This window comes from Orcinus orca, chromosome 11 (assembly GCF_937001465.1).
Source record: "Orcinus orca chromosome 11, mOrcOrc1.1, whole genome shotgun sequence".
NCBI lineage: Eukaryota > Metazoa > Chordata > Mammalia > Artiodactyla > Delphinidae > Orcinus > Orcinus orca.
In genome coordinates this window covers 7,045,483-7,187,840 of record NC_064569.1, presented here as the reverse complement: position 1 = coordinate 7,187,840, position 142,358 = coordinate 7,045,483, and the positions used below count along the sequence as shown (strand labels likewise).

The 142,358-nt window shown below is 44.8% G+C and overlaps 4 protein-coding genes and 3 long non-coding RNA genes across 18 annotated transcripts; 3 read left to right on the top strand and 4 right to left on the bottom strand.

Moving 5' to 3' along the window:
- Window positions 1-7,186: 7,186 nt before the first annotated feature.
- LOC101271290 (scavenger receptor cysteine-rich type 1 protein M130) lies at window positions 7,187-41,033 on the top strand. 3 transcript variants are annotated; one of them, XM_033404355.2, is made up of 17 exons: window positions 7,188-7,345; window positions 8,487-8,573; window positions 9,215-9,535; window positions 12,522-12,842; window positions 14,773-15,093; window positions 15,616-15,936; window positions 24,637-24,951; window positions 25,049-25,363; window positions 25,733-25,825; window positions 25,904-26,218; window positions 27,339-27,659; window positions 34,221-34,529; window positions 34,888-34,923; window positions 35,127-35,234; window positions 36,474-36,569; window positions 37,654-37,706; window positions 40,799-41,033. In XM_033404355.2, exons 1-16 carry the CDS (start codon window positions 7,300-7,302, stop codon window positions 37,674-37,676), a joined length of 3,348 nt encoding a protein of 1,115 aa, XP_033260246.1. In that variant the 5' UTR covers window positions 7,188-7,299; the 3' UTR covers window positions 37,677-37,706; window positions 40,799-41,033. The 3 variants fall into 3 exon arrangements, with proteins under 3 accessions (XP_033260247.1, XP_033260246.1, XP_012391917.1); XM_012536463.3 differs by having other exon boundaries at window positions 37,571-37,706; XM_033404356.2 differs by lacking the exons at window positions 34,221-34,529; window positions 34,888-34,923; window positions 35,127-35,234; window positions 36,474-36,569 and having other exon boundaries at window positions 7,187-7,345; window positions 37,571-37,706.
- Window positions 32,332-35,253, bottom strand: LOC117196333 (uncharacterized). Its single transcript, XR_004476479.2, has 3 exons — window positions 35,117-35,253; window positions 34,729-34,881; window positions 32,332-33,897 (listed from the first exon to the last, which is right to left on the bottom strand). It is a non-coding gene; the product is annotated as an uncharacterized LOC117196333 (long non-coding RNA).
- A 5,317-nt stretch (window positions 41,034-46,350) lies between the features above and the next one.
- LOC105748481 (uncharacterized) lies at window positions 46,351-55,494 on the bottom strand. 2 transcript variants are annotated; one of them, XR_004476477.2, is made up of 4 exons: window positions 54,865-55,494; window positions 49,482-49,576; window positions 48,722-48,811; window positions 46,351-46,618 (listed from the first exon to the last, which is right to left on the bottom strand). It is a non-coding gene; the product is annotated as an uncharacterized LOC105748481 (long non-coding RNA). The 2 variants fall into 2 exon arrangements; XR_001120046.3 differs by lacking the exon at window positions 54,865-55,494 and having other exon boundaries at window positions 49,482-51,904.
- Window positions 55,495-74,134: 18,640 nt separating this feature from the next.
- Window positions 74,135-92,305, bottom strand: PEX5 (peroxisomal biogenesis factor 5). 7 transcript variants are annotated; one of them, XM_033404349.2, is made up of 16 exons: window positions 92,151-92,305; window positions 90,504-90,666; window positions 90,152-90,187; window positions 89,755-89,887; window positions 89,403-89,534; window positions 83,678-83,783; window positions 83,079-83,169; window positions 82,567-82,677; window positions 82,212-82,304; window positions 81,727-81,846; window positions 77,579-77,722; window positions 77,306-77,376; window positions 76,696-76,908; window positions 76,295-76,460; window positions 75,769-75,926; window positions 74,135-75,575 (listed from the first exon to the last, which is right to left on the bottom strand). In XM_033404349.2, exons 2-16 carry the CDS (start codon window positions 90,648-90,650, stop codon window positions 75,374-75,376), a joined length of 1,923 nt encoding a protein of 640 aa, XP_033260240.1. In that variant the 5' UTR covers window positions 90,651-90,666; window positions 92,151-92,305; the 3' UTR covers window positions 74,135-75,373. The 7 variants fall into 7 exon arrangements, with proteins under 7 accessions (XP_033260240.1, XP_012391895.1, XP_049550205.1 ...); XM_012536441.3 differs by lacking the exon at window positions 92,151-92,305 and adding an exon at window positions 91,260-91,419; XM_049694248.1 differs by lacking the exon at window positions 92,151-92,305 and adding an exon at window positions 91,083-91,101 and having other exon boundaries at window positions 89,755-89,866.
- On the top strand, window positions 91,437-103,152 carry LOC125960427 (uncharacterized). 3 transcript variants are annotated; one of them, XR_007470088.1, is made up of 4 exons: window positions 91,437-91,939; window positions 93,617-93,677; window positions 102,103-102,197; window positions 102,712-103,152. It is a non-coding gene; the product is annotated as an uncharacterized LOC125960427 (long non-coding RNA). The 3 variants fall into 3 exon arrangements; XR_007470089.1 differs by lacking the exon at window positions 102,103-102,197 and having other exon boundaries at window positions 91,439-91,939; XR_007470087.1 differs by having other exon boundaries at window positions 91,439-91,939; window positions 102,103-103,152.
- A 5,884-nt stretch (window positions 103,153-109,036) lies between these two features.
- Window positions 109,037-136,517, bottom strand: CLSTN3 (calsyntenin 3). Its single transcript, XM_004279086.3, has 18 exons — window positions 136,158-136,517; window positions 133,742-133,864; window positions 133,106-133,301; window positions 131,296-131,504; window positions 130,893-131,042; window positions 130,446-130,631; window positions 129,587-129,868; window positions 128,684-128,796; window positions 125,358-125,520; window positions 124,670-124,726; window positions 123,805-123,962; window positions 123,525-123,673; window positions 117,920-118,146; window positions 117,447-117,617; window positions 116,126-116,271; window positions 115,773-115,908; window positions 110,398-110,600; window positions 109,037-110,286 (listed from the first exon to the last, which is right to left on the bottom strand). The coding sequence occupies exons 1-18, from the start codon at window positions 136,219-136,221 to the stop codon at window positions 110,146-110,148; spliced, it is 2,874 nt and encodes a 957-aa protein (XP_004279134.1). The 5' UTR covers window positions 136,222-136,517; the 3' UTR covers window positions 109,037-110,145.
- Window positions 136,518-138,014: 1,497 nt separating this feature from the next.
- RBP5 (retinol binding protein 5) lies at window positions 138,015-141,896 on the top strand. The gene is given in 4 exon segments (XM_004279085.3): window positions 138,015-138,270; window positions 138,557-138,735; window positions 141,203-141,304; window positions 141,762-141,896. Coding segments are annotated over 4 exon segments (408 nt in total). The 5' UTR covers window positions 138,015-138,197; the 3' UTR covers window positions 141,816-141,896.
- The last annotated feature ends 462 nt before the right edge of the window (window positions 141,897-142,358 follow it).

Below are 142,358 nucleotides of genomic sequence, written 5' to 3'. Positions count from 1 at the left end.
TAAATATTTTGTATAATTTTGATACTACTACAAATGGAATTTATTTTTTCAATTTCAATTTCTGATTTTTTTTGTTGCTTGATTTTTGTATATTGATCATGTATCCTGCAGCCCTGCTAAACTCAATTACTAGTTCTAGTAGTCTTTTTGTAGATTCTATTATATTAGATTGTAATCGTCCTACACAGACGATTGTGTCATCTGCAAAACAAGACTGTTTTACTTCCTTTTCAATATGGATGCTTTTATCTCTTTACCTTGACTGATTGTACTGGTTAGTATCTCCAGTACCATGTTGAATAGAAATGATTAAAATGAACGTTTTTGTCTTTTGATCTTAAGGAGAAAGCATTCAGTCTTTCAGCATTAAGTATGATTTTAGCTGTAGGTTTTTCATAGGTGCCCTTTATGTACCTAGTTCACTAAGAGTTTTTATTGTGAATTGATATAACACTTTGTGAAAGGCTTTTTTACATCTATCAAGTTGATTGAATTATTTTTCTGTTTAAGTGTCTTAATATAATGAGTTGTGTATAATGATTTTTGAATGTTAAATTAACCTTACATCTGGGATGAACCCTGCTTGGTCATGATATATTATCATTTTATATATTGTTAGATTTTATTTGCTAACGTTTTGTTTAGAGTTTTGCATATATGTTTTCGAGAGATATTCATATGTAATTTTCCTTCCTTATAACGTCTTTTCTGGTTTTGATATCAAGTCATGTTGGCCTCATAGAACATGTAGGAATGTAGTCACTACTTTTTATTTTCTGGAAATGTTTGTTTAGAATTTTTTTTTTCCTTAAATGTTTCTTAGAATTTACCAGTGAAGCCAATGGGAATTGGAATATTCATTGTGGGAAGATTTTTAGTAATTTTAATGCATATACATATATATGTATTAGATGTAAGTTTATATTTTTTCAGGTTGTTTCTTCTTCAGTGGTTTTTTTGTAGTTTGTGCTTTTTAAGGAATTTGTCCATTTGATATAAACTGTCAATTTATTGGCAAAGAGTATTTATACTAATTTATACTATACCCTTACTTTCATTTAATTCTGTAGAATTTCCAGTGATTCCCATTCTTAATATTGGCAATTTGTGCCTTTCTTTTTCCTAATCAGGCTAGTTTTAGTTTTAACCATTTTTTGCACATCCTCAGAGAACCAGGTTTGGGTTTCATTTATATTCTCTATTTTTCTGTTCTTTATTTCATTGATTTCAGCTTTGATTTTTAGTAATTTCTAACTTCTACTTACTGGGTTGAATTTTCTCTTCTTTTTCTGGTTTCTTAAATTGATGCCATTAATTGAGACCTTTCTTCTTTTTTAATGTAGGTGTTTAGTGTCATAAATTTCCCATTAAGTACTGTTTTAGTGACATCCCACAAATTTTGATGTGTTGTATTTTCATTTTTATTCATTCCTAAATATTTTTTAATTTCTGTTTTGATTTTTTCTTTTTGAATCCAACAGCACATTAAAAGAATCATACACCATAATCATGTGGGGTTTATCCCAGGGATGCAAGGATTCTTCAGTATACGCAAATCAATCAATGTGATACACCATATTAACAAACTGAAGAATAAAAACCATAGGATCATCTCAATAGATGCAGAAAAAGCTTTTGACAAAGTTCAGCACCCATTTATGATAAAAAAAAAAACAACCCTCCAGAAAGTAGGCATAGAGGGAACTTACCTCAACATAATAAATGTCACATATGACAAACCCACAGCCAACATTGTTCTCAATGGTGAAAAACTGAAAACATTTCCACTAAGATCAGGAACAAGACAAGGTTGTCCACTGTCACCACTATTATTCAACATAGTTTTGGAAGTTTTAGCCACAGCAATCAGAGAAGAAAATGAAATAAAAGGAATCCAAATCAGAAAAGAAGAAGTAAAGCAGTCACTATTTACAGATGACATGATACTATACATAGAGAATCCTAAAGATGCTACCAGAAAACTACTAGAGCTAATCAATGAATTTGGTCAAGTAGCAGGATACAAAATTAATGCACAGAGGGCTTCCCTGGTGGCGTGGTGGTTGAGAGTCCACCTGCCGATGCAGGGGACACGGGTTCGTGCCCCGGTCCAGGAAGATCCCACATGCCGCGGAGTGGCTGGGCCCATGAGCCATGTCCGCTGAGCCTGCGCGTCCGGAGCCTGTGCTCCACAACGGGAGAGGCCACAACAGTGAGAGGCCTGCGTACCACGAAAAAAAAAATCAATGCACAGAAATCTCTTGTATTCCTATACACTAATGATGAAAAATCTGAAAGAGAAATTAAGGAAACACTCCCATTTACCACTGCAATGAAAAGAATAAAATACCTAGGAATAAACCTACCTAAGGAGACAAAAGACCTGTATGCAGAAAACTATAAGACACTCCTGAAAGAAATCAGTGACGATACAAACAGATGGAGAGATATACCATGCTCTTGGATTGGAAGAATCAACATTGTGAAAATGACTATACTAGCCAAAGCAGTCTACAGATTCAATGCAATCCCTATCAAACTACCAATGGCATTTTTCACAGAACTAGAACAAAAAAATTCACAATTTGTCTGGAAGAACAAAAGACGCCAAATAGCCAAAGCAATCTTGAGAAAGAAAAACAGAGCTGGAGGAATCATGCTTCCTGATTTCAGACTATACTAAAAAGCTACAGTAATCAAGAGAGTATGGTACTGCAACAAAAACAGAAATGTAGATCAATGGAACAGGATAGAAATCCCAGAGATAAACCCATGCACCTATGGTCACCTTATTTTTGATAAAGGAGGCAAGAATATACAATGGATAAAAGACAACCTCTTCAATAAGTGGTGCTGGGAAAACTGGACAGCTACATGTAAAAGAATGAAATTCGAACACTTCCTAACACCATACACAAAAATAAACTCAAAATGGATTTCTTCTTTGACCACTGGATTATTAAAAGTGAGCTATTTTGGCTTCCAAATATTTGAGGTTTTCCAAAGATATTACTGTTATTGATTTCTACTCCCATGTGATCAGAGAAGATATTTTGTGTGATTGGAATTACTTTAATTTGTTGAGAATTTATTTATGCCCCCAAACCTTATCTATCTTAGGAAGTGTTCTGTAGGCACTTGAAAAGAATGTAAGTTCTGTTGTTATAGGAAGAAATATTCTATATATGTTGTTCAGGTTATGTTGATTGATAGTGTTGTTCAGTTCTATTCCTACTGATTTTCTTCCTACTTGTTTTACAAATTGTTGAGAGAGATTTTGAAACCTCCTACTATAATTCTGGATTTTCTGTTTCTCCTTGCAGTTTTGTAAGTTTTTGCTTCATGGATTTTGAAGCTCTGACATTAATTTCACAAACATTTAGGATTGATATGTACTCTTGATAAATGCACCATTTATCATTATGAAATGATTTTCCTTATTTCTGGACATATTTATTCTCTGAAATCACTTTGTGCTAATTTTAACATAGTCACTCTGTCTTCCTTTAAATTGGTGTTAGCATGGCATGTCTTTTTCCAACCTTTTACTTTTATTCTACTTTTTCTTTATATTATTTAGACATTATATAGTTGAATTTTGATTTTTAATCCAGTCTGCCAATTTCAGCCTTTTAATTGGGTGTGCTCTATTTACATTTAATGTGATTATAGATACAGTTGGGTACAAATCTACTATCTTGCTCTTTATTTTCTACTTCTCCAATCTATTCTTTGTTCATTTTACCTCTCTTTTATACCTTCTTTTGGATTAATTAAATACTTTTTATGATCTCATATTATCTACTTTATTGGCTTATTAGCTGTAACTCTTTGTTTTATTATCTTAGTGGCTGCTTTAGGTTTATAGTATACGATTTTAGCTCACCATAGTCTGCCTTTGACTACTTTACATAGAGTAAATAAACTTTATAATAATATTCTTTCATTTGTGTTTTCACCCTTTGTGTTATTATTTTCATACATTTTCCTTTTACATTGTTATAAGCTCACCTTGTATAGCTGTTATTCTTGTTTAAACAATCAATTATTTTAAAAATATGATAAAAACCACATATTTACCTATGTAGTTACCATTTCTGGTGCTCTACATTCCTTGTGTTGAACCGTATTTCTATCTAATACCATTTTTATTCTGCCTGAAAGACTTCCATTAACATTTCTTGTGGTGTGGGTCTACTGGTGATGAATTATTTCAGCTTTTTAAAGTGAAACAAAAAAATCTTAAAATTTGTATGGAAACACAAAAGACCCCGAATAGCCAAAGCAATCTTGAGAAAGAAAAATGCAGCTGGAGGAATCAGGCTCCCTGACTTCAGACTATACTATAAAGCTACTGTAATCAAAACAGTATGGTACTGGTACAAAAACAAGAAATGTAGATCAATGGAACAGGACAGAAAGCCCAGAAATAAGCCCACACACCTATGATCAAGTAATCTATGACAAAGGAGGCAAAATTATACAATGGAGAAAAGACAGTCTCTTTAATAAGTGGTGCTGGGAAAACTGGACAGCTTTGTAAAAGAATAAAATTGGAATGCAACTTCTTAACACATTGATTGAAAGTCTTACCTGAGCAGGTAACTTCTTATAAAAGAATAAAATTAGAACACTAACACCATATATAAAAAATAAACTCAAAATTGATTAAAGACCTACATGTAAGACTGGATACTATAAAACTCTTAGAGAAAAACGTAGGCAGAACACTCTTTGATATAAATTGCAACAATATCTTCTTTGATCCATCTCCTAGAATAATGGAAATAAAAACATAAACTAATGGGACCTAATTAAAAGCTTTTGAACAGCCAAGGAAACCATCAACAAAACATAAAGGCAACCTACTGAATGGGAGAAAATATTTGCAAATAATATGACCACCAAGGGGTTAATATCCAAAATATATAAACAGCTCATGCAGCTCAACATAAAAAAAAAACATAAAAAACCCTGATTTAAAAATGGGCAGAAGACCTAAGTAGACATTTCTCCAAAGAAGACATACAGATGGCCAACAAGCACATGAAAAGATGCTCAACTTTACTAATTATTAGAGAAATGCAAATTAAAATCACAATGAAATATCACCTCACACCAGTCAGAATGGTCATCATCAAAAAATCTACAGACAATAAATGCTGAAGAAGGTGTGGAGAAAGGGAACCCTCCTACACTGTTGGTGGGAATGTAAATTGGTACAGCCACTATGGAGAACAGTATGGAGGTTCCTTAAAAAAACAGAGCCACCATGATCCAGCAATCCCACTCCTGGGCATATATCTGGAGAAAACCATGGTTCAAAAGGATACATGCACCCCAATATTCATTGCAATACTGTTTACAATAGCCAAGACATGGAAGCAACCTAAGTGTCCACCAACAGATGAATGGATAAAGAAGATGTGGTACTTATATACTATAGAATATTACTCAGCTATAAAAAAGAATGAAATAATGCCATTTGCAGCAACATGGATGGACCTGGAGATTATCATAGTAAGTGAAGTCAGAGAAAGACAAATGTCATATGATATGGTTTATATGTGGAATCTAAAAAGAATGGTACAAATGAACTTATTTACAAAACAGAAATAGGCTCACAGACATAGAAAACAAACTTATGGTTACCAAAGGGACAAGTTGAGGGAGGGAGGGATAAATTAGGAGGTTGGGATTAACATATAAACACTATTATATATAAAATAGATAATCAACAAGGACCTACTGCATAGCACATGGAACAATATTCAATACTTTGTAGTAACCTATATAAGAAAAGAATCTGAAAAAGAATAGATATATATATATGTATAACTGAATCACTTTGCTGCACACCTGAAACTAACACAACGTTGTAAATCAACTATAAGCTAGTATAAAATAAAAATTAGAAAAAAAATACTATTCAACCTCCTTTATTCCTAATGCAGAAAAAAAAAACAGTGAGAATTGTCTTTATTTCTATTTTTTTTGTTTCTTATACCTTTTGTTTCTTTTTTTCTTTTAGCAAAGTGCTTCTCATACTTTAGGATACAATTGAAGCATCTTATCACAGAAAAGAGTTTTCTAACTGTTTGTTCCTGTCTTCTAGTTGGTATGACTAGTTCTTTATTTTTCACACTGTGCTTTGAAACTATGTTCATTATTGCTATTAGATGTATTTCTCTTACTTGAATTTGACTTATTTAGAGCTAAAATCAAGTCTTGTAAATTTTTATTTCACAATTTGTAGAATTTGTAACAGTCTTGGCTAATTTTATTGCTTCATCCCATTAGAAAAGAAAAAGGAATGAAATAATGCCATTTGCAGCAACATGGATGGACCTAGAAATTGTCATACTGAGTGAAGTAAGTCAGATAGAGGAAGACAAATATATGATATCGCTTATTTGTGGAATCTAAAAAAATGTTACAAATGAACTTATTTACAAAACAGAATAGAGTCACAGATGTAGAAAACAAACTTATGGTTACCAGGGGGGAAAGTGGGGGTGGGGGGAGGCAGAAGGACAAACTGGGAGATTGGGATTGACATATACACACTGCTATATAAAAAATAGATAACAAATAAGGACCTACTGTAGAGCACAGGGAACTTTTCTCAATGCTCCATAATGACCTATACAGGAAAAGACTCTAAAAAAGAGTGGACATATGCATATTTATAACTTATTCACTTTGCTGTACACCTGAAACTAACACAACATTGTAAGTCAACTATACTCCAATAAAAATTTTGAAAAAGGAAAGAAAAGAAATGCAAGTGCTGTCTATAGGTAATCTGCACAAAATTATTCATTAGACACATTTGATTATGCAAATAATATTAAAAGTTGTTATAACAATCAAGCTTTAGTGATTTAATTATATTTTGCCTATTTTACTTTAATTTTTTGACATAATTTAACTACAAAACAATAGCTACTTTATGCTTCTAATCTATTAGTCCAAAACAAGTGCAGAAATTTAAAATATTCAATTCAATAACAACAGTATATGAGTCAATATTTCCCCTTTAATTTTTATAAATCTGTAGTGAATGTTTCTCAGTTTTCTTTGGTTGTTTCATGTCCCAAATGGAAGAAAACATGAGCACGAAAGAGAACCTCGCTCTTTTAATTACTTCCCTTTTCTGGTTGACTCCACCTACATTATGAAGTCTTCCTGTTTTTTTGTGGATGTGAAATGATTTTTAGAATTCTTAGTGGTCCTCTTCTTTAGGAGACCATTCCTAGGGAATAATACAAGAAGACTTAAGTATCATAAAACTTTGGAATGGACAAACTCAGAATGGTGCTACATGAAAACTCTGGATCTACTGGTAAAAGCTTCTCATTTGTTCTATTTACCCTTTAATGGAGTGTAGCAATATTCTGGAAGTCAGTGGATCTGATTTAATAGTGATGGGCATCAGGAGGGTAAGTTATAGGCAAAGGGCAATAAGCCTATAAGGCAGTACGTTTTATCTCCCATAGATTTGAAATTGAAGATGTGAGATAAGGATTAGATTTGGCATCAAGTCTGTACAACTGCTGAGGTGCAATTAAGTAAGGAACTAAAATTAACTGAATTGTATTGAGTTTGAAGCTAACGGTTGTTAGAAAAATAGAACAAGGAGGAATGCGTATTGATTGAAAGTTGATCCCCTAGAGGACATGTAGAATAACACGCCTGAGTGTTGAAATCTACTTCGTAACCTATGTGGATGCATTAAACTTATTTAGCATTCTTACTCTTTTTTTTTTCAAGCTTTTAGACTGAGGTATAACATACCACATGAAAGCGTAGGTCATAAATGCACAGTTCAGTGAGTTATCGCAGAGAAGTGACTGTCATAGCATTTTTACTTTTAAATTACTGTTGGGTGAGAGTAAGAAGGAGAATTGAGTGATAGAGCATTTTATGCAGTTTTTGGAGATAAGGCCCAATAGTGGGGTTTTCAAATATGATCTTTGTCACTTTTTCCTCCAATGTATTGTTCAACTACTATTTGGCAGCACTGTGCCAGGTACTGGTGAAACTGGTGAACATGATAGATATAATTCATTCCCTCATGGAACTTGCCATCTAATAATGTGGATGCGGTAGGCTTGGAGATAAGGGTATCCGTGGTTGAATATTGCTCTGTGCCTGAAGGGAGAACTGCCCGCTTCTAAGTTTCATCAACGCCTTTTCAGTTTTCCAGGTTTTAAGGCTCAATCTTGCAATGCTTTTTCCATCCCCAACTCTCTTCTAATTCCTCACCCCTAGATTGCCTATAAACATGAACGTTTTCAAAGCTACTTCACTGAGGCTGTATGATCCTGGGTATGAATTTTTCCTGCTGCCTTGCCATTTAGGGGGAAGGATATTCTGTCTTGGTTTGACCTTCTTTGTTAACCTCAAACCTCTGAAACTATCTGTCTCCTCCAAAGCCTCTTTTTGGGAAGACTCTACTTTTGCTCTCTTTCGTCTTTTCACAGAATTTAGGAGATGTTCTGCCCGCTTAAGTCCCTTCGCTATTGCTGTGGTCTCAGTTCTCAGTGCCTGTTTGGTCACCAGTTCTCTTGGTGAGTACACTGTCAAATTTACTCACAACCTTAGCCCACTGTGGCAAGAGTCACTAAAAAGCAAATAATTCTCCTGAAGGCTAAATAGCATCTAAAAACATGCTTCATGGTTTCAAAGTAGAAGATAATAGGAAAATATCTCCATTTCAATTTCCATTTGAGTCAATAAGTTTCAGTTAGATTTTAACTAGCATTTGAAAAATTCATGGTATTTTCCATATATGTGTGAAATAGGCACTAAATTCCTTACAACTGGCCTTTTCATCCTCACCCTCAGCCTTCTTTCTACAGATCTTAGGATCCTGGAGAAACTTACATAGCTTATCCCTATAAAATTTTGTAATATCTTTTTTTATAGTAAACTATCCATGAGAATATATAGATTGACGTTACAAAGAATATCAGCCATTAAATAAAGAGATCGTACAGTATTGGATTACCCAGATTTACTGGGTTTATGTCACTGCTTAATTTGAAGCCTGAGATACTGAATGAAATAACATTCTCCTGTTGTACCATGGATAGGTCCAGAAATATTTCTCGAATCTGGCTTTGAAAAATAAATAAGTAATCGAAAGAATAATAATTTTCTACTTGCTCTTTGGATCTTGACCGATTGCTGCCCTTACCTGTTGTTACAGGAGGAACAGAGAAGGAGCTGAGGCTAACAGCTGGTGAAAACAAGTGTTCTGGGAGAGTGGAGGTGAAAGTCCAGGAGGAGTGGGGAACTGTGTGTAATAATGGCTGGGACTTGGCCACAGTCTCCGTTGTTTGTAGGCAGCTGGAATGTCCAACTGTTATCAAAGCCACTGGATGGGCTAATTCCAGTGCAGGCTCTGGACGCATTTGGATGGATCATGTTTCTTGTCGAGGGAATGAATCAGCTCTCTGGGACTGCAAACATGATGGGTGGGGAAAGCATAACTGTACTCACCAACAGGATGTTGGAATCACCTGCTCAGGTAAGACTTGCGTAAGTCAAGCCTTAACATGAAATGCTTTGTGAAAAAAAATCTATGGGTTAAATTAAAATCTATGGGTTAACAATTAACAATCTATGGGTTAACAATTAACAATCTATGGGTTAACAATTAAAAAAAATCTATGGGAGCCAGTTTTCTGTAAGTAATCTAGTCCACGTATAAAATTACCCAATCCATTGCTAAAAGACCAGAAAACACATGACAAAGCCCATATTTTAAAAAAATCAAAAGAGATTCTGAGTACTACAATCAATGAGGAAGCGACTAGCTTCAATTTCATATTAAGTAATCCTACGATAACTTTCTACTTCTACATAAAAATATCATAATATCTAAGTTAATTCCTTGTCCCCTTTCCCCGTAAAATGCAGCTTTCATGCATTGGCCCATAAATCATGACCCTTTTGCCCATTAATTGATAATCAACTTTATCAGGAAATAAATATTCTTAGCACTAATCCTTTTTTGTTGGAGGAAGGATGTTTTGCAAAGTAGAATTGCTTCTTCCACTGTACAATGCTATTCATTTACTATTACAAGGTAGTTTTAGTTTTAATTTATAAAACATTTTATAAGTTTCATCTCACTTGTCCTTACAATAGCCCAGACATTTCTGCTGACAAATCCCAAGGTCATGTTTCTGACCCAGTTCAGATTCCCGGGCTTCCAATTTCTCTTTGCTCATGTCGTTGACCTTTATGCAACTTTATCACCACCCAGCCTTTCTAGGAGAGATCATCTCCTCCGTAGGACTGATTTTAGAAAGGACTAATCTCTATCCAGGCATGGTGGTGTAATGGGAGCAACACAGGCTAGTATCTAGAAAATTGCTCAGCTGCTCATTAATGCTATTATTTTGAGCAAGTTGCTAAATCTTTCTAAACTTCAGTTTCTGAGCACCCAATGATATAATACACGTAAAGCTGCTGGTACACTGGTAGGTAATAGGTGTTAAAAATTAACATTAGTTTCCTCTTGGCTCACTGCTTCTCGTTACCTAGACAACTCATTTCTCTTTCTTCTTCCTTCTCTTCCTCCATTCTTCTCCTCTTCCCCCTTCTTCTCTTCTTGTCTTTTATTGTTAATCATTTTGCAGGGAAAGATAAGAAATAACAACTGTAACATCTACAGCAAAGTTAAAAATGCTAATAAATCTTGCCAGACTCTTACTATAATTATTGCTGTCTATAGAGTTGACTGTTGAAGCTAAGACATCAGTGTAGTACTTTTAAGTCGTGTTCTGGTTTTCATACCTTTACATAAGGATCCTTTATATAAGGATGACATTAATCAAACTTGGTTTTTGAAGTTTATACACCTAAACCTCCAACTGGCGTGTAATAATAGAAAGGGATGTGTAGCCACTCAGGGACTCAGGAGTTTCATGAGGTTTCTGAATTCATATTTCTGAGGTTTCAGAGTCTGTGTTTCTGAGATTCTCTACCCTGGTCAGTGCTCAATCCTCAGAGCATCTACTTGGGAAATTCTATTATTGGGAAATTCTATTATTATCACATGCATAATAGTAAAGAGGATAGACTCTGGTGCTAGATTGCTTTTTGTTTGTTTGGGTTTTTTTACATTGTCTCTACTGTTTTCTGGGTGTTGGATCCTGTGTCCATTATTTAACCTCAGTTTGCTTATCTGTGAAGTAGAGATAGTGGTAATGACACATAATGCTTAATGTTGTTGTGAAGACTGAAGATAGCATAGGTAATATGTTTGGAACAGCATATGCACATTTTGATTGTAAGCTATTATTATTATTCATGATACAAAATCTTGTTGAGTAGAGGTCCTTGTCTGGAGTTCAGTGCTTTTAAAATTGAATTACTGTTTCAGAAAAGAACTTCTAAGCATTTTATTCAACCACCAACAGTTTCTGGTTTTTAGGTGTCCCAAAATTTCATCCCAAGTCTCTTTTTTCTCAGGTATTTTAGTCATCATAGAAAATCTAAGGATAGCTTATAAAGAGAATTTTCCTTATGAAAAAGCCATTCTTTGCTAAAAATGGTAGCAGGTGCTTCGGGGGAGGGAAAAGAAAGCTTTGATTCAGAAAAAAATTGGTAAGAAATAAATTATCTTGATTAACTTTTTGCCCCCAATTTTTAATGTTTTTTTAAAATTTTGTTTATTTATTTTTGGCTGCATTGGGTCTTCATTGCTGTGCATGGGCTTTTCGCTACTTGGGGCGAGCAGGGGCTACTGTTTGTTGCAGTGTGCGGGCTTCTCATTGCTGTGGCTTCTCTTGCTGTGGAGCACGGAGTCTAGGCATGCGGGCTTCAGTAGCTGTGGCACGCAGCTTCAGTAGTTGTGCCTCACGGGCTTAGTTGCTCCTCAGCATGTGGAATCTTCCAGGACCAGAGCTCAAACCTGTGTCCCCTGCATTGGCAGGCAGATTCTTAAGCACTGCGCTCCTAGAGAAGTCCTACTGTCTAATGTTTTTGTATACCACTTTTGCAAACTATCGTGCATGCTTATGCATTTTTTTTGCTTTTTCCTGTTTTCTAATTTCAAATTCAACTTCAAGCAATCATTCATGCTCTAAACTGATGGTCATAAAAAAAGATTAAAATAAAAATTTTAACTGTTCAACAAATGACTGGTTTTTCATTTTTGCTTCTTTGTAGTATGAACACATTTTATTTTTTCAAGCTTTTTAAATAAATACTTTGAGGCAAATGTATCTATTTCTACATAGAAGTGTTTATTATGCCTCAGTAATGGAAGGAAACAAAACAAAGCACAAAGTGAAGTTTAATCTGTAAAAGATTTTTTTACAGATTAATTGTTGGTTGGTTTTCAAAAGATTAAAATTCTCCAAAGTGTGAACAGGGGCAGCATCCAAAATGAAGCATCATTTTTAAGGATAGGATCAAATCTCAAGTGACTAGAGGAATATTATTTTCTAAAATCACTTCTGAATAAATATTACTTCTGAATTCTGGTCTTTTCTCCGCTCTAGATGGATCTGATTTGGAGATGAGGCTGATGAATGGAGGAAACCGCTGCTCAGGAAGAATAGAGGTCAAATTCCAAGGACAGTGGGGCACAGTGTGTGACGATAACTTCAACATAAATCATGCTTCTGTGGTTTGTAAACAACTTGAATGTGGAAGTGCTGTCAGTTTCTCTGGTTCAGCTAATTTTGGAGAAGGTTCTGGACCAATCTGGTTTGATGACCTTGTATGCAATGGAACTGAGTCAGCTCTCTGGAACTGCAAACATGAAGGATGGGGAAAGCATAACTGCGATCACGCTGAGGATGCTGGAGTGATTTGCTTAGGTAAGGACTGGCCTGTGCTTTTTCTGTTCTCCATGAGAGGACAAAAAAAGGGGACAAAAGTCTCAAAAGGCTGAACTCCTAAAAACATAATGAAGTCTGCTTCTTTTATCGCCTTATTATTACCCCATTTCAGGATGCAGTTCTGATACCTGTGGAATTTTTACCTTAACTGTAATTAGGATAAGTAGGCTAGGGGGGAATGATGACAGTGAAATTGAGATCCAAGTCAAGAGGGTAGAAGGAAGTGTTTAGAGAATAGTCCACTCCCCCCATCCCTCCAAAAAAAACGAAAGAAAAAGAAAAGTTAACTGTTAAAAACAGGTTAAAATTTTGCTTTCTGTATGTTTTGGAGCACCCCCTTTATCTCCCTCTACCTACAAAAGTCTCCTCTTTAGCCATTTTGACCCACCCTTTCTTAAACCCACCTTTTCTTAAATTCACAGAATCAAATGATTAAAAAAATTGGTTTCCTATTAAAACCTCATTTATGCTAGTGCTATGTTATGAGCAGGCACTGTGTCTGTCTAGAAACTTTCATGTTTCACGCTTGATTACGGGACAGGGACATGGCTTTGCGTGTACAAGACTGTCACTCTCCTTTCTTCACTTGAGTGCCGAGTTTGAAGACCTAGTAAGTCTTGAACCCCAGGGAATATTTAGGAAAATATAACTAGGGTAAAAATGTCCCTGTATTCACCAGGTAGTTTTTTTTCAAATGAAGGAAATTCAATCCAAACTAACTTTAAAATGAGACAATACTGACTCAGAAAAGTGGGAAATCCAGGAGGTACAGTTGGCTCCATCCAAGCACTGCGCGGCTTGCGGGATCTTAGTTCCCCGACCAGGGATCGAAGCCCGGTCACAGCAGTGAAAGCACGGAGTCCTAACCACTGGACAGCCAGGGAATTCCCAAATTGGCTTTTTTCTTGTTGAATAATGTGACCATCTATAGTCTAAACCACAAAGAATGGAATTCCTACAGAAAAGATGGATTCTGTTAGCTGAAGAAAGTGAAAGGGGTTTGGCATAGAAAAAACACAGTGTGTACCTTCTGTTTCCCTTTACCCATCAAAATCTTTCTAGGTCCCCAATCAGCACGTTTCTTCTCAGTGTGTTTTATACATCCTGAGTAATCACAATAAACAGCATTGTGACAACAAGAACCAAAACTGCCTGAGGAAAAAAGCAATTTATTTATTATAGGATATTACTTAGAATCAAGTTCTGTTCTTCGAGGAATATTGATTGGGGGAAGTTGAAAGTAGTAATGGTGAGGTCCCTTTTCTCTTTGCTTTGCGTTTCAACTACAGAAGTGGTCAGAAAGGGGTCAGGCATGTAATACAAACCAGGTAGTCTGGGTAGACAATGAAGTCAGAGGCAAAAGTGAGTATTGAGGCAAACAGGAGTGTGTAGGTCCCACCTAGACACCTGCAAACATATATTTAAAAGGGAAAAAAACAAACAATTCCAACAAAAAATCTGTGGTGATCAAACAAGCGAATCTCTAGATAAATTTCAGTCCCTGGGCCTCCTGTTAGGAGCTCTTCCTATAATGCATGCTCTCCATAGTGAAAAGCCCCGTCGTCTTTTTTGTTTTTTTAATTTTTATTGATTGATTGATCTTTTCCATTACGGTTTAGTACAAGATATTGAATATAGTTCTCTGTGCTATACAATAGGACCTTGTTGTTTATCCGTTCTATATATAATAGTTTGCGTCTGCTAGTCCCAAACTTCCAATCCGTAGAAAGTCCTGTCTTCTTGCCTGATCCACTCCTCCTTCCATCTTTAACAATTTTCAGTGGTAATATATCACTGTTTTCTCTATCTCTCCTTATATCTCCCCCCTTAACTCATCTCAGGTACAGCTGTTTAGAGCGCCTTCGTTCTTGTTTCTTTATCACTGACTTGTTTTGTTTCCCTCTTACAGAGGGAGCAGACCTGAGCCTGAGACTGGTAGATGGAGTCACGGAATGTTCAGGAAGATTAGAAGTGAAATTCCAAGGAGAATGGGGGACAGTGTGTGATGATGGCTGGGATAGTAACGATGCCGCTGTGGCATGTAAGCAACTGGGATGTCCAACTGCCGTCACTGCCATTGGTCGAGTCAACGCCAGTGAAGGAGTTGGACACATTTGGCTTGACAGTGTTTCCTGCCATGGACATGAGTCTGCTCTCTGGCAATGTAAACACCAAGAATGGGGAAAGCATTATTGCAATCATAATGAAGATGCTGGTGTGATATGTTCTGGTAAGTTAAAACAAAACAGAACAAAAAGAAAAACAGAGGAGGAAGGACCTGTGTTCTTTAGGAGTAGGAATAGGTGTGAGATGTGAGAGAGAGAAATATCTAATAATTTCCTTGTTGGGAATTCTTTTACTGTTGTGAAGAATCTTTAACACATTCTTTATATGACTAGTTTGGTGGGTTGTCTGACTCTATTTTCTATAATAATTTTTCCGACTGCTGTTAGGGACCACATTTCAAATTCTAAATCTACCTGGAGCTCCAAAAGACAAAATGATATAAGTCTTTTCTTTATATCTGATTTGCTCGTATTTTTTAGTCACTGACAATTTTTATTAAGTTTTGAAACTGTAATCCCATTTCTAACCAAATTCATGGTTTATACTGACTCTTCAAAAAGCCAGGAGATGGGTAAGCCAGAATTTTCAGTGTCTCAGTATCTGGGAAGGAAGAAGATTTTAAAAATACCCTTTGGGAGCTAACCTCCTTATGTATCTATGGCCTAAGTTTATGTTTCTTTTGCAGATGGATCAGATCTGGAACTGAGACTTAAAGGTGGAGGCAGTCACTGTGCTGGGACAGTGGAGGTGGAAATTCAGAAATTGATAGGGAAAGTGTGTGACAGAGGCTGGGGACTGAAAGAAGCTGATGTGGTTTGCACGCAGCTGGGATGTGGATCTGCACTCAAAACATCCTATCAAGTTTATTCCAAAATTAAGGCAACAAACACATGGCTGTTTTTAAGCAGCTGTAATGGAAATGAAACTTCTCTTTGGGACTGCAAGAATTGGCAATGGGGTGGACTTAGTTGTGATCACTATGATGAAGCCAGAGTTACCTGCTCAGGTAAGACTTTCAATCAACGTGTTAAGTTGCATTCCAATGTTATTCTTTTACATGTAGCTGTCCAGTTTTCCCAGCACCACTTATTGAAGAGACTGTCTTTTCTCCATTGTATATTCTTGCCTCCTTAGTCATAGATTAGATGATCATAGGTGCATGGATTTATTTCTGGGCTGTCTATCCTGTTCTATTGATCTATGTGTCTGTTTTCGTGCCAGTACCATACTCTTTTGTTGATTGTAGCTTTGTAGTATAGTCTGAAGTCAAGGATCCTGATTCCTCCAGCTCCGTTCTTCTTTCTCAAGATTGTCTTTGGCTATTTGGGGTCTTCTGTGTTTCCATACAAATTTTAAATTTATTGTTTAGTTGTGTGAAAAAAATGCCATTGGTAATTTGATAGGGATTGCGTTAAATTTGTAGATTGCTTTGGGTAGTATGGTCATTTTAACCATATTGATTCTTCCAGTCCAGAAACATAGTATATCCTTCCACCTGTTTGAGTCATCTTCAATTTCTTTCATTAGTGTCATAGTTTTCTGAGTACAGGTCTTTTGCTTCCTTAGGTAGGTTTATTCCTAGTTATTTTATTCTTTTTTATGTGATGGTAAATGGGATTGTTTCCTTAATTTCTCTTTCTGATAGTTCATTGTTAGTGCATAGAAATGCAACAGATTTCTGTATATTAATTTTGTATCCTGCAACTTTACTGAATTTGTTGATGAGTTCTAGTAGTTTTTTGGCGGCGTCTTTAGGACTTTCTATATACTGTATCATGTCATCTGCAAACAGTGACAGTATTACTTCTTCCTTTCCAGTTTAGATTCCTTCTATTTCTTTCTCTTGTCTGATTGCTGTTCCTAGAACTTTAGATACTATGTTGAATAAAAATGGCAAGAGTGGGCATCCTTGCCTTTGTTCCTGACCTTAGAGGAAACGCTTTCAGCTTTTCACCATTGCGTTTGATATCAGGTAGATTGCCTATCTGCACTTCACTTAGTTCTTATTCTGGGGTTTTATCTTGTTCCTTTGTTTGCAGTACGTTCCTCTGTTGCCTTATTTTGCCTAACTTGCTGTTTTCAGTTCTACATATCTGGTAGATTGGTTACATTTCCCAAACTTAGAGAAATGGCCTTTTGTGGGAAATGTCCTATGCTTTCAGCAGCACACTCCCCTCTGGTCACCAGAGCTATATGCTCTAGGGGTGCCCCCCATGTTGACTGCACAAGTCCTTCTGATGTGTTTGGCATGGGGTAGCTGGCTGCAGAGACCAGGGGTGTCCCAGGACTAGTGCTGTTTCACTGTGGGTTGAGCCAGGTTCTACAATGGGTGATTGCAGAGCCAGGGTTCTCAGATCTAGTGTCATACTGCTGGTGGGTAGAGCTTTTTCCTGACATGGCTGGCTGTGGGTTCCGGGGTGTCCCAAAGCTAGTGTTGGCCTGCTGGTGAGTGGAGCTGGTTCCTGGGGCAGATGGCTGAGGGGTCCAACATGTCTCAGAGTTGGTGTCCACCTGCTTGTCAGTGGGACCAATGTCCAAGGGATCCTGGGGCTGGTGCCCACCTACTGATGCATGAAGCCATGTCCTGGGGCTAATGCCAGCCACTGGAAGGCAGACAGTTCCTGGGGTCCCAGCTATAGGGCCCAGGAATCCCAGAGCTGGTGTTGGCCTGCTGATGGACAGGGCCAGGGGCCAGGGTCCCAGAGGTGCTGGTACTGGCCTCCTGGTGGGTGGGCTGTGTCCTGACAAGGCAGGTTGTGGGGCTACGGTGGTCCTAGGGCTGGGGTCTGTCCACTGGGGGATAAGGCTTGTCCCAGGGCCAGCACCAGCGCTCTGGTGCATGGAGCCGGGTCCCAGGGGCTCTGGCTGCAGGGCCCTAGTGGTCCCTGCGCTAGTGCCGGCCCACGGTCGTGTGGGGCTGGGTCCTGGGCCCTCTGGTGGGCAGGGCCATGTTCCAGGGTAGCTGTGGGCTCAGGATGTCTCAAGGAAGCCTGCCTGCTGGTAGGGGCAGTAGTGGGGGAGGGGTGTTGCTGCCTAATAAATTGGTTGGTCTCACAGTACTGGTGCTGACAGGCTGGTGAGTGGGTCTGAGTCCTGGTGCTAATAAGCTAAAGAGAGGATTCCAAAAATGACTTTTTCTAACACCAGTATCCTTGTGGTAGAATGAGCTCCCCAAAATGACTGCTGCCAGTGTCTATGTTCTCAGGGTGAACTCCAGTCACCTCCTGCCTCTCCGGGGGGCTCTCCAAGGTCAGCAGGTGGATCTGACCCAGGCTCCTTTCAAATTACTGCTTCTGCCCTGTGTCCCGGAGAGGGTGAGATTTTGTGTGTGTCCTTTATGAGTGGAGTCTCTATTTCCCACAACCCTCGGCTCTCCCAAAAGTAAGCCCTGCTGGCCTTCAAAGCCAAACGTTCTGGGGGTGCAGGACCCCTGCGCTTGTCTTCCTGGTGCAGGATCCCTGGGCTGGGGAGCCCGATATGAGACTTAACTTCTCAAGTTGGATGCTTAATTAATTTTGATTCTTTCCTGTTTATTAATATAACCATTTGAGGTTATAGGTTTTCCACTGAGTGTACCAGTAGCTATATCGTATAATTGATGAATTGATGCTCTGTGAATCTGGGGCACAGAACTTCCTATGACTGTTATGTGGTCATTGTGAATTGCTCTTTTTAGTATTATAAGGTTTCCATCTTTTATGGTTGAACAATTTTTTTTTTCTGGCTATGCCACACAGCTTGTGGGATCTTAGTTCTCCGACCAGGGATTGAACCTGCGCCCTTGGCAGTGAAAGCGAGGAGTCCTAACTACTGGACCGCCAGGAAATTCCCCCCGAATTTTTGTTCTGAATCAAATTTGTCTGATGTTAATACCTCACCTGTTGCTTTATTTTCTATTCTCTTACTTTCAACCTTTACAAATAATTTTGTTCCAGGTGCATCACTTGTACTCATAATAGAATTGGGATTTATGTTGAAAAGGACTCTGATAGAGTTACTTTTTTGAAATGGGAGATGTATTTGACCTTAACTTAGTCATATTATACGTTATTATGTTGTCATAATTATATATGACATAATATTTATTGTCGTGTAATATGCTATAACTGAAAACATATTTCACTCTATGACTTTTATGGGGCCTTTGCATGTGTTTGGGAATGTGTAACCATGTTTGTATGTCTGATAATTTCCTTCTAAATTTAGAAAGGGTTGTCTCTTTTCCTATTAATTTATTTTATTTAATTAGTATGAAGTTTAGCGGCAACTACAAGAAATACCACCTGAGTGGCTAAAGAAAAAAAATTTTTTTTCTCATTTAAAAATAAGTCAAATAGGTAAGAAGTTTAAGGCTGTTTGGGTGGTGCTGTGGTCACCAAGAAACACCTAGAGTTGTTCTTCTGCAGTAATTTATCAAATGCTACTGGACAAGGATCATGAGTTGCCCTGCAAGTGACGAAATGTGTTGGTGAGCCAGTTAGATAGAGCAGGTTCTGCCCTCTGAGAAGCTGCTCTCTGCGCGCTGTCCTTCATGAGCGCAGGTGCTCTTCTCAGGGCAGTACTTCCTAGTGCGTCTTTCTCATAGTCAATTCTAAGTTCAGTTTGGAGAGTATACCTGTCCGGGGGCTGCACAGCTTTCACAACCCACTCTCTGCTGATACTGATTTAGGGACCCTTGGATTGCTTTTAGGGTTGAGTAATCATTAGCCGATGTCGGCTGCCCTCAAAGGCAGCAAAACATTCTCTCCAAACTTAGTAGGCTTCTAGTCTGTTTGCTTTAACCCAATGCCGTGTGAAAGTAACAACAAAGAATCAATTACGTACTTTGATCTGTCCTGTGACCAGGCCCTGCCTCTTAATTTATTGGCCACTCCCTCACGAAATTAGTATTTATCCTTCCATTCCTTCTTGCAGTCTAGCTTCTTCTAGACTGAGCTTACCTCTCTCTTAAGTGTTGAAAGTGGCAAGGAGGATTCATGCCATGTCAACATTCTGCTATTTTTCTTTCTTTATACCTTTATAAAAGTATACTTTTCTTTTTGTACACTTTTCCCAGTATGTTCTCAAAGTTTTCGGCTTTAGTAAGCGCGTGGTTTTCTTTTCAAGGTGACATTTGTCCAAATATCTTACCGTGGATAACATGACTTATTAGCTTTCCGGCCTACAATATCTGAGTCATTAGTATATTCTGCCCATGAATTCCATTCAACCCCATCCAAAATTTAGGTTTTATTACTAGAGTACCTCACTTACGATAACACATTCTGAATTATTTAGGATTCTATTAAGCCGCCTATAATAGAAATCGCACATAGCATACATCTGCAACTTAAGGTGGGCCCCTCTCTTTACAAAATTATATTTTTGTTTGCTATCTGCCGTACGTGCACTTTGCTTCCTTTTGTAAACTCTCTTACTATATTTCTGTAGCTTTTTGGAAGCTCTTCTATTAATACTTATTTTGGGGCCTAGATTTTAGCTCTCTCCTTGTTTTTCTAGAAATAGAGTTTGTAATTTTATTTTTTGATTTACTTGATACTTTCAGAAGATTTCCAGGAAAAAAATTATGGAAATACCGTCTCTGTGCCTGTCAAGTTCAAACTACGAATTCCATAATATGTTCAAATTCTTAGACTTTTATAAAGCACAAGGTTTTATGGCTGATAGGGGCCAGAACTAAGTAAAGCTGGAAGACTAGAAAGACAAAGTAACAATTTATCCCTGACACGTAGTTTAGACAAGCCAGCTACAAAGAAGTCTAAGAATTTTGGCCACAGAATTGCTTTGAATCCTGGACATTTTGTTTGTGATGACTGTATATTTGCTGTAGAGGACATCTGAACCTAAGAAATAGTTCATTTGAGTTGTGTTTTATTTTACTAAAGTCTAAAAAATAATTTTGAGACTAGAATGATTGATACTTCTTCAGAGGCTGGAAAGGAATAAATGATGAAAATGTATCAATGCTTCTTTAAAGCATATTGTGTATTTTATCTATTACTAAACAAAAGGAAGTAACTCTAATTAATTATTTCTTATATTTGCTCTTCATTTCTCCATTTCTTCATTTCTTCATTTCTACAGAAAGAAATGGATACAGATTTAGTTACTGATGTCAGGGAAAGTTTAACTTATTGATTAAAGGAGCTAAATCCAGGCACAAAAATTCAATTAATGGCTTTTATGTTAAAATGCACTCATAGGTTTAACAGGAAAAAAAAATCCCTTAACGGGGTAAATTACCAATATTCTAACCATGTACACAGAGTAAATGGTATAAGGAAGCCAATCTGTGGTACAGATTAATGTGTTACAAGCAGATTCATGAAATAAAGGCTGAGGATACAGTCTCCAAGACATTTCTGGGTGGAAGAATTTCTCTTTTGCCCTGAACTCAAATATTTTATGACAAAGGAAATAAGAGGATACTTACAGAAGGGACTTGTTTTCAAGTGCTTCACAAGTTTTCACCATTAAAGAGAAAGTTATTTGTTTTTTGCTTTTTTTTGGTTGGGGGGAGGTTGTTTTTTCACTGGTTGTGTTTTATTTTGTGTGAGATTGATCTAGATGAGAGAGCAAGAGGTTAAAAGAAAGCTGAATTTGGCTCAATCTAAGAAACTGTTTTTATTCCAAGGTTTAGGTCTGTCCAAAAGTGGAATAGGATTATATGAATATTAGCTAATGATGTCTTGGAGGAATTTCATGCTCAAATAATGATTCAACAAGATTAAATCAAGGACTTGACTCAAGAATCTCATTATTTGTGTTGTAGAGGCATTATTTGCTTTAAAGTCTTAGCTGTGTTTAGAAAGCAACGTGTTCTTCAACTCAAATTTGGATAGAACTTGCTTTGTACATATTTAATGGATAAGTGGTGAAATTTTTGCATGCTGAGTTATTTTATGCTTCTATAATAGAGAATATAGTAAGATCTAGAACACTTTAGGAAATTGACGAGGGCTGATAGTATATCTGTGTCATGCTGATAGTAATGTTGAGGGATCGTAAAAATTAGTGATATCTAACAGCAGGCATCTCTAAAAGACTTATACCTTTTAGAAAGTCCAATTTCATATGCATTTCCTTTCTTTCCTCTCTTTTAAGATGAATTAAAGGAAATAGTTTGTATCTCGCACGTAACTTGAATTACCGCTGAGTATGTTAAAAGAAACTCACACTTATCTTGATGAGTGTGCTCTCAACCCGGCAAAGAATGTCCTTAAAACCTGAGCCCCATTTCTTCAGCTTTATTTCTGGTGTGTCTTTTCTTTACGTTTTAAATTCCAACCATGGTAAACTATCCATAATTTCTCAATTACATCATGCTATTTCATGACTGTATTCTTTAAATGCCGTATCACACGTTATTTACTTGGCAAACTCCTCATCTTTTTATCAAACTCAGTTCAGATTTAATAGAGCTGGTGACTCCTTCATTTGTTAGTTTTGTATCTAAAATATGTATCTAGTTTTGGACTCAAATTATTATTTGAACATGTGTATCTTCTACTAAATTATGTGTTCTTGAAGGAGAGAGCAATTAATGAGAAACTGAGCAGCCTTGAAAAGAAGTAATTTTTTCCCAGGTACATAAGGTTGGGAAATACGTAATAAGTAGAGAGAAAAGTGTCTGCAGAGGTACAGAAGCTTGAGAAAGCACATTTAGGCTGAGGTATCCGGTATGATTGGTAGAGTAATAGATGTTAAGGCTTTTCAGGTGACATCATAGAGTATTTTCAAGTATGCTAAGAAAACAATGCTTATTATCCCCCCTTAATTTGAATAGATGGGTGATATTGGGGAAGCTGCCAAAGCTCTCTGTGCTGCAATTTCCTCAAAAGAAAAAAATGGTGATAATAATAATATCTACTCCCTCATGGGAATTACACAGCAAGTGATCAATACATGTTAGCTACTGTGGTTATGATTATTATTAGTAGTATTAGAATTATCTATCCTCACTGATAGACTGAACTCTGTGCCCATCCAAATGCCTAAAATATTGTAGGTTCTTAATAATATTCGTTAAAAAGATAATTATATAAGTAGTAAAGAAACACCGACTTACCTTGAAGACAAAGAAATTACGTGAAAATATTTGAACTTTAATAATACACTCATGGTCATAGTGTAGATTTATTGGAAAGAGGATTTAGAAGCTAGGAGACCACTTAGGAAGCTATTGCAAAAGTCTACACGACAGGGCTTCCCTGGTGGCATAGTGGTTAAGAATCCGCCTGCCAATGCAGGGGGCACGGGTTCGATCCCTGGTTGGGGAACTAAGATCCCACATGCCGCGGGGCAACTATGCCCGTGCGCCACAACTACTGAGCCTGCGCTCTAGAGCCCATGAGCCACAACTACTGAAGGCCATGTACCTAGAGCCTGTGCTCCGCAACAAGAGAAGCCACTGCAATGAGAAGCCCGTGCACCACAACGAAGAGTAGCCCCCGCTCGCCGCAACTAGAGAAAAGCCCGCGTGCAGCAACGAAGACCCAACGCAGCCAAAAATAAATAAATTAAATAAATAAAAAGTCTACATGACATATGATGGCAAATTACATCAAAGTAACTATAAATATGGAGGAAAAGTATGCTGGAGGACTGACACATACCGGTGGCTTCTTCATGTGCGGTGTATTGTAGGGTATCACGATTCTAGGCTCTCTAGTATACTGCCTGGCTTCAAATCCTGGCCCTTCACTAATTTGCTGTGCGACCTTAGCAAATTACTACAGTTCTCTATGTTTTAGTTTCCTTGTCTGTAAAACTGGAATGTTATTAATAGTTATACCCTAAGGCAATTGTAAGGATGAAATAATGTTTGTTAAATACTTACTAAAATGCCATATATATATATATATATATATATATATACACAAGATAAGTGTTCCCTTTAATATTCACTACTATCATTATTACCATGATTTATGGGGAGATAAAAAGGGGGTCCAATTTCAGGTGATTCTAATTTGGTCCTGGATAGCATTAATTGAGTAAGGAATACCATGGGCTTGTCAGTACATAATTCATTCCATTTTGAACACCTTAAGTTCCAGATGTCCAAGTAGATCTGCTTATACATATAAATTTAAAGAGAAATGTATAGATGAAAACATATTTATTGGCAGTTAAGAGAAGATGTCCATTGAGAAGATGAGAAAGGAGGATAGAACTTTGGTTGGGGAACACACGAAAGGTTCTGATAAAGCACTGTCAGGCAGGAAGGAGGAGAAAACAGGGAAAAGGAGCATCTCGGGTCAAGTGTGACAGGGAAGAAGAGGTCTGCTGTTCATTTTGGAAACAGGAAGTGTTGATATATTAAAAATCCTTACCTAGAACCGTTTGAAATGGTTGGGGCAGACCACTTGGGTGAAGGACTGCATATAGGGCTAAAAAGTAGAGAGAATGGACACCCATTATCTGTGGTCTCCAGTGTGATGCTTAATATAGGCAAAATACTGAAAGGAACGAGTAATCATGCTCCAGGAATTACAGGTTCCAGGAGGCAGAGTTCCAGAACTGTCTCCGATGAAGTGGTCCAATGAAGGATGGGGAGGTCTGGAATTTGCTAAGCCGAACTCTAGGCAGAAAAGCCAAGAGGAGAGAATAGCTTCCCTTTCTCACTTTTCACTCCCTGCCTCACTCTCATCATGAAGGAAAATCTTGGAATCATGTTGTCTCTCACTGAAATATTATTTTTCAGCCCACAGGGAACCCAGACTAGTCGGAGGGGACATTCCCTGCTCTGGTCGTGTTGAAGTGAAACATGGCGACACCTGGGGCACCGTCTGTGATTCTGACTTCTCTCTGGAAGCGGCCAGCGTGCTATGCAGGGAATTACAATGCGGCACAGTCGTCTCTATCCTGGGGGGAGCTCACTTTGGAGAAGGAAACGGACAGATCTGGGCTGAAGAATTCCAGTGTGAGGGGCACGAGTCCCATCTTTCACTCTGCCCAGTAGCACCCCGCCCAGACGGGACTTGTAGACACAGCAGGGACGTTGGAGTAGTCTGCTCAAGTGAGACCCAGAGCACATGTTCAACGTGTTCCCATACTGTGAAGAGGGTAGGGTTAGGTAGTCACAGACATCTTTTTACAGCCCTGTCTCCTTTCAGGATACACAGAAGTTCGCTTGGTTCATGGCAAGTCCCCATGTGAGGGAAGAGTGGAGCTCAAGATTCTTGGGACGTGGGGATCTCTCTGCAACTCTCACTGGGACATGGAAGATGCTCATGTTCTCTGCCAGCAGCTTAAATGCGGAGTTGCCCTTTCTACCCCAAGAGGAGCACCTTTTGGGAAAGGAAGTGGGCAGGTCTGGAGGCACATGTTTCACTGCACGGGGACTGAGCGGCACATGGGAGATTGTCCCATGACTGCTCTGGGTGCGTCGCTGTGTTCTGTGGGGCAAGTGGCCTCTGTAATCTGCTCAGGTAAGAGAAAAAGGCCAACGATGAGCCTCTCCCACGGTGGTGTGCCTTAAGAGAGGGCGTAACGATAGCAAAGAACAGGAGTAAAAGGGAGTGATCCGTTTTGAGGGATCATGAGAAATGTGCCAGAATAGTAACTTCATTTATCTTTTCAGAGGGAAAGTAAACTTAATTTTCATGGGCCTCATCATTATTTAGTGCTTAACCATGTGCCTTCTCAGAGTACCTGATTCATTCCCAGCCTGGTTGACCCATCCACCTTTCTCTAAAGCTATGTTTGTCCTAGCTCACCTATTTAACACTCCAGCTGACCTCCTTTCCTCACCCCAACTTTTTGTATCTCTTGTGACTGATGACGTTTGGTGTTTGCAGGAAACCAGAGTCAGACGCTACCCCCGTGCAATTTATCATCCTCGGACCCAACAAGCTCTCTTTTTTCAGAAGAAAGTGGTGTTCCCTGCATAGGTAAGAATCAGTGACCAGTCTATGAAAATGATCTCAAAATCCTTAGAAATGCATATATATTTTATTTTCTCTTTGCAGGGAGTGGTCAACTTCGCCTGGTAAATGGAGGCGGGCGTTGTGCTGGGAGAATAGAGATCTATCATGAGGGCTCCTGGGGCACCATCTGTGATGACAGCTGGGACCTGAATGATGCCCACGTGGTGTGCAAACAGCTGGGCTGTGGAGGGGCCATTAATGCCATCGGTTCTGCTCATTTTGGGGAAGGAACAGGGCCCATCTGGCTGGATGAGGTGAACTGTAATGGAAAAGAATCTCGTATTTGGCAATGCCATTCCCATGGCTGGGGGCGGCATAACTGCAGGCATAAGGAGGATGCAGGAGTTATCTGCTCAGGTAAGTTCTGCATAATTACAATTGATTATAATTGTATAAGAAAGGACTGAGGTGGGGCAAAGGGTAGTGAAGGATATTAATCTGAGCAAATTCCCTAAAATACAGGTTCAGAGGGAACACTTGTGAGATTCAGGCTGCCAGAAGTGTGGATTTGATGAATTAGTGCTACCTCATGTGCAAGGTAGTATCATATCAGAAAGAGAAAAATTCAGAAGTGAGTTTGCATATCATGAAAATGACAGCAAAACTAATCATAAGTTCTTTTATAAACATATGTGGAGCTGGATGTTGGGTAAGGATTTAGTGCACCACTTGACGATAGCTGTATTAATAAAGTAGATTAAAAAGGACAGCAGAAGTACATTTGGTGCTACATTCTACAGAGAAGAAGATAATCACCACGCCCAAGTCATTTTTAATGACAGTTAAATTACCATAACAGGACACTGCTCTTGTTTTGTCTACATGGTAAGATTTTAGAAAGCATTGTGAAGTACAGAAATGTACTCAGTTGTAGTGTATGGGAAAAAAAGAGTGCTGTGACTTAGGGAAGTGACAAATTCTGTACGCCAGAAGAGATTTTGCTATCGATCACATTCAGTGACGTAAATCTGGTAGAGGACATACACAACAGAACTGTGAAGTGTCAGAGAGGGAAATATTTCATTTTAAGGAAATGTATATAAAACATTGGTTTTAGTGGCTGAGTATCTCAATAAATTTTAACTATCAAGGACAACTGCCCAAAAATGAACAGAATAGGGTTAGAAAGCTAAAAGTACAGTAATTTAGGGAGAAAAAAAATCCAAACTATGTAATTCATAAAAGGCTCTGAGCCTTTGATTAAGGTTTAGAAGTCAACTTAGAATCACTGTTGGCATTCTAAAGAGGTCTCTAATTACAAAATCCAAGACTAGAAAACCAGAAATATTTATAGAACAAATACTATATTTTAACAAAATCTACCAAATCATCCAGAAGTTTCTAAAGAATTACTAGTAATGAAATTACTAGTGTATCGTACCTATTTTTAAATCCATTTTCACATCAGAGTAAAGGGAGAGAGTCCTCTGAATCTTCAGAAAAGATTTAAAACTGCTAACTCTCTATCTCACCCCAGAGTTCATGTCTCTGAGACTCATCAGTGAAACCAGCAGAGAGACCTGTGCAGGACACCTGGAAGTTTTTTACAATGGAGTTTGGGGCAGCGTTGGCAAGAGTAACATGTCTGCAGCCACGGTGGGAGTGGTATGCAGGCAGCTGGGCTGTGCGGACAAAGGGAGCATCATCCCTGCATCTTCAGACAAGACGATGTCCGGACACATGTGGGTGGACAATGTTCAGTGTCCTAAAGGGCCTGACACCTTATGGCAGTGCCCATCATCTCCATGGAAGAAGAGACTGGCCAGCCCCTCAGAGGAGACCTGGATCTCGTGTGCCAGTGAGTATCTGTTGGACTGTATGAAACTTCCATTCTGTAGCTCCACTAGCATCTTCTGATCTAACTAAGCAAGAATGAGTAAACTTTGGTTAATCCTTATTCTACCTGGATAATGTAATGGGTTGTATTTAAGTTGGCCTGTAGGTACTCAGGATCAGTGATCATTTCCCCAAAAACTATCATACTCTGACGGTCTTCTCAAAATTTTATTCAGTTGCTATCTCTGTGAACAAATGAGGAGAAGAGAATATGTAATTCAGCATTTGACTATTGAATCGCCCCATTTTTCTTTCAAATAGTATCTCGTTACACTTAATATAAAGCAGTCAGAAAGATCAATCCTGAATTATTTTCCCATTCTACACCTTTTTAAGCTGGAAGAAGATTTCTATCTACCTGGCAGTTTGAGAGAATTTAACATTATATATTTACAATGTTAACTTTATCTATTTGACATTTCCTAAGTCACACTAACATTCTTTTTTAAAAAATTTTATTGGAGTATAGTTGACTTACAATGCTGTGTTAGTTTCACGTGTCACACTAATATTCTTATGTCCAGGACGAAATACACCCAGTTTGCTGGAGGGACATATACTTTCATAAAAGATGAATTTTGTAAAAATGTAAAATTTAGGGCTTCCCTGGTGGCGCAGTGGTTGAGAGTCCGCCTGCCGATGCAGGGGACACGGGTTTGTGCCCCGGTCCGGGAAGATCCCACGTGCCGCGGAGTGGCTGGGCCCGTGAGCCATGGCCGCTGAGCCTGCGCGTCCAGAGCCTGTGCTCCACAACGGGAGAGGCCACAACAGTGAGAGGCCCATGTACCGCAAAAAAGAAAAAGAAAAAAAAAAAGTAAAATTTAAAATACACGTTAAATAAGCAAAGTTTTAAAACAGATTTTTTTATATCATAATCCTTTTATTTTTAAACATCTTTATTGGAGTATAATTGCTTTACAATGGTGTGTTAGTTGCTGCTTTATAACAAAGTGCATCAGCTATACATACACATATATCCCCGTATCTCCTCCCTCTTGCGTCTCCCTCCCACCCTCCCTATCCCACCCCTCTAGGTGGACACAAAGCACCAAGCTGCTCTCCCTGTGCTATGCAGCTGCTTCCCACTAGCTATCTGTTTTACATTTGGTAGTGTATATATGTCCATGACACTCTCTCACTTCTACCCATCCCTGTGTCCTAAAGTCCATTCTCTACGTCTGTGTCTTTATTCCTGTCCTGCCCCTAGGTTCTTCAGAACCATTTTATTTTTTTATTCCACTTATATGTGTTAGCATATGGTATTTGTTTTTCTCCTTCTGACTTACCTCACTCTGTAGGACAGACTCTAGGTCCAACCATCTCACTACAAATAGTTCAATTTCGTTTCTTTTTATGGCTGAGTAATATTCCATTGTATACATGTGCCACATCTTCTTTATCCATTCATCTGTCAATGGACACTTAGGTTGCTTCCACATCCTGGCTATTGTAAATATAACTGCAATGAACATTGTAGTACATGACTCTTTTTGAATTATGGTTTTCTCAGGGTATATGCCAAGTAGTGGGATTGCTGGGTCATATGGTAGTTCTATTTTTAGTTTTTAAGGAACCTCCATACTGTTCTCCATAGTGGCTGTGTCAATTTACATTCCCACCAACAGTGCAAGAGGGTTCCCTTTTCTCCACACCTGCTCCAGCATTTATTGTTTCTAGATTTTTTGATGATGGCCATTCTAACTGGTGTGAGGTGATAACCTCATTGTAGTTTTGATTTGCATTTCCCTAATGATTAGTGAAGTTGAGCATTCTTTCATGTGTTTGTTGGCCATCTGTATACCTTCTTCGGAGAAATGTCTATTTAGGTCTTCTGCCCATTTTTGGATTGGGTTGTTTGTTTTTTTGATATTGAGCTGCATGTAAATCTTGGAGATTAATCCTTTGTCAGTTGCTTCATTTGCAAATATTCTCTCCCATTCTGAGGGTTGTCTTTTCATCTTGTTTATGTTTTCCTTTGCTGTGCAAAAGCTTTTAAGTTTCGTTAGGTCCCATTTTTTTATTTTTATTTCCATTTCTCTAGGAGGTTGGTCAAAAAGGATCTTGCTCTGATTTATGTCATAGAGTGTTCTGCCTATGTTTTCCTCTAAGAGTTTGATAGTGTCTGGCCTTACGTTTAGGTCTTTAATCCATTTCGAGTTTATTTTTGTGTATGGTGTTAGGGACTGTTCTAATTTCATTATTTTACATGCATCTGTCCAGTTTTCCCGCACCACTTATTGAAGAGGTTGTCTTTTCTCCATTGTATATTCTTGCCTCCTTTATCAAAAATAAGGTGACCATATATGCGTGGGTTTATCTCTGGGCTTTCTGTCCTGTTCCATTGATCTATATTTCTGTTTTTGTGCCAGTACCATAGTGTCTTGATTACTGTAGCTTTGTAGTATAGTCTGAAGTCAGGGACCCTGATTCCTCCAGCTCCATATTTCTTTCTCAAGATTGCTTTGGCTCTTCGGGGTCTTTTGTGTTTCCATACATATTGTGAAATTTTTTGTTCTACTTCTGTGAAAAATGCCATTGGTAGTTTGATAGGGATTGCATTGAATCTGTAGACTGCTTTGGGTAGTATAGTCATTTTCACAATGTTGATTTTTCCAATCCAATAACATGGTATATCTCTCCACCTATATGTATCATCTTTAATTTCTTTCATCAGTGTCTTATAGTTTTCTGCATACAGGTCTTTTGTCTCCTTAGGTAGGTTTATTCCTAGGTATTTTATTCTTTTTCTTGCATTGGTAAATGGGAGTGTTTTCTTAATTTCACTTTCAGATTTTTCATCATTAGTGTATAGGAATACAAGAGATTTCTGTGCATTAATTTTGTATCCTGCTACTTTTCCAAATTCATTGATTAGCTCTAGTAGTTTTCTGGTAGCATGTTTAGGATTCTCTATGTATAGTATCATGTCATCTGCAAACAGTGACAGCTTTACTTATTCTTTTCTGATTCGGATTCCTTTTATTTCTTTTTCTTCTCTGATTGCTGTGGCTAAAATTTCCAAAACTATGTTGAATAATAGTGGTGAGAGTGGACAACCTTGTCTTGCTTCTGATCTTAGTGGAAATGGTTTCAGTTTTCACCATTGAGAACGATGTTGGCTGTGGTTTTGTCATATATGACCTTTATTATGTTGAGGTAAGTTCCCTCTTTGCCTACTTTCTGAAGGGTTTTTATCATAAATGGGTGTTGAATTTTGTCAAAAGCTTTTTCTGCATCTATTGAGATTACCATATGGTTTTTATCCTTCAGTTTGTTAATATGGTTTATCACGTTGATTGTTTTGCATATATTGAAGAATCCTTGCTTTCCTCGGATAAACCCCCTTGATCATCGTGTATGATCCTTTTAAGGTGCTGTTGGATTCTGTTTGCTAGTATTTTGTTGAGGTTTTGTTTTTGTTTTGTTTTGTTTTGTTTGCGGTATGCAGGCCTCTCACTGTTGTGGCCTCTCCCGTTGCGGAGCACAGGCTCCGGACGCACAGGCTCAGCAGCCATGGCTCACGGGCCCAGCCTCTCCGTGGCATGTGGGATCTTCCCAGACCGGGCCACGAACCCGTGTCCCCTGCATCGGCAGGCAGACTCTCAACCACTGCGCCACCAGGGAAGCCCTCTCCTAGTGTTTTGGTCAGAAAAGATACTTGATACGATTTCAATTTTCTTAAATTTACCAGGGCTTGATTTGTGTCCCAAGATATGATCTATCCTGAAGAATGTTACATGAGCACTTGAGGAGAGAGTGTATCCTGTTGTTTTTGGATGGAATGTCCTATAAATATCAATTAAGTCCATCTTGTTTAATGTATCATTTAAAGCTTGTGTTTCCTTATTTATTTTCATTTTGGATGATCTGTCCATTGGTGAAAGTGGCGTGTTAAAGGCCCCTACTATTATTGTGTTACTGTCGATTTCCCCTTTTATAGCTGTTAGCATTTGCCTTATGTATTGAGGTACTCCTATGTTGGGTGCATAAATATTTACAATTGTTATATCTTCTTCTTGGATTGATCCCTTGATCATTATATAGTGTCCTTCTTTGTCTCTTGTAATAGTCTTTATTTCAAAGTCTATTTTGTCTGATATGAGAATTGCTACTCCAGCTTTCTTTTGATTTCCATTTGCATGGAATATCTTTTTCCATCCCCTCAATTTCAGTCTGTATGTGTCCCTAGGTCTGAAGTGGGTCTCTTGTAGACAGCATATGTATGGGTCTTGTTTTTGTATCCATTCCACCAGTCTATGTCTTTTGGTTGCAGCATTTAATCCATTTACATTTAAGATAGTTATCAATATGTACATTTCTATTACCATTTTCTTAATCGATTTGGGTTTGGTATTATAGGTCTTTTCCTTCTCTTGTGTTTCCTGCCTAGAGAAGTTTCCTTAGCATTTGTTGTAAAGCTGGTTTGGTGGTGCTGAATTCTCTTAGCTTTTGCTTATCTGTAAGGGTTTTAATTTCTCTGTCAAATCTGAATGAGATCCTTGCTTGATAGAGTAATGTTGGTTGTAGGTTTTTCCCTTTCATCACTTTAAATATGTCCTGCCACGCCCTTCTGGCTTGCAGAGTTTCTGCTGAAAGATCAGCTGTTAACCTTATGGGGATTCCCTTGTACCAATAAAGAAATACGCCACTGATAACAAGTACTAAAAACTATACTAAAAACAAACAAAAAAGACAGAAAGCAGAACCCTAGGACAAATGGTAAAAGTAAAGCTATACAGATAAAATCACACAAAGAAGCATACACATACACACTCACAAAAAGAGAAAAAGGAAAAAGCAATGTATATCTATACACAAAGAAAAAGGAAGAGAGCAACCAAATCAATAAACAGATCTACCAATGATAATAAACTCTAAATACTAAACTAAGATAAACATAACACCAGAAACAAATTAGATGCAGAAAGCAAACCCCAAGTCTACAGTTGCTCCCAAAGTCCACTGCCTCTACTTTGGGATGATTCTTTGTCTGTTCAAGTATTCCAGAGATGCAGGGTACATCAAGTTGATTGTGGAGTTTTAATCCACTGCTCCTGAGGCTTCTGGGAGAAAATTTTCCTTTCTCTTCTTTGTTTGCACAGCTCCTGGGGTTCAGCTTTGGATTAGGACCCACCTCTGCGTGTAGGTCACCTGAAGGCGTCTGTTCTTTGCTCAGACAGGACGGAGTTAAAGTAGCAGCTGATTCGGGGGCTCTGGCTCACTGAGGCCGGGGGGAGGGAGGGGTACGGAATGCAGGGCAAGCCTGCGGCGGCAGAGGCCAGTGTGATGTTGCACCAGCCTGAGGTGCGCCGTGTGTTCTCCTGGGCAAGTTGTCCCTGGATCCCGGGACCCTGGCAGTGGCGGGCTGCACAGGCTCCCCGGAAGGGGGATGTGGACAGTGACCTGTGCTCGCACACAGGCTTCTTGGTGGCGGCAGCAGCAGCCTTAGCGTCTCATGCCCGTCTCTGGTGTCTGTGCTGATAGCTGCGTCTCACACCCATCTCTGGAGCTTGTTTAGGCGGTGCTCTGAATGCCCTCTCCTCACGCACCCCGAAACAATGGTCTCCTGCCTTTTAGGAAGGTCCAGACTTTTTCCTGTACTCCCTCCCGGCTAGCTGTGGCGCATTAACCCACTTCAGGCTGTGTTCACGCAGCCAACCCCAGTCCTCTCCCTGGAATCTGACTTCCGAAGCCCAAGCCTCAGCTCCCAGCCCCGCCCGTCCCGGCGGGTGAGCAGACAAGCCTCTCGGGCTGGTGAGTGCCGGTCGGCACCGATCCTCTGTGCGGGAATCTCGCCGCTTTGCCCTCCGCACTCCTGTTGCTGCGCTCTCCTCCGCGGCTCCGAAGCTTCCCCTGCCCACCCCCCGTCTCCACCAGTGAAGGGGCTTCCTAGTGTGTGGAAACCTTTCCTCCTTCACAGCTCCCTCCCAGAGGTGCAGGTCCTGTCCCTATTCTTTTGTCTCTGTTTATTCTTTTTTCTTTTGCCCTACCCAGGTACATGGGGAGTTTCTTGCCTTTTGGGAAGTCTGAGGTCTTCTGCTTGCATTCGATAGGTGTTCTGTAGGAGTTGTTCCACATGTAGATATATTTCTGATGTGTCTGTGGGGAAGAAGGTGATCTCCATGTCTTACTCCTCCGCCATCTTGAAGTTCTCTCCTTTATTGGAGTATAATTGCTTTACAATGGTGTGTTAGTTGCTGCTGTATAACAAAGTGAATCAGTTATACATATACATATGTTCCCATATCTCCTCCCACTTGCGTCTCCCTCCCACCCTCCCTATCCCACCCCTCTAGATGGTCACAGAGCACCGAGCTGATCTCCCTGTGCTATGCAGCTGCTTCCCACTAGCTATCTATTTTACATTTGGTAGTGTATATATGTCCATGCCACTCTCTTACTTCATCCCAGCTTACTAAAACAGAGATTTTTAAAAGAGTTTCAAATCTCTCTTTTCCCCTGTGACCTCCTGGGAGTTTCATCTTCTCAGAAATGATCTAGGTGTCTCTCTCTGGCTTTTCAGACAAAATAAGACTTCAGGAAGGAACCACTAATTGTTCTGGACGTGTGGAGGTCTGGCACGGAGGTTCCTGGGGCACAGTATGTGATGAATCCTGGGACCTTGACGATGCTCAGGTGGTGTGTCAACAGCTGGGCTGTGGCTTAGCTTTGGAGGCAGGAAAAGAGGCGGCGTTTGGCCAGGGGACGGGGCCCATATGGCTCAATGAAGTGAAGTGCAAGGGGAATGAGTCCTCCCTGTGGGATTGTCCTGCCCTGTCCTGGGGCCACAGTGACTGTGGCCACAAGGAGGACGCTTCTGTGAAGTGCTCAGGTGAGTGCAGGGAGTCTGGACTGAGCTTGGAATCTCTGGCAACAGAGAGAGGGTGGGCCGTGAAGTGCATTATGGAAGGCCTGGAAGGACCAACCCAGGGATCTAGTGGGGAAAGAATCATGTATGTTTCAGTCTGAAGAATGATGAAAACACGTGTTGTTATACATTGGCCTTCACCGAGGACAAGCACATAACTTACATGTATCTGTGTGCAGAGAGACGAAAAACTAGGCACCTCTAGTTTTGGGTGGGAAGGAGTAATTTTCTTGGTTGAGAGGCTAAAGCCTCAGACAGGAAACAGACGTAGTGGTTCCATATGTTACTCCCAGAACTGAGTCTCTCCTCTTTTCTCCTACAGAAATTGCAAAGAACGAAGGATCACTAAATGCCACAGGTATCCAAGGGGATTATGAGCATGGGGCTAATTGTCTGCATTGTTCAGAATCCCTCTTATTAAGATACTTGGGGTCAGAAGTTCTGAGGGTTTGAAATATACTTCAGCAATCCTGTATCTGACTTAAGAGAGGGATAGTAACTGGTGACCCAGGTCGTTTAGCTACGACGTCATTACCTCTTGTGATGTTTACCTGTGCCCAGGTCACTCATCCGTTGTTGCATTTGGGATCCTTGGGGCCATTCTGTTCGTCTCTCTCACCGTACTCCTCTTGTGGATTCAGAAGCAAAGACAGAGACAGCGGCTTACAGGTCTGAGCCACATTATGTTGTCTCTAACGTTTCTATGGGATAAGAAGTTTCTTGGGATAATCAACCCAAAAAAAAAATGAGATTCAGGTATCAAATGGCCAGAAAGAAGAAACCTAGTAGAGATCTAAGCAGTTTCCCAAAAGAGGGAACAAGAATTCAGAGAAGAAAAGGGGCACTGCTTGTACTGATGATTGCTATACATTATCCACATGTATAATTGGGACATTATAGAATTGATAGTTTAGAATGAGTATGCTTGTACGGTTCAGGATGACCCCTTTATTGCCCAAACATTTATTTGCTCCTACTATATACTTATTACTGATTTCACTGTCCCATCAAGAAATGTGCTAGGTTCTGAAGATGGTTCAGACTCAGATAATCAAGTGTTTTTGTCTTCGTGGAATTTCCAGTCTAGTGGAAGAGATATATATGTAAACAAATAAATTGCAATGTATTATTGTACAGTATTACGAATAAGGAGCAAAGGGGCACAGAGAATAATTTACTGAAAGGGGAAGGAGAGTATTGGAGGCTTCTAGGAAGTTTTGAGACAAATTTTGAAGATAGAGATCAAAGAACTGGGTAAAGTGCATTCCAGGGAAAGAGAAAAAAATGTACAAGTGTAGAGAAGCTTAAAGGATGGAACGTTTATTGTTTTGGGGGGAAGTAAAAGTTGAGTTCAAGGAGAGAAGCTCCTGATAAGGCTGAAGAAGAGGGAGGAAACAAGTAATGAAGTTCTGTGTTGCCCAGTAAGGTTAATAGTCATTAAAGAGTATAGTGTAGGGGAGCGAAGTAGTCAGGCAGGCTCTTACAAAGTTCTGTTTGGCAATGGGATGTCTGAGGGGTTGAAAGAAAACCACGTTACTGACAAGGATAGGATTTTGAAATTGTTGAGACGAAAGATGAAAAGGACTTTATAGTGAGAGTGAAAGGGAAAGGATAACTGTTATAAAGATGCTAGATAAATCTCCAGTGAATTACAGAAGACTGCTGGCTGCCTTGGGGGAAGAAACTGGGTTGTTATAAGATGGCAACTGGAGACCCAGTTTAGCCTCACCCTATTACATTTGAGTTTGTGGCATCGTGAGGGTAAAGCTTGGTAGTAGAATGGAATGGAAACAAGACTAGGGCATGGGTCACGATTAGCTGTGTTTGCACTGCTGGGAAAAAGCACACATAGGGAAGGAAAGTTTTATTATGGCCCTCTGATCCCTAAACTACAACCTCTGTTGCCAGTTTCCTCAAGAGGAGAGAATTCTGTCCACCAAATTCAATACCGGGAGATGAATTCTTGCCTGAAGGCAGATGATCTGGACCTACAGTATTCCTCAGGTCTGTGAGTTCTTTGAGGGTCTGTAGCCCTGGGGTTCAGACCAGTAGCTGCAGCTGAAGCTGAGGCATTCTACTTTACATAGTAGTGGAAAGAAATCTCAGACATAATAGGAAGTCTGTGATGTACAAAAGGAAGAAAAGCAGGAATGAACTAAAAATTATTCTTAGAGAACATAAAAACTGTAGTCAAGAGGAGACCTCTGGCTAAGAGGTCCATGATTATTTCTGACAGAGGAACCATGTGGTAGAATATTATGACTTGGACCTCTTTTTATTAAAACAGAAATTAATCTTCTAAAAGTTAAACTTTTCATATCTCTTTCATAGTTTCTTCCATTCCCACTCCCTGCTACTTTCCTTTCTCTAACATATTTATTATATTTTTCTAAAAGTTTAAACTTTCTATATCTTCATCCCATCAGAAGCCATCCCTATGCACAGGACTAGCCTTATTTCCCATTACATAATAAGTCTTTCTTTGTCCTCTGACTTCTATTTAGCACCAATTCTACCCCTAGGAAGCGTAACTCTCCTGGGTTGTAAGAAATATCGCAATAGCCACTTCCTCTATGAAGGCTCAGTGCCTTCTCAATAGTCCTTACCTTCTGAGAGGGACCTGCCTCACTTCTTCGATCCAAGGGATTTGGTATTTGCCAAAACTAACGCAGGGAAATATATATAAGGCGTAGGAAAGACTTTCTGTGCCTCTTAAATCACACTGTTTGTCTTCCTAATTGTGAACATTGTTTTGTTTTGTTTTTAACGTCTTTATTGGAGTACAGTTGCTTTACGATCGTGTGTTAGTTTCTGCTGTATAACGAAGTGAATCAGCTATATATATATATATATATATATATATATATATATATCCCCATATCTCCTCCCTCTTGCGTCTCCCTCCCACCCTCCCTATCCCACCCCTCTAGGTGGTCACAAAGAGCTTCTAAGGCACTTGAGGGGAGGTCTGATTTATTTCCCAGTAATTATTTTCTTCTTTTCAGAAAATTCCAATGAGTAAGATGGTTTTAATGATGCTGGACTAATTTCTGTGTCTAAATCTCTTCCTATTTCTGGATGAAAGAAGGAGACCACTCTGAGGTACAATGAAAAGGAAAATGAGAATTATAACCCAGTGAGGTGGGTGAGAAGAATTTATTCATCATTGTTCAAAACAGATTCCTTTTGAGAATTGAGAACACCTCTGGTATTAAAAAGAAAGAAAGAACGTATATACACATGTATTTCCATATATATGTTTATGTTTGTACGTATATCCATACTCAGAATATGCAACAACGTTTTATAAATCTGACTCGTGTCCATCCCTTAGTTACATATATTTTAAGCAATAGCAATTGTACATCATGTTGCTAAGGAGAAGCTGGGTAAGTAAATATAAATAACTTTTCTAAAGATATAATGAGTCATTTCAGAAAAGAGATAAGACATATCTACAGTTGCATAATGCATGCTAGGGTAAAGATAGTATAAGATACTATAGGAGTATAGAAAGCTTGACAGTTTGGAGGCAGTTTGGAGAGATTGTGAAGATGTGATGTTCAAGATAAACATCACATGACTGAAAGATAGACCATTCTAGGGAAAGGACATAGCATGTACAAAATGTGGCATAGAAGAGAATCACACCTTTGGGGAACAGTAAGTTTTTCATTCAAAAATATATTATGTTAAAAAAAATATTGAACATATTGGTGATGACAGGTGGTGTCCTGAGCACTGAAGATACAGATATAAAAGGTGCTATTGACAGTGACATGATTGTTGAATGAAAGATCTCACAGTCTGTGTGTGGGAGTGTGGAGAGGCTATGTGGAGGGAGGGGAGTGATGAGAAGCTAGGCGGGGAAGGCTGGGTAAAGCCCAATGACAAATGGTCTTGTCTGTTGTATTTCATGTTCATACTTTATTTTAGGGACTGTTGGGGAGATGGTGGGCTTTGGAAGATAAAGCTGGGGCAAGATATGATCAGATTTGCATTTTATAATTTGCTTTCATGAGGAACGTGTAACAAAAAAAGTGAATAAGGCAAAAAATTTAAGTTATACATCAAAAATAAAAGATGGTGAAATGAGTTAGTAGGTACATCTTCTATTTTTTTTAATTAATTTATTTATTATTTATTTTTGGTTGCACTGGGTCTTTGTTGCTGCACGCAGGCTTTCTCTAGCTGCGGTGAGCGGGGGCTACTCTTCATTGCGGTGAGCAGGCTTCTCACTGCGGTGTCTTCTCTCGTTGCCGAGCATGGGCTCTAGGTGCACGGGCTTCAGTAGTTGTGGAACACGGGCTCAGTAGTTGTGGCTCTCGGGCTCTAGAGTGCAGGCTCAGTAGTTGTGGCACACGGGCTTTCTTGCTCCACAGCATGTGGGATCTTCCTGGACCAGGGCTCGAACCCGTGTCCCCTGCATTGGCAGGTGGGTTCTTAACCAACTGTGCCACCAGGGAAGCCCCACATTTTCTATTTTTTAAAGCGATTTTGGGAGGACTACACATTTGGAAATGATATATGGCAAAAGTATGGGGGGTTTTGTAGGGATATTTTACATGACATGAGAAATACAGATTGAGACAGAAAAAATTTGGAATTCTTAAAAGTATATAAATGTAGAGTGTAATATATTTATATACACATACACATAGAGCTGTTATAAATTGTATACAGGATAAAGTGTTAATATATGTATATAAAACATATAGTATTATTATATATATATATACATAAAACCAATTGTTAAGACAAAGACAACATCTAATAAATAATTGGGCAAAGTTATGAAAAACGGTTCACAAAAAATGAATTTTAAATGACTACTAAATATTTTTAAAATGCTCAGGTTCACAGTATGTCTGGGAAATTCAAATTATGATTAACAATGAGATATTGCTTTATATAAATCAGACAAACAAAAATTTAAAACAGCACCAATATTTCTTGTTGGTGGGAATACAGAGAAAAATGTAATTTCAAACATTGCTGTTGGAAATGAGAAGTGTGGTAGCCTTTGGAGAAAGCAATTTGGAAACTTCTATTAATTTAAAAAAAAAATACTTCACAGATCCTTTGATCCAATAATTCTACCCCTAAAAATTTCTTCCTTACAGATAAAGCTATTAGTATGTAAGAACAAATATACAAGGGTTCCTTTTTGCAGCCTTGTTAGTACTGCCCAAAAGCTGGAAACAAAATGAATGCCAATCAGTGGGGTAGTGGCTGGAAAAATTATAGTGCAGCCAACTAAAAAAGGAAAAATCATGCACAAAATTTAATAATATTCCAATTTTGTGTTCATGTTATTTAATACAATTAAACATAATATTTACATCTATAAAATTATCCTGTGTATACATGTAAAGAAACATTAAAAAATTCTAACAGATTGTAAACTAAGGACTGTGAATGACTTTTTAAAAAAGTTTTATTGGGGGCTTCCCTGGTGGCACAGTGGTTGAGAGTCCGCCTGCCGATGCAGGGGACACGGGTTCGTGCCCCGGTCCGGGAAGATCCCACATGTCGCGGAGCAGCTGGGCCCGTGAGCCATGGCCGCTGAGCCTGCGCGTCCGGAGCCTGTGCTCCACAACGGGAGAGGCCACAACAGTGAGAGGCCCATGTACCACCAAAAAAAAAAAAAAAAAAAAGTTTTATTGGAGTATAGTTGCTTTACAATGTTATGTTAGTTTCTACTGTACAGCAAAGTGAATCAGCTATACATATACATATATCCCCTCTTTTTTGGATTTCCTTCCCATTTAGGTCACCACAGAGCATTGAGTAGTTTTGATTGACAATCTCAACTATATGAATATTATTCTGATGTAATAAATGATGATTAAACTACCTTTTCCTTAAAGAGTAATCACTACTGAGCCACTGCTTCAGAATCACATGGGGGTGCTTTTAAACATGGCATTTCTCCACTGTAGTTCTCTGGAATAGAAAGAATTCTTACACACAGTGAAGTTTGAAAACCTTTGCATTTAAGTTTTCTGTTCAGGAAAGTAGTATGATTTTTATTATATGTGAGTGAGAGAGCATGTGTGTGTGTGTGTGTGTGTGTGTGTGTGTGTGTGTGTGTGTCTGTGAGAGAGAGAGAAAGAGAGAGAAAGAGACCGAGGGACAGATGTAATGTAATACATTATATTACATTATAATGTAATTCTTCTAGCATGTGCGTATGAAGAGAAAAGTAACACTTTTTCTATTTATGTCTTTAGTTCAGCATTTAAGATACCTTGATGAAGACCTGGACTATTGAATGAGCAAGAATCTACCTGTATACTGAAGATTACAGTACAGTCCTTTGTCTCCTAGTATGCCAAAGACCGCTGATGAATTTCTAAAAATTAAATTGGTGAATGTGACTACTAAAAATTGTATGCAAGACTTTCAAGGGTATTAAAAGGAATACCCTTTTAATAAATAAATAAAAAGGAATATTGCTGATTTGAATTTGTCTTCACTTCTTGTTCTTGATTTTATGAATTTCTGAATGGGCTTTCTGACTTTTTTAGGATTTTATAAATATGTATTTTATTTGACAGTGTTTTCATTTGCATGTATATTTTTCTAGTTTGGTTTAAATAATAATTTTCTTCTCATTACCAAATCAAACTTATTTTTCCTATACTTTTTTAATGAAGGGAAAGTTAATGATTTTTGAAGGTTTTATTAATAACGTACGGTTATCTCTACAACGCATAACGCTCTTGGGTTCTTTCATTTCTTTCTGTCACTGTAACTCCGATCACTGACAAAAACTGCACAGCAAAGCCTGCTAAGGGTACAAAGACTCAATGGCTCACTTCCTCGTTTCTTAGGGCAGCATAACTAAAGCTGAAATGAATGCATAAATTATGTCTTTTCTATAGAAATATATACTCTTACAGTAAAAGTTTATATTTTACTAAAAATCACTTATCCATGTAACATTAATATAAAGAAAGGTTAACATTTAAAGAAAGATATATAGTAATTCAAGACTGTTTAGAGTTTATTGACTTGTTAAATATCCAAGTGTTAGATGCAACTCGATTTCTAATCCTTTCTCAGTATTTGAGTACTGCAGGCACCCTTTTCTAGCACGTAGGGCTTCAAAGCAACTATCGTGTAGAAACATGACACTTGTCTCATTTCCCTTTTCTTTTGCACCTCTCGTCAATTTCAAAGACAGATCTTCCTCGACTTACAATGGGGTTACCTCCTGATAAACCCGTGGTAAATTGAAACTATCCTAAATCGAAATGCTTTTAATACTCAACCTCCCGAACAAGAGAGCTTAGCCTAGCCTACCTTAAATGGGCTCAGAACGCTTACATGAGCCTACAGTTGGGCAAAATCATCTAATACAAAGCTTATTTTGTAATGTTGAATATCTCACATAATTCATTGAATGCTGCGCTGAGAACGAAAAATGGAATTGTTGTCTGGGTGCAGAATGGTTGTTCGCCCTCGTGATGGTGTGACTGATGGGGAGCTGTGTCTCGCTGCCACCACTGCCCAGCATCACGAGAGTATCCAGCAGCACGTCACTAGCCCGGGAAGAGATCAAAATTCAAAACCAGAAGTACAGTTTCTACTAAATGTGTGTTGCTCTGTCTCACCTCTACACCTGCTTGGGTCCTTTTATCCTTAATCCTATTTCAAAATCAAATTTATAAGGACTGACTGGAAAAGATTCAGCGTCACCTTTCCTTTTACTGTTTAGCATGTAATGTGAGGATTTCATCCCTGAGTCAGTTGAAAGCAACTTCTAATAGAAAGAGGAACATCACAGAAATAGACAAGAAAGAGCAACGTTTCCACCTACAGGAACTAATGAGCGCTCAGAATGAAACGTAAGTTTGATACACATTCTCCCCAGAGAGAAAGCTTAGAGGCTTAGCTGAGAGGAAGGGGGGGGGTCCCATGCAGAACACGAGGGGGCTGTCCCACTGGGACCACATTTGTGTATGATGTCTCAAACTATCTAGTGCATGGACTGTGGACCTGACTAGAGCTGCCAGCTTATGGGCAGAAAAACCCAAAGGTGAAGGGTAGAGAATACTCACCTGGCCTTCCTAGATGGCCCATCTTTATAATACTGTCATCTTTATCCTTATATACAGCACAGAGAATATCTGTATCTGAGCAGCTAAGATAAAGTTCTCTGGGTCAGAGACAAATATCTGGAAACTCTTTCACAGATCCTCAGATTCTATAGGGTTTCCCATATCCTTATACCTAGGCATTAACCTCAGCTCAGTTAGGGCCCCAAATACTTCCTCATGCTCACAGGTATACCAGGAATGGACTTCCTAACCCAGTCCTGACCTATGTCCCCCAGGTATTTCTATCATACATGAAAGTGAGATTTTTAAGAACTCTTAGCCCAGGGTCATTGAAAAGTCTCTAAAGCCCAGAGAGGAGGAATCGTTTCCCCAGACCATGTAGTAAGGAACATATTTTTCAGTACCTCACATGTTAATGGAACCCCTCCCTTCCATATCTGTATATATATATTTTCTAGGCTCCACATTGAGATAATGTGTTCATTAACCTCACTGAAAAGGGGGGGAAATGAGAAAAATACATTGAAAAGGATGGTCATTGCAGATAGGACATATAGCCAAAAGGCCACATTTAAGGGTACACTGGTGCCTGATTCAGACTCACACATGAAGATGCAAATAAGGATAAAGGAATTCTCTGCCCCAGTTCTGTCACCTTCTGAGTTATCAGGATGATGAAGCCATAGGAACAATGGGATTAATGAACGTCTCAGTTGAATTAGCCAGGCCTGATCCTATATATATCATAAAGGAACCGTTTAGTAAAATCAGATAGCTTCATTTCTATGAAAGCCTCAATGGTCCCTTAACTCCAACACATCTTCCTCCTCCAAAATAGCCCTTTCCTCCTTATGCAGAACTCTGTTCAAATATTTTTATCCTTTTTCATATAAAGTCTGTTTATTTCTCCTTGTATGAACATCAGGGGAAGATAGCATTTTAATAATCATGAGTGAGATATTTTTAAAGTATATAAATATTTGTTTTTCCATTTAAAAATGATGTTTGAAACTTTAAGATTAATGACTCAAAATACTAATATAAGTAGCTAAAGGAGTAATATGTGGGTTTGTTGATTTTAAATGATATATGAAGATCACAGGGAAAGACATTAATAGTACAATGGAACCATCCATTTTTTATTTCTATATTGAGCATTATTTTATCAAGGGAGTGACAACTGAGGGGTTTCTGGAAGTTTTAGTCCATAGCATCCTTAGCATAAGAAACAACTCCTTTTGACTTCGGAAATTTTTTATACAAATATAAGGGAAGTAACCAACCACTGTCCATGAAGAAAACTATCTATTCAAGGCTATCTTGCATTTCAGTTTAGGTCCCAGAGATTGGGTAGCAATGTGTATTTTTAAATAAATAGATTAGGCATATTCCTTGCCAGGGAGCATCTTTGAAGAGCAATGGTTTCCTGGGCAGGAAATTAAGGCTAGAATGCTGGTGCCTCACACATGAAGATATGTAAGTTGAAGTAAGCAAGATTTGGAGGAAATGAATGAAAAACTATTGTGATAGTAGTATACTTTTAGAAAGCTAAGAGGATGGTTTCCATTCTTGGAATTAATTTCTAAAAGAACGAACTCTTAGAATAGTACGTGACCAATGTTTAACCCTCCTGACCCAGCACCCTGAAGAATCCCCGTGAAGAAAAGAAACAGAAGTAGCTAGAGGAGTCCTGTGGTGTGATCACTAGGTTTTCTGCTGAAGGTAAACAGAGTGCTCCCCTTTGCACTACATAGGCAACAGAGCTGCATTTCCTATTATCAGTTCCTCACTGTTTCTGTCTCCTTTTATGCTCTAAATGGCGGGGGCTGGAAGACTTACAATTTCCCACAGTCACTTGCAGGAAGAAGCTGAGGTAAATTCCACCAATGATAGGTTCTCCTATTTAGGGGAGATTTAGTTTTGCAGGGGCCTTTGCACTTGCCTGAAAATTGCTAGCCTTGGTGTTGGTGCATCCTTCAGAAGTGGTTTCCTGGGGTATTTGAAACTTTCTGATGAGGATTTTGTAAGCACTTGATTTCCTGTAGGAAACCACTTCCTGCTTTAAATACCTACAGGGCTTTTTGTTTGATGCCTGATTTTAGAACCCCAGGTCTCCTTGAATTCACTTAACCCTTAGAAAAATTACATTTCAGGAGCAGGACAATCAGGCTTTAGAGTTGTATCCTCTCACCCCAGAGTAGTGAAAGATGAAGAATAAAACGACATTTACAAGGAATTTGTTGGGCAGGTAGACCAATGAGAGAGAGACAGACAGACACACAGACAGAGAGACAGAGACAGAGTAAAAGGAATTATACTCAGGGGGCGTTGGGAAAAAAAAAATGATACTCAATAAGAAATAATCAGAAACTTAAGAAACAAAACTACAAAAGAAATGCACAAGCCTAGAGATGAAGAAAACAAAAACTTTTGATACAATCAAGCTATTAAGAAAAATCAATAAAATTTAATAACATATTAAAAAAAGAACAATAAAAATAAAATGGAAAAAAAAAAGAAGAAATGTGCCCCCAGAAACCGCAGGAGCACCTATGAAGAGAAAAAGAATATACAAACATAGAAAGTGACACACCCCCCCAAAGAAACAGGTGCAGACAGAAAAGACCAACATCCCACAGACATTTTGAATATCACCTTAATAGACATCCGCACAGTTTTACAAACACCAAAATGAATTGTGATTTCAACAGCTCTTTATCACAAATTATTATAATTATTAGACAATGAAGGGACTTTCCCAGACTATTTTAACTTCCCACTCAATGTGGAAATTCCTCACCTAACAGTTCTGAAAGGTTGCACCGGATTTTTCTTTAATATTTCTACTGACAGTTTGTTTCACCTCAGAACAATCTATTTCATGTCTCCAGTCCAGGTATCTCTCTCCTCTTCTCCCCTCCTTCCCTTCCCCTAACTCCTTCTTTCTCTGTCTCCCTCCCCCTCCTCCTCTTTCTTCTCCTGTCCATCCTTCCCCCGCCCCCTTCGCTTCCTCCGTGTCTCTCCCTGTCCTTCTCTTTCCGCCTCCCTCTCCCCACCCTCCTCCAGTTCCTTACATGCTTCTCCAACTAGAGATTCCAAGTAGATGCCTTAAAGACCCATCTGGATGAATGTACTGCACTTGGTCAAGAGAGGTGAACAGAGGTAAACAGGTAAACATGATAGGTAAAGCTGAGGGAGAATTATATCTAGGAACTTACATGAAAAGAAAACCTGACGTGGAAGAGGAGCGATAAAAATTAGTTTCACTTGATAATAAAGAAGAAATGTTTGGGGGCCATGAAGCTTTGGGTAGAAAAAGAAAATCCATAGAAATTCCTTCTCTGGGCATCTGTCTCTGTGAAACCATGTTCCATTCCAAGATGGGAGAGAAGCATGGCGCTGATATAAGAAAACAGCGCAACGTGGACAGAACATTTCAGAATGTTCAGATGAGTTTGCTACATGATCATCTTAGATGGAGAGAGAAAAGTCTCAGCTATGGTCCTGGATTAAGTGACCGCTTAGTCTTATAAGGACCATGAGTTTTTCTTCCCCTGCAAGAATGACTATATATGTTGCTTTAGGAGAATAAGATAATGTAAGTCACTCGCCTAGGATTCCACCTGGAAATAGGAAATTCTCTTGAGATTTAAGTTGAGTAAAAACAGTTGAGTGTAAGAAGCTATCAGTTCAACAAAAAATTCCTGGTAGCACAGAACTTTTCTGAGAGTCTCAAAATATTTATTATCTTTTTTTCCAGTATAAACACAGATAATGAGGGTCTCAGAAGACCTCCCCCATCTGAGATAAGATGTCACAGGACTCCTTGCAGGCTTAGCCACTCTCAAACTGATGGCCCAGGGGCACAGATCTCAGCCTCAGAATCCCTGGGCTCTCTTGCTACCCTCACGAATAGTGGGGTATCTTCTCTCATCTCATCTTCCTGCCCTCCAAGAACTTCTGTCCTTGGTGACTCCAGGGGACAGCCTGAAACAAGAAGAAAAGTGTTTGATTCTACCTGTGACCCAGAAGAATGATAACACTCACTTTAGAGAGCAGGAATAATGGAAGAGATGCAGACTGTAAAAATTTCTGTATGTCATCAGACACTCAGAACCATCCTGTCACGACAGGACTTTATGACTCTTGGCCCATAGTCTGGGGAAAACTTGTAACAAGAGATTACTATTTCTCAAGGTGAATATACAAGAAATGGGAAGGAGGAAATCACAGCTCCAAAACAGTCAGTCCTCAGTGACAGACCAACCTTTTCTTTGTGACTTGTCCTGACTTCTGAAATATCTACGCAGATAATCCCAAACTTTATAATGCTTGTTATATAAGGGAGTTGCTACATGAGCTATAAAAAAAAAGTCAGTCTTCACCAGAAGGCTTACAACTTTTCACCTTACACAGAAAAAAGAAAACAACAGCTTTCTAATCTGCTAATTAAAAAATATTATGGCTGAAGCTCTCGTGCTTCTATCTCTAAGGTCCTATGAGTTTCTAAAGAAATCTGGATTAATGTTCTCCCCCATCTAACCCAAGAAACTATATATCTGTAAGGAAGGTCAATCTAGTATATTAGGGGCAATGGCCCTCGTAATGTAAGAAATGTCACAAAATGTTCATATTCTGGCATTTCACCAGACACTCTATACTTTGGTTCACATGCAGAATTAGTGCAAAAATCGTTTGACCGTGCATGGAACTAATATTCAAGTTTGAGAAATATGGTCATAGAAACACCGCATCAGTGACTGAGAACAGGGGTGGAAGGGAGGTAACCACAGAAACCGAGATCTAGCCAGCCTCTGTGAGGACACAGAAATGCCTTGAAAAGGGCAAAGTCGATGTATGAGAGAGACAGGAACCCACTCAGATTTTCTACTCTCAGAAAGGATAGCTGTACTCTCCTTGGTCACTTAGAGAGGCCTAGGTGACAAACCTGTACCCCTCCACGAAGGAGATACCCACTTCACTCATTGCTGGAAAAGGAACAGTTTCAGACAAAGCCACTAATTTGACTTCTTTGAAATCATCACTTGGGGAATTGTGTTCTGACTTCGGACTCTAAGGCAGACAAGGGTCTCAAGGACAGTGGCAGAAGTGAAGTGCAACGTGAAATAGGGAAGTGGAGACATTTATACAGATGACTGTGAGTTACAGGGACTTCATGTGAAGTTTGGGGCAATTGACTTAAACTTTTCTAACTACAACAATAAAGTATATATTCTCATTTATATAATGGCAGTGTTGGGTTAGACGCTCTGTTGCTTACAATTAAAACCATGTTCTACTTTATTTTACCTCAGAGAAACCCTGTAAAATAACCTTTTACAGACCAGGCATTTTAATTTTGTGAGAGGGAAACCTGGTCAGACTATCTGTAGGACATCTGACGTTCATATTGAAGGAGTGATAGGGTTGATTCAGAGAACCGAAGGAGTCCTCTCCCAGTGATGTCACAAGGGAGCCATAGAACAGCACGAAGAAGAAAGGAACTGCCCTTACCTGGAGAGGCAAGTCACCTGACATACAAAATCTGCAGGAATTAGGGCCAACAGGTGGTCAGAATGTCCCCTAGAAAAATGGACTTTCAGCCTCCCCAGGGTGTTTGTATGATGATCTATCCCATCACTTATCCCTATCACAATGACAACTTTATAACAAGTGCCTGGAGAAGAGGCACTTTTTCACTGTCTAGCATGAAAAAAAAAAAAAGGTAGCTTAATCACTGAGTCACTCGAGAGAGAGAACCTTGGTAAGAAGAGGAACATCACAAGTATAGATAGATGAGAAAGAGAAACCTTTCCACATACAGGAGTCCCTAAATCATAAACCTATGTTTATTATGAAGGTAATGAGGAGTTAATGAGAGCTCAGAAGCAGACATCTGCTTGAAAAGTGTTCTCGCTAGAGAGAAGACTCAGAAGTCTTAGGCTAAACAGAACACGAGGGGGATGTCTCACTGAGCCCAGATTTGAGTTTGGGATTCTCGGATATCTAGCACGTGAACTGTGGGAGTAACTATAGAGCTGTCAGCTTATGGCCATATGAACCCAAAGGTGAAGGGCAAAGAATACACACCTGGTCTTCCCAGATGATCCATCTTTATGCCATTGTTTTCTTTATCCTTATGGACAGCATTATGCAGAGAATACCTGCATCGGAGCAACACTAAGACAAAGCACACTGGGTCAGAGGTCATCTGGAAACTCCATATATCCCCAGGTTCCACAGGGTTCCTTAGATCCTTAAGCCTGGGCATTATGTAGGCTCAGACAGGGCCCCTGATATTTCCTCATACTCCACAGGTACACCAGGAATGGACTTCTTAGCCCAGTCCTGACCCGTGTTACCCAAGTACTTCTATCACATATAAGATTATAATTCTAAGACCTTTAGCCCTGGGTCATTGAGACCTTGGGGATCAGAGAAGAGTAGACATTTTTCCTCGTGTTCCCCGCATTATAACATATTATATATAACATATATCATATAATATATTATACATATATAACATATGTAACATATTATATATAATATAACATATGTTATATATTATATAAAATATAACATGTAGTAATAACACCTTCTCCTCGCTCCATACACACGTTCCCTCATTATGGTTGGCCTGTGTCCTACAGCCCACCATGGTACTTACATTTCTTTACATGTTGGTCTATCTCAAATAAAAAGGAAGAAAACATGACAAAGAGAAAGAATACAAAGAGCATAGCAAACAAGGCATAGAGCCAAGGAACACCATTTGGGAATAAGCTGGCCCCTGGTACAACTTCTGCCATGGAGGTCTGAGGACGCGGAATTCTCTGCCCAGCTCTCTCACCTCCTAGGTGACACGGCTGATGAAGTCACAGCTTCCGGCACAATAGGACTCATGAAGGTCTGGCTGGGGATTGGCCAAGCCTCGTCCTATAACTGCTAGATAGAAACAAGTAATCTCAGGGAGCTTCACTTCCACCACAGCTCCACTGAACCCAAAATATTAGACAATCAGATTAGCTTGGCCAAGGTCAAACAGCTTGTGAGCAGCTGGTGTGGCACTGAAAGCTGGCCTGCTGAGCCCCAGCTCCAGGCCCTTTCCGGTGCCCACAGTGCTGCCTGCCTTGCTGCCTGCCCGGGCCTGTGTTCCAGCCTGGCACGGATCTCAACTCCTCATTCTCTCCCTCACCCATGCCCAGCTCATTTGTCACCCAGCCCTTCTGTTGCTAGTTTGCATTTTTTCATTCTTTCAAGGAGAACTGCTTCTCTCTCTCCTGGGTCTGGGGTCAGGGCTCTCCTAGGGCTGGTAGTGAGAGGCTGGCAGGCCTGCTAGCTGGCCGCTCAGTGGTTACTTCCACTGCTGGGGCCCATACTTGGATACCTCAGCACTGACCCCCCCATGCTGCTTTCACCCTGTGCCTCCCTAGCCTCAAGGCCACCCCTAAGTAGAGGACTCACTTTCCTCTGCTTAGCTGGGCAGTAGGGGCTGCTGGGATGGCAACAGGAGACCTAAGAGTTAGAGGAGCCTGGGTCTCCCGTCTCTGCACTCCCAGGAGAGCCCGTCTCTTTCCCTAAAGCTTCCTGATTTAGGGCTCTCTGTGAAGGCCCAAAACGTACTGTGAGCTCCAGCCCCAGGGCCTCTGAGGGTAGATTTTACTACACATATTCAGAATGTCCCTCTCACTGCATCGGAACCATATCCATTCACAAAATGAAGAAACTATTTCCCTAGACTTCACAGCCCTAGAGCCAGTCTTACTCAGCAGAACAATGTCTAAATTGAAACACCAAAAAAAAGGACAGATTTTCCCTGCCACAGGGAACACTGTCCCACCGCCACTCCCCCGTACACACAATGATCTCAATTCCTGGTCTGAACTCAACCTTCTCTAAGGTGACTGACCAGTGCAGACCCACTGACAAGATGCTAATGTGGTTCCACAGTCTTTGCCAGCTCCCAAGACTTCTTATGTACCATGTCCGGAGCCCTCATGCCTCATCTCCATCTGCATGAGTGTGTGTTTCCTCTCAAGGTCCACAAACCCCCTATTTCTCAACAGAACAGCCAAGAGAAATCTCTGATACCAGGACACTGCCTAAGAACAAAAAATGTGCCCAGTGCAGGACTGGATAAGAAATATGAGGTCTAAATACTGCTTCTCGTCCAACTGAGGAAATAAAATCCCAGGTGGAAAAGGCAAGGGTCATTATGGACTGGACCATCGGAGAATACTTTATGGAACATTAGAGAAGAATAATAACCTTTAAGCAAATGCAACTGAAAGGAAATTATCTGTTGAGGATCAGAATGACTTCCTGATTCTAAGGGATGTAAACAGGAAGTGAAGATGCCTATGTGCCTTTATTGGCTTTATTTTTGGCTGAGTCTCAGATATTAAAATTCTCTAAGTTTTTTTTTTAACTTATCAAGGTAAGAACTAATGTTTAAAAGCTGAAACAAAGAAAAAGTGTTCAGACTATTTTACTCTTATCTTTGCTAATAACTACACTGCAATAAAATCTACATGATTGTGTTGTTTTGTTTTGTGTTGACATCTTCACACAGAAAGGTTCACGTTTTTGGGTTAAAACAATACTCATTGGCTCCAGCACATCTTTCTCCTCCTAATAAAGCTCTTTCCTCCTTATGCAGAACTCTGTTCAATTTTCTATTCTTTTTCATACAAAGTCTGTTTATAACCCCTTGTGTAGGAAAAAATCAGGAAAAATGCAATTTAAATAATCCTAAGTGAGGAGGCTTTAAAAACGCAATATAGCATTTGCCTTTATTCTTTTAACAAACTGGGGATTTTAAATCTGGAGTTTCATTTAATGATTCAAAATATAAATATAAGTAATTAAGGAGAACAAAGAACAAATAAGAACAAAGAACAAATACAGGAACAAAGAAGTTAAAGTAGTATAGGAAATGGTATAGGACATATATGCACTACCAAATGTAAAATCAATAGCTAGTGGGATGCAGCCACAGAGCACAGGGAGATCAGCTCGGTGCTTTGTGACCACCTAGAAGGATGGGATAGGGAGGGTGGGAGGGAGGGAGACACAAGAGGGAAGAGATATAGGGATATATGTGTATGTATAGCTGATTCACTTTGTTATAAAGCAGAAACTAACACACCATTGTAAAGCAATTATACTCCAATAAAGATGTTAAAAAATAATAAAAGATATTGGGCTTCCCTGGTGGCGCAGTGGTTGAGAGTCCACCTGCCGATGCAGGGGACACGGGTTCGTGCCCCCATCCAGGAGGATCCCACATGTCGCGGAGCAGCTGGGCCTTGGCTGAGCCATGGCCGCTGAGCCTGCACGTCCGGAGCCTGTGCTCCGCAACGGGAGAGGCCACAACAGTGAGAGGCCCGCATACCACAAAAAAATAATAATAATAATAATTAATAAATAAAAAGGTTTTAAAAAAATAGAATCTCTTTATATTTTATTTTCTTTAGAATTTTTTTCCAGATTTGTTGAGATATAATTAACATATAGCATTGTGTAAATTTAAGGTATACAACATAATGCTTTGATACATGTACGTATTTTGAAATGATTACAATAAGTTTAGTAAAGGCTTCCACCACCTCACACAGTTACCTTTTCTTTCTTCTTGTGTTGAGAACATTTAAGATCTAGTGTGTAAGGGCAACTTTCAAGTACATAATATAGTATTGTTAACTATAGACACCATGTTGACATTAAATTCCCAGAACTTATTCATCTTATAGCTGGGGGTTTGTTCCCTTTCACCACCATTTCTCCATTCTTCCACTCCCCCAGCCCCTGGGAACCATCATTAACTCTATTTTTAAGAGTTTAACTTTTTTTAGATTCCACAAGTAAGAGATATCATAAAGTAGTTGTCTTTCTCTGTCTGGCTTATTTCAGTTACCATAATGCCCTCAAGGTCCTTTCATGTTGTCACAAATGGCGGGATTTCCATCTTTTTTATGCCTGAATTATATTCCATTATATACATGTACATTCCATTCTCTTTATCCATTCACCTGTTGATGAACACTTTAATTGTAGTTTCCATATCTTGGCCATTGTGAATAATGCTGCAATGAACATAGGAGTGAAGACATCTCTTTGAGATACTGATTTCATTTCCTTTGGATATACACCCAGAAGCTGGATTGCTGAATCATATGGTGGTTCTACTTTTAATTTTTTGAGGAACCTCCATACTCTTTCCATAATGGCTGCATCAATGTGCATTCCGACCAACAGTGCACAAGGGCTCCCTTTTCTTCTCAGCCTCACTAAAACTTGTTGTCTCTTGTCTTTTTGATGATAGCCACTCTAACAGGTGTGAGGTGATGTCTCATTGAGGTTTTGATTTGAATCTCCCTGATGATTAGTGATAGTATCTTTTCATGTATTGGGTTGGCCAAAAAGTTCATTTGGGTTTTTGTAACGTGTTATGGAAAAACCCAGACGAACATTTTGCCAACCTAACACCTCTTGGCCAGTTGTATGTCTTCTTTGGAAAAATGACAATTCAACTCCTTTGCCCTTTTTTTTTTTTTTTTTTTTTTTTGCGGTACGCGGGCCTCTCACTGTTGTGGCCTCTCCCGTTGCGGAGCACAGGTTGCGGAGCACAGGCTCCGGACGCGCAGGCTCAGCGGCCACGGCTCACGGGCCCAGCCGCTCCGCGGCACGTGGGATCTTCCCAGACCGGGGCACGAACCCGTGTCCCCTGCATCGGCAGGCGGACTCTCAACCACTGCGCCACCAGGGAAGCCCTGCCCATTTTTTAATTGGATTTTTTTTGGCTATTAAATTGTACGAGTTTTTAGTATAATTTAGATTCTAACCCCTTATCAGATAGATGATTTGCAAATATTTTCTCCCACTCCATAGGTTGCCTTTTCATTTTGTAGACTGTTTGTTGTGCAGAAACATTTTAGTGTTATATAGTTCACTTGTTTATTTTTGCTTTTTGTTGCTTGTGCATTTAGTGTCACAGCCAAAAATTGGTGTCAAGACCAGAGTCTATGAACATTTTCACTATGTTTTCCTCAAGGATTTTTACAGTTTCAGGTCTTATATGTAAGCCTTTAATCCATTTGTAGTTAATTTTAGTATAAGGATATAATATAGGGGTCCTGTTTTATTCATTTGCTTGTGAATATCAAGTTTTACCAACAGCATTTATTGAAGAGACAATTGCTTCCTAATTGAGTGTTCATGGCACCCTTGTCAAAAATTAGTTGGACACTTGTAAGAGAACAATTTCCAATAGAATGAACATAAATGACCCAACAATAGCATGCCAGTAGCTGTAGAAATTGGTAAGCTACTTAAAAACAAATCATTTGTTGAAATCTACAAAATATACACATATTATACCCTATAACCCAGAATATTCCAAAGAGTATACTCCTAAGAAAAACTTTCATCAATTTTGGGTAATAGTGACTGATATGAATATCTTTTTATATGTATTTCGGTAGATAAACTCATTTTTTCTTTCCTATTATATAGCTCTGACACCAGTTCTACTTATAATAGCAAAAAACTAGAAATAATTCAATGTCCAAAATGCAAATAAATAGCGATAGAGACTTGCATTAGAATACTAGATAGCAATTTTTTTAAAAACTGCTACATGTAGTAACTTATTTGAATTTCACAGACATACTATTTTGTAAAAGAAGCCAGGCCAAAAGAAATTCTCACTGTTCAAACTGCTCAACCACAGGAAGAACTAATCTATGGTGATAAAAGGTCGGTACATATAGTGGTAGGCAGGGAAAGCAGGCATGAGAGTGCCTTCTCTGGCGTAGAAAATATTCTTTATCTAGCAAATACATATATGGGTATATAGTTATGTATCCGTTCTTTAGTTGTACACTTAACATTTGTGAAATTTACTCTATGCAAGTTTATAACTCCATAAAAAAGTAAAATTAATATTGTACTAGGCTTTTTAAATGAGCTGGGGATTTTTTCCCTCTATTTTCTGCTGCTTCTCTTTTTTAAATTTAGGGGGGAGTTGAGGAAGATGGAAGAGTAAGACGCGGAGATCACCTTCTTCCCCACAGATACATCAGAAATACATCTACACGTGGAACTGCTCCTATAGAACACCCACTGAACGCTGGCAGAAGACCTCAGCCCTCCAAAAGGCAAGAAACTCCCCACGTACCTGGGTAAGGCAAAAGAAAAAAGAATAAACAGAGACAAAAGAATAGGGACGGTACCTGCACCAGCGGGAGGGAGCTGTGAAGGAGGAAAGGTTTCCACACACTAGAAGCCCCTTCGCGGGCGGAGACCGCGGGTGACGGAGTCGGGGAGCTTCGGAGCCGCGGAGGACAGCACAGCAACAGGGGTGCGGAGGGCAAAGCGGAGAGATTCCCGCACAGAGGATCAGGGCCGACCGGCACTCGCCAGCCCGAGAGGCTTGTCTGCTCCCCCGCCGGGGCGGGCGGGGCTGGGAGCTGAGGCTCGGGCTTCGGTCGGAGCGCAGGCAGAGGCCTGGGCTTGGCGGCGTGAACACAGCCTGCAGGGGGTTAGTGCGCCACGGCTGGCCGGGAGGGAGTCCGGGGAAAGGTCTGGAGCTGCCGAAGAGGCAAGAGACTTTTTCTTGCCTCTTTGTTTCCTGGTGCGCGAGGAGAGGGGATTCAGGGCGCCGCTTACAGGAGCTCCAGAGACGGGCGCGAGCCGCGGCTAAAAGTGCGGACCCCAGAGACGGGCATGAGAGGCTAGGGCTGCTGCCGCCACCACCAAGAAGCCTATGTGCGAGCACAGGTCACTCTCCACACCCCCCTTCCGGGGAGCCTGTGCAGCCCGCCACTGCCAGGGTCCCGGGATCCAGGGACAACTTCCCCGGGAGAACGCACGGAGCGCCTCAGGCTGGTGCAACGTCACGCCGGCGCAACGTCACGCCGGCCTCTGCCGCCGCAGGCTCGCCCCGCCCTCCATGCCCCTCCCTCCCCCCCGGCCTCAGTGAGCCAGAGCCCCTGAATCAGCGGCTCCTTTAACCCCGTCCTGTCTGAGCAAAGAACAGACACCCTCCGGCGACCTACACGCAGAGGCGGGTCCAGATCCAAAGCTAACCCCGGGAGATGTGCTAACAAAGAAGAGAAAGGGAAATCTCTCCCAGCAGCCTCAGGAGCAGCGGATTAAATCTCCACAATCAACTTGATGTACCTGCATCTGTGGAATACATGAATACACAACGAATCATCCCAAATTGAGGAGGTGGGCTTTGAGAGCAAGATATATTATTTTTTCCCCTTTTCCTCTTTTTGTGAGTGTGTATGTGTATGCTTCTGTGTGAGATTTTCTCTGTATAGTTTTGCTTTCACCATTTGTCCTAGGGTTCTGTCCGTCCGTTTTTGTTTGTTTGTTGTTTTTTTTTACTTTTTAAAAAAACTTTTTTCTTAATAATTATTTTTATAATAACTTTATTCTACTTTATCTTACTTTATTTTATTTTATACTCTTTCTTTCTTTCTACTTTTTCTCCCTTTTATTCTGAGCGTGTGGATGAAAGGCTCTTGGTGCTGCAGCCAGGCGTCAGTGCTGTGCCTCTGACGTGGGAGAGCCAACTTCAGGACATTGGTCCACCAGAGATCTCCCAGCTCCACCGTAATACCAAACGGCGAAAATTTCCCAGAGATCTCCATCTCAACACCAACACCCAGCTTCACTCACCGACCAGCAAGCTACAGTGCTGGACACCCTATGCCAAACAACTAGCAAGACAGGAACACAACCCCACCCATTAGCAGAGAGGCTGCCTAAAATCATAATAAGGCCACAGACACCCCAAAACACACCACCAGACTTGGACCTGCCCACTAGAGAGACAAGATCCAGCCTCAACCACCAGAACACAGGCATTAGTCCCCTCCACCAGGAAGCCTACACAACTCACTGAACCAACTTTAGCCACTGGGGACAGACACCAAAAACAATGGGAACTACGAACCTGCAGCCTGCAAAAAAGAGACCCCAAACACAGTAAGATAAGCAAAATGAGAAGACAGAAAAACACACAGCAGATGAAGGAGCAAGGTAAAAACCCACCAGACCAAACAAATGAAGAGGAAAAGGAATTCAGAATAATGATAGTAAAGATGACCCAAAATCTTGGAAATAGAATAGAGAAAATGCAAGAAACATTTAACAAGGACCTAGAAGAACTAAAGAGGAAGCAAGCAACGATGAACAACACAATAAATGAAATTAAAAATTCTCTAGAAGGGATCAATAGCAGAATAACTGAGGCAGAAGAACGGATAAGTGACCTGGAAGATAAAATAGTGGAAATAACTACTGCAGAGCAGAATAAAGAAAAAAGAATGAAAAGAACTGAGGACAGTCTCAGAGACCTCTGGGACAACATTAAATGCACCAACATTCGAATTATAGGGGTCCCAGAAGAAGAAGAGAGAAAAAAAGGGACTGAGAAAATATTTGAAGAGATTATAGTTGAAAACTTCCCTAATATGGGAAAGTAAATAGTTAATCAAGTCCAGGAAGCACAGAGTCCCATACAGGATAAATCTTTATGTATTTTGGATGTTAACCCTTATCAGAAAGATAGTTTGCAAATATTTTCTCCAATTCCATAGGCTGACTTTTCATTTTGTTGATGGTTTCCTTTACTGTGCAGAGGCTTTTTAGTTTTATGTAGCCCTACCTGCTTATTTTTGCTCTTGTTGCCTTTGCTTTTGGCATCAAATCCAAAAAATCATCACGAAGACTGATGTCAAGGCCTTTTTTTTTTCTATTTTTTCTTCTAGGATTTTTATGGCTTCAGAACTTATGATCAAGTCTTTTATCTATTTTGAGTTAATTTTTGTGAATAGTGTAAGATAGTAGTCCAGTTTCATTCTTTTGCATGTAACTGTCCAGTTTTCTCAACACCATTAATTGAAAAGACTGTCCTTTCCCCATTGTATATTCTTGGCTCCTTTGTCAAAAACTAATTGACCATACAAATTTAGGTTTATTTCTGGGTTGTCTATTCTGTTCCATTGATCTCTGTGTCCATTTTTATATTAATACCATACTGTTTTTATTAATATGGCTCTGTAATATAGTTTGAAATCAGGAAGCATGACACCTCCAGCTTTGTTATTCTTCCTCAAGATTGCTTTGGTTATTCAGGGTCTTTTGTGGTTCCGTGCAAATTTTAGGATTGTTTGTTCTCTATCTGTGAAAATTTCCACTGGAGTTTTCATAAGGATTGCAGTGAATCTGCAACTGCTTTGGGTAGTATTGACATGTTAATAATATTAGATCTTCCAATCCATGAGCACCAAATATCTTTCCATTTATTTGTGTCTTCTTCAATATCTTAGAGTTTTCAATGTACAGGTCTTTCATCTCCTTGGTTAAATTTATTCCTAGATATTTTATTCTTTTGGTGCAATTGTAAATAGATTTGTTTTCTTAATTTCTCCTTATGGCAGTTTGTTGTCAGTGTATAGAAATGCAACTGATTTTTGTATATAGATTTTACGTCCTGCAACTTTACTGAGTTTATTATTCTAACAATTTTTTGGTAAAGTCTTTAGGGTTTTATGTAGTGTCAGTTTTGCCTCTTCCTTTCACATTTGGATGCCCTTATTTTCTTTCCCATCGCAAACACCATCCTCACACGTTTACTGGAGTTGAATCAAAAGAGAGAGACAGCTGGGGAGACAGGGGCAGGTAAGCCAAACAATGCCATTCTCCTGCATAAAAAACATTACTGGTTCATAATTAGCTATAGTAAAATTTCCAAAATTCAGTTATTTGCATTACTGCATAATGAACATCTCCACACCTGTATTCTAACTGTATAATCATTTAACCAATATTTTCTTTACATTTACTACCTTTTTAACTTATTTTGTTCAAAAATAAAACATACATTGCTACCAAAGATATCCATGAAAAAATGGAAAATTTTCTAAACAATCTGTACAGTTATTTTTTAAAACTGCCCATGCTCTACCTTAAATCAAAATTTGGGAAACAATAAGCTACATTAGGAAGCTCAAAGCCCTTAACTCAGTTTATGAAGCTCCATGTTTGGAATTTTAAATACTTTCTTTTTTCAGCCTCACTAACTATTTCCTTACAGTCATTTTAGGAACAAGCAATATTGACCTGACCAGCATTCCCTAAACACATCAGATTCTTTTGCAATTTTGTGCTTTATACATGGTTCTTATCTCTGTAATGGCCCTCCTTACTCCCCAGTTCTTACCTTTTTCTCCCTCACTTCTCTCAATGTTGAATAAGTTGTAGTATTTCCACTCACATCAATTATCAATTCAATAAGTTAAACTTGGTTGGTGTACTTATCAGATACTTAATGAGGTAGAATCCTACTAGAAAATATCTATGTATTATTGACTTTGCACTGTTTAAAATAATTAAATTTAAAAATGAATAAATTTCTTATTTGAAAGAGTATATTTGTTTTTACTACGTCTTTCAATAGGTGCATGTCTTGAATGAATGTTATCTGACCTTGCTATCACAATTACTTTTTCCAGAAATGGTAAAACTAGAGTTGATTCTGTCCTTGTGCACCACATATATCAAATACAAGAGAGAGACAGAAGCAACATTCTCTCCAGCTAACCAACACAGAGCTTTTGGAATCTCTAATGTCATTCAACCATCAAATGAGCATTAAGACAAATTCATTAATTGATGAGCCCAGTCTTTTTGCACATCAATTTTTTTTTTTTTTTTTTTTTGTGGTACACGGGCCTCTCACTGTTGTGGCCTCTCCCGTTGCAGAGCACAGGCTCCGGACGCGCAGGCTCAGCGGCCACGGCTCACGGGCCCAGCTGCTCCGTGGCATGTGGGATCCTCCCGGACCAGGGCACGAACCCATGTCCCCTGCATCGGCAGGCAGACTCTCAACCACTGCGCCACCAGGGAAGCCCTTGCACATCAATTTTTACCTTTTTGTGTATCCTGCCAGAAAAGTTTGCCTGGATCTCTCCAAGTGGTAATAATTCTCTGGACCAGATCTAAGTTTTATTCCCTTGGCAGTGGCCCTAATTACATTATATAGAAAAGTTACCCAGGTTAGAGAACACTCAGTTGCCAATGAGAGGCAATAAGATTAAATGAGAAGGAAGACCTATTTACTAAATGAGGATCAGACTCTCTGCAGCATAATAGCAGCATAAAGCAAAGAGAAACCGTTTGATTGTGATCCAGAAGATCCTTTTGCTCTGAAGAGAGTCTGAAAGAATAACTTTGCATCACCTTCTGTGTGAGGACTCTTTTCCTGTCACTATCTCCTCCAACCCAAGTCTAAACCAACCCATTGATCCCATAGTCATCTCTGTGCCACAGTCAGGTAGATCAGTCTAGGACAATGGGAAACATAGAGAAAACCACATCCATTTTCTCTATTTAGATATAAGGTAAAAAATATAATTTACAAATCTAAATCAATATCCAAACTAAATCAAAGAAAATGAAGTGGAGATCTGTAGGATAAAATTCTTGCACCTCTACCCTCTATCAGTCAAGAAAAGAACAATGCAGGAATAAACGTCTAGCAGTTTTCACAAGAGGCTATGAAAATTATGTGATAGAACCAGGGTAAAAAGAGTAGAAAGACTAAAGAAATGCACCTTGTTAAACTGAGTGTTGACTTGGGTTTCTTATTGACTACAAATGGGTTAATTATTTGTGGGTGCCCAAAAGTTAGGATAAATAACTCATATCCATTGAGAAATGAGAAAGATTGTGTAAATAGGGTAGAAAGGCTACTCACCACTATGGAATCAGTATGTGGTTGAAGAAACAAGCAAAGAAGAAAGAAATGTTTATGTACATTTCTAGATATAAACAATAGGGAAGTTTAATTTTATGTTTTACTACCAAGTCATCTCCTCTATTAATAAAAGCAAAGTACTGGGCTTCCCTGGTGGTGCAGTGGTTGAGAGTCCGCCTGCCGATGCAGGGGACACGGGTTCGTGCCCCGGTCCGGGAAGATCCCACACGCCACGGAGCGGCTGGGCCCGTGAGCCATGGCCGCTGAGCCTGCGCGTCCGGAGCCTGTGCTCCGCAACGGAAGAGGCCGCAACAGTGAGAGGCCCGCGTACCGAAAAAAACAAACAAACAAAAAAACAAATTACTCTGCCTTTTCCAGATTTCCCAACAATGATTTAAAATTGATGATCCTGAAGATTAAATTGCTCTCTCAAAACTTCAACACCAAATGATTAAAAGCGTTAGCATTCAGTGAAGTCTGGAGGTTCCCACTTACTTATATCCTGAACATTTAAAGGTGGCAACATTTGCGTCCTTCAGCTTCACAAAAACTGGATTCATCCTTCTAAAAAACTGAGACGAAAAATTATGCAAAACTGAGATTCCCAATTCTGGACACACTAAAGAAATCAATCTGTTAAATCAAAACCCTCTACTTAATGACCATTAACATTGCTGCACAGAGAACACTAAGACCCACTGAGAATCACTGAACAGTTAAATGAAGACTATGGTTAACAGTAACTCATCAGCCACATACAAATGTCTATACAGAAAACATGACTCTTCTTCTAAAGACAAGTTTTAAACAAATTTTACACTTTCTGATAAAAGACTATGCTTATTAAACTCAATATATTCCATCCTTCATATAAGAAGGGGGTCTTACGTCCAGATAGACACGCTAGTTGAGCCAGACCACAAAGGTTACTCCAAATTTAAATATGACCCTCACTCTATTGCATTAAAAACTCAGAAACTAAGAGTATTAAGGGTATAGATCAGATCAAGGACATTGGATGAACAAGCATAAAAGAATCCCAGAATGACAGCTGTGCATGATATTATAGTAGGGTCTGGGAAAGATTTCTTAAAGATCAAATTGATAGAACATATAAGTGTCTGAATAGCTTGTAAAGTAACTTAAAGAATTAACACAGATTTGGGGGTAAAATCAGTGTTTAAGGTATCAAACAAATCAAATAGAAAACAAAATAATATTTAAAAGGAAATTAAAACTGCAGAAAAAGAATTCATTATATACTACTTGAAAACTGGAAATAGAGTGTATAATCATAATAATGTAAATGATGAATATGAATCCACCAAAATTATAACTATTTTGGAGACTGGGAATACGGGAAGGGTTTAATTGTGCAGGTAGAGAAGGTATTGGGAGTTAGAGAAGGTGAAAGTTGAAAGAAAGTGTGTTAAATCCTCATTTTCCGTAGTGGAAAGGCAAAAAGTAAACGGACTAAAATAGAAAAAAAAAAAGATATCATATAAATACATTGAGGAACATAGCAAAAAACCAACAAAATGTGTTTTAAAGTGTTTGACATTCTTGGTGAGTGTTCAGAGAAGGCAGAAGAGAATACTAGTGATTTTGGCAAGAAGCCGTATTCAGCTTTTGACTCCTTAATAAAATTAACATATAAATATGATAAAAATACCAAATAAGAAATGAAAAACCACGATTGTGTGCTTCAGCTCCATAGTATATCCGTTATTTCTTTAGGCATCATTGACCTAAATCCATATGCCTCTGGCAAGGAAAGAGTTAATGACAGGTCTGTAAATTGTCTGATTCCCGTTCCAGGACATCAGGGCAGTGTTAACCTCAAATAGACCTCCTTAAAAATTTTCTGATGGGATTCACTAGCTGGAAAATACTCAAGGAAATTTTTATCTAAAAATATTTTATCAGCCTATAAACACTCAATTAAGATCAGTGATAAAAAATAAGCCTGGATTGATTTATGGAATATGGCTGACCAGACAATGGAAGTTAATCACTCTAACTACCTACTAATTAACAATGTGTAAAAACTAAGAAACCTCAAATCTAAATGAATTCTTTTGACCTAACGTGTACCACCCACATAAAGCTCATCTGGATCCCAACGTGAGAAAGGGTTATAAGGGAGCTATATCTACCTGTTTGACGTCCCTCTAAAGACAGATCCTCCATTTGTGCCTGCCTTTTCAGTAAATCTTGGTGTTGTTAAGTTCTATGATTCATTTGACCCTTGTTTAATAATTCAAGCTCTGTGGTACTACTGTCTTAGAAGTTCACATGAAGTCAGGAATGCACTAAGCCTGAAGACTCAACAACTGCAGATTTACCACTTTGGGTCAAGAAATCATTCCCAGGAGACTCAGTGACCCAAGAAGTCTGGTCCTCCCTGATTTGTAACTTATAGCTGCTGTCCCAAAGTAGAAAGAAATTAGTCATTAAAAATGCCATTAAATTGTCATCCACAAACATGTTACTACATTAGCTCAGGTAGTGTAGCAGGATGTAGCCTTAACTGTGAGAAAGGAAGAAAAGAAATCAGAAGAAAGTATGAAAGAGGACCAAGAAACAGGGGCTTTTAGGCATCCATCCAAGTAAGACTGCAGAGACAAAGGCAACCTTATAGAAAAGTTAATAATTGATTTTCTCCATCCTCTGGATTTCACAGATGCTTATGATCAAATATAGGAAGTTTGGGTTCTTTTTGACAATGAATTTGCATGGCTTTCCAAATTTTAGAATGCAGAGCGGCTTTTAACTCTTTTCTATATAGACTTTTCCAAGATTGGTAAACTGTAATGTATATATATAGTAACAAGAAACCAGCTTAGCCCAGCCAAAGCATTCAGTAAAAATTACCAAGAATATACCACCATGCTGTCCACACTGTTAGCAGAATGGTACTTGAGAGGGTTGGGGAGGGCAGTCAGAAAGATGCAGCACAAAAAATTATGGTGCTAAATATAACTTCTCAGAGTGAAGGAATGCATGGAGGAAGAAAGGATTAAGATACTGAAACCCAGAGGAGAGTCGTTTGTAGAATCCAACTAGAGATCCAGAACCATTCTTTATTATATGAATTTACCAGAATGATTCCTTCAAGAATTTTTCCCATAAGAGAGAGTGGAGGAGAAAGCCCGTGGAAATCCTCGCATCACAAAACATACATTTTTTTAAAAGAAAGTGGTATTCTTCAAGTAGAAGGAAGGCAGATCCATGAATGGGATGGTTAATATCGTGGACAGACTATAGCTAAAACTGAATTTTCTCCTTCCTACCATAGGCTGCAGCCTGGGTAAACAACACAACCAATGAAACACCTGTACCAAATGGCACCAATACCAAAAGCTCGAGATGTTTTAGAAGAGGGTAGAAAAAGTGTCAAGTGAGAAATAAGAAGAATATAAACTGTGTGTTACAGAAATGGCGTGTTTCCATCCCTGCAACACAAGTTAATTGTGAAGAATAGAGAGTTCTGCCCTAAGAGTACTTCACTGGATGAAAGTGAGGAAGTTTGGGGGAGGCTAGGGTGAGGAATCTAGGCTGTAGCTTTCTGAAACCGACATGGCTTTGGACCAAATCCATTTTCTGATGCCCTAAGAATTTCTGAATATTTTTCTGGTGAGATTTCCAGGAAGCAGTCCACCCTGGTCCCCATGCTAAGAAGATTTACAATTTTAATACCTTTAAGGAGAAGGCCAACACCTCACCTTACAGTTCTTCAATGACTTTGTCTCACCCACGAAGAGAGGGTCTCTGACCCTACATGTCCCTTCAGCCACTGTCTCTATTCCCTGATTCTTTTATTTTAATTGAAATACAATTGGCATATAACATTATATGAGTTTCAGGTGTACAACATAATAATTCAGTATACAGTAGTCTCCTCTTATTCTCAGGAGATACATTCTAAGACCCCCAGAGAATACCTGACACCATGGATAGTACCAAATCCTAAATAAACTGTTTTTTCCTATACATATGTACCTATGATAAAGTTTAATTTACAAACTAGGCACAGTAAGAGAATATCTGAATTGCAAGCATCATTACTCTTGTGTTTGGAGCCATTATTAAGTAACATAAGCATTACTTAAACACATGCACGGTAATGCCAGGACAGTCCATTTGATACCTGAGATGGCTACTAAGTGACTAATGGGTGGGTAGCACATACAGCTGGATACACTGCACACAGGGTTGATTCACATCCCAGGGTTGGATGAAGCAGGAAGGTGCAAGATTTCATCACCCTACTCAGGATGGCACACAATTTGGGAATTCCCTGGAGGTCCAGCGGTTGAGGCTCCACGCTTCCACTGCAGGGGGCGTAGGTTCCATCCTTGGTAGGGGTACTAAGATCCCGCAAGCCGTGTAGCATGGCCAAAAAAAAAAAAAAAAAGAATGGCACACAATTTAAAACTTAAGAATTATTTATTTATGGAATTTTCCATTTAGCATTTTCAGACCAAAGTTGACCATGGGTAACTGAAACTCGGGAAAGCAAGACTGCAGATAACAGGGGACTACTGAATGTATATGTTGCAAAAGGATCACCATGAATCTAGTTAACATCCATCGCACTGTAGTTACAATTTTTTTTTCTTGTTTGTTTATTTAATTCGTTGGCCGAACTGCGAGGCATGTGGGATCTTAGTTCCCCTACCAGGGATTGAACCATTGTCCCCTGCATTGGAAGCGCAGAGTCCTAAACACTGGACTGCCAGGGAAGTCCCCCGTTTTTTTTCTTGTGATGAGAACTCTTAAGATCTACTCTCTTAGCAACTGTCCAAATACACAATACAGTATCATTAACTATAGTCACCGAATCCATGGGGTCCTCAGCCCTCTTGAGCAGCCTGACTTAGCCCAGAGAAGCCTCAATACCCAGGCTCTCCATACCCAGAAGCTTCTGCTCCTCCCAATATAACATTTCCCCATCCTAAAAAAAACCAGGAACTCTTTTTTTCCAGCTTTTTAGACATATAATTGACATATTTGTAAGTTTAAGGTATAAAATATGATAACTTGATACATGTAAATATTGCAAAACGATTAGTACAATAACTACCATTTTTCATTTTGTGGTTATAACTTTCAAGATCTACTCTATTAGAGCAGCTTTCAAGTGTATAATACAGTATTGTTACTATAGTCACCATACTGTCCGCTAGATTCCCAGAACTTATTCATCTTATAAAGGGAAGCTTCTATCCTTTTACCAACATCTCCACATTTCCCCCAACCCCAGCTCCTGTCAGCTAATATTCTACTCTCTGTTTCTACAAGTTTGGCTTTTTTAGATTCCACATATAAGTGAGATCGTACAGTATTTGTCTTTCTCTATCTGACTTATTGCATTAGCATAATGCCCTCAAAGTCCCACCATGTTGTCTCAAATAGCAGGATTTCCTTTTTCATGGCTGAGTAATATTCCACTCTGTGTGTGTATACACATATACATATACACACACATATGTGTATATATAGTCCTTACAATCCTTCCAATGATGGACACTCAGGTTGTTTCCATGTCTTGGCTATTATGAATTATGCTGCAATGAACATGGAGTTGCAGATGTCGCTGCAAAATAATAATTTTGTTTCCTTTGAACATATACCCAGAAGTGAGATTACTGGATATGATCATTCTATTTTTATTTTTTTGAGGAACCCCCATACCGTTTTCCACAGTGACTGCAACAGATTACTTTCCCACCAAAAGTGCTTAAGGGTTCCCTGTCTCCAAATCCTCACCAACACTTATCTCTTATCTTTTTTTCCTGTGTTTTTGATGATAGCTATTCTAACAATGTGAGATGATATCTCATTGTGATTTAATGTACATTTCCCTGATGATTAGTGATGTTGAGCATCTTTTCATGTACCTGTTGGTTATTTGTACGTCTTTTTCTGGAAAAATGTCTATTCAGGTCCTCTGACTCCGTTTTTTATTTTTTGGTGTTTTTTTTGGCTATGTTGGGTCTTCGTTGCTGTGCACAGGCTTTCTCTAGTTGTGGTGAGTGGGGGCTACTCTTCGTTGCGGTGTGTGGGCTTCCCATTGTGGTGGCTTCTCTTGTTGCGGAGCACCGGCTCTAGGTGCACAGGGTTCAGTAGTTCAGGCTCGCAGGTTCTAGAGTGCAGGCTCAGTAGTTGTGGTGCATGGGCTTAGTTGCTCTGTGGCATGTGTGATCTTCCAGGACCAGGGCTCGAACCCGTGTCCCCTGTATTGGCAGGCGGATTCCCAACCACTGTGCCACCAGGGAGGCCCTTTGCCTGTTTTTTTTTTTCTTTTTTTTTCCGGTACGCGGGCCTCTCACTGTTGTGGCCTCTCCCGCTGCGGAGCACAGGCTCCGGACGCGCAGGCTCAGCGGCCATGGCTCACGGGCCCAGCAGCTCCGCGGCATGTGGGATCCTCCCAGACCGGGGCACGAACCCGTGTCCCCTGCATCGGCAGGTGGACTCTCAACCACTGCACCACCAGGGAAGCCCCCTTTGCCTGTTTTTTAATCAGGTTATTTGTTTTTGTTTTTGCCATTCAGTTGTATTAGCTTCTTATATATTTTGGATATTTACCTGTTGTCAGATATATGGTCTGAAAATATACTCCTCCATCACAGAAGTTGCCTTTTCATTTTGTTAATAGCTCTTTTGCTGTGCAGAAGCTTTTTAGTTGGATGCAGTCCCACTTGATTTATGCTTTTGTGCTTCTGCTTTTGTATCACTTCCAGAAAATCATTGCCAAGACCAATGCTATGGCGTTTTCCCCTGTTTTCTTTTAGGATTTTACAGTTTCAGGTCTTACATTTAAGTCTTTAATACATTTCAAGTCAATGTGTGTGGATTAAGATAGGGGTGCAATTTCATTCTTTTACATGTGATTATCCAGTTTTCCCAACGACATTTGTTGAAGAGACATTGACAATTTTCCCCATTGACAATTCTTGGCCTCCTGATTATAGTGTAATCTATTTCTCCCTTTAGAGGTGCGAGTAGTTGCTTTTATATTTAGGTGCTCTGATGTTGGGTGCATATATATTGATTATTGTTACATCCTCTTGATAAACTGAACCCTTTATCATTATACAATGACCATCTCTGTCTCTTTTTACAGCTTTTGAAATAAAGCCTATTTTGTCTGATATAAATATAAGACCCCTGCTCTCTTTTGGTTTCTATTTCCACGGAATATCATTTTCCATCTATTTAATGAGCCTATATGTATGCTTAAAGCTGAAGTGAATCTCTTATAGCCAACATATAGCTGGGTTTTATTTTTTTTATTCATTCAGCTGCTCTGCTTTTTTTGTTGAAGAATTGAATCCATTCACATTTAAAATAATTATTGATAGGTAAGGAATTACTAATGCCGTCCTATTGGTTTCTTGCCTTTTTCTTTCTTTTTAGTTCCCTTGTTTCTTTCTTCCTCTCTTGTGATCTTCCTTTGTGAATTGATAATTTTGGATAATGGTGTGCTTTGATTTCCTCATTACCTTTTGTGTATCTACTGTAGGTTGTTACTTTTTGGTTATCATGAGGCTTACAAAAGACACTTATAACAGTCAATTTTATTCTGATAACAACTTAATTTCAATCCTATACAAAAGCTTAACCTTTTGCTCTCCCTCCTAAATATTATGCTTTTGATGTCACAGCAGTACTTCTTTTTATATTATGTATTCACTAACAAATAACACTCTGAAAGATTATTATGTACAAGAAACTATTGCCTGTGATTACATGTAAGAATTCATGTAATCTTCACAACAATCCTGTGAGATAGAGTCTTTATTAACATCCTTATTCTACAAAGAGGAAAACCAAGTTCAAAACTCATTCAAGGGGGCTTCCCTGGTGGCGCAGTGGTTGAGGGTCCGCCTGCCGGTGCAGGGGACACGGGTTCGTGTCCCGGTCTGGGAGGATCCCACATGCCACGGAGCGCCTGGGCCCGTGAGCCATGGCTGCTGAGCCTGCGCGTCCGGAGCCTGTGCTCCGCAGGGGGAGAGGCTGCAACAGTGAGAGGCCCGCATACCGCAAAAAAAAAAAAAAAAAACTCATTCAAGGTCACCCAGCGAGCAAATGCAGTATTGTGAAGACAGGCAGTCTGACTCTGGAGTCTGTGCTCTTAACCTCCACTCCTTAGCAATCCTGGGTGAATGGTGTGGGAAGCAGAAGGCAACCTTGGAGCTGGTAGCAGAGCTGTTACTAAGGTTCTTTGGCGCCATCTGCTGTTGATCCAGGGTTGGCAGTAGCAAATGGTCTGGATTCTCTCTAGCAGTTTTTTATTCCTCTTACTGGATTATCTGCATATGATGTTTTCTTCTTCTGTTGGATCATTTATTCAAACAAAGAGACTGAGATTAATTGGTTCTCACTTAAACTATCATCCCTTGAACTGGCTGATTAAACTGGGAAGAATAAAAAGGCAGAGGATGATGACTCCAAAATGAGTTCACCTTTCTTTGAGTTTTGGAGCTGGTCTGACATGTGCTTACCTTTAACCTGATCCAAAAAATTTGGAACTACTTTGGCTTTGACAACCATCAGCAAGTAAGAGAACTTCAAATATATAACAGTGGTGGTAGTCATAGTTTCTTCTGCACAGTGGTGGTTCCCAGATGTTGTCAGTGGCATCAGCACATATATTTTTTGAACCGATGAAGACTGTGTAGTCAAATTTAGAGGAAAAGTGATCTAAGCTCTGTCCTCTTCAAATTTTTCAAAATTATTTGAAGATGTTATCAAGTTAGATACACATTAATTCAACTTGAAACAGTTTCTTTCTTTGTGACGTTTGAAATTAAGCCAGCCAGCAGGCATCAGGCGTAGGTGTTCTCAAACTGCTAGGAAACTTTTACTAGAATAGAACTTAGAGGAGAACAAAACATACAGCCCTAGGTGGCAGCCTTTCCTCAAGACAAGGGGCCCACTGCCTTAAGGTGTAGGATAAATGTGTGATTTGCTAGAAATCCTAGGACAAGCTGTTTAAGTGTTTTATCCTGAGATTGTGGGTGGGGATTTTCCCCCTGACTGAACTATTTCTTTTCTTTTCTTTGAAACACAAGGCTGCCTGTAATGGCTAATGTGACCAAACTTTAATTATTTTCATCTATTGTTTGAACAACTGGGATTTTGTTTCCCTATATGAGGGCCCAAGAACATTGAAAGAAATGAGTGAGTAGAGAATCTATGATTTCAGGACCCCAAGGGAACTCCAGCCTTTGGATTCAGAAGCAGCATCTGCAGCGACTATATATTTCTGGAGAAAAGAAATGGGTAAATTGAAAATAGAAACTGAATCACAGGTATCAAAAACAAGATAAGGGTACCAGATTAAGAGATAAAACTACTAGATATAAAATAGATAAGCAACAAGGATATATTGTACAACACAGGGAAATATAGCTATTATTTTGTAATAACTTTAAACGGAGTATAATCTCTAAAAATATTGAATCACTATGTTGTACACCTGAAACTAATATTGTAAAGCAACTACACTTCAATTTAAATTTTGTTTCTAATTTTAAAAAAAGAAATGATAAATTGAACAAAACCCATTTGTGCATTTACCACTAGAGGAAACTTTGATCTAGATTAGTTTGCGTGTCTCTAGAATATTCTTAAATTTAAAGGCCGGAAACTGTCTCAATTGCTATGGATTCCTATTTAAGTTGATGTAAGAAAGACCATTAAGCAGTCTACATAAGTCCTGGAAGAAATCTCAAAGGCTACTGTGGTAGATCACTGTAATATTGTCCTCAAAGAAATCATACTTCCTATATCCACATCTCTGTAATGTGTCACTTCTTCTCATCAAGAGACAAAGTCTATTTCTTCACACGCTTGAATGTGCATTTCACTGATAAGTTTGTAAAATAAATGATTTGCCTTGACCAATAAAATGTGGCAAAAGTGAGATTGTGTGAGCCCCAGAGACTGGGTCATAAAAGGTCCTATAACTCCTGTTGGTTCTCTTTTGACACCCTGACACCACCAAGCTGTGAAGCCCAGTCTAGTCTACTGGAGAACACGAAACCACCTGGAGGAGAATTGAGGACGTGTAGCCAACAGCCAGACATGTCATGCAGACATCTGGGACACTGCAGTCCTAGATGGACCATCAGATGACAGCTGGCAGTCCCATGAGTACAGCAGGTAAGTACAGCAGAATCACTCAGACTGCCAACTCCCAGAACCATGAGAAATAAGCATTGTTGTTGTTTTAAGCCACTGAGTTTTGGGGTGTTTTTTTTGCAGCCAAAGAAAATTAATACATCTCCCAAGAAAATCCAAATATCCAACCGAACTCTGAATGCTTTAAGTACACTAGCTCTTTAAGAAAAACTTTCCTATTTGGAAAACGAAAGTATAATCTTCATTGTCACCACTCTAATTTGCCCAAATATATTAAATATATTAATACCTCCTATGAACTAATAGTTCATAGGACTAGATCTTAAAATGATGAGATTTTCTACTTGCAAAGGATTTTTCAAATGAAACATTGAATTGCTTTGAATTACAAATCCCTTGGTTAAAAGTAAATGCCACACTGACAAAAAGGAAAAAAAATTAAATACATATGGATGTGTATAAAATAATAAATTCTTAATAAAAAATTAAACATTCTTATTCTCTAAAAAAAATTTTATCTAAAGTGTTTTTGGATGAGAATAAAAGAAATATTCCTTTGGTTTAATAACCTCGGGGTCCCTGCACTGTTACCAGAAAAACTACAAAAGAAATGCAAATGGCAATAAGCTAATGATTAGGGATCATGAAAAGGTTGAAGAGAAACTAAAAATAAATACAAAAGATTCCAGGTCTAAATTCCTTTCAAATATATTGTTGCAAATTGAAAGATATTTTAAAACCTTCTTGTCCTAAAATTTAAAAACCAAAAAAATAGAAGTTATGATGGTAAAAATAAATATGAGAATTAAATTTTAATCCAAGTTCACTCTAATCAAAGTAAATTGACATGTGAATTTTAGACATACAGGATTTCTACATAGGTCTTTTTTTTTTTTTTTTTTTTTTGCGGTACGCGGGCCTCTCCCGTTGCGGAGCACAGGCTCCGGACGCGCAGGCTCAGCGGCCATGGCTCACGGGCCCAGCCGCTCCGCAGCATGTGGGATCTTCCCGGACTGGGGCACGAACCCGTGTCCCCTGCATTGGCAGGCGGACTCTCAACCACTGTGCCACCAGGGAAGCCCTGTTTTTTATGTATTATTTGTGTGAAAACTATTAAAACCTATTACAGTACAGTACTATATAGCCGACTGTGTTAGCTGGGTACCTAGGCTAACTTTGTTGGACTTAACGAACAAATTGGACTTATGAACACACTCTCAGAATGGAACTCTTTCATATGCAGGGGACTTACAGTATTTGGTTCATTCAACAGGCATTGATTGAACTTTCATCTATTGTGCAAACTGTGAGAAGTCAGAGGGAAGAGACAGCATGTCATGTCTAAGGAAGTGTATCAGTTTCATGATGAGGAGTTGGGGGTAAATGAAATGAGAAAAAAACAAGAAGCTATCACAGTAATTCACGAGAGGATAAACCCCTAAACAGAAGTAATAGCAAAAGTACAAAAACCAGAAGACACTTGTGGGGTTTACTGAGGGGGCAGACCCTGAAGAACTGGGTGACTAAGGAGTGTTACAGGAAAATGAGGAGGAGGAATCCAGACCCGCTCACAGCTTTCTCCTAGTAAGTCTCCAGGAGCGCACAAAATGAGGAGCCATGTTGGGGATGAAGTTCCTGTTTTGAATTTGTTGAATTTAGGGTAGCAGGGAAACATCCAACCAGAGGAGAAAGAAGGTAAGTGTGCGATGTATCCAAAGCCGGGGCAGAGATCTAGGCTGGTCTGTTATCACCATTTAAATGGTAGTTACAGCCACAGGTGTGGATCAGGTCGTCAAAGAACCATGCAAAGCAAGGAAAGGCCAAGAACAGAGCCTCAGGAACATCAGCACCTCAGGAGCAGGTAGACAGAGAGACACTTAAAGGAGACTGGGAAGCAGCTTAGGAGAGAAAATATCACAGAAGCAGGGGAGAGGATTTAAAGAAGAGAGTGGGAGACTTCTCTGGTGACGCAGTGGTTAAGAATCCGCCTGCCAATTCAGGGGACATGGGTTCGAGCCCTGCTCCGGGAAGATGCCACCTGCCGCAGAGCAACTAAGCCCGCGAACCACAACTACTGAGCCTGCGCTCTAGAGCCCGCGAGCCACAACTACCGAGCCTGTGCTCTAGAGCCCGCGAGCCACAACTACCGAGCCTGCGCTCTAGAGCCCGCGAGCCACAACTACTGAACCCACATGCCACAACCACTGACGCCCATGCGCCTACAGCCATGCTCTGCAACGAGAAGCCACCGCACCACAACAAAAAGTAGCCCCCGCGGGCCCCTCCCACTCTGACCAGCTCACGACAAAGGCCTTTCCTGACCACACTAACTGAAGGTGCTTATTTACTTATTTATTCCATTGCTCCTTCTACTAGTATATCAGCCGTGAGAGCAGGGACCTTGTCTGCCTTCTGAACTGCATCCCTGGTACCCGATAGCACCTGGCACGTGATAGGGGCTCAGTAAATACTGGCTGAATTTGATGTGGATTCAAGAGGCGCTTGGACCTGACCATGCAAGGAAAGCATCCTCCTGGAACCTTGACGCCACCAAACACAGACAAAGCAGATCAACCTGGAGATTTTGCTTAAACTAGAAGTTAGCTCAACTCCTAAGCCATTTACCCAGCCAGACTTTTTTCCTTCTTGTATCTCCACTCCAGAAACTGCTGCATCAGCCTGCCCAGCCCACTCTCAGGCCCGCGGGCCCTGCACCACTGGCCTTCAGAGCCCCAGGTGGTGGCAACGGATGCCCTCCTCCCCGTGACGTTTTCTTTTCTCTTCTTTTCTATGAAAGTATTACAAAGAAAATCTGTAAATTACAGAGAAGTATGACAAAGAAGGGGGGACATAATCCTGATACATTTAACATACTGGGAATTTCCTTATTCTCTTTTCAAGGCACTTTCTTCTTGAGATAAAAACTGTAAAAAGTTTGCTAAACTTTTCTTCTCATTATATTGTTAGCATTTATTGTCATTGGAAATTGTTCCATAAATATAATTAAATAGCTTAATAATATTTCACTGTCTGGATAATTACTGACCCAGTTCTCCTTTAGACATTTTAAATTCTAACATGACCATGGACATTTATCTCCAAACATAAATATTCATATTTTAAAATTTTTCCCCAGGGTAGAGACCCATCTTGATATGTCTCTCGAGAGCTCCTGATAGAAACCAGGTAGAGCCAGCACTGAAATGCTGGCATCTCAATGCCCTAAGCATTGAAGAAACTACAAAAGTCCTCCCATGTAATAATTCGTAATAAAAAATAGCAAACAATTACATCACACCCCATATTTTCCTGTATAGAAGTAACACAAATGTAAAAAATGCATGATTGTCAAACACCCGTCTCCTGCTAAACCATCAGTCCCATGAACACAGGGACCTTGACCACCTTATTCATGTACCTCGCATATAGTAGGTGCTGAGTAATTACTTGGGAGACAGGTAATCAATGTACCAATGAGAATTTGAAAGATAAATCGAGAAAAACTGTTGAACACCAACCTCCAAACAGCAATTCCCCTCCCACCATCCCAACTGCACACCCAGTAGCAGGACTCAAAGCCATGTCTGTTCCATTTATTCCTCATACAAATATTTTACAGTTTTATTTTTTAAATCATTTACACATATTCATACAAAGAAAAATAAATTTTAGGATGGAAACTTGGGACCACGGTAGTTTTAAAAAAAATCTGACCATTAGCTACCTAAGACAAGGCAAGAGGCTTCCCGGCCGCTTCAGCCATTTCTGGGCTCGGGGCATCTCCCCGGCAGAACCCAAGCTGCTCACTCACTTCCTCTCAGCCTTCGCCTTGTGGAGGTGATACAGGGGAAGGGGATTTTCCGACCCTCCCCGCTACAAACATTTCAAGGACAGCAAAGGCTCAAGGTAACACTGAACCCTCTCTCTGCCAGGAATTTGGCAAGACTGCAATTTCTGAACCAACTTTCCAGAAGAGCTAGCTCAATTCCTACTCGCAGGTCTTTCTAAGAGGAGGGGGATGGCTGCACTCAGGACATTCCTCGTCCCACCTGCTCTGTCCTCCCTCCACAGGCCCCCAAGCCAGAGCCCTTGACCTGAGCCTACGTGGTCCCTTCGAGGCTCATTCCACAATGAGGCTTCCTCTCCCCACACCCAAACACTCTGTAGCAACTTAACCCCGGCAGCCCCTGAGGACCCCTATGGTAATGACGCCCATTACTGCGCACAGCATTATCCAGGGACTCTGAGCTATAGCCAGGAGAGGTCCAAGAATGACAGAACTACGAGCACCCCTAAAACCTCAGCTCTGCTGAGCCAAATCAACATTTAAATCACACAGGCCAACTCCTAACACGTCCCACCCTACAGTCATCACAGAGGTGCTTGACAGAACCTGCCACACACCACTGCGCGAGGAGGCTGGACTATCATCAAGTCCCAGTAAAAGGAGAAAGGAGGGGGAGGACAGACGCTACAACTGTGGTAGACCCAATCAGAAATGGCAGCAGATGACAACCTGTATCCTTGGGTCCTTCCCAAAAAGCAGCACCAAGAAAGGGCGTGATGAGCAGAGAGATCTGGAGCTGCACGGACAGCCCTTGAATTACCAAGGGACTCCGACAACACAGCTCATCTTCCTACAATTATGCAGGAACTAGAACCCAGACTACCCACCCCTACACTGAGGCAGCTCCTGAGAGGCAGTACCGCTTGTGGCCATCAGCCCACCCCCTTGGTAGGCCCGTTTGGGGAGAGGGGATCACATCCAGAGCAGGCACCCCTCCAGGCAAACACTCGCAGGGCAGTCCATCCCACTGTCATTGGGGCAGGCCGAACATCGCTAGGAGGGTGGACAGATCCCGGGCATCAGCCGCCCCATAGGCGTTGCTCTGGCCTAACATAGACAAGGCTAAACGCAGGGTGCTCCAGATGTTCTCCGACATGGCACCCCCTTCGCCCCGAGGGCCCCGGCTTTTCCTCTGCATGTTCAGGGCCTCCAAAAAGTGTTCCACCGCCTCACTGCAAGGGAGAAGAATGAGAGCTGGTGAGCAGAACACCAGTGGAAGGAGGTAGGTCAGCTGGCATGGGGAGAAAGAAAGCTGGAGCTCGAGGTCAAATAACAGGATAGAGAATGAGGAGCCAGGGCCAAAGGCAGGGAGTTCATTCATTCATTCATTCATTCATTCATTCACTCCTCAGTAGATACTCTCACCGGTGGGCCCCAAGGTTGATGCAGCTGATGCCCAGGTTGTAGCGGGACCGTATATAGCCAGGCTGGAGCTCGAGGGCCCGACGGTATGCAGCTACTGCTTCTTCACTCTGGTTTCCATTGGCCAGGGTGGCCCCTAGCTTATTCCACAGCAAATAGTCCTAAGATAGGGATGGACAAGGGTTACAAACAGGGGCCAGGCTCAGATCAAATTCTGCCCGATCTCCCCCTGGCTCCCCACTCTGTTTCTCTAACGCATGTTACGATTCCACTCCTGTCTCCACAGGTCACTGTGCGGCCACGACGTTGTGGCCACGACGTTGTGACCACGACGTAACCACTCACCCCCCGCAGACTCCCTTAAGTCCAGACGACCTTAGACTCCTGCTCTTCTTTTCCCAATTCTCCCAAGGCAACCAGTACATGGAACACTGGAATGAAATATCCCATGACTCCGAAGGTCCCAACAAACGATTCCTCCATAAGGTATAGAGTCCTGTCCTATCTCCCTTCCTCCCCTGAGGCTCACATTGGGACGAACGCTGAGGGCAGCTGTGAAACAGTCCACCGCCTTGTCATACTCCCCACTCAGGTTGAAGAGGACTCCCAAGCCACACTGCACATCAGGGTCAATGGATGTCGGGTCCAGGCGCACAGCTGCCAGGAAGAGCTCTTTCACTTCGAGAAACAGGGAGCTGGACACGGAAGAAAAAAAAAATGCAAAAAAGCAGGTGGATGGATACGTCTATATTCCTACCCCTCCCAAATAATCCTTTCACTAACCAATCGTACCCCCAAGATGCGTCTATCTATCCTCCTTCCAATCCTTTGTCTTCCATCCCACTCCCTCAATCTATCCAAAATTCCACAAGCCAGGTCCTCCTTCTACTCGGGTTGCCACTCGTCATCCCAGGAGGTCCCCACACTCACTCGGACAACAGAGAGCCCAGGATGCGCTTGCTGGGGCCCAGTCCTGCCCCGCTGGCCCCTTCTTCCCCGGCTGCCACCAGGTGGGCATAGGCTGGTGTGTAGCGCAGCCAGTCTCGCAGGGTCTCGCAGGCCTGCCGCTGCAGGGACTCGTTGGTGAAGCTTACAGCCAGCGCCATCAGTGCCGTCCGGTTGTCTGGCTTTAGCTCTAGGCACCTGTTTGGACAGAGATGGACAGAGCTGGTCTCTGAGGCTGACACTGCACCTATCAGCACCCTGGGAGCCGAGCCAAGCTTCAGAACGCAGAGGTACCTGCCAACTCCCTCAGTTAAGGTATGGAGGAATCCTCTACGGGTGGGTTATTAATAAAGTTACAGTCCTGAGAAACGGAACATTTCAGCAGCCAAGGAACCAGCCAGGGTCCCACAAATAAAACCAAAAGCCGAGGAACAAATGGAGCCAGTTATCTCCAGACTCACCCCAAACCTTAGAGTTTCATCATGAGAAAACACTCGTGTTAGTAGCCAGAAAGAATAGTAGGCTCTGTCATTCTAAAGGTTATTTGTAGAGCCCTGGGACCACCCTGCCCCCCCCACCCTTTCAGTGTACTCACCTCCGCAGGGCGCTGATGGCTAAGAGTTCTTGCTCATTCTCCGCCTGGGTGGTCCCCAAGTACTGCCAGGCCTAGAGGGAAGTTGCCAGATTTCATCACCCCGGTATTCACCTTCCCACCACTGCGTCCTCTGCTCGCCCCACCCACCACCTCACTCTCAGAACCCGACCAGGCTGTCGCCCGGGCCCTAATCCATCGGCACCACCCTCAGGGGCCTCCCTCAAAACTGGAGGGAGCTTCTCTCATCTGTAGTCAGAAGAACGAGCTGCTCACTTCCATGTGCTTGGGGTCCTGCTGCACAGCTGCCTCGAAGAGCAGGACAGCGTTCGGCAGGTCACCCTCCTCAAGTCGCCGCAGCCCTTCCTCAAAAGGCTGGGGGTGGTCACGCAGGGGGTTCTCCTCCTCAAAGTGGTACCCCTACAAGGAAGGGAAGCCAAGTGAGACCCCATCCCGGAGGGGGCCATCACAGAGCAGCAGGAATGGGAGCTGACAACCAAGACTGACGTGGAAAAGAAGCTGAAGGCCTCCAAAAAGGTATCCAGATAAAGGCTGGCAAGTTCTCCATGTCATAAAGGAGATCACCTACGACCACAGTGAAGAAATTCCGGGTCATGCCCACAGCAACTGGAAAGCCAGGCAAACTCTGATCCTAAAATGACCTGGGATTAAGCTCATTTTAGGAAGTTTTTATCAGCCAGTGTTTCCACATCCTTGATCTCTCATTACTGGACAGAGCACATTTCTTAACAGGATCTGCTTACAGTAATGAGATAAGTTCTCTTTAGCTATTCAAGGGGCATTTCTTGTTATCCTGCAATAGTGTGATAATCTATAAAGGAAATGCAATTTGGAGTCAGAGGCCCTGCTATTCAAATGCAACTCTTACCCAGCTCACGGAGTCCTGTGCACACTGACTGGACAGCATGTGTTCAAGCACTTTGAAAATTTTAATTTATTCCCCAATTTCATTCTTAAAAGTTATTAATATTAATCTGTATCTGATAGTAAATTAAAGCTAGATTCCAAAATCCTGAGGGCAGAAAACGCTTCAGAAAGACCAGTCCTCTTCTGGCTGAGGCTTTCTCATTTGAGGGAAGTTATGATGCTCTGTGCAGAGCTCTGTCCCCAGGGCTTCCACGTAGGCAGAGACGTGTTAAGATAAAATGGGTCCCTAGTAAGCGTGTGAGTTGGGACAAGGGAATAAAACGCTCCTTTTTGGAGAGCAGTGGTTACCATCACAAAACAATACCCCAGAATGAACACAAGATGCAAAATACAGGGCAGGGCCCTTTCTAAACGCAGTTAAGGACAAATCAGAATGAAACTGTACGAAACAAAGACATGAGTGAGGCCCTTCTTCACTACCATTGTGAAACTGCTCAAGAACCAGAAACGCTCAAATCTTGCCAGCCAAGTTCTAAACCATTATAAGTAATCTGCAAATTATTTGTAACAAATAAAAATTAAATAATTACAATGGGGATTTAAGAAGTGAGACATACAGGAGATGGATTTGGGATAAACGTATAAAAAGTATATTCATGTTGAGAATAGGTAATGTTCCTGGGACACCTCCGTGCAACAGGAAAACTCAGAAGATAGGAAAGGACCCTAGAACAAGGATCAGCAAGGGGCAGAGGATAAATATTTTGTCACAACTACTCATCTCCACCAGAGCAGTGAGAAACTAGCCACAGATGATATGTAAACAAGCATGGCTGTGTTCCAATAAAACTCTATTTATGGACACTGAAGTTTGAATTTTATCAATATATAATTTTCACGTTTCACAAATTATTACTTTTCATTTTTTTAAAACCATTTAAAAATGTTAAAACCATTCTCAGCTCACGGGCCATAAAAAAAAAGAATAAGGTGGAAGGATAGATTTCCCATGGGCCACAGTTTGCCAGCCCCACCTAGACTATTAGAGTTCCACAAGATAAAGCCTTCTGCATTCACCCTCCCATGTTTTAAGCCACCCCGTAGGAAACAGATCATTGTCACCGATAACACAAATTCCTAATGAAAGTAATTCCTGCCTCTCAGAGTTACTGAGAGCATCAAATGAGAATATCTGCCACAGCCTCACCAAAAAGGTTAAAATACTATGCGTGAATAGGTATTATCCTCAGCAGACAATGCAACAAGTCAATTCCATCATGTTGCAACCACAGGGTTCTCTAAGTATGCTCTTGTCTGTGTTATCTATCCTCCTTGAGATTTTATCAATTGCTGATCAGAGAGGAATTTTTCAAAAGTAGAATATTTGTATAGATGAAAAAAAAAAAGAGTCCTCTGGAGGAACATGTAACAACCCACAGGATGCAGGATAAGCTTGGGACCACTGCTACATCTTAAAAAGTCTAATCCAAGCCATTCATCAGGTCTGATCCATCGTCTGGTCTGCTCAAAATTTCTTAGGATCATACTGTAAAAATAGGATCACTACTAAGTAGAGTGTGTCCCATCACAGAAATTTCTCCTTCACGCTAACAGTATACAGTATCATATCTGCTCCAGCTGTAGGTGTAGCCTTGAAAATTTAAGGATCATGAATAAAAAATACGACATTCAGATACCCATGAATTTACCTTATAGAGTCAGATCAACATTTGAAAAATAAAAAACAAGTACTATTGACATATAATTTATTAACAGTTTAACAAAAGGCAGACAAAATCTGGAACCTTAATGCAAATGTTTCTAATCCTAATTTTGCAATATCCCAAGGCATCAGTGATATCAAAATAGGGTTCAAAGATCTAAAAACATAATTATGTTTTTAGGTTTTGAATTAAAGAATTTATTCCAACTATCATGTCATTAATACAGAAGTAAAAAATGCTAAGAGGAGGTGCTGCTCATATGAAGTTAGAGCTATGTCTATACTTATCAAAAACCAGGAAAAATTTTTTTTTAATTATTTTTATTTATTTTTTGGTTGTGTTGCATCTTCATTGCTGTGCACGGGCTTCCTCTATCTGTAGTGAGCGGGGCTACTCTTCATTGCAGTGCACGGGCTTCTCATTGCGGTGGCTTCTCTTTTCGCGGAGCACAGGCTCCAGGTGCATGGGCCTCAGTAGTTGTGGCACATAGGTCAGTAGTTATGGCTCACAGGCTCTAGAGTGCAGGCTCAGTAGTTGTGGTGCACAGGCATAGTTGCTCCATGGCATATGGGATCTTCCCAGACCAGGGATTGAACCCGTGTCCCCTGCATTGGCAGGCGGAGTCTTAACCACTGTGCCACCAGGGAAGTCCCAGGAAATTTTTATCTAAACTTTATACCTTGCCATTTGTAAGTCGACAGGGCCTGTGCAACTTATCAAGTGTCTATTATAAATTAATAAAAGTATTATCTCCAGGTATTTCCTTCAGTTCTTCCTCATCACAAGTCTATAGAAGAAACTCTTACTATGGAAAAACCAGAGGATGGGGTCCCAAAAGGTAAGCTCCCTTTTCTATTATATCACAGAACAACTCTCAGAAAGTCAGGCTGGGATAATAAACAAAATCATCTTTTTCCTAGTACTAAGATTTTCATTGGCTTTTAAATCCTAGCCTTTTCTAAGTTATCTTGAACTCTGTTCTTCTCTATCTTCGCAAGATCTACCTCCAGAATCCTGGCCCTCTAGTTCTAGCCCCAACCAGGTCTGAGCTGAGAAAAAGGCACCACTGATCACCTCCCCAGTTCCTGTTTTGCCTTTTTCAAAACCAAGCAATCTCTCCCTCCCCAGTCATGCTTCAACTCACAGCTCAATTATTACCCACATGTCCGAATGCCCCACAACCCGCAAGCAGATTTTTTTCACAGTGATACCCCGATATAACATATGCTTCTAAGGCAACAGTATATACTACATGCAAAATTCAATCATTCTTCACCACCGACTTCTGGGAAATTTTCTTAGCATTTGAATTATTTAATACAATTCTTTGAAAATACCCTAAATTGGGGGCAAGTGGTTAGTACCTACAGGAAGAGATCAGAATTTAAAATAAACTTGTGAGTTAAAAAAGTAAATAGATACTAAGGTGGAGGGCAAAGAGATGGCCTACCACCTACCACTCTCTACCAAAGGAGCTATGAATCTTCTTAAAATGTTTTCAACCAACCTCCAAAGCAAGGCCCCTTCCTCTGTGCTCTTACTGCATCGTGTGCAAACCTCTACTCTAGGTATTTTGTCGCTTACTGTTGTTATTTGACAAGGGTGGTCTATTATCATTAACTTCTATATCCCAAGAATAAAGCATACTCTCAATAACTGGAGGAGCGCAGGGGCAAGGGAATAATTCAGGCTGCCTTTCACGGAAAGGGGCTCAAGAAAATAATTACTTAAGAGTGGGTACCCTTCAGATTCAGGATTAAAGGAGAGACAATAAAACAAGGAAATCCTGCAGTCTGAAAAACTAGTTCTTACCTTATCGTAGGAAGCAGCCGTGAGGTCGTCATAGTCAGAAAGCCAGGGGTGGGCCTCAGCATCCCGTTTGGCCATCTCCTCCAACTCCGCCTGCAACTTGTCCCAGAAATCGACCTCAGACTGTAAGGAAGGCAAGGCAGAGAGAAACAGAAGATTCATCATGAGCACCCCGCCCCACCCTCAGTTCCACCAAGATGGAGTCCCTATGGCAGTAGTTGTTTAACGTCAATGTGTTTAAGATCACCTGAAGAGCTTCTTTTCATGCAGGTTCCTAGATCCTACCCCCAGATTCTGACTCAGTAGTCTGTGATGCCCAGGAATTTGCATTTCTGATAGGCAACCACCCCATCCCAAGCAATTCTGACAAAAAGACTCCAAGAACACTATGAAATACAATGTTCACCCGTCTCTGATGTTAAGACACCCGCTCTCTCCAAAGAAGTGTTTTCTCTTGGACTGGTTACACCTGTACTAGCTGCTCTCACCTCTATAGCTGACTTGGCTCGTTCAAACTCCATATCAAGAGCAGATGTGTTTACTGGTCTTGTGAACTGGTCAACCCAGGCCTCTGAAGTACCCTGTGACAAAGAAGGATGGTCATACCACCAACGACAACTTTCCACCCACTAAATGTCAACTAAATACCCATTAGACACCACCAACCTGGGCACTTCTGAGAAGAACGTTCTCAGAATCTCTTTCCCACCCACTCAGGACCTGGATGCTACCAAACAAGCTGGCAATAAGATCCCTTCCCCATCTGGGACCGCTGAACACTGAACCCACGGCCGGGGGCACCAGCCGGCTCTGAGGTAGGACTGGGAGGTGACAGTGTCCTACCTGCTGCTGAATAAACTCTGCTGCCCACTGCTCTGCCTGAGCTCGGCCCGACCCTGCGCCGGACTCCAGGGACACCTGCCCCTCGCCAATCTGCCGCACGAATTTCAGGAACTGGGGCACAGAGACACACACAGGCCACTTGGGAGAGGACTTCCGGGTGTGCCCTCTCAACCACGCCCAGAGAAGCCTGCACTTACCCCTCCCCCTGACCATCTCTAGCTACAGACAAGATAGGCTAAAGACGCTGGAAAAAGCAGAGAGCAAAAAGAAAGGGATTTCTGGCTCGAGAGATCTGAGAAGGCACAGAAAAGACAAAGGGTTAGTAGGCAAGGAAATGAGGGCAAGAATACTGGAAGAAGAGGCAGGGTCGTAAGTCTCTGTTCTCCAGACAGGAAGGAGTGGACCTCGGATCTCATCTCTTTCGCCTTAAACTAAACTGGGGTCAGAGAAGCAGGACTCCTGAGTTCTCAGACCAGCTCTGCTGGGCAAAGTAGCAGCGGGACGTGGCTCACCTCAGAGTTAGCCAGCTTTGGGTCATCCACCTTGGCCACAAAGTCGCTGGCCGTGTGCTGCAGGTCCTCCTCAGGCTGGTATTCGTCATACCTGGGACAGGTGAGGACTCGCTCATTTTACACGTTAGTCTGCCACATCCTTCCCCACTCCCAGCCCGTGGCAGTTACAGTTCTCATCGGGGAACAGAGAGGGTGACACTACTCCTCTCTCTGGTTGAGGACCTACTAATTTCAATTTACATTAAAGAAGGACATTTGGGCAGGAGCGGCAAAGCACTAGCTACATGCTTTCACCTCTCTCTTTACCAAATGCGTCTTTCCAGAGAGAAGGAATAGACAGTGGCAGGCTCCAAATTAAAGGGGGAACAGGGTGCATAAGATAAAGTTACAAACTTTTGGTAGGACAGTTAGGATTCTCGACTCGATTATATTTGAGACATAAATGAATCGGGGTAATAATACAAGTGGAAACCTTAGAGCAGAAAATGAAGGGATTGCAACTTGGTTTAAGATGGATAGAGGAGCTTGGTGGAGGGGAGCAGGAAAACTGTCCCACTCCTTCCACAGGGAGCCGTCCCGAGCGAAGTGGCTGGACTCACCAGCGAGCAGTGGCGGCCGTCCCCTCTGGTTCTCCCAGCCACAGCTTCTCCTCTGACTGCTCCAGGTATTCCTCAGCCCAGCGGGCCGGGGACACAGACAAAGGGTCTGCAAGGAGCAGACAGGTGGGGAAATCAGTGAGGGATCAGGAAAGGGAGAATATTAACTTAACCAAGTCAAAGCAGAATCCCTCAGAGACCACTGGTCAAAAGAAAATACTACTAAACTTTCAACATCCAACCTGCTCCCAAGGGGCCTAGGGCAGGTGTTTACTGAACTGGGGACAGGAGACCAAATAAGGAGGCTCAGGGAGAGAAGTAGGGACTAAACCCTTTTGTTTGAAGTGCAAGAGCCCTCACTGAGAAATAGTGGGCACTGGGCCTCCACCTTCCTCAAAGGTACTGCAGGGACCCGGCAGGGAACCAGGGGAGAACACAGGAGCTCCCATTCTTTAACCAAACCTTGGTCTGTCCTCCATTTACAGAGTTCACACCCTCCCAACAAAAGGAGCCTCATAATTGGGAGACTGGGATCCACATATATACACTATTGATACTATGTGTAAAATAGATAACTAATGAGAACCTACTGTATTGCACAGGGAACTCTACTCAATGCTCTGTGGTGACCTAAATGGGAAGGAAATCCAAAAAAGAGGGGGTATATGTATATGTACTGCTGATTCACTTTGCAGTACAGTAGAAACTAACACAATATTGTAAAGCAACTATACTCCAATAAAAATTTAAAAAAAAAAAAAAGGAACCTCATATTTCATCCTAATATACCTACCAAGAGAATCTGAGAAGCAGAATGCTGGGCTAGAACTAAAGATACATGAGTCCACTCTTCCCACTGGATTTTTTTCATTATTCGAGATGTAACATACAAACATGAAGGTACATAAAGTGGACCAAACTTAGGTGAGCTGCTTCATTAATTTCTACCCGTGAGCACACTCAAGCCACCACCACCCGGATCACGACATGGACCGTCTACGGTTCCCTCACAGGCTCCCGCAGGCCCGCACCCCCCGGGATAAACATTATTCTGAATTCTGTCACTTTTGACTGCTTTTGAGGGCTACGTTTTTAAGTCTAATTCCAGAAATTATCTTAGCAGCTCTCATGAAAAAGGGCACTGCTGCAACGTCAGAATAAACATATCAAATGAGGGTGCTGAACTTCTCTCAACCTCCAGGACTTTGCTCTTTACTATTCTAGGGCCCGGAAAACAAAAAAGTAATGACACAGATTAGTTAAAGGATTTAAAGGGACCCTAAAGAGTGAGTGCACGCAGAGAAGGATGGGTCGGTGTGTTCTTTCCTTCTGCTCTGCACCCATATCCTCAAAAATGGTCATCCTGCCTCTGTCCCTAATTTGAAGATCTGTTACTGCTTTGAACACCAAGAAGGCAGGTTTACCTCCTCGGGATTCATATGCAACAGAACTTTCTATTCCATTTAACTGAGACTCTGCCTGAATAATTTCAACAAACTCATCTCAACATCTGAGAAAATAATGTCAAAATCTGAAAAAGAAAGGAAAAAAAAGATCAAGACTCACAGATTTCACCTGATCATAAATAATAAGTGATTTATTACTAATAAAATAAAAGATACGGTTGACAATATTTTTGATCACAGACTTGGTCTCTTAATTTCGAGAACTCCTAACATTTATATCAAGATTTCCCTCACTAGCTTTTACAAGCAACATTTCTCTTTCCTTTGCCCCAGCTAGACTGTTAGCTCAAGTCTGGAGACCTAATAAGGAAATGCTTAATACTCCGTCCCATTCTGCTGAAAAATACCCAGCCCCCCTCCTCACTCTCCAGTCACTCCCTCTCAGCTAGAGTGTTTCACAAAAGCATATTCTGGCCAAAGGTACTCCACAAATTGCAGAGAACACCATTTCTGTGAAATGCTCCTCTGAAGGACAAGCAGCCACAGAAAAAGTACAAAGCACCTGGACTTTAAAACAGACAAGAGGTAGTTTAGAAAAAAGAATCCCAGAGATGAGTCATCCTCATACAGCTGTAATTTGGTATTTAGCCATATTGGCCACAAGACTCAGGATTTTCTGGCATTGGGAACCTGCTCCAACAAAGAAGTCAAAATAAAATAACCAAAAGAATACTACCTGGCCTGCAAAATACTTTTTGAGAAATTCTCACAGAAAATCAGATTCATCTGGATCCCTGTGAGATGGAGGCAACTAAGTCCTGCTGAGTGGGAGGGACTGTCCTAGGTCACAGAGATCAGAGAGTGACAACCAACAACCTAGACACCAAACCTCTGATTCACAGTGTTCACCTGGCCTAGGTTCTCACTGTGTGCTCACTTCATCTGGGCACATCTACCCCAAGCTCAACAGTCAAAAACTCAGAACTTCCCACCTTTACCCATGAAAGTTTCCACATCCACTAAGTAACACAGTGATCAAGAATGCAGGTTCCAGGGTCAGGCTACCTGCACTCACATCCCAACTCCACCACTTATTCACTGTGAGTCTCCAGACAAGTTATCAACCCTCTAAGTTTCCAATTCCTTATCTATGAAGTGGATATAATAGCTACCTCACAGGGATGCTTGTGAAGACCAGATGAGATAATGCCTATGCAAAGCACAGAGTAACAAATATTAGCTATTATTATCATTACTGTCTGCTCAAGGAAAATCCATACAAAAGTGGAAAACATCACAATGAGATTATTATTCCTTTTATTCCATAGCCTCTTCCTCTGCCATCCAGGGGAGAGCTACTGCCAATCATCATCTGCTACTGCTGGCCATTGCCCTTCCTATCAAAGTACAGGCTTATCTCTCATAATTGTCATATGAACCCCACACACCATTTTAGCTGAGGCTGTCTAAACTCAAAACCCCTTAAAGATGCGTTTCTTCCCCAGAGCTGAGCAATCACAAGATGGACGCTTATTTGGCGCAGAAGACTGGGGTGAGAGGGAGAAGCGGAATTCCATCAAGAAATATTTCAGACTAAAAAATGAGCTTTATGTGGCAATGGAATAATTCTGTATCTTGATTGCAGTAATGGTTATGCAAATCTACATATGTGATAAAACTATAAACATACAAATAAAAGCATGTAAAACTGGTGAAATCTAATAAGATCTGTGGATTGTACCAGTGGCAATTTTCTGTTGATATTGTACATAACTAACAAATGCAAAATGTCACTACCGGCGAAAACAGAGGGAAAGACACACAGAACCTTTCTGTACATTTTTTTGCAACTTCCAGTGAAACTATATTTCCAAATACAACATTCAAACAAGAAAAAAACTAAGCTTCAAGGTTCCTTTTAAACTAGATTCTAGAATCCTAACAATGGGGAGTTAAAAATAATAAAGATTTAAAGAATATAACCTTCTCTCAACTTGCAGTCTACTTATCCACAAAGAAATAGGTAACCTATATCACTACTGTAATAACATCAGCCACAAATGTTATGAGGCTAGTATCCACAGGTTCCACATCCACAGATTCAACCAACTGTGGATGGAAAATATTCAGAGGGAGAGGGACAGGGAAATTCTAGAAAGTTCCAAAAAGCAAAACTTTGAATTTGCCCCATGCTGGCGACTATTTACAAAGCATTTACATTGTATTAGATATTATAATAATCTAGAGATTTAAAGCATACGGTGCAATTTTATATAAAGGACTTGAGCATCCAGGATTTTGGTAACCACAGGGGTCCTGGAACCAATCCCCTGCAGATACCAAGGGATAACTGCACTAGAAAATCAATCCCCGTTAGCTCTTTCTCCCAGATCTCAATTCTCTCATTCAATAAATTCTGAAGGGCCGCTACATACAAAGCAATATACTACTGCAATAGGACATTTATATGAAGGCAGATCCCACATAGCTCAATATCCCTTTCCAGCTTTCCATATCCCTGCCTCTGTGAAGCAGGCACAGTTCCACAAAAATGTACAGAACAGAGGAAGCGAGAGATCTCCCAAAGACCATTTAACAGGTAAGACAGGTCCAACATGTTTTTCTAAAGTAGTTTTTCATTTACAGGTTAAGGAAGATTTCAATGGCTCCAAGTATTCATCTAATTTTAACAAAAATCTCATCAATCTCAATGCTTATAGTAGTGATGATTTTTTCCTGAATTATCAAAAATGACTGATGCCCATACATTATAACAGAAGTCTCCCTGCGATAAGAAACAGCACTTAAATCTAAGGTTTGTACAAAAAGCTGACTTTCAGTCTGGTGGCGGGTCTTTATTGCAGCTCAGACTTTCCAATTGGGGCAATTCCACACAGAAGATTCTCCATGATAGTGTAATGATTCTAAGTATGGAGACTGGAGTCAGACAGACATGAGTTTGCATGTAATCTCTGTTACTGAATGATTTCAGACAAAGTATTAACCCTTCCAAATCTCAGTTTCCTTGTCTATAAAATGGGGGGAGGAATACCTACCTTGTGTTTCTGTGAAGCTCAACTGGCTCTGAGAATATAAAGTGCATAGAAACCAAGAACACCCATTGTTCTTCCTTAAACTCCAACTTAAAGGAGGGAAAGGGACTCATGATAAAAGAGACCAACAGCTTTTATTAAAGGTGAGTTTTAGTTGGTACGATTTGGGGGTTTTTCTCTTGTGTGTGGAGGAAGCCCTGTCTTTAGGAGAATAAAAATGATTGGGGGCAGGGGGTACCAATTAGGTCCCATCAATCATGTCATGAAAATTCAGGAACTATGATGATGTGAGCACTCTGAGAGGCCAGAATATTTGCAACTTTCTCCCTTTATCTCTTTTGTGATTCTTGATTTCTTAAATTGGAAATAGGCTAACAGTGCTCTCTTTGAGAGCAATCAGGAAGAGCAAAGAGGAAGAGAATGCCCTTGCCCAGGCCTGTAATCAGAAAGGCCTGGGGGAGAAGAATCAGTCCCCCAGGATGCAGTGAGCACAGACAACTCAAAGAGGGAAAATTAGGCTGGGACCCTGAAGAGCTTAAGTTGCAGGCCTGGCAGTATAGCATAATGGGTAAGCCCACAGACTCTGGAATCATTCAAACCCAGAGTCAAATCCCATCTCCACCACTTACAAAGCTATGACTCCTTGGGCAAATTATTTAACCTCTCAGCCTCAGTTTTCTTATCTATATACTAGGAATAATAACTACCTCAAGGGTTCTCAGGGGAATTAAACGGACAATGCATTTAAAGCACTAAAACAAAGCCTAGAACATGGTTAAGTAAACATTAGCTCTTGTTATTAATTTTTATTATTATCATCAAGACCATATACTTCAGGCCTTTGAACTCCACAATTCCACTTTCCAAGGCTCTAACCCTGTTCAAGATGACTTAATGCCAGAATCCCAAGGGATGTGTTAAACATTTCTCTCTTCCTGGGCAACACTGCCATCCACCCAATCTGCGGATCCTCCCCACCAAACTACAGTACTGAAGTTCCAGATAACAAAGAAGAAAACCGAACTCCTCGTGTTCTCTCTCTCCTCAAAATCTCTTATCCAGTTCAAACTCACGCCTCTGTTTAATATAAGCTTCAATTCCCTGTTACCACCTAAGAGAAATCAGGCTCACTGCCCTATAGAAAAGAGGCAAGAGTCCAGAAAGGTCATAAGCAGTTGAAATCACTCTATATCCTAAAATGAATGAGGGTAACAGCGTAGAACTTTGCATCACAGGCACCACTGTAGATCTTCCCATAAGAAGCCTCACCCGTAACTTCCGAGATGAACTCTTGGGACCAGTCAGTCTCATTGTAATCCTGAGTTACATCCACAGCGTCTCCAGCTGCAAGGAACTCCTGGGCCCAGTTCTCCGACAGGGCCAAGTCGGCCACACCAGGGGCTTAAGAGGGAGACAGAGAGAGAACTAAGGAAAATACCTATCATTCTATCATGCCTAAGGAACCCTGAGTGCACATGAAGACACTCTGTTCCTTTTGTCTCCTTCTGCATCTCAGTTCCTCAATACCAGCAGCATCTAAATACGGAATCCCCTTGTCCCTACCTGCATAGAAAATGGTGACCCCCGCCCCCCCCAACCCAGAACCAGACTCTGGACCCACCTCTCTGGGGTGCCTGGCGGAAGTTTGACTGTTCAATCTCCTGCATCTCTGCCAGGAGGTCATCCATCTTGAAGGTCTGAGGGGCACGGGATACAAGTGGCGCATTCTGGTCCTGGAGGAATTCGGCCACCAACTGTCAGAAGAGAGGTGGTGAAAGGAACCCAGCAAGAGACAGGGGCCCATTGGATGAGGGATACTAACATCAAACACAAGGAAAGGGAAACACAGAAACTATAGATTTGGAAACACTCGAAGAATACTTAAAAACAAGCAGGAGAGCTGAGGCAAATCTCATTTGATCAGGGAAGTCCACAGGCTGAAGTACGGATGAGCCCAGTTTAAAGGAAAAATACAATGGGCGAACGAAAAATGCGACAGAAAAGACTGGCATATTTACCTCATCTTCAGAGGCTACCCCCAAAGGCTTAGAGACCTAAGACAAAAGAAAGGGAGACAATATGGTACAGTGGTGAAGACCACAGCCACACAACTCAGTTAACCCTGGGTTAAAATTTCAGTTCTTCCATTCATAAGGCAAGCCACAAAACTTCTCAAAGCCTCAGTTTCCTCATCTATAAAATGGTTGCCTTCATCTATATAAAGACGTTCAATGTCTAATACAGTAAACACCCGTTGCGTGGCAACTATTATCATTTCCAACACAATAGAGACAGCAGTTATCCCAAAGTGTGCATCCGGACCCTCCATCCCAGGGCACAACTCGAGCTTTCCGCCTGAAGAACACTCACCGCCTCCGAGGCTGGGGCTCCTGGGGGCCAGGGGCCAGGCCTCAACCCCTCCTGCCGAAAGGCCTTGTCCTGGGTGAAGTGCCCGGCCAGCTTCATGAGCGGATTGGCACCCCCGCATTCCGCCTCCACCAGCTCCCGCATCGCCATGGTGACCGCCGGCTCTCTGATGGACAGAGGTTTGGAACTGAGGTCCCGGAGCCAAACCCTTCCCCAACCCACAACTCAGCCCGGACCTGGGGGAGGCGGTTTTTGGCCGCTGGCCACTCTCCACCCCTGCGCCTTCTGCTGCGGCCCCCACCTCTGCCAGGAGTCGGGGGGTCGCTGCCCTCCTGCCGCCCCCCTGGGCCTCTCCAGCGGCCTCCACGACTGCGGTCTCTGGCGGCGGGACAGGCGGCAGCCGCCCCCCACAAACGGGCCTGAACCCCAGGGGAGCGGGAGGACAATTCCGCAACTGAGCTGTACGGGAGCATTGGCCGGGCAAGGGAGAGGGAACACGCCGCGGGACCGTTAAGCCCAGTCCCCTACACCCGCAGTCACCAGGCAAGCACTGCTGGGGGCCATTCCCTCTCCGTAAATCACCTGAGCCCCTCGCCCTGCTCGGCCGGTCCCGGCCCACCCATTCCGCGCTCAGAGCACCCAGTCTCCCCCACCAGGGTCGCTGCTCAAGCTCCGCCCCCCGCGACCCGCGAGGACACCGCAAGGGCTGCTGGAAGACCAGGAAGGTGTCCTCGCGCCCCCTCGGGGCCCGGCACTCACCACCGCGCGCGAAGCCGCACGACCTGCCGGGGTACCTGGTGCGGGCTGGAGGGGGAGCGGAGAAAAGGGGTTGGGGAGCCAGGGGCGGGGCTCGGGCTTAAAGGGGCCGTGACCGCCGCGCGACGGTCGCGGCCCTGCGGAAGCTGTTCGGAGGGGCGGAGCCTTAAGTCTGCGACGCAGCGTGATGGGAGGAGCCGTGGGTCTTAAAGGAGAAGTCTTGGAGCCTCGACTCTGCGAGCACTTGAAAGGATCGCGGACGCTACGACTTGTTTGATGGAAAGCTCAAAGAAGAATGGAGCTAGGAGGGGCTTCCTGACCTTTGGGGGAAAGCCGAGCACGCAGATCCTGGGCTCAAATCATTCTGCCTCTTCCTGGGGGCGTATTGTGACCCAAGGGGATTCCCTCCCTTTCTGGGCCTCGGTTTTAGAGAAAGGCCCTAATGCGGGAGTGGTGGGGGTCAAATCCGGGGCCTTCCCCAGCCTTCTAGGCCTGCCCGCTTCCAAACTGCCCCTAGCAGGACAGCGTCACGGTCTCCATAGTGACAGAGGCCTGCCCCCAATCCCTCTGCCACATCTGCGTATTGGGGGAAATAGCACTGGATGACGACAAATTCCGGTTACTAAATTAGGGTCCAACGCATCCTGAGACCTCAAGCCGATAACCTACTGGGAAGGTGCACAGTGAGTCACTCCTCTCCCCTCCTTCCTCCCTCACCGCTGGTCAAGGTCACTGTGGTGGCCTTATTCCCACTGCCTCAGACAGGGAATGCACAAATATGATGCAAGAAGTGATCTCTAATCACGAAATAAGCCTCAGGCCCCACCATCTGCCACAGAATTGGCTCTGGTGTCAAACCTCAAGGACACTGGGAAACAAACCCTGAAATCTCACCTGCCTCCAAGTCCAAGGGTGTCCCGATGTCATGAAGAAGGAAGGGCAGGAGGTGCTCAGGGCTGCTGGTAGATGGGCAAGGGCAGGCCTGTGCCAAAAGGACAGAAGTACCGTCCCAGCCTAGGATACAGGAGAGGAGGCAGGTAGTCAGCAGGTGGCACCCTGGGCCAGGCTGGCTTCCTGGCTGTCCTGCAGATTTCACAGGTGGAGGCCCCAGGGGACCAGAGGGGCATGGCTGTGTAAGCTCCTCCCTGAAATGGTAGAGAAGCTGTTCTGACACCTCAGGGGAACAGAACAGCAGGGAAAACCTGAGACTGTGCAAAATTTCTCTTTTTCCTTACCTTTTCATCATGCATCCCAGCCCTTGCCTGTTTTCTGGTCTCAGGCTGACATTGTAAAGCAAATACCTAGTACCTAGTAAACTAAACCAAGCCAGTGAGGAAAGGATGCGCTCTGGAAAGTGCATACTTTAAAAAAGAGGATCCCTGGAGAGAGCAATGTTTACCTGAAAGCATATGATACAGCAGAATGTCAGAAAATCAAGGCAACCAGATCCCAGTACCATTCAAACCATAACACACATAGAACCTTCAGCTCTGCTAGGCGTTTAGTAACTGATTAACAATAACTCACTATGTATGCCGCCTGTAGGAGAATCGTAACAATGATAATAACAGATGTTTATTGAATGCTTACTTAAATCCAGGCATTGTACTAAACATTTTATGTGCATTAACACTTTTAATCTTCATAATACCCCTGTGAAATAGGTATTGCTAATCCCAGTTCACAATTAAGACTTAGCCAAAAGTCACACAGCTAGGAAGTCAAAGTTCAATCCAGACATAACTGCAAATACCTATCCATTACAACACTGCCTCCCAGTCTTCCTTATAAGCCCTGGAGAGCTTTGGTCTCCTAGGCCATAGGTCTTCACAGAACCTGGCTCACACGTCCAAGAGGGACTCTGGCACTGGGAAAGGACCACTAGATTTACTTGGGTATTTAATATTTATTGAAGTTCCAGATTTAAAACCTTAGAGTTTGTTACTCCAGATTCAACTTTAAAGTCTTATTCTATTCATAACAAATATTTTTATTAAATGGATATAATTATTTTTTACCTTTTCTGTAATTAATATTTTATTTATTCTTTAATTAATATTTGATAAATTCAAGTTTAATAAGTTAAATTCCTCCAATTTTTAAACACTTATACTGTATTTACTATGTGCCAGGCATTGTTCTAAAGCATTTTTCAAATACTGATTTATTTAATTCTCACAGTAACTTAATAACAACTATTAGCATCCCCATTTTATAGATGGGGAAACTGACGCACAGAGAGATTAAGTGACTTGCCCAAGCTTATACTAGTAAGTTGCAAAGCTGTGACTTTAACCTACACCAGGGGCATCAAATTTTATCTGTAAATGGCCAAGCAGAAAATATTTTTGTCTTTGCAGGCATACGTCTCTGTCACAACTACTCAACTCTGCCGTTGTAGCATGAAAGCAGCCATGGGTGGTACGTAAAGGAATGACTATGTCTGTGATTCGATAAAAATTTTTATGGACACTGAAGTTTGAATTTTATATCTTTTTGTGTGTGTGTGTGTGTGGTACGCAGGCCTCTCACTGTTGTGGCCTCTCCTGTCGTGGAGCACAGGCTCCAGATGCGCAGGCTCAGCGGCCATGACTCACGGGCCCAGCCGCTCCGCGGCATGTGGGATCTTCCCGGACCGGGGCACGAACCCGTGTCCCCTGCATCGGCAGGCAGACTCTCAACCACTGCGCCACCAGGGAAGCCCTATATCTTTTTTTATGTTATAAAATATTTTACTTCTTTTGATTTTTTTCAACCATTTAAAAATGTCAAAACCATTCTCTGCTACGGACTGTACAAAAACAGGCAGCTGGACATAGTTTGATGATCCCTAACCTATACAACCTGCTCCCAGAGTTCCTGCTCTTAAGCATTATGCTAGACTTACCTTTTTGAAAAATAAAATTTAAAGATCTCCTTAAATATTTTAAACTACATGGCATTTAATATACATATTTTAAAACACTTTAAATGGCTGACAGGGCACACCACCCCATCAGGCAAAATCTTTCTAAACTCTTATTCAACCCTATAGGTCTAATAAATTTATAAACATTTATGAAATTACCTTAGTCCTCTTCAAATCTCAAGTCTAAAACTTTACTTCCCAAATTGAAGGGTCATACATTAGATTCTCTTAAAGATCAAACGTTTTAATTCATAACGTCACTTACACACATCCGGATAGCAAATTTACTGGCTCAGGTAGGTCAAAATTACTGGGTTAAATTTTTAACCACAGTACAGGTACTTAAAGGGTCAGAGATTTGAGACCAAGACACAACACTTAGGACCTACATACTCCAAAGACGATGCTGTCTGAATCACAAGTGAACACTGTCAACCCATTTTTAGAGATGAGTTCTGTCTCCTGTGTCATGGATCCCCAAGGCCATCTCCTTCAACTGATAACGATACACAACTCACAAGTTACAATCTTATCTAGTTTTGTTTGTTTGTTTGTGTACGTGGGCCTCTCACTGTTGTGGCCTCTCCCATTGTGCGGAGCACAGGCTCCAGATGCGCAGGCTCAGCAGCCATGGCTCACGGGCCCAGCTGCTCCGCGGCACGTGGGATCTTCCCGGACCGGGGCACGAACCCGTGTCCCCTGCATCGGCAGGCAGACTCTCAACCACTGCGCCACCAGGAAAGCCCCTTATCTAGTTTTTATTATCTCATTTAGGTGCAGCTAATTTCTTTCACAGCTTCACTTGGGTAAATGAATGTCTTTACTTCCTAAGTGTTAAGTTACTTTGTAGCTTTTTGTTGGGAGAAAAGTTGGAAATGAGGAATTGCCTCATCTGATCTGATTCTTTAGGGTTTTTTGATGATGTTAAGATGCAGTGTAATGGAAATATCCATGCTCTGGAAATTGCAAATCAAGGTACAGTCTTCACACATGTACACTTAGAGGGGCTTGTTGGTTATGATTGCCCATCCTCCTTTCACCCTCAGTTGACATCATTGGCAGAGACAGCTTGACAAGGGAGGAAAGCTGTACGTGAAGTGAGACAGAGCAAATCCCAAAGCTAGGCTCATCTAAATACACATGGACAAAACTCACTTTGCTTTAAAAGTGTTCAGAGTAGTGAAATCTAGATTTACCCAGGTGTATCCAGAACTACCAGCGTAGGTTTGGGTAAAACCCAACATACGTTTGGGTACCTAACTCCATCCCCTGGACACATAGCAGGGAATTCCCCCCAGATAGCAACAAGGACCATCATGCATATTCCCTTTATCCCTGCTTGGAGCGGAACCTTACCACTTTTAGCAATACAGGGAAGATTCAGTCTATGTCACCCTTACCAAAATCCAACTGGGAAATCTTTGATCCTTTCTCCCTGCAAAGTATGGACGGAAGGAAGGAAAAAAGAAATCAAGTTTATTGACTTGGGAGTATTTTTCCCAATGAATGGTTTTGCTCCCTTTTCAGGATTTTTCACAAAACATCTATAGCCTACACAGCTATACAATGTGTTTGTATGTTGATTTATTTGTTGGGGGAAGACTTCTGCTTTGGGAAAGATGGCGTATACTTGATTTTCTCTATTGCTCCCATTAAATACAACTGAAAGCCCTGGACATTATACGTCAAACAAACATAAGAAGATTCTGAAAGGTGGAAAAAAGAAAGTGGACTGGCTAGGACCTTAGGACCCAGGACACAGCATGGTACTGAGTTCTGTGGGTTTCTTTTTCCCTCATACATCCCAGACTGGATGCTAGAGAGGTCAGCAACCTGGAAATACCAGCATGCACAGACCAAAATAAAAGCTCCAATAAAAGTCGGCTCTCTAGGGACTTCCCTGATGGTGCAGTGGTTAAGAATCCACCTGCCAATGCAGGGGACACGGGTTCGAGCCCTGGTCTGGGAAGATCCCACATGCCACAGAACAACTAAGCCCATGTGCCACAACTACTGAGCCTGTGCTCAAGAGCCCACGAGCCACAACTACTGAGCCTGCATGCCACAGCTACTGAAGCCCACACGCCTAGAGCCCGTGCTCCACAGCAAGAGAAGCCACCGCAATGAGAAGCTTGTGCACCGCAACGAAGAGTAGCCCCTGCTCGCCACACCTAGAGAAAGCCCGCACACAGCAACGAAGACCCAACACAACCAAAAATAAATAAAGAATAAATAAATTTATTTTTTAAAAAAGTCTGCTCTTTAGCCAAAAGACCAGGAAAGGGGTAGCCTACAAAACCAGAAACTTCCAGACAATAACCACTCTTCTCCAGCCAAACACCAACTAAAAAACTGTGCCCCCCCCCCACCAGCAAAGGCCAAGAAGGGAGCCTAGACTACTAACCTCAAGAAGCTATAATGAGACACCCCACCCTGAGGTGGTGTCAGAGAAGGCCAGGTAAGGAGCCCATCCCCACAGACCAGTAATGAGGCTCTCCCCCATTCCTGGCAGTGTTAGTGGAGACCACGTGGGTTGCTGAAACTAACCCCCCTGCCCAGCCCAGCAGTAAGAAGTTCCAGCCCCTCAAGTGTCAGTGGAGGCCAAATGGGGAACCTGGACTTCTTCCTCCACATGGTGGTAATGAGGTAGTGCCCCTTCTTTCCGTGCAGGACTGGTGTACAAAATAAGCCATTCAAAACGGAAGGCTTAAATAAGAGCCAGAGTCTATAACAAAATGCAAAAATGTCCAGGTTTCAGTAGGAAATCACTCATCATACCCAGAACCAGGAAGATCTCAAACTGAATAAAAAAATGTCAACCAATAATCTCCAAAATTTACAAACAGTTCATGCAGCTCTATATCAAAAAAACAAACAACCCAATCAAAGAATGGGCAGAAGACCTAAATAGATATCTCTCCAAAGAAGACATACAAGTGGCCAAGAGACACATGAAAAGATGCTCAACACTGCTAATTGTTAGAGAAATGCAAATCAAAACTCCAATGAGGTATCACCTCACACGGTCAGAATGGCCATCATCAAAAAGTCCACAAACAATAAATGCCAGAGAGGGTGTGTAGAAAAGGGAACCCTCCTTCACTGTTGGTGGGAATGTAAATTGGTACAGTCACTAGGGAGAACAGTATGGAGGTTCCTTAAAAAAACTAAAAGTGGATCTACCATATAATCCAGCAATCCCACTCCTGGGCATATATCAGGAGAAAACCTTGGTTCAAAAGGATACATGTTCACTGCAGCGCTGTTTACAATAGCCAAGAAATGGAAGCAACCTAAATGTCCATCAACAGATGAATGGATAAAGAAGATGTACATATATACAATGGAATATTACTCAGCCATGAAAAAGAATGAAATAATGCCATTTGCAGCAACAGGGATGGACCTGGAGATTATCATACTAAGTGAAGTAAGTCAGACAGAGAAAGACAAATATCATATGATATTGCTTATATGTGGAATTTTTTTTAAAATGATACCTCTGAACTTATTTACAAAACAAACTCAAAGACTTAGAAAAAATCTTATGGTTACCAAAGGGAAAAGGTGGGGGGATAAACTAGGACTCTGGGATCGACACGTACACACGGCTATATTTAAAATAGAAAATCCACAAGGACCTACTGTATAGCACAGGGAACTCTGCTCAATATTCTGTAATAACCTAAATGGGAAAAGAATTTTAAAAAGAATAGATACATGTATATGTATAACTGAATCACTTTGCTGTACACCTGAAACTAACACATTGTGAATCAACTCTACTCCAATATAAAATAAAAATATTTTTTAAATGTCAACCAATAGATGCCAACACCAAGATGATAGAGATATTAGAATTATTTCCAGGTAGCCATGATAAATATGCTTCAAGAAGCAATTACAAACCCACTGAAACAAATGACATAGAGAACCTCAGCAAACAGATAGAAGCTATCAAGAAGAACCAAATGAAAACTCTAGAACTGAAAAATGCAATAACTAAATTAAAAGCCCAGTGATGAGCTCAAAGGTAGAATGGATAGGGCAGAGGAAAAAAAATCCGTGAACTGGAAGATAGGACAATAGAAATTACCCAATCTGAACAATGGAGAAAAACTAGACGAAAAAAAAAAAAAGGAAGAAGAAGAAGACAGAAGGAAAAACAAAAACGGCTTACCCGGTGGCGCAGTGGTTGAGAGTCCGCCTGCCGATGCAGGGGACACAGGTTTGTGCCCCGATCCGGCAAGATCCCACATGCCGTGGAGCGGCTGGGCCCGTGAGCCATGGCCTCTGAGCCTGCACGTCCGGAGCCTGTGCTCCGCAAGGGGAGAGGCCACAACAGCGAGAGGCCCATGTACCGAAAAAAAAAAGTGATTGTCCCAAGCAAACTAGTGTTCCCAGAATCTGGAACAACGCATTATACAATCCAAACCCATAGTTGCTCAGGTCCGTATTCCCTCATCTTAAACTTTTGGGACCAGTTGTGTTTCAGTATCCAGAACTCGGGGATTTTCCTGAGGTAAATGCAGTACATGCGTTACAGCAGCGTATATGATCACACACCTTCCCCAGCCAGGCCTGGGGCAGCCCCCGAGAATCAAGCACATTAATACTTCTTCTGAAAAAATATGAATATTTACTTTGAGATAAAGTCTATGAACAGTTTCACCTGTTCAGGGCAGGATGAATTTTGGCATCAGACTCATTAAAAACACTTTTGGTTTTCAAAATTTTGTGGACTTCAGGATGGCTGGTGAGAGATTGTGTGACTACGCAGCCAAAGCCCATAGTAAAGACTTAGAAGTAACTAGAGAAAATGAATAATAGGAGAAATATTGGTTTCAGGGTCCGGCTATGCGAGTGACTATGAAATTAAACTCTGTTGAAGGGATTCTCCAATCAGGAGGCTGATGTGGGGTAATGCTCACGTTCCGTTGGCTCAGGCTTTCGGTCACCTTAATAGAGAAGGAACCTGAGAAACGTAGTTTAGACTAAGGCCCCGAATGGGCTGGACGAAGGTTTGGTGAGCAGCTGGCGATCTCTGCACCAGTCCACCCTTCTGGTCACCAGTGTCAGGCTATACCAGAGACTATGATATTAAACTCCATAGAAAGGATTTTCCAACACAGAAGTTGGTGTAGCTGTTTCAATCTTCCAGTTTTTAGTTGTTCCCTCATGGACTCTACTGCAGCTGACTCCAGGCTCCATAATTAGAATCTTTACACCATCATTGAGAATCCTCTCTGTGGAATTGCCCCAGTTGGAAAAATCTGAGCTGTGATAAAGACCCGCCACCAGACTGAAACTCAGCTTTCTGTACAAACCTTCGATTTAAGTGCTATCTCTTCTGCAGAGAGACTTCTGTTATAATGTATGGGTGTTGCCAAATCTGGCTCCCTATGCATCGATGCTGAATAAAAATACGGAGACAGAGAACTGGAAGATAAGGAATAGAGAGGCTTTTTATTTTCTTTGCCAGGCAAAGGGAAGACACAGTAGGCTAATGCCACAGTTCACCCTCCTAGGGGGATCAGGGAAGAATTCATACATGGGGCTCTCAGTCCGGGGTATGTGATAAGGATCAAAAGTGGTGAAGGTCTTGCATTTCTTTTCTTCTGCAAACTTATGGCCAAAGCTGGCATCAAGTGGCTCAGCAACCCGGTCTGGTGTCCCTGAAGTTATCGGCCCGTGACCTTCTTTCTGAAATGAAGAATGCTACACGGGAGTGTAGGGGGAGAAGAAATGCCAGGTGCAAAGGGTAATTTGTATGGAGTCAGAGAGTAATCAGCTTGGTGAAGGACAAGTCTAGCCTTGAGTGTTTGTTAGTAGTAACAGCTAAAGAATAACCAAGATTAATGAACTCTTTCAGGCCTGTTTACATTGCTTCCCCAGACGATTCATTGTTTCCTTATTTTACTTGTTTATCAGAAAAGTCTCATTTCTATTTTTGCTGCAACATGGGCATCAGTCATTTTTGATAATTCAGGGAAAAAATCATCACTACTATAAGCATTGAGATTGATGAGATTTTTGTTAAAATTACTTCAATACTTGGAGCCATTGAAATCTTCCTTAACCTGTAAATGAAAAACTACTTTAGAAAAACATGTTGGACCTGTCTTACCTGTTAAATTCTCTTTGGGAGATCTCTCTCTTCCTCTCGGTTGTGTCCTGGACAGGAGCTCCCTCTTGGCACCCCCTGTCTTGTCTGGGCCATGCCTTCTCCATCTCAGGTTTCTTTAGATCCTATCACTCTTTCTGATCCAACAACTGATACCAGCTCCACAAACACCCCATCATTGTGAGTATTCGCGATGTCTAATGCGTGTAGAAAAGACTATTTCCAGTTACCTGGGGTTTAAATTAATATTTAATTTATTAAAATTGTAAGTATAAAACATGGTTTTGCTTAAACCTTGAAATTCAACTTAAAATCCTGAAATTCTATTTATAAATGTACTACATTTTAAAAAATTACTTCCACTTGTTCTTTGATTGATGTTTAACTCAACTCAAACAGATTTAAATTTCCTTAGCAATTAGTCTCATCTACAAAGTTGGTAAAATTTCCATGACTGTTTTACACCATATTCATACACTTAATATATCTGATTTGTTCCCCCTCATGTACTTCAGTTGCCTGACAAGGTAGTATTTAAAATACTCACAAAATCTTTCCTATAACGTAAGCAACTCTTGTAAGTCTAATTACTTAATTGACCATGTTCTGCTGTTTGATTTCTCTTGAATGTTCTAATACTGTTTATAAGCTTTCGACTAAAAATCATAACTCTAAAATCAACAGATATTTCAAGTTGGAAACAACAAAGTTTAACTTAAATTCATACAGATTTTTTAAAATAAATTTATTTATTTTACTTATTTATTTTTGGCTGTGCTGGGTCTTCATTGCTTCGCACGGGCTTTCTCTAGTTGTGGCGAGCGGGGGCTACTCTTTGTTGCGGTGCGCAGGCTTCTCTTTGTGGTGGCTTCTCTTGCTGCGGAGCACAGGCTCTAAGCGCGCAGGCTTCAGTAGTTGCAGCACATGGGCTCAGTAGTTGTGGCTCACGGGCTCTACAGCACAGGCTCAGTAGTTGTGGCGCTGGGCTTAGTTGCTCTGCAGCATGTGGGATCTTCCCGGACCAGGGCTCGAACATGTGTCCCCTGCATTGGCAGGTGGATTCTTAACCGCTGCGCCACCAGGGAAGCCCCATACAGATTTCTAAACTTAAAGTTAACATCAAAATATTATGATTTACTTCACTGTCTCTATTCTAAATTCTACCCTTTCCCAGGAGAGTCAGTTTGACCATAGGGAAGGCTGAGGTTATTAGGTCAAAAAATTAGTGCCGTAGACCAGTTAGCTGTCAGATTGAAGAGCAGAGCGGGAGAGCTCAGGGCTTCAGGGCTGCATGCTGCAAAGTAATCCTCCTGTGAACTCCCTGAGCGCTCCCCAGGTGGCGTTACCTCTGCTGACCGCAGGGCGGGTTTTCAGCTGGACCGGCTCACAATTCACATGAGCAGGGCATCTTTTGCATTGTACCTTATCCCGCCTTGGGTAGATGATCTGCTGCTGTATCCCCACCTAGATGTCAGCAAATTTCCTTCACTTATTAAGTCCTTTTGTATTTTTCTTTCTTACCTGATCCTCTAGCCCTGTCGATGACCTCTCTTTTCTAAGCCTCTAATTAAGTGTCATCAGACCCACAGAAACTTGCTTTTCCCTTTCATATCTGCCTGGCCTCCCAGACCTTGCACTCCTTCCACATGTATCTAGCCTGTCTTCAAAGACCATAGCCCTTTCTTCCAGTGGAATCTACCTCTTCCTCCAGCTTAATCAGCCTTGTATTTTTCCTTCAATTTTCACCTCTTTTATTCCAGAAGAAAGACCAAACTTTATGTTGTTATTTTGTTGTTGTTGTTGTTTTTAAGCAGTTCTTTCTTGACTCCTTGAACAAACATGCTTGTTAGAATCAGAATGTTCCAGACACTGACCTTCTGGATTGCCCTGTTGAGCCCTTGGGTTTGCAGTAAGTTCAATTTTTTCTCTATCTTCACAGGAAAATGATACATCCCCTATTAAATAAGGGATCCTCACTCCTTTTGATCTCTTCACTGGAAAAAATATACCACCCTTGGTAGCTAAAACCACAGTCCAAAATTCAAATTCTTGGCCAAGGATTGTATAATTGACTAAAGGATTATAAAGGTGACAATTCCAGAGCCACCTTGAGATGGGTGTTGGTAAGTCCTGGGAGCTTGTGGACTGACACAGTTCACAAGGACAGGTAGAGGCTGGTCACGCATGGCCTACTTGGGCCTACACAAAGTTCACGGACACATGCTCAGGAGTGAAACTCAGCTCCTTTTGAGGTTTGAGGGTCAGCCTAAAAATCTGGCTGAAAACATGGCAGAACAAAAAGTTATTCCATCCACCAGGGCCTTACCTGGAAAGCCTTTGTAGCTAATATTCTGCCCATTTTGAGGTAAGACCAAAAGACCATATATTTGGTGAACTAACCTCTATTTTTGCCTTACCTGTAGTGCCAGGTCACCTTTGCCCATGAAATCGGCACCCGAAAGCCTGTGAGCTCTTGTTACCAAGACCCTATGGTGCTCCAAGGACAATGGTGCTTTAAGGACAAAGGATGACCCTGCCTGAAAATGTTTCAGCTGTTACACCCCCTACCGGACTCTTACTCGCCCTCCCACCACGTTGCAATGGTTACAAGATTCCTGAGCCCACCTGGGCGACGCCCACCTGGGCAACTGGACCTGTCCCAAGTAAGGAAAAGCATCTGCCCTGTCCCACTCCCACCTATAGAAGGAAGGTATATGTTCCTCGACCAATCAGTAAATGACATTTTCACCTCGGACCATTCCTTTGTTTTCTGGCTGTAAAAACTGATCAATAGCACATGTTCAGGCCCGACTCTCCCAGACGACTAGGAAGTCAGCCCGCTGTTCTGGCAGCGACCCTTTCCTCTAATAAATTCTATCTTCTTTACATTCTGCCTTATATCTGGAAATTCTTTTCCAACCCACGTTCAGAGCACGACAGACCTTAGCAGCTCCTGTTGGTAAGGCCCCGACTTATTAAAAAAAATAACCTGGGGCTTCCCTGGTGGAGCAGTGGTTGAGAGTCCGCCTGCCGATGCAGGGGACGCGGGTTCGTGCCCCGGTCTGGGAAGATCCCACATGCCGCGGAGCGGCTGGGCCCGTGAGCCATGCCGCTGAGCCTGCGCGTCCGGAGCCTGTGCTCCGCAACGGGAGAGGCCACAACAGTGAGAGGCCCGCGTACCGCAAAAAAAAAAAAAAAAAAAGCATGGTGCTTAAAAATAACCTGTGCTTGTCTAAATCAGCCTGGTAACTATAAAAATAGCCAATCTCCTATGGACGTGAGCCACGGTAAGCTTCCGTAAGCTGCCAAAAGGTAAAGAAAAACCCAGGCATGTCTGGCTCCAAAGCGTGTGTTCAAAACCACAAGCCCGCGCTGCCTGGGCTTCAGGGGGAAGGCGCTTTAGGGATCCTGCCATCCCCGAGTCTCTATGCTTTTCAAGACCCCATTGTCACCAGGCTAGGGATGGCTCTGTGCATCTCCCAATAATTAATGATAATGATAGCTCACGTGTAGTAAGCCGATTCTGCGTTGCTTCAGAAAAAGTGATCTTATTGAAGCCTCACCCAAGCCTTGGAGTAAACAATTCCTTCTGATACCCGGCGAGCCAACACTTAGAGGAGCTAAAGACCACGGCCGAACACTGAGTGCTGGGATTTGAACACAGGCGGAACTGATAGCAAAGGCCTCCTGAACCCCTCCTCCCTCCTCCCCACCACCTCACAGTAGGAGGTGCCCTCTGTGCTTTGGGATTTCCTCCAAGCAGCAAGATGGTATAGGAAGAGTAGGGCCCTGAGGTGGCCTGGTGGCCTGTGGGGGGACAAGGCAGCAGAGCAGCTAAGTCACCTGGGCCTGGTACCCTGGGGCTTCGCTCTGTGGTCGTCTGCAAATTGTATCACCCTCTGTTCACCGTTCTGTGCCCTTTGGACTTATTCTCCCTCTCTGTGGCACCCGGAGCACAGAAAGACTCCTCTCCCTTCAGCAGCCTGACTGAAAATCAGGGCTTTTCTCAACTGCTGCTTTTTCCCTTTGACAGCTTCTCCGCAGCCAATGGAGAGAAAGGGCAGGATAATCCCAACTCACCTGTTTAAGGGAAAAGACCACATCTCATGGGGATAGGGGAGGGGCTGCAGAGTGGGGATGAGAACTTCAGCCATTTGAGTCAGGTCTTTGAGAATGGATATTCGGGGCGGACGTTCCTTTATCCTGTGGATCAGAATCCTCGTCGAGGTGATAAATGGAATATTTATAAGTGGAACGGAATATGTACAAATGGAATATTTCCTGCCATATCAACAAACAAAGGATGTCACAGTCACCAATGATTGCAGCCCTCCAGCGTGAGCTGGTGAGCCCTGAGGAAACTCAGGGTGTGAAAATACGGGCCCCAGGGAGCTAAGGTGCCTATCAAAGGAATGATTTCAGTGAGCCCAGACTCTTGCATCTTCCCATCCATAGAAAAGTGCTAATTCCTTAACTTGAGATGTCTGGTTTTCTTTATTTAACAATAATCTTTTGACGTTCCCAATTACCTGCTCTTTGTTGCAAAACTCCTATATATCCTGGTTCCCCCCTTGCCTACCCGGAGCAGTTTATCACAGTTACCTGAAACGCTGTCTCCCCGGCTGCAGTCCTCTTTTTGCCCCAAATAAAACTTAACTCGCAACTCTCACGTGTGCCTTTGTTTAAGTCAACTGAGGCATCATGGGGTTCCAATTCCGTTTCTGACAAATCCAGCTCCACCGCATCCCAAAGTCCCCATGCCCCACCCCCTCCCACCCACTGTTGCTAAATTTAAACCCTCATCTGTCCTTTTCCTGTAGGACCGGGGTATTTTAGGGAGCGACAGCGTGGTGCCGCAGTTGATGCCGTGACACCAGCGCTGTGAAAATAAGCGTGCCAGCTCCCCCCGTGGGTCAGAGGCGCCCGCCCGCCCCGGACTCGCAGATCTGCTTCCGCACCGTCTCCCTTCCTCCTGTTCCTCGTCTCTCCGAGAGGGGGCGCCCTTTGAGGGAAGCCTCGGCAGGACGCTGGGTGAGAAGAGGACTCGCAGGGAGGCGAGGTCCAGGACCCCAGAACCCACAGCGCACCGAGGAACACTGTGGATGCAATCTCAGTTCATTCTACAGACACACGGGAACATCCCAGGGTCTGGGGATTTCACCCATCAACGCAGTCCAGAGGAGCCCTGAGGGGGCCCAGGGGACATACCTTGGGGGCCAAGGTGGAGATTAAAATCTAAGGGGAATACGAGATCTTCCCCGCCCCCAGGGCAGGGGCTGGCGGCTGGGGAAATGCGAGTTTCAGGATTGTTGCTGATGGTACATCAGCCTGAAGGTTGCAGGGTGGTATACTCCTGAACTGGGCAGAGACCTGGTGTGTGAGCGCATCTGTGTGTGTGTGTGTGTGTGTGTGTGTGTGTGTGTGTGTGTGTGTGTGTGTGTGTGTGTCCGCCCGCCCGCCCGCCCGGAAGACACAAAAGTGAGCTTTCAGGTCTCCAGTCTGGTAACAGGAAGCAGAACGCATTTGGTTCTTAAGCGCTAGGTTACCGTCTCCGCCTCTACAGCTCGGCTTCTCCCAAGGCCTAGTTTCTCCATCGTTCACTTTTCAGGAAGCTCGTTAATTTTCACTGCAGAGAGTGGACTGCAGAGGAAAACAGCCTTTCAGTGCAAAAGACTTGAGTGAGGCCAAAGGAGATGTTTGCTGTTTCAAATTAAACGGGAAGAGGGAAATTGGAAACCCTGCCCAAGGCCTGGCATCCTGGGCCTTTGGCATCTTCTGTGAGGGACGTTGGGGAAGAACTTTCCAGGAGACCTTGAGCAACAAAATAAAAACCCATTTGGACTCCTGCCTGCTGCCCTTTCTCTGCACGATGGGGGATGGCATTCCTGTTGCCTATTTCCAGTGTGTGGTGTGCGTGTGTGTGTGTGTGTGAGACAGAGACAGTGAGAGAGGAAGGTGGGCCTACAAGCAAGAGCAGTAATTTGGGGCATGTGTGGCTGCGGGGGCACAAGGGCTTCAAAGTCTTCTCCAGGCACCCACACTCCTGCTGACACTGACCCCATCACGACACGACCCCCCAGCTGTCATGCAGGGAGGGGTTGGCAACCATGGGCTGGCCTCTGGAGTGTCAACACTGATGGTGAAAAGGACGGACAGGAGGGACTTCCCTGGTGGCCCAGTGGTAAAGCCTCTGTGCTTCCACTGCAGGAGGCATGGGATCGATCCCTGGTCAGGGAAGTTCTGCATGCCTCACGCTTCAACCAAAAAAAAAGGGGAGGGACAGGAAACGTTACACCTATAAGACACAGTCAGTGCTCGGTGGTTCTGACCCTGGAGAGTGTCTGGAAAATGAATGCAGAACGGCGCATTTCAGAAGAAACCCCCGCGTGGTCCCAGAGACAGATGATCCAGGAAGGCTGGGAGCTGGGCAGATGCTAAGAGATGGACTCTGTGCTGCTGATACGTGTGTACTCAAGAGAGGGACAGAGGGCCCTGCAGGCTCGCCCTCTTCCCCACCCGAGAGCTGGGGCTTGAACTTGAATGAAGACCCCAGCTCCCGAGTCTCAGCTACAGTGTAGGGGCTCCAAGGGCAAACACTCGGCTTTGGCTGCCCTTCATGGGAAGCTGTGGTCCCTGAGGCCAGGGGTGTGTGAGGACTAGAGGGGACGGTAAGGGTGGGAGGGCGGTGAGCACCCTGAAATTTAAGACCGTAAATTAAAAGCTCTCTCTCACACCCCATCAGTGCTGAGCCTCCGGATGTCTGAAGGCTCTGCCCGTTGAGCCATCACTCTGAGCCTCTGAGCAACTCCGGGTAGAACAGGCAGGGCTGCCCTCCACGTGTTATTGCCACAGACATGGAAACGTGACCTTGGCATCTGCGGGGGCCCCTCCAGGAGAGGCTGCTGCAGGCACCTGCTGGGCCACCGCTGTCCTCTGTGCACTGGCCCCCGGGCCAGAGGGCCATCAGGGCAGCGCCATTCTCCCCTCCTACCAATACGTCTTTTCTCTATTTTTTTTTTTTTTTTTTTTTTTTTTTTTTGCGGTACGCGGGCGTCTCACCGCTGCGGCCTCTCCCGTTGCGGAGCACAGGCTCCGGACGCGCAGGCTCAGCGGCCATGGCTCACGGGCCCCGCCGCTCCGCGGCATGTGGGATCTTCCCGGACCGGGGCATGAACCCGTGTCCCCTGCATCGGCAGGTGGACTCTCAACCACTGCGCCACCAGGGAAGCCCCCGTCTTTTCTATTACAATCAGTCTGAGAGCTACACACGTCACCTCATTCATCATTTATGGAGCCCCTACTGCACACCAGGCCCTGTGTGAGTTCTGAGAATACAGCGAATCTGGTGGTGGAGACAGACGTGCACCACCACGTAGTAAGGAGGGCTGTGATGGAGGCGTGAACAAGAGGTGCCAGAGCACAGAAGACTTTCTGGAAGAGGTAGCGCTGGAACAAGGTCTTCAGTGATAAGGAGAAGATTGCTAGGCACACGGGGGGAAGGGCCATGCTAGACAGAGGGAACGGGACATGCGAAGACAGAGGCAGGAAGGAGTAGGACAAGTTTGGTGAAGGACTAGTGGTTTGTGTGAGTAACACCCAGGTGTGCAGGGGTGGTGGCAGAGAGGGGCAGGGAGGTAGGGAGGGGGGTTGAGGGGCCTCTCAAGGTGTCGGGACTTGACCCTGGCAATGATATGGAAGTAGGGAAGGTTCTAGAAGGAGAGCTACACTTTATAAAAGTAACTCGGACCCAGAGGCAGGTGGAGTGGAGCAAAACATGGGAGGCAAGGAGAAAAGGTAGCAGGCAGCAGGGAAGCTCCTGCAATAGACCAGGCAGGCATCGAAGACAGTATGATCAAGGCAGTGGCAGCAGTAGGGGAAGAGAAAGAAAAGACACATGTGAGAGATTTTAAGGGGTAAAAATGAGAAGGTTTAGTCATCATTTGGACATGAGGTTAAGGGGGAGGGAGAAATCCAGACTGGCTCCCAGGTTTCTGCTTAGGTAACTGGGAGAAAGGTGAAAGGGACAGGTAACAGAAGAGAGCAGAACCCGGGACAAGGTTGCGTTTAGGCACAGGATGTCCTAGGGGAACTGCCAATAGTAGTTAGGTGGGAGGTCTGGGTGGGAGATTAAGTATGGACATCAACACATGGCTAGTGGCTGAAGCCAGGGGGAAGAATGGGCGCCTGGCAGAAGTAAGACCAGGCACAGGTGGCGCACGCAGCGGGGCAGTAAGCTCCACTTCCACCCCACTGTGTCCATGAGGACCACAGAGAAGTAGGGGAAACATTACTGATACTCAAACACCCCATCCCACAGAAAGGAATTAAGACCTGGATCTCTAGTCTTTCCTGGGGCCGGGACAGCACAGGAAGGATGCTCCCCTACAGCACACTCTTCTGAAATAACCCCATCTGGTTCCCGCCCCTTACAGCCTGGGGGACATGTCTCAGAGCCCGTTCTCTCTTATTACAAACAGCAGGGTTGGGCTTCCCTGGTGGCGCAGTGGTTAAGAAACCACCTGCCAATGCAGGGGACACGGGTTCGAGCCCTGGTCCGGGAAGATCCCACATGCCGCGGAGCAACTAGGCCCATGCGCCACAACTACTGAAGCTCGCGCGCCTAGAGCCCGTGCTCCGCAACAAGAGAAGCCACCGCAATGAGAAGCCCGTGCACCGCAATGAAGAGTAGCCCCCGCTCGCCGCAACTAGAGAAAGCCCGCGCACAGCAACGAAGACCCAACGCAGCCATAAATAAATAAATAAATTTATAAAAAACAAATAGCAGGGCTGCCTGCACTCTCTCCCTAGACTCCACGGGCAGGGCGCCCCGGCACCCCAGGCTGAAAATTCCAAGAGATGGGGAGCTGCCCCAGCCCCCCAGGCGGAAACTTCCAAGAGATGGGGAGGGGTTGACAATGTCCCCCACAAAGACCCAGAGTCTGCGGCATTCCCTCAGTTGTCTATACTCTTCCCACAGGTGCTGAGGGAAGAAGACAGTGGGAAACAACCAGCCCTGCCCCTTACTTCAGCTCAGAGGCCGAAGGGGCCCGAGACCCCAGAGCTGCCACCCGCACAGCGCCCACCGGGGATCAGCCAGGCCAGAGGCAGCTCACCGAGCTTTTTTCTGGTTGTTTTATTTGAAAACCCTAGGGTGTGTCCCCTTCCTCAGCACACCCATCCCTACCCTAACCCCAAGACGTGACGATGCCACACGCACACGAGGCTGTGAGCTGCACATGGAACACAGGGGCTGTGCTCACGACGACATGAAAAAATATACATTATATATAATACACCCGGGGCCCCTACAAGCCAGCCACAGCCGGGTCCTGTAGGAAGGGCAGGGGCCGTAGGACCTCAGGCAAGGAGAGGAGGGAAGGGGGCCAGGAGGAGAAGCAGGGATCCCCAGAAGGAAATGGAGAGAGGCGGGCTCATAAGAGAAGCAGGGAAGGCCCGGCTGGGGGTCTGGTGGGGGTCTCCGTGGACAGGAGAGTAGGCAAGGGCAGGGTACAGGGTTTCCTTCAGTCCGCCCTACAACCCATACAGCGCGTGGCCGGCATGGGGAGAGACAGACAGGGGTGAGCCAAGGGGCCGGCTGCCTGCCAAAGTCTCCCACCCCGGGGGTGGGGGGGGCGGGGGGGGGGAGGAGCCCAGAGGCTCGGAGCGGGGTGGGCTGGGGGAGAGGGGGAGGGGGTGGGCTCCGGTAGGGCCACGGGGTTCTGAGATTAAAGGATGACTCTTCCAAGAGCTGCTCCCTCTGGGTCTCTCTTCTCTCAGCGTGTCCTCCTCTCTCTTCGGGGGGGGTGTCTGTCTCACCAGGGCGGAATCCTCTCTCTGTCTGGGGAGGGGTGGAGGCCTTAGTAGCGGTGAGGGGGGGTCTCGATGATGCGTCTCTCGTCGCTGCTGGGCGAGTCGGCTGCCTCGGAGTCGCTGCTGTCCTCATCCTCCTGCTGGCTGCCCGCAGCGCCCGCCATGGAGGCCTGCCGGCCCTGGTAGGACTGGGGACGGCAGGGAGAGGGGGAGCTCAGCGGGAGTCCGCATGCTGGCAGTGCGCCCCAGTTGCGCCCCGACGCTGCCGACACGCCCCGCCCCCCCGCCCCCCCGCGCACCTCCATGGGGTTCACAATAATGGTGAGAGCTGAGTCATCCCAGAAGAGGTCGGGATCCTTGGGGTCACTGGAGGCCCCCGGGGGCCCGCCGGCCCCCGAGACGCGGCGGTGCAGCGAGTGGATGCGCACGAGGCCCAGGACGACCATGAGCACCAGGAAGCCCACGCACACCACGATGATGAGGGTCGCAGCACTCGGGACCACTGCGGGGAGAGCCAGGCGCACCTGAGCACACTCCGCTCAGGGGCGGAGTCGGGGGCCTGGGCAGAGGGAGTCCCCGAGCAGAAGGCAGGGTCCATGATGGCCCAGAAGAGGGGTCTGCTCTGCAGAAGCTGGAGGAAAAGTAGAGCTCCCCCCGGGGAAAGGCGGAGATGGGGAGGGACAGAGAGCCTGCGGAAGGGAGATCTGCAGAGGAGGCGAGGGCAGGGGGAAGAGAAGGGCTCCCAGCCCAACGCTGTCCTGAGCAGCCCTGTTCTCAGCGCACAGAGGGCAAGGCCTGGGCCCTGCCGGGTCCTTCTGCCTGTGCCTTCCCCAGGGACCACGTAGTCCAGGAAGGAGGTCCCCAGAGCCCAGCGGGGAAAGGAGAGAGGCGGCCACACAGGCTTGACAGTGCAAGAGGAGAGAATGTTCTTTCTCCCGCATCGTAATAGGAGGAGCAAGCTCCAAGCGTGGCCTGGCACCCAAGCTGGGCACAGGTCCAGGGCACAGAGAGCAGCCCCTTCACGCGCCCACCTGGACAGAGCTCACCCCTGCTCAGTAACACCTCCCATCTCCTTGCGGGCGCGAGCCTCCTGGACACCTGGGGCCTCTGCTCCCCTTGGGGTACACCCACCTCCCCCTCGGCCCTGTCAAGCCTCTGGGCCCGCAGCCTCACTTTGAAGCCCGGGCTCAGGGGGCCGTGGACTCTGAAGGGCAGTGAGACGCAGGAGGGCGCGTGGACCCTCACTCGGACCTTAGAGCTGATGGCAGCAAAGCAGACGTGCAGGCGCAGGTACGCGCCCAGGAAGAGCGTGTGGGCACCCAGCTGGACCGGGCTCACCATGCCCCACACCTGCACCGGGCCTCTGCCGGCCTGCACAGCTGCCCACACCAGCCACCTGGAGACCTGCTCGCACGGCAGCATCAAAGGGACGCGCCTGAGGATCTCCACCAAGGCACAGGAGAGCCACATGTGCAGTGCCACCCAGCTCCCCGCCAGCTGGGCAGACCAGGAGAACCCCTGCAGGAAGGTGTAAACCCCACAGACCTGGGCCCTGAGGGCCACAGAGCCAACAGCCGTGAGCACAGCCTTGCCCACCTCCTGTACCCACACACACACATGCACACACACACACGAATTTACCCACAGCCTCTAAGACTCACATGCTGAAAGACAGAGCAGAGCGCAGGGAGCTCCCCACCCCTGCGGCACACCCATCCTCCGGCAGCACACACACGCTGCCACGCGCTCCAGAGCCACCCAGGTGTGGGAGCACCCCCTGCCTGAGTAGCCATACCACCCTCACCCCTCCCTGCGGCCGCCCTGACGGCGCTCTGCCAGGTCGGTCCCCAGCCTGACCTGACCCATAGCCCACCTGGGGCCAACGAGAGCTGACTCTGCTGAGCAGGCCAGGTGGGCTCCCGGGCACTGGCTCCGGGGAGAGACAGGCCTGGCTGGATGAGAATTTCTCAACTGTCTGGGGATGGGGGAAGGGACGGGGGAGGCAGAGTTGCCCTTTCTGCTCCTCTGTAGGCAACAGCCCCTCCCGCGCCTTCGTGTCAGTGGGTAAGATCCGAGGCAGTGGCCCCACCAGCAGGATGCCCCTGTAGCTAAGCCCGGGCTCTGGAAGGAGCAGAAACCCCTCCTCAGAGTGGAGGCCATAGCAGGTGAACTCGCTCTAGGGGCACAGTGATGACGAGCCAGAGCTGCTGTTCTGTGCCTTAATCAAATGCATTTGCTCCTCTGAGCCCCTGGCCTGGTGACGGAAGTGACAGGTTGACTGCCTGGAATAAGAAATGACCACAAGAAAGACAAAAGGCAGACCCTCTATCTGCAGGCAGGCAAGTATGGTTAGTTTCTAATCAGCCAGGAGGCCAGGGAGATGGGAGGATTTTTAAATCAGTTACAGACAAAAATCAAGAGTTTAGGAAGCACCGTCAGCCTTTCTTTCTATATTAGACCCAAGCAGTTGATTCTGGCCTTGAATGACCTCCAAGGACAACACGAAGGGGTGTTTCAGTTTTAGCCGGTGGCCCGTGTGAAACTCCTGGTTCCGTGTGATTGTGAGACAGGGTTGAAGCCCTGTCCACAGCCCCACGTGGAGCGCCCTTTCTGAAGAGCCTAGAGAGAAACGTCCTTCTGCTCTGGGTCCCCGGGCTTCTCCTGAAGCACTGGTTGGTCCCATCCTAGGACTTTCCTAACTGCTCAGCTTCCCTTCTGCTTCAGCTACAAGGAAGCTCAGAGTCCAAATGCTGGCCATTCTAGCAACGTCCCAGCATCTCACAGCAGGTATTTTATGAACTGACTTATCCCTTGGCTTCATCGTCTTCCTTCCTCATTGTCCTTTCCTCCTCGCTTCCAATTTCATTTTCTGTTTGTATCCTATTGCACTGCAGGTCTTTCTGCAAAGTCTCGGATACATGTAGGTAACAAACCGGGAAATGGTTCCAAACTCGGCTGCACGTTGGAATCACCTGCGGCTCTTTAAACACCCCTGATACCTGGCCCCCGACCCCAGACCTTCTGATTGAACTGGTCTGGGTATGGCCTAGGCACCAAGCGTTTTTACTGTTCCCCAGGCGATTGTGATGTGCACCAACATTTGGGAAGACTGGATAAATGTCTTCATCGCTCATCTTACCCTTCTCAGACAGCCTCGTTCTCCCTAAACACAGCTCCCCCATACCACCCACCCACCCTCAGTTCTCAAACTCTCATTCTCCCTCACGTCCATCTACGCTTCTACCCTTCAAGGTCCAAGCTCAAGGTCTGAATACACCACCGGACCTTCCCCGGCTGACTGTCCTGGTTCACACTGATCTCTCTTTCCTCATGCACTTGGGAGCTTCAGAGAAATGAAGCCCCTGTCTCGTTGGAGGGAATTCTATCTCTTACTCTTTTGCATGGTCAGAGTAATTTGAAATTGCAAAACCACAATCCTGTAACTCCACTCTTGGGGCTGGGAGGGAGGGGAAAGGGAGAGAACACCTTGAAGAGTCAGGAAGGGCACACAGAACAGGTTTGATGAAATGGATCTCCTGATAAGCTCAGGAGATGTCAATCACCAGGGCCCTCAGGTGAACTATGAACTCTGTGTCCTACTCAGGCCAAAATCAGGGGAAAAGGCAAAAGCAGGCTGCCGCTCTCAGGTGGGATCTCAGAGCAAGCAGAGAAAACAAGGGTGAGAGTCTTACCGAGCCCAGCAGCAACGCCAACCTGGACGCGCCTTGAGCCTAATCTGAGTGGCAGAACCCAGTATCCAGCCCCGAAGAGGCTGAGTGGGATGATTCCCAGTGAAAGAACTGGAGGAAGAGCTAGGGAGTTGTGGCCCCAAAAGTCTATTTAACAAAAACAGGTTTAGTTCACTCACACACCTCGAAAGCTTCCTAGAACCTTTGCAACTTGGTTACGCCTTATACTCCCTCCTCACACCTACTTCCATCTGCTTTGCTGTAGGAATCACAGGAAGAACACTTAAAAAGGCATCTGCAGTTGTTTTCAGAAAGAGCAAGGATGAAGGGAGCCAGCCCCAGGGAAAGGGAAACACAAGAGACAGTGCAGTGGTGGCCACTGCCCAAGGAGAGGAAAACAGACTGAACTCCGGGGGTACCAGGGAGCTAGCCTCAGTCAAAGACATACTGGGAAGCCCTAAGGAGCTCCCCCAAATTAGGTGCAACTATAAAGTAACGAGACTTTTTTTTTAAAGCATCAAACATAAATGGACAGGGTATAGAGGGTGATGGTTAGAGCACGGGCTCTGGAATCCTGCTGCCTGGATTCGAATCCTGGCTCCACCGTGTTTTAGCTGTGTGACCTTGGATAAGGTACTTAACCTCTCTGGGCCTCCATTTCTTTGCCTTTAGAGGGGATAATTCTAGTACCTATTCCATCTTTTGTCTGTAATGATTCACTGGGTTAATAGGTATAAAGCCCACGGGCAGGGTGCCTGGCACACCGATGTGTTCATTATTCTTCCGATTACATGGTTGATGTGCGAGCTGTCCTTTCAGGGTAGGGTTCAGTGACCATGACCTCCCAAGAAAGCATTTTTGGAACTCTTTAGGGAATTGCCTTCAGAGCCTGAGATACGCCTTTTGACTTTTTAAAAAAGTGACAAATCTCTGCCCTTTGAGAGTTGGTTTTATGTTTACAAACACAGAGCCAACTCTGACAAAAGTGGATGCTGAAGTCGGGTAATACTGAACTGGGCCAAAGGCAAGGTGTGTACCAAAAGGAACAAAAATAAATGCACCTCATAAATTGACTTTGAAAGCAATTCTCAAAAGGGATTCCAAAAATCACTTCCAGCAACTTCAGAATCATTGCAGTCTTTAACAATGGGGGAGAAGACTCATTTTATAATATTAGGTGTAAATATTAGGTTACAAAATAGTTTGATCCCAAGTTTGTTAAAAGAAAAAAAAATTACAGGCACAGACAAAAGTTGGCACATAATAATAACACCATATTAACAATGGCCAATTGTGGTGGAATTATGGCTGACTTTTCTTCTTTATACTTATAGTTTCTAGTCTATAATTAAGTAACTCTTAAATTGTGAATTAAAAACTGCATTACTAGTAAACAATCATGGCCAGGGAATGAGATTGCTTTGAAGGGCAGTGCTCCAGCTGGATGTAATACTTGGCATGTTTGCATATTTTGTTTTAGAAACAGTCTTATGACTTTATAGTTAGCACATAATTACACACGCAATAGCACCAACTTTCTCCTTGAGGATAGGAACTGTATCTGTCCTATAAATTTTGTATTCTTAACTGTATTGTGGACAGTGCTAGTACACAGTAGGTGCTTAATACATACTTGGTAGCTTCACTATTGAGGATCCCTAGGTCCAGGGCTAACTTGATATTGTTGGGGGAGGGCAGCAGGAACAACAAAGGCTAAACCCACACTGACCATGATCCCAGGCATGAGTGCCCCTGTGATGACCCAAGGCTCGGACTCTCCACTAGGCAAAGTGAATGATCTGGGGGATAAAGGGATTGGATCACGGCCGTCAACTAAGTCAAGTTCCACAGGGAACAGAATCCATGGCTCCACCCCGTTCCTCCCCCCACCCCACCCCCACGGCCCAGTGGTGGAGGGGAGGACGCTCGTGCCCACCCACTCCCTCCACCCACCCGCCCGGCTGGACCCACGCAGCCTTACGTACTGGAGTTCCGGTGAGAGCTGGCCAGACTGTGTCCAGCCATCTCAGGTGGGGGCTGGTGACCTCGGTGCAGGAACTGCTGGGAGCTGAGCATGTGGCTGGGGTGAGTGACCCGGTTCACGCTGTGCAGGACGCTGACCTGGGGCGAGGGCAGGCTCAGTGGGCACGCTCGCTTCTCCCCGCCCCTCCTCCAGCCCCCGAGGGCCCAGCTCTCCCCCGCTGCCCCCCAGCTTCCCCGCCGGGGCCAGGAGTCCCCTGGGCTGCAATTTCCATCCCCACGCACCAGCAGGTTCAGTCCACCCCACCCCACTCCTCGCCAGCGGGGTTGGCTGTGGAAGGAAGGGGACTCTGGGTACCTCCACGACGAATTCATTGCTGGAGTAACGCCCATTCATTTCTGAGCAGGAAAGCCGGAACTTCCTGGCATAGAGGGCAGCCCCGCGTCGCAGCCGGTAACGAGCCAGCCTCAGGATCTCTTCATACACAGTGATGCCCTCCACCCCTGGCGACCAGGAGGCAGCTCAGGGCAGGAGCCAGCGAAGAGGCCTGGAGTCTCTCTCCCAGACTCCCACCAGCTGCCACCCCTCAACAGGGGTGCGACCCGAGTTCTCAGATGGAGAGACGCTCCCCTGCATCCCCACCAGCTCCGACTGACTGGGATAGAGTAACCGAGGCTCCATTTCTGCCTCCGCCCTCCTCTGAGAGCTGGGAGGAGGGATGGAGAGAAGGAAATAGGAACACCCTGCAGGACAGAGGGAGGTGGCAGCAGGGGGGAAACGGAGAGAGGATAACACAGAAGTTCTCGGTGAGGCTCTGGAAGGGAACGGAAACAGGAAGGAACTGACCGCCTCATCTTCTATTCTCCCTGATGGAGCGTCCTTCAGAGAGGATGAGGCTTCCCTGGGAAGCTACCAACAAATCATTACCACCAGACGGTAAGAGATGAGCACTTGACTTAAAGCTATGCTGTGTCCATGAGATTAGTGAGACGCAAGACAGAGAAGAGGGCGAGTACCAAATGGCTAGAGGATTAGAAAGCTACTCAGAGGACTTCCCTGGTGGCACAGTGGTTAAGAATCCGCCTGCCAATGCAGGGGACACGCTTCGATCCCTGGTCCGGGAAGATGCCACATGCCACAGAGCAACTAAGCCTGTGTGCCACTACTACTGAGCCTGCGCTCTAGAGCCCGCGAGCCACAGCTACTGAGCCTGTGTGCCACAACTACCAAAGCCCACGTGCCTACAGCCCATGCTCCACAACAAGAGAAGCCACCGCAGTGAGAAGCCCGCGCACCGCAACAAAGAGTAGCCCCCGCTCGCCACAACTAGAAAGCCCGCGCGCAGCAACAATGAAGACCCAATGCAGCCAAAAATAAATAAATAACTTTAAAAAAAAAGAAAGCTATTCAGAGACTGAGCCAAAGAAGAGTGGAGACCAAAGTGGAGGTGAGCTGGGATGGAGAGAGAAGCTGGGAAAGAACCATCAGGAGCCCAAACCCCAGCCACCACCTCTAGGGACAATCCGAAAGCCAGAGGACATTCCAGGCAGGGAAGGTGCAAGGGGGCACTTGGCCACATCCCTGAGCCTAGAAGGAGGACCCTCTGAGTTTCCCAGAGACGTGACCATGGGGAGGGGCGCACCCAAGGAGAGAGGACAGGTTCTTGGGCCCCACTGACCGGCAATGGTGAGGTAGGCAGACGTGTTGGTGAGCTCCAAGCCTCGCTGCTGCAAGGACGCCACGTCCAAGAGCAGGCTTTCCCGCTCGGGGTCCAGGTCATCCCCCACCAGAGAAATCTCACAGCCATCCAGGTTGTGCACGATCTCATCCGACATGCGTGTGTCTGTCACTGGACAGGAGGCAGTCAGGATGTGGGTCAGAGCTGAAGGGCCCACCTCATGGCCACGCTTCCTCCCCTTCCGGGGTCATCCCCTGAGAGCTGCCAGCATCATTGTCAAAAACGTCACTACCCATCAACCTTCTGACACCCGGGGGTCTCCCGCTGGCTCTCGTTCCTAACAGTCAGTGGTTCTAGAAAAGTGAATGAGGGATGTTGTTGCTCTCATGGCCAGCCCCAGAGCTTCTCCTTCACTCTGGTTCCAGACACGGACCCCTTCTCTGGACACTATCACTCCTTGAGGTCACCCTTACCTGTGCCCTGCCAACTCTCGTCCTTTTTGGCCTCCACCTGGTGAGAAATGGAGCAAGTGATTTGAAGATCAGGGAACAAAGGGACCCCCTCGGGTCCCTCGAAGTCCACAGCTGGGAGGGCAAAATGAGCAGTGCCACTCAGCAGGATCTGAGGGGCATCAGGCTGGAGCACCACCACGTAGCCCTCCACGTCGGGGATGGAGACACAGGATTCTTCGCTGAAGCACCTATATGAGAAGAGGGAGAGAGGCAGCCTGTGACCCCATCATCCCCTCCCTTATAATCTATATTCTGACCACCACTCTGGGCCTCCACCTCTACAGAGAGCACCCCGTGTCAGGGAGGGAAAGGGGAAGAAAGGGGGATAGTGTCTCTGCACGACCATCACCCCCATAGCAAAGCTGGAGGGGGAGATACCCTTTCCAGGGAGGATACCACTGCAGGGAAGGGCCAGGGACAGAAGGTTAGGCAGCCCTGACCTATGGGGATGATGACATCACCAATGCCCTACCCCCAAGACCATGGAACATCTATCAAACAGTATTTTACAAACTGAACTTACAGAAATATATATACATACATAGTTCTTCACCCAAGATGTTAAAAAAAAAAAAAAGTGTGTTTCAGTACAATATCTGGTAGATACGTGTCAAAAAATATTCAACAACAGGGCTTCCCTGGTGGCACAGTGGTTGAGAGTCTGCCTGCCGATGCAGGGGACACGGGTTCGTGTCCTGGTCCGGGAAGATACCACATGCCACGGAGCAGCTGGGCCCGTGAGCCATGGCCTCTGGGCCTGTGCATCCGGAGCCTGTGCTCCGCAATGAGAGAGGCCACAACAGTGAGAGGCCCGCATACCAAAAAAAAAAGAAAAAAAAAAGAAAAAATATTCAACAACAAAAGTGGGGTGGGGGTGGGGAGCATATCAAAGGATGCCCTCCAAACAATAATTCAAAAAGATACATACATCCCTATGCTCATAGCAGCACTATTCACAATAGCCAAGACATGGAAGCAACCTACCTGTCCATTGACAAATGAATGGATAAAGGAGATGTGGTACGTATATACGATGGAATATTACTCAGCCATCAAAAAGAACAAAATAATGCCATTTGCAGCAACATGGATACAACTAGAGATTATCCTACTAAGTGAAATGTCAGAAAGAGAAAGACAAATATCATATGACATCACTCATATGTGGACTCTAAAATACGACACGAACCTCTCTATGAAACAGAAACAGAATCATGGATGTAGAGCACAGACTGGTGGTTCCCAAGGGGGAGGGGGTTGGGGGAGGGATGGAGTGGGAGGCTGGGGTGAGCAGATGTAGGCTTTTATACATAGAATGGATAAACAACAAGGTCCTACTGTATAGCACAGGGAACTATATTCAATGTCCTATGATAAGTCATAATGGAAAAGAATATTTAAAAAGCACATATATGTATGTATAACTGTATCATGCTGTACAGCAGAAATTACAAAAACACTGTGAACCAACTATACGTGAATTAAAAAAAAAAAAAAAAAAAAGGATGTCCTCCTGCTTGGAGTGTCTCCAATTCAGCCCCTCCAGTATCAGAGAAACACATTGCAGTAGGTGAGCTAATCTGACCATCTTGGACCTGCATCCACCATCCCATGAAGCCTCGCTGATCCTGGTACCAGACGAACCCTCCCTAGAGGACCAACAACAGCACAGCAGCTCGGGGAACACGCTCCCAGGATTGCCTCCAGCCAATCAGTAATTCTCAGAGTGCTTTCTGCTTTGTGAAGCATTTTGTCCACATTCTTTCATTTAACCTTCCGTGGCAATAGGGATAAGAAACCAAAGCTCTCGGGTCAAGCATCTTGGCCACATAAGAAATATGTGTCCCCGGCCAGGCTTGAACCCATTCTTCTCATTCCAAGTCCACGATTCTTCCACTAAACCACAGCCACCACGTAGGTTTGCATTAGTCGAATTTATTTTTAAACAAGTGCCCCCTTGGAAGTTCCTGGTGGTCCAGTGGTTAGGACGTGGCGCTTTCACTGCCCTGGACCCAGGTTCAAACCCTGGTCAAGGAACTAAGATCCTGCAAGGTGCACGGCACGGCCGAAAAAAAAAGGAAGTGGCCCTTGAACAAGCAGTCTTCACAGGGGAGGTGGTAATTCCAGAGCAGGGCCTGTGGTCCTTACACCCGGGCTAACAGAAATGATTTTGTTGAAAGGACTATCACACACACTACTGAGCAGGCCCAGCTTGACTACTGTAGCCAGAGGGAGAAGGTGTAACCTCAGCGGATACCATGAACGCAGAGCCCCTGAAGGTACCAGACACACAGTGTGCTGAGCTCCTGTGCCAGAAGGAGCAGGACCTGAGACAGTCTGCACAGTCGTCCAGCGAGACCCAGATCAAAGCCTCCTGGAAAACAACCCCAGCTAACTCTGGAAGCACAGACTCCAACAGACACTCCCACTGTGATGGGTGATCCAAAGGGGACCCAAAAGGTACTAGGGGGCTGGTCCAGACCCGAAGGACACTAATGAACGGGTCAAGAGATTAGAAATGGCACGCAAACCTTAAAACAAGAGCCAACGTGGTCACCATCACACAAACCCACGAGAGTTCAGAGTGGGAGAGGTTGTTTCTGGCTAAGGATGGGAGTGGGGCATTTGGCAAGGGAGGGTAGGAATAATCAAGAGAAGTAGCAAGTGAGCTAGCCTTTGGAGGAGGGCAGAAAGTTGACCCTAGAGTGGAGGGTGAGGAATACACGAAGGGGAGTAGAGGAACGTGAGGCAGGAAACGCTGGGCCAGATGGTCATGGGCTTTGAGCGCAAGTTTTGTGCAGTGGGCAGGAGGGAACCATGGATGTCTTCTTCAGCAGGGAAGTGTGAGGGTGGACATTCTGATTTCAGATCACTAACCTAGCCTCTGGGTAGAAACTGAACTGAAGTTAGAATACTAGAGATAGTCCACTAGTTAGGAGGCTAGAGCAATAGACCCGATGAGAGGTAATGAGAGCTGCTGGAGATGGAAAAAGAGGAGACAGATGCCAGACATGGGCGCAGAGCGGGATCTAGGTGACCTGGTAACCGATGGGGTGTGGAGGATAAAGACGGAGGAATCAAAGGCGATTCAGAAGCTGCAAGCCGGGGTAACTGCAAGGACAGAGACACCATTACAGAAGCCGAGAATTCAGGGGGAGGCGCTAGTTCAGGCATCGAAGTTCATTATTAAGCTTTAGCTCGTTTGTCTGAGGTGCTGGCAGAACTTCTAGATGGAGCTTACAACAAGCAGGAAGAAATTCAAGAGCTACGGAAAGAGAACAAAGCTAGAGAAAAAGATGTGGTAGCCAGATGAGCTTTCCAAGAATCCAAGAGATTAAAAAGAAACAACAACAACTTAGGGGAAACCTGCATTGACTGAATGGCTGCATAAATCTGGCTTTAAATGGACAGAGGTCCAAGCACTGAACACTGGAGGCTGGGGAAGCCACATGGACCAGGGCAAGGATGTGCATCACAGGAAGGAAGGCGCCGCTGGGTATCAGTCTCTCCCTGTTTCTCTCACACACACACACACACACACACACACACACACACACACACACACACACACCCCTCTATATTTTCTCCTTCAACCTCAAGGAAGTGTTAGGGTAGCACTAACCACATGGTAGCCCTAAAATGGAGAAATGAGACTTCTCTCTTTCTTAACCTCATAAAGGAAAAAGGCCCCTTCCCTCTACTGAAGGAGCAACGTCAGGTTCCCAGTCCTTGGATAAGCCTCTTCCCTGGGCGGGAAAGAGGTTGGAGGAATTCAAATAAGACAGTCAACAAAGAGGGTGTCAACTCCCCCCTTGTGGGGTTGCCCCATGCAGAGCTCCACCCTAAGCCAGAAGACAGAGCCCTCCCTCTGCCGTGACTCCTGAGCCTACGAAGGGGATGAAGCCATTCCTTGGTCCCTGAGGGATGAAGCCCTTCATACCTTCGTAGCTGGGTGAGAGCCCTCTAACAGCTAGAGTTCTGACTAGAACACGGTGGGGCGCATCCTCAGCGCAGATCTGCACCCACGTGACCTCATCTGCCGTGGCCTTCAGCTCCCCACCAGGACCACACCGTGGACCCCCAGCCCAATTCCCCAAAGCCCTGCTCCTGCCTTCCAAAGCTCTGGGAGGCCTGACAGTCATGCCCAGTCACTGTCCAGGGCTCAGAGCCCTCTCCTCTCCAAACCCACCCATGCCAGGATAGGGACAAGTCAGAGATGTTTCTCTTCAGATAGCTTTTGGAGAAACTGAGGCAGAGCAGGGGAGAAGGGAACACAGAAATCCTGACCCTTACATTATGTGATCCACCCACTGGATGGCAGTAGCTCCTAAAAACTGCCCCATCAACATAATACGGGGTGAAAATGCCTTCATATAACAGTAGCCAGTGTTGACAGAACAGGCACTCCTCCGGGCATTTGATCTGGATGCTATCATTTACCCTCACAACACTTCCATGAGTTAGATTCTATTGTTATCCCTGCTCTATGGCATTTTCTCAGTGCTAAAAAGCTAGTAAGGGGCTTCCCTGGTGGCGGAGTGGTTAAGAATCCGCCTGCCAATGTCCGGGACACGGGTTCGAGCCCTGGTCTGGGAAGATCCCACATGCCGCAGAACAACTAAGCCCGTGTACCACAACTACTGAGCCCGCGAGCTACAGCTACTGAGCCCGCGTGCCACAACTACTGAAGCCCGCGCACCACAACTACTGAAGCCTGCGCGCCTAGAGCCCGTGCTCCGCAACAAGAGAAGCCACTGCAATGAGAAGGCCGCGCACAGCAACGAAGACCCAATGCGGCCAAAAATAAATAAATAAATTTATTTTTAAAAAGCTAGTAAGTAAAAGACTCTGTGTCCATAACTCTTAGGCTTTCATGACCTCTCAGTCTGTATTTTTAAATACCTAATATACTTAAACCTTGAAGTAATGCACAGTTTTTCATTTAAAGAATTCAGAATCCTTCACTTAGAACTCAAAAGTCAGCAAACTTTTTCTAGGAAGGGCCAGACGGTAAATATTTTCGACTTTTTGTACCAGTCTCTGTCCCAGCTACTCAGCCCTGCCATCATAGGGTGAAAGCAGCTCATTTCCATAAACAATATGCAAATGAGCAGCAGGCCAGATTTGTTCCTGGGGCCATCGGCTGCCAATCCCCAGACTTAGATCATCCTGTTTGATCTTGCAAGAGGTGGATGAATCAAGCAACTAGAGGTCTTTGCCCAAGGTCATCCAGAGAACTAGTACTGAGTCAGAATTAGCATCAGGTCTCCTGGCTCCCAGTCCAGTACCCTCTTCTGTCCCACTTTACATATCAGCACAGAGACACAGAGATTAAAACCCCCCAAATCCTGGAGGTGTGCTTCAGTGGGAAGAGTCATGAACCCTTTATTGGAAAATCTGAGTCTGGTCCAGGCTCTTCTCCCAGCATTGCTGTGTCAATTGGGCAGGTCAGTTTTTCATCCCTGAAACGAGGGAGGTGTGCCTAGCCGTCGGTGGTGCCTAAGGCCAAGGAGTTCTGACACTGTCTGGCTCTGTTCCGTGACTTGCCCGCCCACCCAACACTCACTTGACGGCAGTAGTGAGGCGCAGGGGTCTGACGCCGGGCGTGGCAAAGCGCAGAGTGTTCATGTAAGCCACATGCTGCAGGGCATGGTTGAAGGTCTCCACATCGTCCCCCTCCAGGGTGAGCAGGGACTGCGAGGGGTTCACGTGGACCTGGGCCCCAGACACAGACAGGGCTGAGAGCACGACCAGAGGCGGGAGAGGAAGGGAGCAGAGGTGGGGGTGGGGAAGGGCGGGGTCAGGGGCCATGCCTGGAGGGAGGGGGCTAGAGGAAGGGGCGATACCTTCATGCCTTTGCCCAGGCTCTCGAAATCCCTATAGTCCAGCCCCTCCCGACATGCATAGAGGCACTCGATGACCTCACGGCTCTCCAGGCGACCTGAGCGCACGCTGAAACCAGCCAGGTAGCCGTGGAAGTAGTGGTGGATCGGCAAGGGGTCTCCTAGGGCAGGAACACAGGGGCGGACCAGAGGTGAGAGGAGGCGTAAGAAGAGGGGGCTGAGAGAAAGAGCAGCAGGCTGGAGAAGGGAGACGGGAAGGAGCCAGGTGGAAGCCAAAAGAAGAAAAGATTGATGAGCGGCAAGGGAGGCTAAGGGAAGATGGGACAAGGCAGAGCGAGAAGACAGAATAAAACCGGGGGTGGGCGGGGAGGGGGGGGAGACGGAGGGCGAAAAATAGAAGCCACGGAAATGAGAAAAGCTTCCGGCAGAGGCAAAAAGAGAAGGAAAGCAGGACCAAAGGGAGGAAAGAGGAGACTCAAGGCAGAAAACGAGGAGAGTGCGCGAGGGGGTCTTCACGGTGCATGCGGGGAGCACCGGGAAGGATGCGCGTGAGCTTCAGGGATGCCCAGCTCTCCCGGCCGCGTGGCTGCCTCCTGCCCTCTGCGCTCTGCCACGCGGAAAGCCAGCACGAGAACCCTCGACTTCACTCCGTGGGCAGGAAAGGACACCGGCGCCCAGCCCGGCTCCATCTGGCCGCCCTCTCCCGGGCGAGCCCGCCTGGCTGCGATGCTCGGAGGCTCTGCCCCCTGGTGGTGGGCGAGGCGGTGAACGGTGAGGCCGGGTAGGGCCATGCGGACGCTGGAGCGGGAGCCGGAGCCCTAAACTGCGGATGCTAGCTCTCCGGCCTCCAGATCTCACACGCAAGTACCTGCTGTGGCGTCCGTACTGTTGTCGCCTCCCTTTTCCTTCTCTTTGTTCTTCTCCTCTGGGGGAGAAAAAGTGCCAGTGAGCTCAGGGATGTGTGGCCAGATTGACAGAGAGGACGGGGAGGTCTTCCAGGCGTTGCCCCTGCCTGTGTAGGACTTGAACCTCTCTGCTGAATCCCAACCCTCCTTTTGTCATATCTGAGATTATCTCAGGCCTCTGTTATAGACAAACTCCAAATATGCTGCTGAGGAAACACAAGGGCTCTGGTACAACACACACACACACACACACACACACACACACACACACTCCCAGAAGGAAAAAATGAAAGAAACAGCTTAAAAGTTAGAAGGTTGCTGACTCTCTGCAGGGTTACCGTCCTCCAGGGGGGGAATGGGCTCTGGAATCATCATCACTGGGATGGAACAAAGTGGGAAGTGACTGAAGTTACAGAAAGAAAGATGCTGGTGTTGCCTGAGCAGGAAACGCCTCCAAGTCAGAGGTGATGACCAGTCCAACAGGAAGGACACCTGAGGGGCTGTGGTCTCCTCCCCAAGAGATCTTTCCCGGCCTCCCTGCCCAACTGCAGGGCGATGAGCTCATGAGGTCAGGCTGCCCTTTTGCTCCTCCCTCAGCCGCTGGAGGCCCCAACCATTAGCGCCTCCATGGAGAAGCTCGGCGGGACTTACCAGCCCAGCAGGCCCCAATCATGAGCGCAGGCTCCCGTCGGGGCGGGTGGATGAGACCGTTGTCGTGGATGAGGGCAGGGTCGAAAGAGATGCCATCGGCATAGAGTGTGACCGTGGGGAACTCGAGGTTCAAAGCATAGTGGTGCCACTCGTCATCGCAGACCTGGGGGTGGGGAAGGGCAGGAACCTGTCAGTCACACCATCCCCAGGGAACGAACACAAGGCACCACCCCACCTCCTGGGAGGCAGGGGACAGTCCCTCGTAGTGCCTGTCCTATCAACAGGTCCTACTGGTGAATTGCTGCCCACCCAGCTAAAGGAGTAATATCCTTGCCCAGAATCTATCAGGCTCCAACCTCGTACCTAAAATTCCACTCTGCAGGTAAACCTTTAAAAGCATCAACATTCCTAAGAGGAGTCGGTCAGCAGGTGCTGTCCATCCCGAGTCCAAACAGAACTAAAAGCTGTGGGTTCCTGTGCCGTTTTCTCCATCTCCATTGCCACCCAATCATTCAAGTCCCCAGTCTCTCTGTTACAACAGTCTCGTCTGAGCACTTACACTCTTAGGTGTCTCCGAGACCTTCCTCGCATAGTTGCCAAAGGGATCTTCTTTTTTTTTTTTAATCTTTAAATCACTACTGAATTTAATGTTGTCAAACTTAGTATTCATTAACAACTCATTACATTTGAAAAGACTGGATTCTCCTCACTTCACAAATGTTCCCAAATATAAATGACAATTGTTGAAAAACCATAGCTAATTGCAAATTAAATAAATTACTTGTAACCAAATCTTTTCTGAAGCAAAATTAGAAAAATCCTTCCTATTTTTGCAACAAAAAAAAAATTTTTTTTTTTTTTGGCTGCGTTGGGTCTTTGTTGCTGCCTGCAGGCTTTCTCTAGTTGCGGCGAGCGGGGGCTACTTTTCGTTGCAGTGCGTGGGCTTATTGCGGTGGCTTCTCTTGTTGCGGAGCACCGGCTCTAGGCGCGTGAGCTTCACTCATTGCAGCTCGCGGACTCAGTAGGTGTGGCTCGCAGGCTCTAGAGCACAGGCTCAGTAGTTGTGGCACACGGGCTTAATTGCTCTGCGGCATGTGGGATCTTCCCAGACCAGGGATCGAACCCTTGTCCCCTGCATTGGCAGGCAGATTCTTAACCACCACGCCACCAGGGAAATCCAAAAGATTTGTATTTAATTTGAGAAATACATCCCAAATTTGGTGGAGGAGCACCTTCAAAATTTAAGATTTTTTTTTAATTGGAGTGTAGTTGATTTACAATGTTGTGTTAGTTTCAGGTGTACAGCGAAGTGAATCAGTTATACATATACATATACAAAGGGATCTTCTTACAATGTAAATCTGATCAGGTCACGTCCCTGCTGTAAACCCTTCAAAAGACTTATAGGACAAAATCCAAATGACCCCAACTAACAAAGTCCACCATACACCTGATTACTGTCCAGCTCTCCAACCTCAAATCCAGTCTTTGCCCTTGTTCACTGTGCTCTAACTCCCTGGTCCTCTTTCCGTGCTTGCAACATGTTGATCCCTTTCCTGCCTCAGGGCCTTTGCATCTGCTCTTCCCTCTGCCTGGAACTCTCTCTCACAGCTCTGTCTCATCCTTCAGGATGAGCTTACATCTCACTTCTATCAGACCTTCCCTGAGCAACCAATCTAAAGCGAGTTCCCTTCTCCTTGCCTCCTATTCTCTACCTCAGTCCCTTGCTTCTTTTTTCACAGCATTTATCACAATTTATCATGTTTATATGTCTGCTTACTTTTTAAAAATCTATCTCCTCAACTAAAATGTAAGCTCCATGAAGGCAGAGATTTTGTTCCATCTTAGACCCCATTGTATCCCCAGAACCTAGTAGAATGGCAGGGAATTGGTATTTACTAAATCTTTGTTGAATAAATAAGGGTAAATAAAAGAAAACTAGAAAGAGGAATGTTACCAGTATTAGCAACGTGGGAGAAAGATCCAGAAGAAGCAAATGGCAGAATATCTCTTTAGAAGAGTGCCACAACAGGACAGGAATAAAGATGCAGCCATAGAGAAGAGACTTGAAGACACAGGGAGGGGGAAGTGTAAGCTCGGACAAAGTGAGAGAGGGACGTGGACATATATACACTACCATATGTAAAATAGATAGCTAGCGGGCAGCAGTCACATAGCACAGGGAGATCAGCTCGGTGCTTTGTGACCACCTAGAGGGATGAGATAGGGAGGGTGGGAGGGAGGGAGACGCAAGAGGGAGGAGATATGGGGACATATGTATATGTATAACTGATTCACTTTGTTATAAAGCAGAAACTAACACACCATTGTAAAGCAATTATACTCCAATAAAGATGTTAAAAAAGATAAAAAATAAATTAAAAAATAAAAAAAGAGTGCCACAAAAAGCAGCTTTTGGAGACAGCCCTCAATTATCCAGTTTGTGGGTTTTCGTTCCCCTTTTTCTCTCTTTCCACTTCCTGCCTTTTTTCAGCCATTTGCTTACTCAGCCACTCCACCGGGGCTTACAAGAAAAACAGAAGGAGATGGAAACACAGCTCATCCCCACGGTCCCTGTGGTCAGCTGGGAGAACGAATAAAGAAGAGGCTGCAACTCTCGGCTCAAGAGATTTTTCTTTTCTTTTTTCTTCTTTTTTGCCCATTTTTATTTATCCCTCATAACCATGAAAATAGTGAGATTTATATACATATATATATATGTGCATGGATATATAAATATACAAACACACACACACACATATATACTGCTTTTTAGTCTATAAAGGTCTATTACATCATTTAATCCTACAACAACCCTGGGATATAGAATTCTTATTATCCTCAACTCATAGGTAAAAAAAAAACTGAGTTGTAAACATATTAACCAAGATTTCATGGCTAGGAAGTTCCCCTAGCGGGACTCAAACCTAATCTATGTACCTCAGATTACTTATTTCCTCAATCACAGCATGCTAACTGCTTGAGAGTCAGGCATCTGCACTGGTAAGGTTCTAGATAAGAAACAGATGAAAGAAAACAAGAGGGGAAAGATGGTTGGTCGGGTTTGGTGTTCGAAGTAATTTGTTCCCTACTTCCTTTTAATCCAGGAGTGCTTTCTGCAAGAGACAAGCCTTGGAAAAAGAGAACAAGAAAACGGAGCCAGGGCGGGGGGCAGGGAGGTGTAAAAATAGTCAGGAACTGAAAGTGGAGATTGAAAGAAGGGACACAGGGCAACCCAGAAAATGCCCACCCCTGCCCTAGGACCTCCTCGCCTGAAAGCAAGTTACATCCACCCAGCTTTCCCAGGAGCCTGGCTCCGGCCTCACCTGCTCCAGCTTCCAGAGGAACTTGACTGGCCGGGCACTCTCCAGCAGAGGCCAGTAGAGGAAGGCAATTCTGCAGCCGTGGACAGTCAGCGAGTAGTGAGAGAAGCCGTCCTCTGAGGGCAGAGGATGGGGACAGAGGTCAAACACAAAGCATGGGCAAAAACAGCTTCAAAGCACCAGGAGGGAGGGGATGCCGGATTCTCTTCATCCCTTCAGGTTCTCTCTCTCTCTCTCTCTCTCTCTCTCTCTCTCTCTCTCACACACACACACACAAACACACACACACACACACACACACAGAGTCCAGTGTCGGGCTTCTCTTGGGCACTCTGACTGGCTGAGGGGGGACACTGGCCAGCCTGCCCCCACTCAGATCTTTACCGGTCCTTTGGTTAATACAAACTTCATGGGCAACACTCCTTTTCAGGTCAAGAGAGATGAGCTCCGAGAAGAGGCAGAAATGAAAGAGCATGTGAAGGCTGAGCCCCTCAAGAGGGCTGTGCTGCTGCCATAGAGGGCAGAGGGGTCCTGGGGGCTGGAGCCAACTAGCCCTTAAAGAAGGAGGATGGGGTGGTGGAAGAGGAAGAATGGGCACAGCATTACTCAGGCTGGGACGGGGGGCTTTAAGGGGAGCAGGTCTGGGGGGCAGTCTGCTATACGTGGATGCAGCGTGATGAGGCAGCTGCAGATGAGAAGGGCGATGAGGGTTCCATCACTCTGAGAGCAGTAGGATCCCAGCTTGTCATGCTGGGAGTAAATCACAGCAATACGAAACCTAGCACTGCTCTCTGACAGATGAAGAGAGAGGAGTGACGCGTCCACAGTCACAGACTGGACGGTGACAGAGGCAGGACAAGAAGCCAGTCTCTCCACACGCAGACGGGTGCCCTAGGGAAGGCTCACCGTTTGGGACAGTGTTACACACGATGGTTTCCTCTTCCTTCTTGCCCTTGCTGGGAGTTACACCATGCTTCATCCACAAGGACAGGGTAAAATGGTCACTGAGGCTGTCCTGGGGCCCGGAGCCCAGCCCAGCGGTGCCACCCAGTGGCACCTGCACAGCTTGGGTGCCGTTGAACCAGTAGATAAGGCTGCTGTCCTGGCTGTAGTGCACCGAGAGGCCCGCCGTCCAGTTGGCATTGGGGCCGGGCATGGGCAGCAGATCCACCTCCCCAGGGGCCGCGCCTGCCGGAGCCCCAAAAGGCACAGGTGTCAGAGCGGAGAGGCAGCAGATGGGGAACAGGATATGCAGGCAGGGAGAGAGGGACAAGGAAAGATTTCCCACAGCTACGCTCACCGCCTCTTCTGGCCTTTCAGAGATGAGAAAGGAATGGCTAGGAATAGCTCTCCAGTGACCTCAACTCCAACTCGTCATCTCTCCCTGCCATTGTCCCATAATGTATCTGGTGCCTCTCTTGGGCCACAATTATGTATCTCTGCCACCCACATATTTATGTGCTCTTTGGACCACAAGAGATAGCCGCATGCCGGCAGATATATACATCTATGGATGGGCAAAGGAAGATGTAAGACAGATTCAGTATTTTTGGTTTTGGCCATAACGCACGGCTTGCAGGATCTTAGTTCCCGGATCAGGGATGGAACCTGCTCCCTCTGCAATGCAAGCGCAGAGTCCTACCCACTGGACCGCCAGGGAATTCCCAAGACAGATTATTAAGAAAGAGGCAGAGGAGTTTCAGGCAGAGGCTGGGGGTAGGGGGCACAGGGGACAGGCCCGGGGAGCCAAGGGGAGCACACCCACCACAGAGTTTCCTCAGTGCCCGCTCTGAGTAGTTGTCACGGTCACAGCCCTTGGCCACATGGTTGGTCTGCAGCTCTATGGTGGCCTGAATGTTCCAGAGAGGTTCATCACAGGTCTCCAGGCGGATACCAGGGAACAAAGCCAAGCTCCCGGCGCCTGGTGCATATTCAATCCTTTTGTTCCAGCCTGCAGGGGTGAGAGGGAGCTGGCAGTGGAGATGGAGATGGGCAAGGCAGTCCCTCCTATCCATTCTGCTCTGGCCACATCCACGGACGGACAGTCTCGGGCTCCTACAAAAATAGCCAGCCAGGGTAGGCAGCTACAAGCCTTCCCCAGATATCCCTCCCCTGACTCCTAGCCTAACCCCTGTGGTTGTCAGAAGGGATGCAAAGGGACACCAAGGTGAAAGATGGGTTACAAGACAGGTCCCAGAGCAGAGCTCCTCACCTTGCCAGCTGGGTTTACAGGTGGGCTTCACCTGGATCTCCACCTCAGCGTCATCCACCGCCCGCTTCTTCCCGCAGTCATAAGCCGTCACCGTGAACTTGTAGAGCTTCTCGCCACTGTACTGCAGCTTCTCCGTGTTCTCAATGTTCCCTGGGGTGGGGGTGGGGGATGGAGAGGGTCAGGCGCACTAGAGAAAGTCTGGGGAGGACTTATGAGCCAATAGGGCAGCAGGTGAATTAGACAGCGGGAAGCTGGGAGGAAGGAATCTAGGGAAGGAGGCTCCACATCTGGGAAGGAGGGTGAGGAATGAGGATGTGAGGGACAGAAGTGGAGGGCACAGCCCCGAGATGTCCTGAGGGACGCGGGCGCCCAGGGCGGAGCAGCTGGGGTGGCAGGCGCTCACCGTCGTTGTCGATGAGGAAGGGGGTGTTGGGCGTGAGAATCTCGTAGTAGCAGATCTGGCTGTACTGGGGGGAGCAGTCGCCATCGATGGCCTCCACCCGCAGGATGCGGTCGTACAGCTTCCCCTCGGTCACGGCCGCGCGGTACAGCCGCTCCACAAACACTGGGGCAAACTCATTCACGTCATTGACCCGCACGTGCACGGTGGCCCTGCAGGTGCCAGAGCAGGAGGAGGACGAGGAAAAGTCAGCCACAACTAGGAGTCCAGACAGGGAAGCAGAGCAGGCAGGACCAGCAGGTCCTGGAGCCCGGGGCAGTGGGCACGCTCATCCCCCCAGCCAGGGCACCAGGCACAGCAAGGGACAGGCACCACCGGGGAAAGGGTGACTGATGTACGGGGTGAGGAACGACCCCAGGGGATACCAGCGGCCGATTTTGATGACTTCTATACAGAATGCTATAGGTTGGGGACAGCCACGCGAGACAGAGGATTCTGTGTCCAGCCGGTTGTTCCTTCATGAGAGTCAAATCCAATGGGATAATCAAGGAAGATGCAGGGGCTTCCCTGGTGGCGCAGTGGTTAAGAATCCGCCTGCCAATGCAGGGGACACGGGTTCGAGCCCTGGTCCGGGAAGATCCCACGTGCCGCGGAGCAACTAAGCCCGTGTGCCACAACTACTGAGCCTGCACTCTAGAGCCCGGGCACCACAACTACTGAAGCCCAGGTGCCTAGACCCCATGCTCCACAACGAGAAGCCACCGTGATGAGAAGCCAGCGCACCACAACGAAGAGTAGACCCCGCTCGCCGCAACTAGAGAAAGCCCGCACGCAGCAAACAAGACCCAACGCAGCCAAAAAATAAATAAATAAATAAACCTTCTTAAAGAAAAAAAGGAAGATGCAGAATAAAAACCAAATTAAAAGCAAACACATTCAGGGAAGTGGCATTTGTACCAGAGTCACAAGTCATCTGACGTGTGCAGTGAGCAAGCCGGCCGTGCCCCCTCCCCCGCCCAGGCCCCCGCGGGGCAAGCAGAGGTTGGGGAGGGGCTAAGCCCTTCATGCGGAGCCCTGCCCCCAGCCCAGATCCTGGCACCCAGGGCGCAGAGGCAAGGGTTCTGTCTCTAAATGGGAAACTGAGTCATCACAAGGAGTGGTTTATCTCTAGTGCCTCGTAGTGGCCCAGGAGTCCTGACTGCCCATCTTGCTCCCATTCTCGAAGGAGAAGTGAGCTGGGAACAGATGTCGGAGCCCTGGGCCCCAGCCTTCTTCCCGCCGTAGCCATCTCCTGCCCACCCTCACCCACTGCTGTGTGTGCGCATGTTCTGTGTGTGAGTGTGGCACACGCTGCAGACGGCTGGACGGTCGGAAGGAATGTGGGTGTGCGCTGACTGTACCGTCCTCTTCCTCATTCTCTCAGCATCCTGACTCCGGGTACTGAGCCCTTTCAGTGTCAGGCACTGCAGCGCCTGCTTTTTATACAAACCATCTCCTTTCATCTCCACAGTAACCTGAAGAAGTAGGCATCACCATCACCCCATTTTACAGACAAGGAAAAGCAAATCCAGAAAGGCTAAGACGTTGCCCAAGGTCACAAGAGGCAGAGCCAAGATTAGATCCCACTGAGTTCTACCACGTGCTTCTGTCCCCTTGGCTGAAGGCTCCTGGACGACGAGGCCCCGTCCCTAAACCCCAGGAGCAGAGAGGGGAGGGGGTAGATAGTCAGTGACGGCGAGGACAGAGGATGGTGAGGGGCCTGGGAGGAGGTGGGGGGCCTGCAGCAGAGGGCAGGGGACAGGAGCGTCCTCACTTGTGGGACTTCTTGGTGTTAGCTCCGTCGGGGCCCTCGCCGCAGTCATAGGCCTGGATGGTGAAGGTGTGTTCCTTCTGGGCCTCGCAGTCCACGGGTTCCTTAGCCCGGATCAGCCCTTCTCCTGTCGCCTTGTCCAGGATCACGGCCTCAAAGGGCACCCCAGACCCATGGAGCCGGAAGCCACAGATCTCGCCTGGCCAGAGGGGGAGGGAAGGACGCAGGTCCTGCACCACCTCCAGGGTCTCCTTCCCACACTCGCCAACCCCCCTCAGGCTCCCACTTCACCTCTCCTTCCAAACCCCTGTCCCTTCTCTTGCACATGGAAAAGCATTCATTATCAGACAATCAGCTCCAACACCAGCTTCCCTGAGCGGCAACCTCTCAGAGCGCCCAGGTCTGAGACCTGGCAAAGTCTGCCTGCGTTGACCCCCACCTGCCCACGTCCTCCTCTCTGGCCCCCTTTATTTTACCACCGTTCCTCGCTGTGGCCCGTTTCCTCCTAGTCTACTTCTTCCTCTTCCCCCACGTCCTCACTGCTCTCCCTCCCAGGACCTCCCCTCTCCTCCCTTGCCCCTGCCCTCCCACCCACTTCTCTCTATCCTACCCGCCCTCCTCTGCCCCAACCCCACTTACCTGCATAGCGCAGGGGGGCATCCTTGTCCAAAGCAAAGAGTGGTGGGTTCAGCAGAACAGTGTTGTCATTCTCCATGACGATGCCCTGGTATTCCGCCTCGATCCATGGCTTGTGCTTGTTGGCTGCCCCGCCCAAGGGAGAGGAAAGGAAGCACCTGTGAGCTGGCCCTCTACCTCCAGACAACACACTCCAGCATCACCACCCTGTCCAGCCCCTGCAGAAGCACCTGCAGGAGAAAGGACTGAGGACAAGAAATCAGCCATGAAGGGAGTCAGAGGGTCTGCGGGAGGTCACAAGATAGACAGTTTCCATGGCCACAGCCTGCCCTGGGGGGAGGGGGACTGCCATGTCCCCTGGGAAACCTGGTCAGAAGGTGGAGACTTTCTTTAGGGATTTCAAGAGCTAGAGTGTGGACACCGGGCCTTCAGGGAGCAGTGGTGGGCCATCAGAAGGCCCTGGAAAAGGGAAGAGATAGATTAAGGGCAGAGTTGAGGTTAGGAAAAGCAGACTAGAAGCTTCCTGAGATCCTGATTGTTTATCATCTCCACCACCACCACCCCATTTCAATCTTGATCCCTTCTTCTCCCGGCCAAGCCCCATCCTAAGGCCATTCTCCCAGAGGAGAGGGAAGAGGAGAAAAGAGAGAAGGGAAAATATATAGGACAGAGGGAGGAGGACAGAGAGAGGCAGGGATGGAGCAGAGGAATCAATGCTGAACGGCTGGGCCCAGCAGAGCCGACATCCTCAGGGATTATCGAAATGGCCTAGAAACACGACAAATCCTCTCCCTGCTTCTCACCCTCACACCCAGAGAACACATTCATAACCAACACGGTCCTATGTCCCCCAGAAGGCCACCCAACCCCACACTCCCTGAGCCCCGCTCTTATACAGACTCATGGCTGAGTCCTAATTCTCGCCTACCCCACCCCTCTTCCCTTCAGCCACCAGCCGATCCACAATGGATGTGGGACTCACTCAGCCTCCAGATCTCCCCATCTGCTACCAGACTCAACTCAATCACGTCTCCTCCCCAGGACCAATCTCCCACCAGCCTGGTGAGGGGCTCCCTTCCCCTCACCAACGCCAACCTCCACGGCCTGCTCTATTGGATCCCATCAAGCCAACCCCTAAGCTCCCAGAGCACATCCACGATGGCCCATCAGCGAGACCTGGGCAGAGGAAGACATATCATCAGAGGGAAACTGAGTCTCCAAAAGGAAAGTCATCCCCAGTATGTCATGGTGAGCAAGCAATCCTGATTTCCATTCTTTCTTCCAGTGACATCCCCCAAAGCCTTCTGGTATCTGAATGCCGGCCCCTTCCTCGCGGAGGACCCACCATGACCCCCTTCTCTAGTGGCAGAGAAGAAAGCCACAAGATGGTGCCCAGAAGCCAGCACAGGAAGTGGCAGGAGGCTCGGAAGCCGGCTGAGGTCAGAGACTGAGCCGAGGATGGAGGGGCTGCGCACAGCTCACGCCCCACCCCACCCTTCTGCTGCCTTCCTCTCGGCCCCCGACTCTCTCCTTGTGTCCATCTCCTCTCACTGACTCCTGGGCTCCCTGTCTTCTCCCTCCTGGACTCTCCCCTCCCCCTCTCCTCACCTGTTCTTCCTGATTTCCCTTTCATTCCTCTCTCTCTCTCTTTTTTTTTTTTTTTGGCCTCCACCTTGACCCTGGTCCACCCCCTTCTCATCCCCTCCCACACCTCATCTCCCTTCTCCTTCTCCCTTCCCCTCTCACCACTCAATTAACACTCCCAGACACCCACCTCTGCCCTTCCCTGCCCGTCTCCACCTACTTGAGCCCTCGGCCCCCACCCCCTCCCTCCCTCCTGGTCCCTCGGACGGCCTCACCCAGCTGAATTTATCTGCTGTCTGCAGAGAGGGCAGCTCTGGTAACCCTCGGCCCAGCTGCATGCAGACGGAAGGTTACGGATGCAGAGGAACACGCCAAAACATACGTGCTCCGAATCGCTGAGCTGCAGGGAACAGTTTCTCCCCAGGATGGGATGGAGAGGAACCAGATGGATGTGCTACACACCCTCAGCCCCGGCACACCCCGGTGAAAACGGAGACCCGCCCAGAGATGTGCATCGCCCCTCAGGGGCAAGTCCTTCTGAGACCTGACATAGCTCCAGGAGGGAGAAATTGGGGGAGGGGGAGAGAGAGAGCCCAGGATGGGAATGGGGACCAAATGGGAGCAAGAGAAGCACATGGGTAGAGATGGACCAGAGAGGAGGATGTGGGAAGGGGGATGCGAGGGAGAAGAGAAGGGGGCAGGTCTGAGAAAACGGATGGGAAGGGAGGTGGTCTGAAGAACCACCTGTCATGGGCCAGGGAGCCTTAAGGGCTCCTGCCCACCCCGCCCTGCCTGAGACCCCTCCTTCAGTGCCCCCGCCCCCCGCCTCACTCACCTTTGTTGCAGGAGCTGGAGGGGAGCCGGGAGCCGAGCAAGAGGAACAACAGCAGGAGGGTCATGGTGTGGCGCGGGCAGCGCCGGGCCCCGATCGCTCTCCCCCGGGAGCCTCAAGCCCGCGTATTCCACCTTGGGGGAGGGATGCAGGGGCTCTCCAAGGAGGGGAGGGAAGAGAGCAGGCAGCTGGGCAGAGACAGAAAGGAGCCTGCCGCCCACCCTAGTCCATAGAGCAGACCTGAGCAGCCCCCCAATCTGGGCGGCTGAGGTGGGGGACTGGCAGTGGCTTCTTCTCCTTCGCTCTGGAGCCCCGCGTCCTGGCTCTTTCTCTCATGCCCACCCCATCCCCGCTACTGCAGGATGACGTCAGCACGGCCAGGCGAGGATTGATGGGGCCGCTGGCCAATCGGGTGACTGGTGGGGGGGGCAGGTGCTGCGGGGGGGTGGGGGTGGGAACCAATGGGACCGGAGAGCAGGGTTGGGAGAAGGTGTTAGGGCTTTTTCCCCTGACTGCAATCTGGGGGGGCAAGGGAACTGCGGGGGCTGGGGAGGAAGCTGGAAAGCCGTAGAGGGGGTGGGAAAAAAGAAGGCCATGGGGAGAATGAAGAAGCGAGATGCCCGGGGGTGGGGAGAGGAGACGTCAACGGAGACCTGAGGGAGGCGAGGAGGGACAGCATCCACGTCACCCCACCACCACCATCACCAACTCTGCATTAACCTCTTTTCACAGCTCATTCCATCAGCAAGTCCCCGCTGGGTGCCTCCTGGGAACCTCGCAGTCAAACCCACCACCTGACCCCAACCTATGCTAGCATTTCATTTCCCAGCCGCAGGTCTCTGAGGAAGCCACGGGGTGGGCAGCCGGGCCGTGGACCCGGCTCTGGGACCGGAGGAAGAGCGAGATATTTGCGCTCACCCTCCCTCACCCGCTCGCCCCAAATTTCCCACCTTAAACCCTGATGAACCAGCCCAGTTGGTTCTGAAGCCAGGGAGGCTGGTGGGTTCGAGAGGCAAAGAAGAGTGCGCGTCGGGGAGAGGGGGCAGGGAGTGCGGGGCGGGGCACACAGTAATTGAGGCGCACCGCCCCCCGCAATGGGAGTACATCTGGTAAGCGTGGGCTGGCCAACGGCTGGGGACGCGGGTGGCTGACGGTACCATCAGTGACTCCAAAAGGAGAGGGGAACCTCTGGGTCCCAAGCCAAAGCGCGTAGAATTCTCCCGAACAGCCAAGCGACTCCTCCCTCACCTTCTGCTCCAGCCAGACTTTGTCAGGCCGCTGACGGCCCCCTCCGCAGTTTCTCTGCCCCCCTCTTAATGCTCCTATAGGACAGAGTCTGGAAAGCCAGTGTCGGGGGCCCCAGCTCAGCGACGCTGTCTGAGGGAGCTGTAGGGGCCAGCGCTAGAGGATTTTCCTCACTGGGGCTCCCGGCCAGCTGGCTGTCCCCCCTTCTTTCCCCACCTCCTCCCCCTCATACCTTTCGGGATCCCCGACTCACTCCAAGATCTCAGGATATTGTTAGAACTCACCCTTGGGTGAGTCTGAAAGGGCGCCCCCCTCCACCCAGCAAGACCAGCTCCCCCCCAGGAGAGGCTGCCTCTGGAGTCTCAGGACGGTTCCCAAACCTGCCGGAAATGGGCTGAAAGCCAAAACTGACCTTCGGGAAGGCTCAAGTGTAGCCTGACCGACAGCCCCAGATCCTGGTCCAGGTTCCTTCCTCAGGAAAAGCCGAGGTCAGGCAAAAACTTGCCAAGTCCCTGCCCCTCTGTGGAGCTGCAGACACCAGCCTCACACTCATCACCGGGGCGGGGGGGGGGGGGGGGGGGGGGGGGGGGGGAGGGAGTCTGGCAGGAGCTCTTACTGCAACAGGGCCTCAGCTCTATAAAAACCCTGGTAGCACAGACCTTACACAAGCTGCCTCTGTGTGTGCAGAGGCTGGCCAGGAGTCTCCCAGCCCCACCTGTCGGATGACACCCCCTCCCTCCTTGCCCTGCCCCCTCTATTCTCCTGAAATCTTGACCTCCACCTTGGCCAGCCTGGACCATGCCTCCCAACCTCACCGGCTACTACTGCTTTGTCTCGCAGAAGAACTTGGAGAGCTACCTGCAAGCTCTAAGTAACCGCCTCACCCCTCCCGAGGCCTTTCACTCCCGTTCTCCCCTCTCCCTTCCTGCCTCCAGTCCCATTGAGGAGGGGGGATGCGAGGGTCCGACATCGTGGAAAGGTTGGGGGTCGGGGGGCTGGGCTCCTCTTCTAGCCAGGGGCATTGCTAGGAAGGAGTAAATCCACAGTCCCAGACCCAGCCCAGGGGATGCTCCCAGCTCCAGGCTGCTGCTGCGGGTGGAGGAGGCCCTGGCCAGCTGGCTAAAAGGACCCTTGTCCTAAGAGGACAGCCTCTGTAGACATCAACATGGCTCTGCGGAAGATCGCGCCGCTGCTCAAGCCAGATGAGGAGACTGACCATCGGGGCAACCACGTGACAGTGAAGACCCTCAGCACCTTCCGAAACTAAGCTCTGGAATTCGAGGTGGGAGTGGAGTTTGAGGAGGACTTGAGGATCACGGAGGGACGGAAGCTCCAGGTACCTTTTCTCAGGCTGGCGGGGAGGGGGTGTGGATGGGCAGGGGGCACTTAACAGAGTGGGGCAAAATAAAGTGACCTTTCCCATCCAGAGCCGGGAAGTGATGACCACAGCAGGCTACGAAGTCCCTGGGATAGCAGGCTCCTGATGTCACCCACCCAGCCCCCACTCCCTCCACCTTCTCCCCTGCCCCCTCTTAGCACCAGCCAACAGGGCAAAAGGGGCAGGTCACCCTCAGGCCAATGAGCGAACATGTGCTCACCCTCTAGCCTGTGACCCTGCGGACACCACAGTCTCTCTTCCCTCAGCCTCTTTAACTCCACTCTGGTGCAGTCCTTTCTGCTTCTTACGTGTTCCTTTTGGCCTCCTTTGCAGACCCTAGTTCCCCTATTAATCCCTTAAACTGGGAATTTCCCCCCAGTATTTTGTTCTTGACCTTCTCTCTCTTGTCTGTATACTATCCACGGGCTAAATCATCTACACCCATGTGTTCGGTTACCATCTATAAACTGCCTTGGACACAGATTCTCCCGCCAGAGGCACCACCTGAGCTCCAGGGCGGAGTTTCAACTGCCTGCAAAATGTTTCCATCTGCATGCCCCAAGGTCAAACCCAAAGTTCTGATCTTCCTACACAAACCTATTCCTGCTTTTATATTTACCGTCTCCATCAATGTCAACAACCAGCAGGACCAAGTCATTACCTTGTGTTGGTCCTGCCGGCTGTTGTCACAATCATTACCTTGTGTTCCCTTACCTCCATGCTCCCAACACGTGCACGTGTGTGCACACACACACGCATGCACACGTGCACCACATGTAATTGGTCAGGAAGCCTGTGTAACTTTTCTGTGCTGTCCAGTATGGTAGCTACTAGCCATATACAGATATTGAACATTTGAAATGTGCTATCGGTGTGAAATACACGCTGAATTTTAAAGACAGTACCAAAAAGAGTGCAAAACATCTCAGAAATTTTATATTGATTACATGCTGAAATTATAATATTTTGGATATTTTAGGTTGAATAAAATATATTATTAAAATTAATTTCACCTGTTTCTTTTTGCTTTTCTAATGTGGTTACCAGAAATTTTTATAATTATATATGTGGCTTGCATTTAAGACCTACTATACTTCCATTGAGCATCACTTGTTTACATGGCTCTTATCTGTTCCTTCCTAACCCTTCTCTTTGTCACCACCTTATTTCAGGCCCTCATTTCTCATCTGGTGCCCAGTCTTGACCCTCCTCTAATCCACTCTGCCTACTGTAGCCTCAAGGATCTATCTAAAATGTAAAAATGGGGTTTCCCTGGTGGCGCAGTGGTTGAGAGTCCGCCTGCCGATGCAGGGGACACGGGTTCGTGCCCCGGTCCGGGAGGATCCCACATGCCGCGGAGCGGCTGGGCCTGTGAGCCATGGCCGCTGAGCCTGCGCGTCCAGAGCCTGTGCTCCGCAACAGGAGAAGCCACAGCAGTGAGAGGGCCGCGTACCGCAAAACAAACAAAAAAAAAACCAAAAACTAAATAAAATAAACTGTAAAAGTGACCACGACACTCCCTGACTTAAACCCTTTCAGTGACATTTTGTTACATTCCAGATAAGGGCCATACACTCCACATTTCATCCAAGGGCCTCCACACAAACATACGGGGTTAGAGCCCCTCACAGCTACCTACTCTTCTTTCTTACCTCTACACTGTTTCTATCCTTGCTAGAAAGTTCCCATCATCTCCAATCTAATTCACTGCCTTGAAGACGCACTCCCTCCCCACTCCCACCGTCAACAGTCTTGCCTGGTATCACAGATACCTACCAACTGTTCCTCTATCTGATCAAGATTCTGAGCTCCCTGGGAATTCCTTGGTGGCCCAGTGGTTAGGACTCGCACTTTCACTGCCAGGGCCCTGGGTTCGATCCCTGGTGGGGGAACTAAGATCCCATAAGCCGCGTGGCACGGCCACAAGAACAATCCGTAAGATTCTGAGCTCCTTGTTTAGGGGGGCCTGTCCTATTGGGGGGCCTAACAATGGTGATTGGAAGGTCCAGGCCCACCCAGCTCTGATTTAGGGGGTTGATCCTTCATTCTCAGGGACACTGCAGCTGCCCTCGAGACTGAGAAAAAGGAGAAAGGAGATTCCCTGGTTGGCTCCCAACCAATCTCCCTTCTTTCCCCAAATCTCCTCCAGGTCAGCCAGAAGTGACAGAGAACAAATTCTCCACGCTTCATCCCCTAACCCCCAATTTCACGCCCCCCCATGATCCTGCCTCATCCCTGCTCTGCCCAAATGGTCACTGTCACAAACAGTGACCTTTAGGAGTGGGGGACGGGAGTCCTGGAAGGAAGGGACTGGAGCAAGACAGTGTCTGCTGGAGGCAAAGCAGGCAGCCCAGCCAGAGTGAGCTGGATGCATTTGGGGTGTCCTGCCCCCCAAGTCTTCCTTTATTCCCGCCTTCCCCCATAGACCACTGTCACCTGGGAAGAGGAGCAGCTGGTATGTGTAGAGAAAGGGGAGGTCCCTGACTGGGGCTGGAGACACTGGCTGGAGGGAGACACGTCGTATCTGGTGAGCAGGGTGAGGGCTGGGAGAGGAGACGCAAGTGGGTGTGTCTGAGAGGGGGCCCTCCAGCTAGGATGCATGCCCTTACTCAAATCAAGTCCGTCTGCTACTCCAGCCTCGCCTCCCTTCAAGGAAGGCAACTAAGGAGGGAAAACAGAAGCCCTGGAAAGAGTGGAGAGAGGGAGAAGTGGAGTGGCCAAGGTGGGCCCTGGTTGTAAGTCAGACGCATGTCCATAAATCATGACCAGAGACGTGGAGACTTAGCCACTTCAGTTCCCTGACCCAGCTACCTTCCTTCCTCTGGGGTGGAAAGCTGAGGGTCTGCAACAACGATACAATTCCCCATACATCGAGTGCTCTAGCTGATGCATCCTGAAGGATTCAATGGAGGTCAAGGACCTCGAGAAAGGGGCTCAGCTGGCAAGAACCTTCTCTGTCCTCATCATTCCTACTCTATCCCCAGGAGATGACTGCAAGTGATGCAGTGCATGAGCAGGTCTTCAGGAAGGTCAAATAGCTGGAGAGGAGCTGAGGACCCCCCTGGACCACGGCAGTCCCCAGTCTCCTCTTGTCTGTGTCCCCTTCAAGCCCAGATGGTCCCAGGTCAGCAGTCCCTTTCTCAGGCCACTGACCCTCCCTCTGCATCCCCCCTCCCTCCACCCCATGTTAATCTATAACTTGCAGCCCCCAGGCCAAAGCCCGTTCTTTCTCACACTCCACTGCGCAATAGCGACCTCATATCCAGTTCAAGATCTGGCCTCCTGGATGAGAGAAACAGGCAAAGGGGAAAGGAGCCCAGAGAATAGCAGATCCCCACTCTCTTTCATTCATCTGGCCTCTTATTTTCCATCTAAGAACTCGGCTTTGAGCATTTGAGCATTAGTGGAAACCATACTGGTGGACCTTCTGGAAAAGTGTGACTGGATTCAAGAATTTAAACAGGAGATACTGGGAGAGGTTTTTGGTCCATTTCCTTGTCCGTCTTCTCGAGAAACCTCATGGGCTCAACAGAACCAGGCCCAAGTCATGGCCCCAGCCACACAGAGTTCAACAGACCATG

Bases quoted from the DNA above. Each gene is read 5' to 3' on its own strand.
- CLSTN3 (XM_004279086.3), bottom strand. From the start codon at position 136,221: ATGACCCTCCTGCTGTTGTTCCTCTTGCTCGGCTCCCGGCTCCCCTCC. The intron at 124,727-125,357 runs GTAAGTCCCGCC...TTTCTCCCCCAG, and splicing joins GATTGGGGCCTGCTGGGCTG to AGGAGAAGAACAAAGAGAAG. The intron at 117,618-117,919 runs GTAAGGGTGACC...CCTCCTGTCCAG, and splicing joins CGAGAGTTGGCAGGGCACAG to TGACAGACACACGCATGTCG.
- LOC101271290 (XM_033404355.2), top strand. From the start codon at position 7,300: ATGGACAAACTCAGAATGGTGCTACATGAAAACTCTGGATCTACTG. The intron at 25,826-25,903 runs GTAAGAATCAGT...TTCTCTTTGCAG, and splicing joins AAGTGGTGTTCCCTGCATAG to GGAGTGGTCAACTTCGCCTG. The intron at 26,219-27,338 runs GTAAGTTCTGCA...ATCTCACCCCAG, and splicing joins TGCAGGAGTTATCTGCTCAG to AGTTCATGTCTCTGAGACTC.
- PEX5 (XM_033404349.2), bottom strand. From the start codon at position 90,650: ATGGCGATGCGGGAGCTGGTGGAGGCGGAATGCGGGGGTGCCAATCCG. The intron at 81,847-82,211 runs GTGAGAGCAGCT...CCTTCCTTACAG, and splicing joins GAGCCAAGTCAGCTATAGAG to TCTGAGGTCGATTTCTGGGA. The intron at 76,909-77,305 runs GTGAGTACACTG...CTGTCCAAACAG, and splicing joins GCCATCAGCGCCCTGCGGAG to GTGCCTAGAGCTAAAGCCAG.